Source organism: Urtica dioica, chromosome 12 (assembly GCF_054948205.1).
Source record: "Urtica dioica subsp. dioica isolate 48M chromosome 12, U.dioica_male_clone48M_v1_H2, whole genome shotgun sequence".
NCBI classification, from domain to species: Eukaryota; Viridiplantae; Streptophyta; class Magnoliopsida; order Rosales; family Urticaceae; genus Urtica; species Urtica dioica.
In genome coordinates, this window is record NC_142767.1 from 17,550,904 (window position 1) to 17,689,724 (window position 138,821).

Sequence of the window (138,821 nt, forward strand, 5' to 3'; positions counted from 1 at the left end):
TATAATCAATAAAAAAAATATTTTTTTAAATAGAAAAAAATACATTTTTAATTAAAAATAATTTATATCTTTAATAAAAAAGATTAATTTAAATATGATTATTTTTTATTTAAAAAATTGAGCCCAAAGTTTAGGGTCCCCGGCCAGACTTGAGGACCAAGCTATACCTTTGGCTGGTCCAAAATCTTTAAAAAGAGAGTCGGACTAGGTGGTCTATAGACTGCCCTACCCAATTTGACGGCCCTACCTAGAAGACTCAGCCCCTCTCTATCTCTCTCAATTTGGAATTTTCTTGTTTATGTTAAAAAATCTCGTTGAGATGTTTGAATATGGATTTTGAGATATTAATTCGTGCTTTTTTGTATGTTGAGTTTGATTATCCTATTACTTGGGTTCAAGTACTAAATGCCACAAATTTCGCCAAATTATTTTCATTAGCGAATACAAGCATCTTAAAGCCAACGATTCATTGATCCAAACTTCCATGTATTTGATCAAGTTTACTATATTTCAGTCGAAAAATTGTATATAAATTGATATATGTACTAGGAATACGATTGTCAATGATCCACGTTTTAGCAGTGTCGATATGATTTTTCTTTGACTATTATTCAATATAATTAAAAAAATTAATAAATTTTGGATTTTTTTAAACAAAAAAATGTCCGAAATGTATTATAATATAAAAAATTAAATAAATTTCGGACGTGTATAGCTATTTTAAACATAAAAAATAAACTATATAAAAAGTGGTCAAAAAATTAAAACTGAAAGGAGTGAATGATAATATTGTCTTTCTAAACTTCAAAAAAAATTCATATTAACCTGTTTGAAAATCTTGAAATGACCTTTTTTGTTGTTATGAAGCTGAAAATAAACTGTGCACCAAATTATACTACAATGCAAATTACTTGAACAATTTAAAAAAAAAAGGCTTGTTTTAAGAGATTTGTAACTAATTATACCACTTTAAACATGTGATTTTGAATCTTAACATACTTTTGACAATTTTTAGGGATATAGCCAAATAGCTTATGTGGCAATAATTAATGTCTGATTTGCCCTTATTTATTACCAAATTTGTCAATTTCTATTTCTTATTTTTTTTCAAATATTTTTTTTTTGCAACAAAACTTCAAAAATTCGTATCTTTCTCATACGAACTCGAAATTGAGTGATTCTAGATCCTACAAATTTGTGGCGTCGAGATCTTCAAAAATAGACTCATTGTGTTTGATGAAAAATTAAGTTTAATGCATAATATTTACGTTTCCATTTTTTTTATAATTTCAAAAAATTTCAGTTATTTTTAAGGTAGTAACGTGATTTTTCTACATCTATGGTATTAAACATGATTTTTCATCAAACACAATGGATCTATTTTTGAAGATCTCGGCGTCACAAATCCGTAGGATTTGGAATCACTCAATCTTGAGTTCATATGAGATAGATATGGTTTTTTGAAGTTTTTATGTAAAAAAGTGTAGGAAAAAAATAAGAAAGAGAAAATGACGAATTTGTTAATAAATAAGGGCAAATCAGATTTTAATTATTGCCACATAAACTTGTTGGCTATTTATCTAAAAGTTGTGAAACATAAGCTAAAAATAAATTTCATAGTTTCATTTTGACTATTTAGCTACACTGCCATTGTTTTAATATAGAACTACATATAAACATAAGTTACTGAATCTGCTGCCTCAGAATATGTTGTAACAGATAATACAACGCAGTTGCTGAAATTTAGATGCTGAGATTTAGAGAGAAAAAAGAATCAAAATATAAATGACGGAAAGAATCATTATAACATATATATAGCTAATATATTTTTTCCTGGTAGACATGATATAGTGACGCAAAGCAAAGATTTATTCAGGGAAAAATCGCTAATATCTTCCGCTATAAAGGTACTATATACACGCGTCTTGGATAATGTCTCAAAGAAAAACATCAAGTTGGTACTAATTAAATGCATATAATAAGTAATATTTCTTACGAGAGTAAAGATACATGATGAATTCAACGTTCTCACATTTTTTTTTCCTTTCGATATAAAGGTTCTATATACACGCGTCTGTCCGATTTGTGAAAAGTGTAAACATCAAGTTGGTACTAATTGCATAATATATATTAAATTCGAAAGTGTAAGTTAACAGATATTAATTCAACGTTTACAATGTAGACACGATTATTCGAACGCGACGAATAGGTGAAACTAGAGAAAAATGGAGCTTAATGTCTGATTAGTTTGAGTAATATATTTGGATTGGAACATTCGATTTGCCACTATAATTGCATGGTATAGTTAAATAATTGTATTTAATAGTCAAAGGTTTCTTTTTTAACTGCTAATTAATATATAACTATAGGCTGAAATTTACGAGAGATAAAGAAAGTCAGCATTTGAACACTGTCTTTTGTCGTGATTAAAAAAAAGAACACTGTCTTTTGTATATTATTGGTCTTTTTGACTCTTCAATACTCGACCACGTTTTCATTATCATATCATATCATTGTTAAGAAAGTTTGGTTTAGTGGGTCCCTACTTTTTTGACAAAATATTTCACCAACTACTATACTCCTTTTGACAAATGGCTCATTACAAAACATACTTTTTCAAAACGAATACACGGCATATTAATCTTTAATCTCCTGCACCATGAAACCAATCAAATCTTTCCTCACTTACAGTTTGTTATCATATATCTATGTATGCTTTTGACCGTATGGTTTTAGTAATGTGAAATATCATAAATATTGGACTTTGTAAGAGTCTTATGAGTTAGGTGACCTACAACCTTTAGTCACCTTTAGATAACGCTATAAATCTCAACTTAACACAACCCATTAATTCACTCACCTCAGAAACATACATTCCAAGTATATTTCTAAAGATTACTTGCTCTAATCAAGTTTAAAAAAAATGGCTTCATTTTCTACTTCTTTCACTTGGTTAATGAGCATTGCTCTTCTTTTGGTGATCATGGGAAGCACCAATGCTCAACTTTCTAATAACTATTACTACAAAACTTGCCCTAATCTCATTCCGACGGTGAAAAATGTGGTCCACCAAGCCATCGTCAAGGAGAACCGGATGGGCGCTTCTCTCCTCCGCTTGTTCTTCCATGATTGCTTTGTCAATGTAATATTGATTATCTTATTCCCTCAAATATATGTATATTTTAGAAAGAAGAGTACTCTTTAGGTTTTAAACTACTACACGTACACCTAATTGGCATGCATGCATAGTGTGCTTTGTCTTACTTTGTGTAATCATTTTAAGAGCATTAACGTATGAACTTGCATGAATAAATTATATGGTTGATTTAATGGATTAATTTGTAGGGCTGTGATGGATCGATCCTATTGGACGACAGCTCAAAAATCAGAGGGGAAAAAACTGCGACTCCGAATCGCAACTCGGCTCGAGGCTTTGAAGTGATCGACAACATCAAGTCTGCGGTGGAGAAGGCGTGCCCTGGCGTCGTTTCTTGCGCCGACGTCTTGGCAATCGCCGCTAGAGACTCTGTCGAGATTGTGAGTTCCTAGTTCCTAATTTCATAATATCTATACACACGTTGAGTTTATATATTCAATACATATATGCGTACATAAAAAAATGGATTTTTTAACACTTTTTTCTTTTTTTTTTATAGCTTGGGGGTCCAATGTGGGATGTTAAATTGGGAAGGCGGGACGCAAGAACAGCTAGCCTTGCAGCGGCAAACAATGGAATTCCTCCTCCAACCTCAAACCTAAACCGACTTGTCTCTAGATTCAATGCTCTTGGTCTTTCCACCAAAGACTTGGTTGCTTTATCTGGTAATTTTTTATTAAAAAATTGATTCTAAACTTATAGGAGGTGTGTAAGAAAAAAAGATTATCCGAGGGGACATCATGAAAAGTCATATAACTTTAGGGTAACATGTACAAATTATTAAAAAATTGAGGTAAAAGATTTTAACTTTTAAAAGTTCAAGGGCATATGAGCGTCATATCCTATAAATAACTAGGCACTTCATGTAACTCACCATCTTAGAAATAACTAGGCCACTTCATCTTTTTTAACTTGGGATTTCCAAGTTGACCTCCTAACCATTACGTTGACTTCAGTCGCCGAGTCTCGGGTACTATAGTTATACGTGTTATAGGTTTGAATAAATAGCAACAAAAAGATAATAATTAAATAAGCTTGTTCCACGGAGCTAGATATATTTTCTTCTTTACTTCAATTGAATTATATATAGCGCATGATTTGTGATGGTACTATTTACAATACATTTTCAGGGGCTCACACAATAGGGCAAGCTAGGTGCACAAACTTTAGGGCAAGGATATACAACGAGAGCAACATTGACACGTCGTTGGCCAAAGCAAGGCAGTCCGGTTGCCCTAAGGCCTCCGGCTCCGGCGACAACAATTTGGCTCCGCTCGACCTCCAAACCCCGGCCCAGTTCGACAACAGCTACTTCAAGAACCTCCTCGGCAACAAGGGTCTCCTTCACTCCGACCAAGTGCTCTACAACCGCGGGCCCGCCGACTCCATCGTCCGAGCTTACGCCAATCAACAAAGCTCCTTCAACTCCGACTTCGTGGCCGCGATGATCAGGATGGGAGACATCAAGCCTCTCACCGGCTCCAACGGCGAGGTTCGGATCAATTGCAGGAGGCCAAACTAATTAATGATATGATATTTCTCATCGAGTTTTTGGGAATTGGTTTTATAGACTCTATGTTTGTTGTGGTCTTTATGTGTTTCTTGTTTTGTCATCCTTTCTGTTTCGGTTTATTAAGTTGAGTGCGATTTGAATGAGCTCTTTATATATCAAGTTGCGTGTCTTTAATTTCTCGAGAAAAATTGTATCCGAATAAATGAAAATTTATACCGAGTGTTCATTAGAGTTGTTTGTCTTTGATACTTTATATGTATTTTGTGGTTCTGTCTGAAACAAGTTGACAAATTTAATTCATGATCATATATGTGTTTTTCAGTCTTTTTAATACACGACATTTTCACATATATTTGAGAACGTCTGGCTTCTGTATTTTATCAAGATTATCACTTTTGCTTTTATTTTAGTACGTAGTCTAGTACTACAAAAATATGATAGTAGTCGCTAGATATACGTTGGCTTTTCGAAAAAGTGACGTAAGAGGTCCATTTTACTGTAGAAAAAATAATAAAATGAATAAAGGCCAATCATAACTTGCCACGTCACTCAGAAGAAGACAAAAACTTCAAGTCATTGACAAATTTCTGCCGCGTGGTCAACGTATCACATTTCGGAAAAGAAAAAGAAGTCGCTACTACAACTAACACTTTTAGACGCGATTGAGCTAAATTGTATTTAAAAGTAAATTTATGTCTAAAGCTCGCATCTAATTTTAGACACAAATTTATTATGTCTGAATTTAGGCGTATCTATTTGGCTACATTAAAAAAAAAAAAAGATGTTTAGAGACAATTTATTCTAAATCATCTCATGCCTTTTAGTGGGTGATGTCTCAGGCATCAGCAAACTGTTAACATAATTACAATTATTTTCCCCATTTGAGCAAATCGTTATATTACTAAATATAAATATAAATTATTTCATTATAAAAAATATCATAAAAAAAGTCAATTTATATAAGGTTTTTTTTCACTACGATTATGGCATACATGATATAAACTCATATAAAGTCGTATTAAATTAGTTTTTTTCAAACATAATACAGACTACATGTAAAACCACGAATCGGGAGTTAGAGTCGTATCAAATTACTGATCCTTGACCCCTTTTTTTTTTTTTTTTTTTTTTGCATTTCTCGCTTGTACCTCTGTAGTGCCACTGATGAGAACGTGAAATTGACAGCGAGTTGTCTGAGAAGGTGGTTGTTGCATCGCATCACTGCAAAATGAAAATAGACTTTCTAAAAATAAGTTAAAAAAATAGACTACGAATACAACATAAAAGACTAGCTTTTTTAGCTTAATATTTTTTTTTTTACCGTAGTCTACTTTCTTTGGCATTCGTCTATATTTTTTCAGTGATATCTGATACGGAGATGGCAATGAGTAGAGTTGTGTAAGCAATAACGGACCCAAAATCTAAAAGGGAGGGAGGCCAAAAATATAATTTAGGGGATAAAAAAATCCTAAAAATATTTTGCTCCAAAAATATGGGCTGGAGGGGGGCTAAATTATCCTAAAAGATAAACTTGAGTCCGCCACTATTGTAGGATCTTGGAAATCAGATTCTAACCACGAATTTTTTTTTAAGTCATACCATACTTATACCCTTTTATTTTTAATGGATTTAGGTCTGGGTAACCAGCAATAAATATTTTTTTTACCCATTTAATATTAGATTTATTAATAAAAGATAAAAAAATCTAAAAAAAATACTTAAGTAAAAAAAAAATATTTAAATTAATAAATACGTAACTAAAATTTGCTTAGAATTCATAAATATAATAATAATTTCAAACATGTAGGTATGTATAAGGTCTTGGAGAGTACTCTATATCCTATTTATATAATTTTTAACCGTAGGGTCTGATCTGTTAAAAATCGTAAGATCTTACCCATGACGAATAAAGTCTTGCGAGTACATAGGTAGATGGCTAAAATTGTCATTGTTAAAAACCTTTGTCATATTTTCTCAAAGTTATACTTACAATTGGTTTTCACCGTAGTCTTATCTTACAAATTATGAAAGACTACAACCTTTAGTTGTAGTCCAATATATGAATGATGTTAGACTTCAATTTTCAGCTGTAGTCAAATGTCATTACAATTGTATTTACAATCGTATTCTTCTTAGTTAATAATTATTTTTATTATTATTCAAAAATTTATATATATTTTGTATATAATTTTTTTTTCATATAATAAGACTCAAAACAAATCACACACTATATCTACAATCTGATGGATGCAAATGCAATCATAATAGATGTTCTTCAACAATGTCATCGGACGACACAAAACATATGTTACAAATTTACAATGCAAAAGAGAAAATAAAAATGCCTAAATCTACAAATATGTGTGCAAGACATCGTTTAATATCATTATATATGCCGTTTACAAAAGTTCCTAAAATAAATTGTATCATCAATATCGCTTAGGCGTGTGCCTTCCATTTGCAACCTGTCCAAAGAGAAACAATAAATAGTTAGTAAGTGTACCCAAATGACATAAAAAAAATATCTTTGTTTTTGCCACAATATATGATAATTTAGAGTAAAATAAGGATTACTTCTTACTTAGTAATTATAAATCTTTGATAATAAATAGCTCTATACAAAATGCTATTGGATGTTTCACTGTATAACATCGACAAATAATAAATCTAATACCAGGTCTATATAATCACTGAAAATGACGAACATCTTCTGATCCATCTAAATCATATTCATTTACTTGTCCATATATTTTCCGTGTCTTCATATTCCTAACCAAATTACTGAATAGAGAAGAGTATTAGTATAAGTATAGAAGATGTCATGGAAGAGCTATACACCAAAATCTGAAAATTTAATTTTCTCTCTATATTCATATTGCACAAGTATATAATAAAGACATATAGAGAATGAAAAAGAAAATACCTCTATTTTTCATTTTAATGAGAGACGTAGAACAATGGTGTTTGTTAAACAAAATCATCCAAACCTATCTGGTAGGAAAAAAAAAAAGTATCATTGAGATGAAGCAGACAACACTTTGAAGAAAAATAGTATAGCTGATGATAGAAACAGAATACGTACAAATTACAAACTTGACTCATTTTGAAAGACTGCGAACAAAACTTAACTCAACAAAATGAACATTCGTGTGCATTATCAGATTTCTATTCCACGCAGCATATATGGAATAAAAAATTACTAAAATCAATAAAGAGTCACCAGACATTTTAGCCAATTCTTCAATTCTATCATTAGTATTCAAATTAGCAAGTGACTTGTGCTATATCATGAAACATACTTGTAAAGTGACACAACACATACCATAATACATTTGCATGTTAGGAGCCCAGAAAAAGAGATAAAGTAACAAAATGATAAAAGTTGGAAAAACTTGGGCTTTATACTTGATTGCGAAAATACCACAATGGCAATACAACCCCAAGACTTTCTACAAAACTTGACTGTCAAATTCATTAATCTTATTATCTCATGGGTTTCACAAAAACTAAAGAGACAGTCTTTAAATGAAAAATATATATTAAACAAAGACTGAACACAAGCGGGTGATTGCTAACATTGAAGTTCTTGTCAGCTTCAATCTCAGTTGAGATGTTCTTGTTTTTTAGTTGAGTGTTGACATCGTCAAGAAACACCTCACCTTTCTTTAGTCCAGTTGAAGTAATCGCCTACAACAATGGCCAAAAAAGAAAAGAATAAATGTAATCACTTTACTGCATGGATAATGTAATAATACTCTTGTACACCTTTGTGTTGTCCTCTAATTTGTGCAGTTCCTTCTGAGAAGCAACTATATCTCAATTTCTTCTACACTTCCAAAATAAATGGGTAACATATCAACAAACATCATAAATCTCAGTTGTTGCATAAACACAGGCATAGCTAGGCTGTAATAGAATCGTGTGTATGCTCTTGTGTTTAATGTTTGCCGTGCTTTTTAAGAATTGAAATTGAGAGATAAAATTCTAGCATAGATTTAGGTTGCTAGATACTCGAGAGAGATTTTAATAATACGTTTAACGTGAGCGTGATTAGCAGAGTATGAATGATAATAATCGTGCGTGATTTTCTTGAATTCAAACCGAAGAATAAACTCGTGAAGCCATAGTACTTACCTTCGCATAACCGTAAACCCTTTTTTTTTGTTTTGCTTATTTATTTATTTATTAACAAATTTGTGACATCTCTTCACATTTCTTTTAAGTTTTCTTCGTTTTAGTGCAATTTGAGTCTTTAATTTAGTTTAGTCTTCGTGAGATCGACTCTATTTTTGCGATGACGTGCCCGCAATGCGATAACTACGGAACACATCATTCATTTGTGGACGCACATTTAGAAACTTATGAATTGCTTCATTAAGAGTATGACAGAATATATTAATTCGAACCAAGTGTACGGTTGAAAAATACTTGACATAAGAAGTTAAAAAAGCCGTACGTCGATTGTTTTCTAACCCAAACCAGAGTGTATATTCTTAGATAAAATCATGAACCTGACCACTACAATGAGTAAATAAATTAAATAAGGTATCTTGTCTGAAGTGATGGGGAAATTCTAGCTACCACTTGAGGCTTTCCAACCTTGCCATTGTACTCTCTCATTACTCACTTGAGCAAAAACAAATCCATAATTTTGAAAGTAACTACTGTTAGGATAACAACCACCGCGCCAAATCAATTGATCATATATATCTGAACGTGGAAATCAATTGATCATAGAAAGTTTTCTCCAACCACCGCCAAATGATTTGACTTTAGATACTGATATTATATATTATCATTTGTTCTTCTGAAATACACGAACCTAATTTTCCTAATAAATAATTTGTTGCAATCTTTTTTTCTATAAGAAAGCTGACAACTATGTCCCAAACCAAATGAACATGTTTTTTTGTTAATCTATCGTTTATAGTCACAACGCTCTTAATAATATAAAACTTCGTTTATTTATTGTGAGTAGAAACTTATAACCACCATTTTAGGAATCAATTACAATTACGATATCAGGATAGCATTGGCCTTGACCGACCCCTTTGACTTTTTTCCAAAAGAAAAGGGACAGTGTCAAAGTATATAGGGACAAAAGAATCCCTATTAGACTATTATTCTACACTTCCATTGTGTTTCCATAGAAGGGTTTCATCGTAGCTTTCACAAAATGAGTACATTTGATACTTTTCTTTCTTAATTTTTGCAGTGTACGTTGAGTAATCTCTAAGTATTCACGCATATGCGCTTATATAGTAGTTTTGACCTTGGGAATTCTGAGTTCACGTGCATTGATTTGTTCAAGGATAGTGTATATTACATATATATATATATATATATATATATATATATATGTATATGTATAATAACATACTCTCTTGAAGCTTGGTTTTCTTTAATAATTGACTGTAGCTTCTTACAAAGAAAGAATGATTTGAGATTATTTCAATGGATATACAAGGTTTTTGTGCTATGAGTTATGACAATACAGACTCCATTATCTTAAGCAACGATGACACAAGACCAAATTCTATCACATCTACATCTAAAATTTTGATAGAGACTAAATTATTATATTTGCGGATATGTGTAATATATATATATATATATATATATATATATATATATATATATATATATATATAACGCAGCACTAGCTAGAGTGGTATACATACGAATACACACACACATGTATATAAATCGAATCTGAAATTTAATTTATGTATCATTCCAATTCAAAATTTGACTAAAAACCACACGCTAAGGAAACAAAATATTCAGCAAATAGCTCTAGCTGGCAAAGACCATTGACTAGCCAACCGATACATAACACACCTACTTCATTAATAGTGTAACTTTACTAAGTAGCAACGTACACAAATATCTGCATATCTAAAAAATTGAAATCTAAATACCTACTGAGTTTATTTTATCTTACTTTTCTTTTCATTTCTTATTACTACACATCATTTTACAACCTAACTCCAGTACATGATCCATTGAATATTTTCAAGAATCCGTCGAAGAAAAAACCACTAGTCACTTTCAATAGAAATAAGTTCCGCTTTTAACTTTTTTAGTTTTTAAACTCATAAGAACCATAAATATAACCTCAAAATTTTCTATGAACAGGTTATTGATAACTTATTCCATTTTTTTTGTTAATATTTTCTTTTGTTATTTTATATTCATCATATGGAAAATATCAGAGAAAAAAAGGTCTTGATACTAACAAAGAAGTAATGAAAAGTGATTGATTAAAATGTATAAAATTGCATGTAACAATCGGAATTAATACATACATATATATATATATATATATTTGAATTAAATGGGTGAATAAAGTTGCCTACTCTCAAACATGATTTTCACCAAACCGGTGTGAAGTTTCCTCTCAAACTTTCAAACAAGGACAGTTCATGATTCACAAATTCCACAGATTAACATGTGCACTCGCCCCATGATATAAAATTGATGAAATAAATGCAAAAACATGTGCAACACCACTAGCATCTAGTCAACTGGATATTCAGGCCACACACGTGCAATGTCACTTTAATATTAGTCCCAGACTAGTTAGTCACATAAAGAAATTCTCAAACATTTTATATTTTTCCTTCAGTCAAATTGCACATAAATTAAGCCTTACCTGGCTTCCCTAACTAATAGAATAACTCATAATCAATCATAATTGCATTACTCTTGCAAACATAGGTATATACATAATACATGTATACATATATTATTAAGATATGTACATGTACAGCTGTACACACGCACATATACAGATACAGCAAGAGATTGAAGAAAACGTTGAGAGTGTTTCAGGCTGATAAAAGTATAGTAAGAGTTCATGAATCATACTACAGATATATGAGATTACACTGGCTCGAGATGATTAAAGACTAATGGACAGTATATTTCGGCAAAATAACAAATAAGCCCAATATAAGTCCATTATCACGTTATTAATTTACCTTCTTTATTGTATTCGAATGGGGTTAATATGGAGTAAAAATTAAATGAAACTTATATATGTATCAATCATGGTTCGGTCTAGAAAATCAAATTTAACCGAAATAAGAAACATTTTGGTCACTTGAGATGGTGTTAAAATCCGCAGCGGAGCCAGTAATCATGGGTTGTGACGTGTACATAGAAGAAGAAGTAGTAGAAGAAGGAGTGTGAGAAAGAGATTGTACTACTAAGCCCGAAGTCGGCGGTGGCGGTGGAGCTGCGACGGAAACCACCGCTCCGGCAGAAGAGATCATCAGAGCATGATGATGATGATGATCATGATGAGAAGAGGGATTCATGTTGTTGTTGTTGATGTTAGACTGATCTCTATATTTGTATCTAAGTATCTCGGCTCTCACCGCGTTGAGCTCGGCTTGAAGAGCCTGAACTTGCTGTTGCAACGCGGAGATTGCTCCCATGCACCCATAAACCGGGTCTCTTAACCTCACGTTCGCTTCGTACACGAGGCTGTTTGCCGCGTCGGCTCTTTGACACTCTGGTACTTCCTATATGATGACAAAAATAAAAATTGAAAGGGGTTACTAAATAAGAGATTCCTAGAACACTGTTGAAACAATGCGCTGATGAATATCATTTTTCTTAATTAATTATCGAATGTGAGCGGAATACTAGGGTTTTGAATTAGTATATAGTAGTACCATGAGCATTTTGGAGACGTTGCTGGCGCCGAAGACCTTGTGTACCGAGGCGAACTTGTGGGGCTCGTGGGGCGAGAAATAGGGAGAGAAAGGGCATTCTTGAGCGCAGCGCCGCCTGAGGAGTTTGCAGGCGGCGCAGGGCGTTATGGTATTTAGGGTTCCGGGCGGGCCCAACATGTGCCTTCTTCCCATGCTTGCTATCTGGGCCCACCTATTAGCATCTGTGGACTCTCTCTTGATGCTCTCTCTTATCTCCTCAAATCTTTCCCTGGGATGATAATGATGATAATATTAACAATATGTGATTAATTATATATTTGTTCCTTGGTATATGTATGTGCATGTGCATGGCAAGAAAAGGGAGGAAAATATAGTGTGTGCATACATATGTATGTTGTTTTTTTTTTTTTTTATAGATTATGTATGTGAGATTTGATGTGGTTTACGATGGCTTGATTTTGATATTATTAGTAATTGTGATATGAATGTTGTTGATGAGCACTCATAATCACAAAAAAAAAACAACCATAAAAGTTGAGTTTGTTATTTCATTTGGAGAGATTTAGAGATTTGTACACCTTACCTTTCTCTGGACATTCAGGCATGCCCTCTGGGTATGAAAATGTGGAGTTCCAATGAGAGAGAGAGAGAGAGGGAGAGAGAGAGAGAGAGAGAGAGAGAGAGAGAGAGAGAGAGAGAGAGAGAGAGAGAGTAAAATAGAGGCAGCTAAGAGAGAGTGCTTAAAAGGCAAGATATACAGGTAAGTAGTGGTCATTGGTGTGCGGACATATAATACTGCTTTTTCTTTTACAAATAAAACCAAAAAAAAAAAATATGTATATGTATCACTATCAAATGAGTATATGAGACATGTTTATAAATATATATATATATATATATATATATATATATATATATATATTATTGAAGAGAGATGAATCCTGGTAATAATAATGATCAATTCTTTTTGTTTGGTAGTGCTAAAGAACTGCTCCTAATATTTCAGTACGAGGATTTCATTACAAAAGGAAATATTTGATTGTTGTCTTACAGAAAAAGTAAAGAGAAAATGGATAGATAGACCAGATATTGATCGATGAAGAAGAGCTAGCTAGCGTTCGTATAGGAAAGAGAAGATCGATCTATACAGAGAGAGAATATATATATATATATATATATATATATATATGTATATGTAATTATGTGTATATATGAAAGCCAGCTGATACATGACTGCTAAACTATACCTCACGTGTGAATCCTTAAATGTGTTTTGGACATTTGGAATCCAAACATCAATCAGTTTCGGTGGCTACATGTGATTGTTTCTCCTTTAGATTTAGAGCAATGCTAGCATCCCATAAATGTCGTCTAATTTTATTATATCACAAAAAAAAATTATTTTATTATCTCTCTCACATTATATTATAATTATGCGAGTAAGTATATATTTAGGATAATGGAAAAGTGTAATTAGCTTTAATTATTTTTCTGTAAGAATGGAACAGTGTAGTAGCTTTAAAAATTGTGTATGACACCTCACAAAAGAGTAGATTTTTTTTCGTGAAGTGTATTTGTGTCTGCAGATAATTCTAAATTAAATACACCGATTTATCTGCGGACACATTCTAAATTTAATTCAAAATTGGTGTTCTTTTATTACACCAATTTATCAGAAAATAATATTTGATTAAAATTTGTACCCTTCCTTGGTGCAGCTAGATTGTGAAACATACGGTGAATATGATGAATATGATATTGTTTATAAAAAAAATTAAAAACCAAAATGAAGTGGTTGTTTATTTTATTTTTTATTTTTTAAAATGAAAACTGTATTATTGATATCAATGAAAAATAAATACAAACTTCGCAGCGGAGATAACTCTTGCATAAATCCATAAACTGTTCAAATAAAGAGCATCAAGCTCAAAATAAAATGTGTTCAAAATGCTGAAACTGATTGTTTATTTATAAAAGATGAAAAACAAAAATAAAATTTTCATTTCGACAGCAGCTTATAAAGTTCAAAAGTCAATGAGTTAGGTAATTTAAGATTGTATTACCAAAAAAAAAAAAAATTATTGTCTTTTTTAAATATAAAATATTAAAGAATGGATGCAAGAGTTGCTCTTGTGAGAGATTTGGTCAACTCGTCAAATTGCCAGAGCGATTTTTATTTTAACTTTCTAATTACATCAATCTTTTTTCTATATATAGTATATGTAATAATTTAAATGACCTAAAAACAACTATTAGTGGACTTGTTACCGGCCAGAAAAGGAAAAATTGTATTAGAATCTAAGCTTTATACAGTACTTTTTGTTAGTTTCTTGTCAAAATCAATAACTCCAAATACTATAATATATATATATAGCTATATTTATATACATATACACCTATACACTGGCTGGCACTGCCGTAAGGAAACCGCAAGCGGTTGCATATAGTCATAGCAACGCGTTGCTAAGACCAACTGCAGATTCGATGAATTCGAGTTTTGCTTTTGTTTTGTCTTTTTATTTTTCATTTTCCGGGGTATGAATTCTATAAATTACAGTGAGTTACTTACTGTAATACTAGAAGGACAAAATATAATAAATGTGCCGTAAATCAATAATGATACACTTTATAGGCTTATATATGACTTATTACACATGTGTAAATGGATTCAACTTTACATGCACCGAAAGTTGTCGTGGGTATTTAACTACCTAGTTTGCTCATAAACCGCGGTTAATCTATGCATATAATAAATTTATCACTAAAACATACGTTGGATATATGTACAGTACAAACGGATAGCTATAATTAAATTAATTTTTTTTTAGCTAAGTAAGTCTGATTAAGTATGAGACTTTCATGAGTGTGTTTACAATTTTTTTTTTTAATAAATAGTCATTATGCTGGCATGACACTAATTATTATTGGTTAAAATGTTTGTGTAATCCTTTCTTTTAAAATACACAAATTTTTTTATTATAAATGATTACGTTTTTTTATCTTTTATGAAAATATGTTTTGTTATTCATTGATTAATTATATTATGTTTGTTTAAATTAATTAATTGATTGATTTTAATTGATATTTTTCCTTTTTTATGGGAAGAATTTATATTTTGAATATTGAATGAACGGTTTCTTAATTTTTTTCTGGCTTAACAATACACACACTCTTTTTTTTTTTTTTCGTCACATTTTTAGTCATGGACAAATGATAAAAACTACGGCACCACAGTTAATAGTCACTAATAATAGTTAATAAAATTTCTAAGTTTTTATGGGTTTTTTTTTTCAAGATAGTGCAATAATAGTCGATAATAACTATTAATAATTTTTAGTTTTATGGTTTTTGTTTTTTATTCAAAAATGTGTAGTTAATATTCATTTATTAAAAAATATGTAGTTAATAATTGTGCAGTTTTGAAAAAAAATAACAGAAGGGCATAAAACTCATAAATTTATTAACAGTTATTAATTATATTACAAATGTAGAGAGAGATAGAGAGAGAGAGAGAGAGAGTTGTTAAGTGTAACCATGTATTTAGGGATAGATAGTAATATTATTTTTTTTATTTAATTTATTTTTGGCAAAAAATGATGGGGAGGAATAAAAATGAGACTATTATCCTAACTTGGTTCATATTAAAAAGCCCTGATTTTATTTTTAGAAAAAACTTAATTGTTTATCTGGTGTTTGACAAAACTGTTTTTACAAAAAACTTCAAAAGCGATTTTAGATTTTGCATAAGATGGAAAACCTATGATTCTTAGCTTTTAGAAAAAGTGTTCTTAAGTTTGGTATATAAATTACTGTAATATCCTCGTACAAAATATTATTCATATATATATATATATATATGTATATAAATAAACTTATTAATAATTATTATTTAATTATTAAGAATATGTCTATTTTAGTCTTTTTACTATAATACATTTATTTTACCAAACGCTAAATCAGTTTTTGTTACCAGCAACAACTGTTTTATAAACAATTTACCAAACACCTTGTTAGTTTTTGAAAAAAGCAATTTTTTTAAAAACAAAGCTATGCCAAACGGGACCAATATCTTAAATAATCTTAACTCACTTCTAATTATAGCTGAGATTGAAGGGAATATTGTCTCTTTGTTATAACTATAAGGTTGCCCGGTTTGGAAGCAGCCCTGTTCGCCATTTTTGGTATTTTTCCTTTTGTCTATATCCCGATTGGCTTATTATTGAGCTTTATTTCTATTGCAGCACACTTCGATATTTATGCCAATACAATTTAAAAAACAAATTATATTAGATTGATTAGTTATAAAACTAAATCAAAATAAATAAATTATTATTATTAAAAATAACATATTTTACAGTGTATAGTCATATTTTCCAAGTATTATTTTTTCATGTGATTTTTTTTAACTTTTATGGTGACTCAATCTCGTCATCTCCTCATTTGGGAGACGGCAGTGATTAATTATCAACTGAGTTAGTCTCATTTACGCATCTTTTGACAAGAGAGACAACCTCGATGGTAAGCACTCCAAATGAGGAGACGAGATCGAGTCATACATACGAAAGTATATATATACACTAACGATCTTTCAAACTTTTTATGCCTATATACCTCCAAACATTTTAAAAACTCCTCTAATATCAAAATGAAACTACACAGCTTATATATATGTCGTTGAAGTTTTCGACAATGAGAACAATGAGTGTATTAAAATTTGTTATTTTTCTTATAATGCAGCCTGTGTGCATGTTTTATTAAGATTAAGTAAGCAAAATGGATAAAATATTAAATTCTAAAAATTAAAAAGGTAGGTATATAAGCCTAAAACTCTAAAAATTATTTAGAACAAATACTATTATATTATATAATATATAAAGAATTTCAGTAAGGATGTTTGGAATTAAAAAGTGGGGTGGCCAATGTCTTCTTTGAACTTATTAAAATATTATTTTTATCTCTAAATTAAAAAAAAAAATTACATGTTTTACCCTAATATTTTATATTTTTAGCCAAAAATTATATTTTTTTTCATATTAACCTCTTGTGAATATATTTTTTTCTCTTACACGTCCTTTATAAATTTACAACTCTTACCCCAAAATTATGTAATTTTTCATATCTACCCCCCTTTCCCCCGGCTACAAATTCTAGTTCCGCCACTAGTATTTGAATACAACTCATATCGTCCCTCATATTTTTTTTTACTATCAATATATTTATTAGTTCCTTATATTTCCGGCCCTGATATTAAACTTGGCCCTTTTCAGAGCTTTGTTTTAGCTGTCTGGCTCTCTCTCCATGAAAACTCCAAGAAGACGTTTTACAATATATATATATATATATATATATATATATATATATATATATATATATATATATATATATATATTATCTACAATTGAGTACAATGCATGCAATCCAATTCTTAGGATATGAGACTGGAGCTTAGTCTATAAAATTACTCTACATCAATAATGGCCCTGAGAAAAAGATCGGACACCTTGAAGGTATATTGATTAATTTATACCCATATATAGTGTATCCTTTGTTGGTCATGATATTTAAAGAATACAAAATATTACTATATAGACGTCGATATATGTTTAATGATATATATTTTTTGTGCTACATGTATTTATGCATATATTAATCTTGAACTTGAACTCTCACCTACTATTTTTAACATACATTTCTCTGACGTGGCTATTTTGTTATCGGCTCCCAAAATTTTACACGTCGACGATTATAAAAATGTCAGAGCGTTAAAATAAGAATTTTAAATATATTAGTTAACTCTTGAAATTCCAAAATAATAGAGATATTGATGTATTTTCGGATAACTTTTCCCTTTCTAGTTATCGACCTACAAATTATTGATTAAGATGGTATTTTTGAAATATAATTCTAAATTTAGTATTAGAGAGGTAATTTCTTTAATTCCTTTGTCATGTGCTAATTAACCTATTAGAAATTAAATGTGATAAATCTTTCTAATATAATTTGTTGGCCGCTCGTGGCATGTTTTTTTTTTTTGGAAAATTTGCCCATTGTTCAAGTAGGTATTCAGCAAATTGTTCAGTTATCGACTTGTGAAAAATCAATTTGTGTAGTAATGACCCTTTTATAAATTAATAATAGTGATTACATTACTCATCTAATCATATTATTTTACATGGCATAAAAAATGTACGTAGTCTCGTCAACAAATAACCGCATGCGCGCACACACAAACACAGATCTTAGCTGGACAAGTTATGTGTCCCAAAAATGCAGCCCTACAATCCTAGTCGCCGCCACCGCTCGTGTTTCAATTATCCCGTCATTGTTGTACATTTTTTTTTTGCTCCTTGTCTATGCTAATATCTCGGCAAACAAAGATTAGCACATGCCACACTATGACTGTCGGTCATTGATCTCCTAGCAAAATGGTCTTCTAATACCTTATTTATTTATGGGTCCATTAGAAAAATAGCCAATTTAAACGTTTGACATTGCTAAATAGTCAATGTTTGGTAAATTTTAGATAAATAGCCACTTTCAGACGTAAATCTTAGGTAAATAGTTACTTTCATATAACAGAACGTTGGCTATTTACTTAAGATTTACGTCTGAAAGTGGCTATTTACCTAAGATTTATCAAACGTTGGCTATTTAGCAATGTCAAACATTTAAGTTTGTTAATTTCCTAATTTTCTGTTTATTTATTTATTTTATTTCTCGTTATCGCAAATGATTGTTCCGAGTCGAATGTCCCACCATAAATATAGTGTCGAACTTCCAAGTCTTTTTGAATTCTTTCTCAATTTCACTAGACATACCCATCACAATGCTCTTCTCCTAGCTTGCATTTCCGCCTATTCCACCAACATATATTATATTTTCAGGCTTCATTGGACTTTCGTCAGACACTAATCGCCCCGGCTCAAGCCAATACTTATCGCTTATCCGCTTCTCAAACATAACAAAAGACTTATTGTTCATCCACAGTTATTATCATTTTTATTCGGAAAAATAACACATATACACCCTGTGTTTTAGTGAAATGTCGAGTTTAACCTTTGGTTTTTAAAAACGTCGATTCATACCTTCTGCTTAACTAAAATGACGAAATTATACCCGGAAATGAGTAACAGTGTCACAAATCTCTATTTCATTGATATTAACTCTTATATAAGAAAAACCGAATCAAATTCAAACCAGTACCATAACTTCCAAATTCTTAATTTTGAAATAAAAATATCCTTAAAACTGAAATTAAATAATAAAACTCATATCTATCAAGAGATGACTTCATTCCGTGTTCGAATTGCAACTCTGAATCTTGGATTATCTGTTCAAATCTGTGATTTTGATGAGTATCAACTGTCAATTTTTACCCATTTGTCTCTTTATGTATTTTCCACGATTAAGAGACTGTTGTTTATTTTTTATTTTTTTTAAAATAAATTACATATATGACGCGGATAAATAAAGATAATTGGTATTTATATATAAATATAGTGTAGTCAACATCAATGAAAAGTCAATAAAAATTTAATAAAAAGAAGATTTGTGGCATTGTTGTCTATTTCTGAGTATAATTTCATCATTTTAGTTAAACATATGAACTCGACATTTTTTAAAACCAAAGATTGAGCTCGACATTTTTTTAAAACCAATGTTGAACTCGACATTTCACTAAAACACAAGGTATATATGAGTCATTTTCCTTTTTTAGTCTGCTCGTTTAAGATTGTATATATATTATGCAAGATATAAGTATTGAAGTGATCGCACATATTATAATATATTAATAGTATTTATACCATAATCTATCGATCAAGAATAATCAACCTCCTATTATTATAATTCTATTATTCTAATTAGAATAACATAACATGCAATTTTCGTTATTGTTAATGAAAAGAAGTGTATTTTTTTTCTTGGTTGTGATCGTGAAGGTCGTTATAGCAAAAGTGGGTGGTGAAAGAGAGGTAAAGTACTGTATATATAAAGAGAGTCAGTCCTTATTTAAATAGTTTACATTGTATTATCTTAGATTGTAAGGAAAATAATAGTACCACTATCCACCAGTTTGACCCGTATTTTGTGGCTCGCTAAACGCCCCGTTGTTCTCTCATCCCCAACCTAACTTTCTTACGAAATTACCCTATATTATTTATGCACTAAAACCCAGAAAACTAACCCACAGAAAAATAAAATTGTTAATTTATTTAAAATGTCACCCACTTTCTAGCTTCACTCTTTTATTATAATATTTATTTACCCTACGTGAATCCTAAAGCTGAGACCTCTAATTATATTATATAGTATCCATATCAAGAACCTTTAGCCTATTAATCCATAGATTTATTTTTCCATTGCAACAATTCGTAGGTTATTAGAAACATTCGCCCAAAATACACAGTGAGTGCTATCCTTGTCTTCGCGAAAAAACCAGAATATGTCTCTGATCTCCTCCGTTTAGAAATGCTAACTAGTCAATGTATTATTTTTCTCATTAATTAACAATGCCCGAGTTTGAAATCGTCAAACGGATAGTTGTTTGTTACTTATTCAACTCTATTCTTTATAGAATGGTTTCGATTTCTTGTAACACGTATATTCTTTTGGTGGATTTCCAAAACATGGAATAGTCTTCTTGCCTCAACAAGATTATAATCATATCAATAACATATCTAAAAAAAGATCCTATATGTATGTGGACATAATAATTAGGTAAGTGTAGAAAATATTGCACTTTACCAACTAATTATTTTCCTCGTGTTATTTCCCTTTTGGTCAAGCAACAGTATTATATTTATATGGCCAGCTATAAATTAATACCCACAAATATAATTCCGTTGAATTACTCTAATAGCAACAGTGTATTAATAAGTACTCTGTGAATTGGGGTCTCCACACAAGCAATAAGCAAATATGATCTAATTGCATGCAGACATGCACCGCCGAAAATTAGTTGATATAATCTGAAGGCGCACGTGATGCCTATTTAATGTAGTAGTAATATTCAAAAATAAATTTAATAAAAAATAAAATTGAAATTTTCTCTTTAAATATACAATAGCTTCCATCTTCGGACAAGAATGCCTTTTAGCCTTCAATGTTTCATGTTCTCATTTTTTTCCCTATACTTCTACCCCTAATCTTTTTCATCTCTCAGCTTTTTACTTTCTAACATTCCGATAATCACATCCAAAACCCATTATTGGAACCAGAATATAGACTTTAAATACGCTTAAAATAAGTATAAAAGGCATTAAAAATCATAATTCGTACTTACTTTCGGGTAATTTCAACGCATGTTGAGATTTTGACGAACACGAAGGAATTCGTAGAAATTCATACAAAAAAAATGTCAATAAATTTCAAAATATACATACAAAAATGTCAGAATTGATGGGAAAGAAAGAGTCAGAAATGATTGGGAATTGTCTAAAAAGCTTAAACAAGATCATAATTTTATATTTTAACACCATAAAGCTTGGAAATTTTCAATTACGAGTCAAAATAAACAAATAAGAATTTGACATGACATCCCAACACAATAGTGCACATATATGAAGTTATGAACTGATAAAAATAATCATCATCTATGCAACAATCATCACGTACGACACAAGACACAAATACAAGTACTTGAGATGATCTACACCGTGAGTCGCTATAGTGTCTAGATAGAGCTTTAATAATAATCTTCTCATCATCTGAGCAACAAGACTTTATAGTCTTGTTGATTGCTGGTGAAAAATAGGTAAGTTCATCTACCATCGTCAGCATTTGAAAAATGTCAGATTTGGCAGAACATTCTTCATATTGATCAATGTATAAAGGCTTGAGAGGTTATCATGGTCAAACAACACTAATAAAGAGAAAATAGTGGAAGTAGAGCATGTGTGGTAACACAAAAAATAGACTTTCATACATAACAAATGTATCCTGAAGAAAAAAAGAACAAAAAAGAGAGAGAAATACAAAAAAAAAAAAAAAAACCAGTTAATTTTGTTTGCAATGGGAAGTGAAAAGTTTTTAGTTTGTGCCCTTTTCTGAGTTGAAGCATTAAACTTACTAGCAATCTCAGCTTTGTCCTTTACATATTGCCATCTCGTATCTTAATGTCTAAACTAGAAATCAAACAGAGTTTAGAGAAGAATACCCGTCTTATCCTTCGACCATGGACATGTGTGTTCAACAGACTATCTATGATCTACAAAAAGCATAGTTTTAAAAAAATTTGATATTTGTGGGAGAGAACAGAAAATCAACACATCAATAACACACAATCGCTCGATAAACATTGTGATACACAGATCAAATTTGTTTTGGCACAGCAAATGGGAACAAACAAAGCTACAAACCAAACAGAACACAAGTGAAAGCTTTATTGACCTTCCCACCCTTGTACATGACAGAGATGAGGTAAATTTATTGACGTTGCTCCCACATTTTAATTTCTTGAATGCAGAAACTGTGAGTGAGTTTGGCAAAGAGAAGAAGCAGAAAGAATATGTTAACTATGCCGGCAATTAAAGCAAAGAGCAGACTCATTCGATGGAAAACTGATCTGAAGGCCTAACTGGGCCAAGGTTAATTAATTTCGTTTTTTATTATTAAAAGAGAGATTTGCACAAAAGTCACTTATGAACAAAATTGCATCTATATCACCACCAAAAAACGTGTTGTAAGTAAGTCACTCTTATTTATTATTAGACCAAAATACCCTTAAAGTAGAATCATATTTAAATATTTACAAAATAAAAGTAGACTAGAAGAAGAAAGTAAAACCACAGTTAAATATTTATAAAACAAAAGTAGACTAGAAGAAGAAAGTAGAACCATAGTTAAATATTTACAAAACAAAAGTAGACTAGAAGGCTGAATCTGTGATTCCGACGAGAGCTCCGGCGAGGGTTACGCCGGCAGTGGCCTTGTCGGAGCGGCGATCGGCGCAGTAGTCGGAGCTTAAACTAGAGAGATTAGGGTTTGGGAGGGAATTTGATGAGAGATTAGAGTTTGGGTGTGGATATGAATTCTTGTTGGATATAAAATAGAAGGATAATTAAGACATTGTATAAGTGACAAATATGAAAAAAAAAAAAAAAAAAAAAAAAAAAAAAACATGAATGCAATTTAGACTCATTTGTGATACAAATGAAATAATGTGATGTTGTTGTGACTTCAATAGCAAATTCCACATTATTTAAGCTACTGTTTTCAGTATTTATGTTAAGGCCTTAATCTTTTATTATGGATTTTCTATTATGTCTTTTATTTTGTTTAGGCCTCGTTAAGAAAAGCCCGGTTGTAAGTTGACCTACATATAAATAGGTCTTTTTCATTAATAAAATTATCTTTCAGCCAAATAATCTAATCTCTCTCACGTGAGGAGAGATTAGGTTTAGCAGAGAGACAAACACTCTAATTTTCGTAATTACCTTCATTTGCTGCTGAATTTGCTGCTGAAGTCACAACAACAGCACATTATTTCATTTGTATCACAAATGAGTCTAAATTGCATTCGTGTCTTTATTTTGCATATTTGTCACCTATACAATGTCTTAATTACCCTTGCCACTGAAACACACAGTTAAATCCCTCTCTCTCATCGCCGCGAGATCTTTCACTCAAACACACAGATAACTTTTCTCTATCAGAATTTTCACAAACATTTGGTGCGTAATGGTGGATGGGAGAAGATAAGCCGATCGTGCCTGGGAGCGGTGGTGATGGCGGCTCTGGCGGCGTCGATGGTGGTCCTTCCGTTGGTATTGTCGTCGCTTCCTCGCCGCCATTGATGCTTCTCTTCTTCCCCGTCGGAAAACAATCAGTCGTCGTCGACCACAGCCCCGACGGCCTCGCGTTCTCGTTGCCATCGCCGGTGGTCTCCACCGAAACCAGCCTCTTCCTCGCCGACGACGCCGATCGGAGAATCCTCTTCTCCAAACTTATGATTCCTTCTCAATCTGCCTCCCGAGCCTCGCCCTCGACCACAGCCCCGACGGCCTCGCGTTCTCGTCGTCGTCGTTGGTGGTCTCCGACGGAACCAGCCTCTTCCTCGCCGACGAGAACTCACAATTGCCGTCTTCGCCAGAGTTCGGGATCACGGAGATTCTCCGGATCCGGTGGTGGTGCTCATCGGTGCATGCGATTTGGCTAACAGAGAAGCCATGGACTAATCGGTGGAGTGGAGACTCAGGTTCTATGAGGAAGCTGAGAAAGCTCTTCGGTGCGTGAGCGAGCTCAATCAGGTAACAATGGCTTTTTATTAGGGTTCTTCATCGTCAATTTGTGCTTCTAAGTGTGTTAATCAGGCCCGGTTCTAAAACTTGTGAGGCCTAAAGCAAATTAATTTTTATATGCCTTTTTTTTAATGTTTATTTAGATTATTTAGTATATTTGAGCCTAAAAAATATATATTTTAGGCCTAAAATATATTAGATTTAGGCCTTTTTTTTACATGATTTAGGCTTTTATTTAGTGGGGGCCTAAAGCAATTGCTTGACCTCCCTAGAGGTCAAACCGGGCCTGGTGTTAATGCTTATGTTTGTGTCGTGAAATGGATTGATTATAATTTTTGAAGAACCGATTTTTGTTTCTGATCTTTGTTGAAATTGTGCAATTGAATTTATGATAAATCAAGCCTGAGACTATTTTATTATCTATGAATTTTTGATAAACTGTGAATATTCGTTTGTTGTGTTAAATTTTTCACTGTGAGTATACGTTTGTCATTATAAAGATTAATTGCGAGTATACATTTTGCTGGGAATGTGTTTTGGTGATATATTTTATGAATGTATTTTGCAGAACATGGAGATATGTGCATATTATTTGAGGATGAAATATGTATATCATCAATGCTTTCAGTTGTGTGTTACAATGACCGATATTTATGTAAACTTCTCGAAGTATTGTGATGAAACGTACCTCAAAGTTCTAATTTCCTTGCCGAGATTGAATCCTATCTCATGAATGTTATAAAAGGTTTGTATTTGGTTATATATATTATTATATATTTAGTATAGTTTCTATTGGTTATTACATAAGTATAATTTTTTTATTTTAACAGGACAAATTATATTAAACACACAGAATTGGGAAGATGTGGATTTGATTCTTATTCCCCTCAAGATTTCAATTGATGGAGCATATAGGTTTTTCCATTGGTTATGAGAACAATAATTTGATGATAAAGTGTGAAACGTATTGTAGACAGATGCCTAAATTGCTCTCTAAGATAAAAAAAAAAAAAAAAAATCAAAACAAGAATTCAGTTGTCCCAAATGTGTTCAAGCCATATGACTTGGTTTTTGCCGATACACCCAAACGAATAAATTAGTAAGTTGTTTTCATTTAAGTTGTTTTCATTCTTTATTTTTTCATTGTAACTTATATTTTTTTTTTGTATGTTTAGTAATTAATTATATACAGAATTTTATCATTGGTAGTTTACTTATTAATTACTGTAATATTTGTCTTGTTTTTTGTCTTTCAGTTTTGATTCAGGTATCTATCTTGTTGGATTTGCCGGTTTACTTATTTCAAATCGCCCTGTTATGCAAATCGAGGAAATAGGCATCAATAATCTCCGGTTGAAGTACAGCACTCAGCTTTGGAAACATGCCATGGATGGAAGTTATAGAGATCAACAATTTGAGAACATTTGTCGATCTGGAACTTGCACTCACACTCGTTCTCGTTGTTGAAGTTCAAGATTTGTAGTAATCTTTGTATTTAGTATTAGATTTTATATCACTAACTGAAATGGTCTTTCTATTTTATTCATTAGTTTATGTTAATTATCATAATATTTTATTAAGAACTATTTACAAATATGTTTTGTAAAAAAGGATAAGGATTTGAATATGGTACAATTCTAGTTTCTTAAATGTTGATTTGACTTTATTTATTTGTGTAAATAATTAAGTGTGGATCTCCCCTAATTTTTATTAATTTGTTTTGTTCAGATGCGTGATTGATGTTCATATCTATTACTTTAAATTATATGTATTTTGTTTTGTTAGTCCCCTTCAAACTGTTTGAAATTTGTTCTTTAATTCTAATTTTTGGTGTATAAAAAAATCTATATTAGACTACTTTATTTTTATGTAATTTGATACGTGAGTATACTTCGGTTATGAAAATATTTCATTGAGTGTACTTTGTTCAGATGCTTGATTGGCATTCATATCCATTTCTTTAAAATATATATATTTTGTGTTGTTAGCCCACTTCAAAATGTTTAAAATTTGTTCATTGGGTCTACATTATAGTGTTTAAATATATCTATATTAGTCCCTTATGAATTTTTATGTAATTTGACACATGAGTCTACTTTGGTTATGAAAATATTTCATTGAGTCTACTTTGTTCAGATGATTGATTGGCATTCATATCTATTACTTTAAAATATATATATTTTGTGTTGTTAGTCCACTTCAAATTGTTTGAAATTTGTTTCTTGAGTCTACTTTTTGGTGTTTAAATAAATCTACATCCGTCCCTTATGAATTTTTATGTAGTTTAATACGTGAGTCTACTTTGATTATGAAAATATTACATTGAGTATACTTTGTTCAGATTCTTGATTGGCATTCATATCAATTAGTTTAAAACATATATATTTTGTGTTGTTAATCCACTTCAAACTGTTTGAAATTTGTTCCTTGAGTCTACTTTTTGGTGTTTAAATAAATCTATATAGTCCTTATGAATTTTATGTAATTTGATACGTGAGTCTACTTTGGTTAAGAAAATATTTCATTGAGTCTACTTTGCTTGATTGACATTCATATCTATGAGTCTACTTTGGTTATGAAAAAATATTGTTGTGTCTACATTGATCATATGTCCAAAATCTAGCTAGAACTCCTAGCATAATATTTTTCATGCAAAATATATATTCAACATTCAGCTATAGTCCACCATATTATTCACAAAAAAAGAAAAAAAAAAAAAGAGAAATGAGTACTTATAAACTTGATAATTCACCAAAAACTTGAGAATTCAGCCATTCCCAATTTAAAAAAATTAGTTCTCAATTTAGAATTCACCAAAAAAATACATAATCATATCTTTTATTATAAAATCAAATATTATTTTGTCAATTTTCTTTACTCTTTTTGCTGAAAGTTGGAGCATTCTTGCAACTTGCCTTGTTGCATGTCATTTTTCTCCACAATTTTCACAAGTCAACCTCACCCGAAAATTCTTCACATCTGTATTGAAATATAAGTTGCATCTTTATTAGTTTTTTATTTTTATAATAAATTAGACAAATATATTAAATTATGTTCATCAGTAAACCAAGAATTATAACATGAGTAGTCATTACTCTAACATTCAACAAAAATGTTTCACAATTATAGAACTTAAGTTGAGTGATACATACCTTGCATTGTATGCAATCTTGTTTGATCTAGTAGTATTGTTTGATCTAGTAGATTCTGCTTCTCCTTTTGTTAAAAATTCATCCTCTTCCATTTTAGGATTCTCATCTCTCCTATTTCTCTTTGTTTCAGCTTTGTCTTCATTTGAAGTTGTATTGTTTTCCACGATTAAAGCACAATTCTTGTACTGTGCATCGTTCTTCAGAAGGTACATCAAGACTTTAAAATTGTCGTCATTTTCAATCGTCATTCCTCTTAAACCCTTATACTCTGTGTTAAATGGTACTTTTAATTCGGCTTTGTTGTCATTGAAAACTTCCTAGGATAATTTCGTAATGAGCTCAATGTAACTAATGTCTTGACTCAATAGCACCATCTTTGCATTGTTGTTGATGTATATGTAATCAGCATCCCAAATTCCACCATATTTTACAGCAATTGGGATCTTTTCCATTATCAAAATTAACCCTGCAAATATACATATATTATACATCATCAAATATATCTAAGTGTAATAATTTTTTAATAGTGATTATACACTATCTGTAATAAATAAGAACTGCAAATTTTTATTTTATTTGTAATTTGTTATGTGAGTTTACTTTTAGCTGTGTTTATGATGAATTGAAATTTTTTTGGTATGCAAGTCTACATTTTATTTAGAAATGCGTCAATGTCAGTCTACCCTGCATATTCTAAGAATACAAGTAGTTTGTGTTGCTGAATGAATCAACTCATTGTGCTATCATGCCATTGTAAACTTCGTTTTAGTGCAGTGTGATACCCAAAATTCACTATGAGTTTACTTTGAATATATTGAACTTTGTACTGTGAATCTACTTTATTTTCAATATGAGACTAATAATGTTATTCTTACTGTAAATACGTTTGTGTGTAAAAATAATGAAATTCGAGTTGGCAATACCTGTGATCAATGTTGATGACGAAGAATTGCTGAGGAAAATCGTCTGAATAATCATTGTGAAAGAAGAAAAAGGAATTGCTGAGAAAAATCGTCGGAATAATTAAAAAAAATTAGTTGAAAAGCAAAACCTACGAATCTTCATTTTTTTCATTCTAAAATATTGAATCACATAGCAGAACAAAAACCTAGTTTTCAAATTCAGTTTCCAGAAACAAGTAATCAATATTCGAACATGAAAAATTTGGCTTTGGTAGTGAAAGTATTCGAGGAGAGACTTCGAATTTTCACATGTGTCTACTTCATCCTTCGATTTCGATCGGTGAGCGAAGACGAGGAGCCAAGAACACGGATTTTAGCCAGAGATTCTTCGCCGTTCTACTTTGACCTTTCGAGTGAAGAATAGGGAGCGGAGAACACGTTTTTGGACCGGAAAATCTTCGCCGTTCGACCTGGACGTTCGATTTCGAACGGCGATTAAGACTCAGAACGCTCGACTTCGGATTTTGGAAGGAGAATCTTCACCGTTCTTCTTCGCGAGTGTTTCGTAGAACGATTTTTTGTTGTTTTTCTTCTTCGCGAGTGTTTCGTAGAACGATTTTTGGTTGTTTTAAGTAATGATATTTTAATCCAATAATAGGCAAAAGTGACTTACTTGCAACACGTTATTTGGAGGTGACATAACTGCAATTTTGTCCATAAGAAATGACTTTTGTGCAAATCACCCGTTCTTATTTAATATTGTCCTAGAACAGTTGGGCCAACTTGATATATCAATAATTTATAAATAATCCATAATAGCTAAATTTTGAATTGGAAAATATATAGAGCAATATGTCAAGATTTTTGTGTTGTGTGGTTTGACTTTAACCTATACAACTTTATGCATTACGTGTATCTGTAAACATTATCGCTGAATTTTGAAGAAATTTGAAAAGCCAATTTATTAATTTTGAAGGACATTTTGAAAATTCAATGGAATTTCATACAAATTGCGAAATTCTGTTTTTCATCGTGAGTTTTTTTGTTAAATTATGTTGAATTTCATAACAGTTAATGCAAGTGTTTGCTCATCCAAGCTTAGTCGGTTTTGGTTTACTTGGATTACTATGCATATGTCGAACGTAAAGCCTAGATATATGAGTGGTTACAGCTTCAGTTATAACAGCAAACGTAATAATAGTTTACTCTCTTCAGAAAAATATTATTATAGAAAGATGTCTTCAATGAGCAATGAAAAACAATTAGAAACAATATATTTTTATTTATTTAATTGCAGAAAATGTACATTTAGGAATTTATATTGGTATGATTAATACCACATAAAAAAAGGTTGATATAATTTTCCCAGTTATATCCAATTTATACCTTTTTGATTCGGTGACGCATAGTGAACAGCAAAAGAAACACGTTCAAGAGAGCTCAAATAACCGCTTTCACCAGAACTATCTTACCGCACTTAAAGAGCGTTTTACCCTCTAAATTCCGAATCCGTTGAGATTTCTTTAATTACTCAACCACCCAATCTTTTCCATGATTAACAAACACAACCGGTAATTTAAGGATAAAATAAAAATTACGCTGTCAAGTAAAATAAAATTAGAAATAAACAAATCTTCTTTTTTTTTGGAAGGAACGTGGACGGCACCACGATAGATTATCATTAACACCCTCACGTATGGCGGAGGAATACCGTGGTTACAAAGAGGCTATATCATTAAGGACACCTCGGACGGCACATGGCGGGACAAACCCCGACCAACGAGCCTCCGCATTTACAAAAAGAGCATATTTAGCCAAGTTATGAGCAGCCACGTTACAAGATCGGGAAATAAAAGTACAATTCGCGTTCGAGAAAGTAGATAAGCTAACCTTAATGTCTTCCACAATAGTGCCAAGCTCCGTAGGGGGGCTGTCTTTCACCTTGAGCGTATTAATCACCCGGAGGCAATCGGATTGCACAACCACTCTTTCAAGTCTCAAGTCCTTTGCAAGATCCAGCCCCTTAAGGATGGCCTTTGCTTCCGCGAGCTCCGGCGAGATGATGAGAGGTTTAGCCGCGATTTCCGAAGCCAAGACTATCCCCCGGTGGTCGCGGATAACACTCCCGACACCAAAGCGTCCTTCCTTCATGTCAATCGCCGCGTCCACGCTTATAGCCCACACACCGGGGTTCGGAGGGGGCCAAGACGAGATCGGCCCTTTGCTGCCCTCTCTTTGCGCCGGTTCGTTTGCGTCTCTATAGGCTTCAAGGAATCCGCCGGTCCACTCTACGAGCGCCTCGGGGGACCACTTCGCGGTGCCAGAGAGAACATTGTTCCTATGGTTCCATATCTCCCACAACAAAACAATAAGGAATTCAAAGTTACTAACCTCCATGTCATCCGCAAGTTTAATGAAAAATCCCACCACGTCGTCTCCATGGTAGGCTTTAAGGGCGTCTTCGAACTTGGTGAGAGACCACACTTTCCTCACCCATCTACAACCCCACAAGGCGTGGTGGATCGTTTCAAGCTCACCATGACAAACCGGGCACCGGGCGTTGTCGGTCATGTGACGTCGGTGTAGGAGAGACATTGCCGGTATCCAACCTTTACAAACTCTCCAAATGAAAAGCTTGGCCTTTGGCGGAACCGAAAGCTTCCAAAGTCTATTCCACCAAGTAGCCGACGACGAGGGATTAGACGGCCCCGGTCTCCTCGAAGTATTACACGCTCGCCAATAGCCACTCTTCACCGAATACTCGCCGTTGTCGGTAAAGTGCCAACGAAGGATGTCGGCCAATCCCTCTCTACTTTCCGGAATAGCGAGAATCGCCTCCGCGTCTTCTCTCTCGAACATGTCTCGGACCAAGGCTTCATTCCACTTCCCGTCGTTGTTTTTGAGCTCCGCCACGCGCATATCATCGGGTATGAAGGGGGGGTCTAAGAGCGAGAAGTTGTGGGATCGGGGAATCCACCTATCTTTCGCCACGAGCACCGATTCCCCATCTCCCACTCTCAATCTCGCTCCTTCAAGGATCACTTCCTTTCCCCACACAAGGCCTCTCCAAAGGTTGGAACCATAAGAGGGGCACGAGGCTGCGAGTAGGTTGCCATCCGGGTAGTAACTTTCGCGAAGAACTCTCTCGATGAGGCTGCCCCGCCTGCGAATAAGCCGCCACACACTCTTGGCAACAAGGGCTTGATTGAATTTCTCCAAATCGCGGAAACCAAGGCCACCTTCACTCTTGTGCCTAGTGAGCTCCTCCCACTTGCACCAATGAATTTTCCGCTCTTTTCCGTTACTACCCCACCAAAATTTTGCCACCGCTTTGTGAATGGCGGAGACAAGGGTTTTGGGTATTCGGAAACAACTCGCCGCGTAGTTCGGAATCGCTTGAAGCACCGCCTTTATAAGAACCTCTCTCCCCGCTTGAGAGAACCAAATCCCTCTCCAAGCTTGAAGTTTGGCCCACACTTTCTCTCGGATAAACGCAAAGACTTCAACTCTCTTCTTGCCGGTGAGCGTGGGAAGACCAATGTAGCGAATATGGCATTCCGTGATTGACACGCCGAGGTTCGAGGCGATGTCAAGCTTGGTCTCGTCCGCCACGTCCTTTCCAAAACTAATATCGGATTTCGAGAAGTTGATAAGTTGTCCCGAGGCCTTGGCGTAGGTATCAAGACAGCCTCTAATAGCCTCGCTTTCCTCCACGCTCGCACGGAAGAAGATGAGGCTATCGTCGGCAAAAAGAAGATGCGATACCCGAAACTCTCCTCTACCGAAGCGGACCCCGGTGATGTCTCCCCTCACTTCCCCTTCTTTGAGCAGTCCCGAGAGGCCTTCCGCGCAGAAAAGGAAGAGAAAAGGTGAAAGCGGGTCCCCTTGACGGAGGCCTCGCCCCGGACACACCCTTCCCCGAACCGAGCCATTAATGTTGAAGGAAAAGTTGACCGAAGTGACACACCGCATGACCTTCTCAACCCATTCTCCGGCAAATCCCAACCTCAACATCATGGCCTCGATGAATTTCCATTCCACCCGATCGTACGCTTTGGCCATGTCTATCTTGAGCGCCGCCGAACCGCCATTCTTGAATCTACCGCTCTTCATCGTATGGATACCCTCGAAGCAAACCATGATGTTGTCGAAGATTTGACGCCCCCCTACGAAGGCCCCTTGGTTCTCCGAGATCACTTCCTCCATCACGACCCTAAGTCTCGACACAAGACACCGAGAAACAATCTTGTAAATCACATTACAGAGACTTATGGGTCGGAACTCACTAACCTTTTCCGGCTTGTTGACTTTGGGGATTAACGTGATAATAGTGTCGATCTTCTCATTGCCCAAATCTTCTCTGATTTTGGTCAGAGTTCATTAGTAAAAATATATTAAATACTTGAAAATTCGTAACTTAACCATGAAGTTTTGTGAAACATCATCAAGTTATGGATTTTCTTTTTCATAAATAAAAATTGTAGTTTAGTCGTAATTTATGCTTTTTGCGTGGTAAAATAAAATGAAAAAATTGGTTCATATGGGATATATATGAATCACTTCAGAGTCGATGGTTAATTATTTTGACACTGAAAAATGCGAGCACAAAAAGTGGTTATACTCATCTAGATAATTACTTTCAACTTGATTACACTTGAACAAAATGAAAAAAAAAATGAAAAAAAAATACATATTGATCTTCAAACAAACGTAGAACTGAAAACACCACTTCTCGTGCTCATTCCTGGGTAGGAAAAAAAAAAGAGTTAAAAATTTGAACAACCATATATATATATATATATAAAAAGAGGAAATTAACGAAAATCACACCTTATTTCCTTTGCTTTATTATGTCCGCTAGACATTTGCAGTATTGTTGTCTAGCAATCCTTTTTTGAAGCCAAAAATCGAATCTTCTGGTGAAGAACAGAGTATACCCAATGGATACTCCGATTCCGAGACCTGCACCGTATCCAATAGTTGCAAATAGCTTCCACGTCAGTGTTTCATCGTCGCCATCGTCAACCTCTTCATTGTCATCTTCTTCATTGTCATCCTCTTCGTCGCTACACGGCTTCGTCAATGGAAATTCACACAACCCCGGATTTCCACCATATGAATTGTTGTTGAACGTATTAAATTGTGTTCCTCGAGGTATTTTGCCATCCAAGTTGTTGTGGGTGAGATTTAGAAAATTGAGTTGATTCAGGTTCGAGGCCAGTTGTTGCGGGATCTCTCCGACGAGCTCGTTGTAAGAGAGGTCTAACCATTCGAGATTACTCAAATCTCCCAATGAGGGTGGGATCGGACCGACGAGATTGTTGTGAGAGAAATTGAGACCTTTGAGCGAATCCAGCTTCCCGATCGTTTTCGGAATCGCACCCGTGAATCGATTTATTGAGAAATCAATCGTTGTGAACAAGGTTTGGATTTTCTCCAGCTCGATGTAGTTTCCTTTCATCGACACCGCCACAGAGTCTTGATAATAGAGAAACCTAATTATATCATCAGATCCCAAGTAATCCAACTTCTTTGTATGCGCACCGATCATCGCCTTAAAATTCTCAAAATATTTTACAGGCAACAGCCCCGCAAACATGTTGTCGGAGAGATCCATGATTCTCAAATTCTGAAAAGGAAAGCTTATATTGGGATTTTTTATTGCACCGTGAAATTTGTTAGACCTCAATACAAGAACTCGTAACTCTGGCAGAGACTCCAAGAACTGAGGAAAAACGCCATTTAGTTCATTGTTTCCGACATCTAGAACTTCCAAACGCTTGGAGTTAAGCAAAGATCGCGGCAGCGGGCCTTCCAACTTGTTTCCGTTGAGGTTTAGCGTTCTCAAAGAGCTTCCATTTGAAAACGCTGAAGGAATAATGCCATCAAACTTGTTCATTCTCAAATCCAAAACTGACAAAGAGTTGCTGAAATTTCCAAGGCACGGAAGGATATTGCCGTTGAAGCTGTTGTTTGACAGGTCGAGAACTTTGAGAAAATTGTGGTTGCAAAGCAGAGATGATATTCGTCCACTCAATTGATTGTTGGATGCAAAAAATGCAACTGTAGACTGAGGCAGAATCGGAAGATGGCCTTGAAGCCGATTAGATCGGAGGTCAATGTATGCGAAGCTATGATTCAGTGGAGGAACTGGGCTTATGCGTGTAAATGAGTTGTAAGAAAGATTCAGATAATTTGAATCCTTGGAGAGATTCCACAACCATGAGGGAATACTCCCTTCAATTTTGTTTTGGGAAAGGTCTAAATGTTCTAAGCTTTTCAGACCGTTTGGGAACTGAGAAAAATGTTCCTGTATGACGAAACCACTCAGTTTATTGTTCCCCAGATTCAAGTACTCTAGATTTGGAAGGGAATATAACCAAGTGGGTATTGTCCCATAAAGAAGGTTGTTGTTTAAACTCAAACGTTGTAAGCTCAGTGGAAGAGATCCCAAGAGTTGATGATTTGAAGAGTCACATAGAAAAGCTTTTTTAGTTGATGAGTTGCTACAAAGATAGGGTAGCTGGCCTTCAAGTTTGTTGTATGAAAGATCTAATTCAGTGATTTCACTGCTGAAACATGGAAAAGGAGGAGATCTGACATAACTACAATTTACTACAAAAAGAACTTCTATTTTTTTTAAAGTTTGAGAGAAATAGGTTATATCTATTTCTAATCTTATGTTGGAAAGCCTCAAATTGGTGAGTTGACTGGTCCAATTTTGTTTAGGGAATGAAACAGTGAGACTTGGGCTATCTAGTAAAAGGACAGTTGTAAGGTTTGGCAGCTGAAAAATATGTTCTGGAAATCTCCCTTTGAATTGGTTGTCACGAAGAAAAAGAGATGTAAGAGAAGTTGAGAGGTTCATGAAAGAATTGGGTAAGACGTCAAACATGTTGACATTATTTAACCACAAGTCTGTGAGAGAAGTTAGGTTCGTCAGGATTCGTTTCAAGCTACTTGTCTCGGCTCTTAACTCATAATATTGACCAGAACTGATATCAAGTGAGAGCAAGTTAGACAAGTAAGCAAGTTCTGGAGGAATATGGCCACTGAAATTAGAGTGTGAAAGGGAAAGATAAAGCAAGCTGGGAAACCTACCAAAGTTGGGTGAGATTGAAGATCCTTTGAAATCATTGTATGAGAGATCGAGAGATTGGAGATGAGTGAGAGAGAAGAGGCTGCTGTTGGAGTCCATGACACCTTGTAGCCCACCGAAGAAGAGGTGGAGACCAACGACATGACCGGTCACATCGTCGCACATGACTCCACTCCAATTGCAACAATCCTTGCTCATATTCCATGATTCAATACTGATACTATCATCTGTGATAATATGAAAAGAGTTCTTGAAAGTGAGCAAAGAAGTGTTATCATGAGGATGACATAGTATGGGTGAAGACTTTGTTGAAAAAGGATTAAGGAAGAAGAGAAACAGAGGAATCACACACAAAACCCAACCCATTATCTGATCTGAGTAGTGATGAGATATTATTGTATGAGGTTTTATTTTATCACATTAGAAGATACAGCTTATATATAAGTTCAAACAATAAATATATCATTTTTTTTCAAGTCTTCAGTCTATTTTCTGGGTTTGAAAAATCAACACAAGAAAGTCTATCTTCTTGACTAACATAGAGAGATTAAATTATTGATGTGACACTCTTTAATATTGGCGAATGCGTGGTTGATTAAAAGTCTCTGTGCATAGGTTTTTTTCTTACTTCTAAGAAGAAATGTGATACTCACAGCTTTATCTTTCGGGGGATCGCCCTCCCAATTCGAAGTTTTTTCCTGGAAGTACCTTGTTGACAGCGACTAAGGTCATTGTTTCAATGAAACATCCTATTTCATCCGTTTCATACATAATTTAGATATCTCACAAAAATCCACGCCGTTCGAGGAACAGTATAAAAATATCAATGCGAATACAAACGGAACCTCTTGATTCGAGCCACTTCTGGGGACCTGTCCAATAAGTCTTGAGTCTTTTTTTTTTTTCCTGAATTTGAAAAGTAAACACAAGCAAGCCTATATTCATTTCAGACTAACATATCAATTAAGCTATAGGTCCCACCCTGTTAAATTAAATTTTTACCATCCAAGGAAAGAAGAAAACAATAAAAAAATTTGGACATTAAACTTAATTTCAAAAAACGATTATTGAAAGCAGAATTTCGCAAGTTGTGTCAAAATTCCATTGTAATTTCAAAACTCAAATATGTAAATTGGGACTTCCAATTTTAAATGTCCTTTTTGTGGAGGAATGAAACCACTTCTAAAACTGAAATACGAACAGAAAATTAGGAAAACAGTTGACTTAAATATTTGATGTTGTTAAATAGCTAACTTTGAGTAAATCTTAAATAAATAGCTACTTTCAGATGTAAATTTTAGGTAAATAACCAACGTTTATTATATAAAATTGGTTATTTACTTAAATTTTAAGTCTGAAAGTTACTATTTACCTAAGATTTACCAAACATTGACTATTTAGCCATGTCTGGGCCCAAATATGAAAGATACACAAACTTCAAGCAAATTAATGGAAAAATAACGACATGGCAAATTAAAAATAATGGCTAAACCTTCTTAAAATAAAAAATAAAATGAGATCCTTGACTACTTCCATGTTACCCGGTGTAAAAATATTAGTACTTCCATGGAATTTCGTAAAATAAAATAAAAATTATTTACCTCAGAATGAACATTGAGTACCTCCGCGTTATCCGGCCTCACAATATCCTTGAGCGAGACGAAGCTTGGAGTGCAAGCAATGATTTGTAATGCCAGGCGTTTATCAAACATCAAACGCTTGAATCTCTGGCCGCCTCGACTTGGGTCATAGTAGACGAGCATATTCCTGGGATAGCCTTGGTGCAACAACAAAGCTCCAGGCTCGGAAAGGCCGTGCGCGATCCACTCAATCACCAACACATCGATTTTCCCGGGAATATAGGAACGATAAGCGCAGAGTCGGCCTCCTCCGAGGAAAGCCACGGCCGAGTGGGAAGCGAGATGTTCGTGATAGGCTCTTCGGGGGCGATGGAAGAGAGTGGTAGCGAAACCGCTCCGAGCCCAAATCGAAAGAAACCAATCCGTACATGTTGATGCTTTCGTCTTTGTAGACCCAATAGAGAGCTCCGTTGAAGAAAGCCTGGCCGCTGAGGTACAGCAGTTCGAGGATGAACTTGGGAGCGTCGAGATCTCTCCACGAGTCCGTCCCAAGCTCGTGTACGACCGCTCTCAAATCCGGCAGAGAGTTCAACATGACAACCTTGTAACGACCCGTGTTCGGATCGAGGCCGAACCCACAGACCGTGAGTTCGATCGCTGTGTTATCCGCGTGGTCTCGATCAAGAACACGGTTCTCGGAGTCAGAGTCATCTCATCTTCGGCCGCGTTTCGGGCCAAGACTTGCAGAGTGTGATGGTCTTCACCGACGAGAATTCTCACCAGAATTTCGACGATGACCTCCTCCGAAAGTCCAGAGATTGCTCCATGGAAGATTTGAACTTCTTTATTCCCTCTCATCATTTCCATAGCGATTTCGGATCTGTATATCGATTACAATGGGTGATATCAGTATGAATTAAACTGAATACTGAACCTAACACTACATGAAAATTGGACAAACCATTTACAAGTGAAAACCCGAGAGCTCGCATGTAAAAGAAGGGCCTAACTTTTTATAATAAAATAAAAACTAACTTCAGAAATGTAAGTGTACTAATATATAGAGACCAACAGTTCAATATTCAACTTTGTCCACCCAAAAAACATAATATTTAGGATTTGTAAATAATCAGCTTAGCTATTGAGACCTAACAGAGACTTAAAATAAAGGAACAATGTGTATTGTGTCATCAAAGAAGTATAATAGTCAAATAAAGCCATTGCAGATTTGAAATTTCTGTATTCCCTTTTATCATTTCTGTAGCGCTTTCGATCACGACGGGTATATTTTATGGAATCATTTTCAAACTGAAAACTAAGCTTAACAGTACATGAAAATTGAGAAAAGCCATTGACAACATAGGGCAAAGTGAAAATCCGATGGATATATCAAATGAAATGAATTTAAACTGAAAACTAAACCTAACACTACATGAAAATCGGACAAACCGTTTACAATGCACGGCAAAGTGAAATTCGCGAAAGCTAAGAGCATTGAGACGAAAATAACGAGCTTACATGTTTATTAATGTCGAATTCCTTCCGTGGAGACAAAAGCTGGGGAGAGAGAAAGGTCTCGCAGCACAAAAGACCTGAGAGTATAGCAAATGGAATGAATTTTAAACTGAAAACTACAGGTTCTTTGATTTCCAAGCAAAAGCAAAATCCGATCGGTTTTATCAAATGAAATGGATTTAAACTGAAAAACTAAACATAACAGTACATGAAAATTGGCAAAAATAGAAAATCCGAGAGCTAGAGAGCTTACAGGTTTATCAATGTTGAATTCCTTATGCGGAGACGAGAGAGAGAGAGAGAGGTCTCTCAGTTGAAATGAAACACCCAAATTGGATGACAATGCAACGGATATGGTGGAATTTGCTATTGAAGTCACAACAGCACATTATTTCATTTTTATCACAAATGAATCTAAATTACATTCGTGTTTTTTTTTTTCTGCATATTTGTCACTTATACAATATCTTAAGGGTAATATAGCTAAATAGCCTCCTATAAATATAGAGTTTTGGATTTAGCCAACATTTTGTTAATTTCGGGTAAATGGCCAACCCAATTTATTAACACGTAAAAAAGTACCAAAATACCCTGTAAACCGTTCCCGCCCATACATCCTGCGAATTAATTAAGCCATCATTCAATTTACAATTAATATACCAAAGATACACTAAATAAGATCCCCAAATTGAAACCCAAAATATAAGCGACCTCTGAATCTACACAGCCAAACCTTCTTCCTCACTGAAACTAAAGATTCCTTACCATAAGAGACGTTCAAGGCGTGGAGACTTGCAGAGGCTGGAGAGCGACGACGAGGAAATGAGGGGCGGCGTTCGGGAGACGGTGGGCGTGAAGCCGTGGGAGAAGCACACGATGGTGGAGCTGTCAGGCACGGACCGGCCGGGCCTCCTCTCTGAGGTCTGCGCTGCGCTGGCCGACCTTCGCTGCAACGTGGCCAACGCCGAGGTCTGGACCCACAACGCCAAAGCCGCCGCGGTGGTCCACGTCACCGATGACTCCACCGGAAAACCCATCGCGTTGGAGTTGACGGAGATGGAGATCGACAGCAAGCACTTCTTCTGCGAGTCCAGGGACGTGTGTTTCAGATCTCGTGTGTTTCAGACTCGGTGTCTTTCAGATCTCGTGTGTCTCAGACTCTGTGTGTTTCAGATCTCGCTCTCTTTTCTCCAATGCCCGACTTTTCGTTCAAAAAAATCGGCCTCTTCTGTCGGAAAACCGTTGGCGAAAATGAGATAGAACTGTTTATATTTTGTTGAATTTCTCTGTCGCATTCCCAGGTGTGTTTGACTAAGTTACAAATGGTGTATTCGTAAGCGATTGTTGTTGCAGAGAAAGAGATGCGACAGGGAAATTGTAAACTGATTCTGTAGATGTAAATTAATGTTAATGGACAATAAATATAAAATTTATTTACAGGTTATTTGTATTGTAAATAAGCTGCCAAATCAATTAACGTGAAAATTTCCATTTACACGTCCAGAATTTCAGGGAATCATTACCATTAATGCCGATATACACAGACCAAAACACACGTCCAACATAACTAAAATGCAATAACTGCTTTCCAAAAAATGTTTATTCCGAAAATAAAAACCAATTAATACATTTCAAATTTCAAATTAAAACTGCCTCAATTTAAAAATGAATGCGCAATTAATAAGGGCAATTCAGTAACAAAAAAAGAGTTAATTTCCTGCCACGTAGGCACAATGGCCATTTACAAAAAATTAACCAAACGTTGGCTAAAACACAATTGCCACTGTTTTTAAGGCTTATCTAGCCAATTTTTTGATATCTTAATTACCCTTTTTATTTTATATCCAACAAGAATTCATATCCACATCCAAACTCTAATCTCTCATCGAATTCTCTCCCAAACCCTAATCTCTCTAGTTTAAGCTCCGATTACTGCACCGATCGCCGCTCCGATGAGGTCACCGCCGCCGTAACCCTCGTCGGAGCTCTCCCCGGAATCACAGATTCAGCCTTCTAGTCTACTTTTGTTTTGTAAATATTTAACTGTGGTTCTACTTTCTTCTTCTAGTCTATTTTTGTTTTGTAAATATTTAACTGTGGTTTTACTTTCTTCGTCTAGTCTATTTTTGTTTTGTAAATATTTAACTATGGTTCTACTTTCAGGATATTTTGGTCTAATAAGTCACAAACTCGGCTCCAAATTGCAAATGAATCACGACGAAAAAAGGTGTTGCATAGATGTCACTTTTATAAAAGAGAGGACCAAAATACCCTTACGCAGATTTCAAAGTAGACTCGCAGTCAAATATTTCGAAAAAAAAGTAGACTCACAGAAGAAATTACAAAAAGTAGACTCGCAGTCAAATATTTCGAAAAAAAAAAACTCAGAGAACAAATTACAAAAAGTAGACTCGCAGTCAAATATTTCAAAAAAAAAAGTAGATTCCTTCACAAATACAAATACATCAACACAGATTCCTTCACAAGGCTCCGAATCTCCAGGACCAGAAATCTCCAATCACCATCACCGACTCAGCACGAAAGACGCGATCTTAATCGCAACCGGTTCTCTCTTAGTGATACTCCTCATAATCTGCTGCACTCTTCATATATGTCTTCTGCGAAGAAGAAAGAGAGACTCGACAACAACAAGGACAGAGAGGAGAGCGGATAAGGAAATTCCGGCGACCGGATCTGAGATTTCCGGCATCGGAGAGACCGAAGGGAAGTTGGTGCACTTCGACGGAGCGATGGTTTTCACAGCGGACGATCTTCTGTGTGCGACGACGGCTCTCCTGCGGAAGCGGTCCCGATCTGGTCTTGATCCTGTTGAGCCCTAGCGACGAGGCGAGGATCGGCGAAACGGCGGCCGGAGACTCCGTCGCCGGAGCGGGCTTCTTTGCGGCGGCGGAGAAAGATGAGGAAGGGGAGAGAGAGTTGGCGAGCTTCTTCTTGTCGGATCTGACCGAGGAGTTTGAGAGAGATTGATTTAATTATAAGAGGGTAATTTAGACTTTTTATAGGTGACACAAATGCAAATAAGTGATACGAATGCAATTTTAGCAAATAAGTGACACAAATGCAAGGAATGGCTGAAGATGTGACTTCAGCCGCAAATGCAAGCCAAACTTTTAGAATTGATGTCCAAGGGATAAAGCTTTTATTCGCTTATATTTACACCAACCTGGACGGTAAGTTTAAATAAATGAATGGAAATCATATCTGTCACTAAGTGTTCAGTTTCCCTTGTTCAGCCTTCTCATTTGAGACGTGTTCTGTCACCTAGTGAAGAACAGCCTTGCTATTTTATATGGTTATAGTACTTGTCACAATAACTTAGGCTAATCTCTCTTGCGGCACTAATTTATCATCTCTTCCCAGTAATCCTCCAAGAGGTGTGACCGATTCTATGGATATGTCAGGAAGACAATGCAACTAAAAAGCTAACAGAAATACCTGCTTGGTCAAATAGGACTTGTGTGTTCGAATTCACACCCAGGTTGCTCTACAAACTACTGCTCATTTGAACAACAAATTTTAAACACGAAAAAAAATATTTGATAATACACTGTGATGAATTGGATTATGCCATATGTACTCACCTGAGATAGACAGGATGTGATATCTCGGTGCCAATTATTTGAAGCTGATAAATTGGTTGAAAGCCAACATCGTCCATGATTTAAACTCACCTGAGAGTTGGATATTCGATGCGTTTGAGAAGAAGAGGCCAAAGATTCACGACAATCTAAGGAACGACCTCGCTATAAGATTCCATGAATGAGTACTTATCATCCAAGGAAGGTCCAGATAATTTGCAAGGCCCACAGGGAAAAATACATTCCAGACTTCCAGTTAGTAGCCTAGGTAATATTCACATTTGAGAAGACCAACTAGTAGAGATGAGAAAACAGGATTCGTATGAACTGCTACACTGTGATAGATCGTCATATTCACGTTGAAAACTCTGTGTGCACGAATAAATAGCAAATTAAGAATTAAATTGGATCAGAATCAAAAGGAAGAATGAATGAAAACTCACCTGCAAGCGATATGGAGTCTTGTTTGAGGACCAGCAACAAAAAGTTGGAGAGTCCAGGGCCAAAGAAAGTCAAGGACATAGCCTGAGAAGTGAGATGTTATCTATTGACGAAAACATAAGCAAAAAGGGCCAATTCATTGGCTCACCGTCATATAGAACATTGAAGATCAAGAAGACAAGTGTAGACACATACGTAAATAAATAATAGGAATTTCAGGAGTTTATTCTCGCATTAATTACCATCAGTTGGTGTTGTCATCAAATATCTTTCAACAACAAAATATATCTTCCATCACGGCTTGGTGTGAGAAGTGTTATCAAATATGGCACCGTCAACTGTGGCTGCGGTGTTCATGATAAATATATTTTCAAGAAGAGTGAAGACAGACAGGAAATGTAATCACCTCCGTAAGCACAGTGCTTTCCTTTTTTTGTTTCTTTCAGAAGCCCCTATTTTTTAGACGAAAAAACTTTATTATGAGGGGATACGAGAATCAGAGAAGTCCCAAACCTGATCAACCCATTCCCGGATAAAGCCACCTTGGAGAGCAAAAGTTCTGTCAATCACTTCCTAATGTTTATGTACGTTACCATTTCGGTTTCCCATTGCATGAGAATACCTGTCATTTCATAAAAAAAACTAATCGCTCAGCACAGCGAAGGAGATCTCATTTCATGAGAAATGAACATCAAATCTCGTACTAGCATAATATCAGGGGACGCATTTCCTCTGAGTCATTTGTGATTCTCACCATGTCCCAAACACGCATGTACTCAGGACAAACAATGTCCATCGATGAGCTCCTCGACCCACACCTCCTTTTGCATTTTTTTTTTATTACGGTTTTAAAGGGACTGAGAAAATGAGTAGTACCGGCTGAGGCCGAATGGTCGAACCTGTGAGTCTCGATATTAGCTTCGTCGATCATGTAAACCCCGAAGAGATCGCAGAGCTCATATCATCGCGAGTAATGGCTGTTCCTCACCCCATATATGTTGTCTTGCTTTATCGGAACCAAGGTCCTGATTTCACACAATGAGTCAAGTAAAACTGCAGAGCATAAGATATTGAGCATATGATTAATGATAACCTCGATCATGCAAGACTTGACATTGTTCTTCCCTAGGTGGGGATGGTGTTCATGTCTGTTCACCCTCGTATCACGATTGGACGGCCGTTCACGAGCATATCTGTTTCGGAGCCTTCGACACCAGTCGAAAACCCATCGCGCACAATTCGCAGTCGATAAAATTCCTCGAGGAGTCTTTGAGAACGATCACGAGAGCGTACAAGTTCGGGTAAAACATGAATCAAGAACAACGGACTAGTGAGTTCATGTGAACTTATCCTCGAAGATGTAAGTCCCGAGATTCCTTACTTGCTCTACATACCAAAGTCTCGGAGGGTCTAGCTTCGCTTCGAGAGTGTAACCGTGAAATCCCAAATGGTTAGTGGTCGAGATTTCTGGTTCACAGTAGCCACATTGGACGAGGTTAGATCGATGTTCAAGTCACTCTTTGTACCAATTATAGGTGTCGTAAAGTTCTATGGCGTTTCTCAGAGTTATCTATCGCCACTTCGACCTTGTAAAATCATTTTTACGAAAGAACAGAATTAGAATGAATGTAAGAGCCGTAATTGCCAGAACACATTCCAATCAGTCATATATAACAGTATTGTAACGATGGTAATGATAAGGAAATAGCAATTTTTCTGATATCGAAATACAAATAAACATACATGCGTACCTCAATGTCTGCATTAAGGAAGTCCTTAGCCAGGTCTGATTTGAAAAAGTAGTTCGATATGAATACCTTCACAGAAATGGTTTTCGATTACTAAAGAAACTCTCTCTTACAACTACCTCACAATTATCACAATAATGAATTAAGTAGTCCTTTTTTTTTCCTTAGAGACTACAAATTTAAAATTAAATGTAAAAAAAAAAAAAAAAAAAAAAAAAAAAAAAAAAAAAAAAAAAAAAACCTTGGATATTCCAAAGCAACAACGATTAACACAGTGATTCGCAACGTAAGAATTTGAGACAAACCAGCCGCTTGGATAGAAGAAGCACGTTGAGATAAGTCCTGTTGCTCCATCGGTATACTTGAACAGCGAGAACGCTCTTCATGATTGCATACATCTTGATCAGTGAAGATCAAAAGAAAAGTTATTGAGAAGATTGTGAAAATAAAGGAGAACTTTTGGGCATTTACAAGAGAGAGGATGATCATAACCAGTGAGGGCTGTTTGGGAAACCACTAGAAGCAACGTAAAGATCGACAATAGATTGTCCATACCTCTGCTTTTCTTGTGAATTCTCAAGCTCAGCAATGAATCGTACAAGGCACCAAACTCTGTGACTGCACATCTACAAGAAAACCATCAAGGTATATTAAGAATCATAAAACAAATGCGCCAACCAGAATGGTCCAATGGAAAAATCACCTCGGGATCACTTCTGTCGTGGTTAAAGATTCTCACGATAAATTCAATTAATGCCTTTGATGCAAGGCATTTAGAAGACCACTCTGTCGGCACTGATTCCAAAGTTGGAGCTCACTGGTAGCTCAAGAGTGACCCTAGGCTCCATAGAATCTGTATAATCAACCTCATTCAGTTTTAATTACAAATCAAAATAGTAAACGATATTTGTAGTATTTAGACGATGAGTTAGGATTGAGGGACCAAATTAAGTCGTTGCCAAGGCCGTGGTAGTTGACAAAATGAACGAAGTCGGAGCCTTTTTTATTGAAGGAGGGATGAAATGAAATAGAGAACAAAATTTCTTCCAATCAAAATACTGACTAGATTGACTTCGCTGAGCAGTCAATTGAAGGACCAGCGAAACCCGAGTGTTATTTATGTAAAGAAAAAAAAATCAAAAGACAAGGAACAAGATGTAAAAAGCTAACCTGTTTCGGCCGTTGGAATTGAGGTAAAAAAAATCGTCGTATGATAACCAAACCTGTTAGAAGGATTAGCTGAGCGTTGTAGAGACCATAGTAGACAATGTCACAAAAAGTTGAAGGAGCTGAGAAAGCATCTCCTAGGAAAGCCACGCCGCTTCGTTCACTTTGTTCTTCGAATAGGCATGTAGTGGAGTGTGGTACTGGTAGATCTCCGAGATCTATACACGCCCAAAGCAGAGTTGTAACTTGTAGTATAATAGGTTTTCTTTGAGTTGTCTTAATCCTTCTCGTACAGCCCCTAGACCAACGTGAAGATACTGGGTTAAAATCCAGCACTTAACATGTCACTGCGAAAATCCACAGCCCATCTTCTTAGAAAGCATCACTGTTTAGTTCACTTGGTTCTTCATCAGCACGTTGTCTCGTGCCATCATGCCAGATTTGCTTTCGGCTCAAGAAAAGAAAAAAAAAAAAAAAAAAAACCGAGTTTTAAATATTTATACACCGTCAGAGTTAAAGATCCTCGTGGTAAAGTCAGAGCCATTGATGCGCGAAGATCACTCCTTCGGTGCCGATTATGACCTTGCGGTCGCGTTGCTTCACTGGTAGCTCAATCGTGGCCTTAGGCTTCGTAGAACCTCGGCTATCTATCTGAAGAACAAATAAAAAATAGTAATAAAAAAAGGGTTATTAAGTTATATAGTCACATTGAGATATAGCACACCTTTGGCTAATTTCTTGTAAATAGCCAAGTGGACTTATTAACAGATTAGTAAAAGACTTATTTAACACAACCAAACATGTAAAAAATAGGTAATTAATAGGCTGCCACCTATGCAAGTTGGCTATTCACAAAGTATTTACCAAAAGTTGGCTAATTTACAATTCAAGTGACTTACGTAGCCAATTTTTTGATAAAAAAATCATAGTAACATTCAGACAATTGAAGAATAAGCAAGTGAGGAGTAAGTTAGGACTAAGGGACCAAAATGAAGCCGTTGCCAAGGCCGTGGTACTTGACAAACTTAATGAAGCCGGAGCCTTATTGATCGAAGGAAGAGGGATAAAATGAACTTGAAACGATGAGAGTCCCAATAGTGGCTAGACTGACTTCGCCAAGCAGTCAACTGAAGGATCAGCAAGAGCCACGTGGCAGCCATGATACAGAAACTAAGAGGGAAATAGTCAGGAAATGCAAACAGGAAAGCCTTTCAATTCAAATACATCATCAAAGATAATAACAGATAAAGATTTGTGGAAAAGAAGATAACTTTTGGGCCTTTAGGTGATCACATCAGATTTTCTTCGGCTCAAGCACTAGAAATAAAATAAAACCCGAGTTTTTTTTTTAATTTAGAGAACAAAATTACAAACAAAATCTAAAATGTGTAGAAGTACAAAACCAAACCCGGGGATTTCTAATTAAAAGAACAATATCAAACAGAAGGTAAAAAAAAATGAAGTATAAAAGCTTACATGTTTCCACTGTTGGAATTGAGATGGAAAATCGTTGACCACACATCTACAATTGACTGACTTCGCCGAGCAGTCAACTAAAGAGGCAGCGAGGACCTTCGTGGCGGCGATGGTCATGATTATAGAAGCTTTAGAGAAAGAGGCAGTTAGTTAGAATATGTAAACAGGAAAACATTTTATTTCTTCAAAATCATAAAAGAAAAAATATTTTAAAACAGTAGATAGCTTTTGTCCACCGTATTTTCCATAACATAGAGGCGATCACATCAAATTCGCTTCTGCTCAAGAAAATGGGAAGAAAAAAGACGAACCTGAGAGTTTTTTATTTAAAGAACAAAACCAGATAGAAGGTAAAAAACATTAAGTTGAAAATTAAACCCGAAAACCTTTTATCTACAAAACAAAATTAAACAGGTAGAAAGATGAAGAATTTATAAGCCAAAGCTGAATTTTTTTATTTTTATCTGAGGATCAAAACCTGACCAAACATAAGTAATATAAAGAAGTTGGAAGGTTAACCTGTTTCGGTCGTTGAAATGACTCTATTGACGTTTGATTTCCTGAATGCAGAAACTATGAGTGAGTTTGGCACAGAGAAGAAGCAACAATAAATTTGAGCTTTACAACGCACATAAGTGCATCATTATGTCTTCATTAAATGAAGGAAATAGAACACTGAACGATGTGAGCTTATTTAACACAAAATAAGATAATAATGGATAGTCATGCAAAAGATTAGGTAAAGAAGTTTGAAGAATCAATTATGTTTTTTTTTAGGCAAAACAATCCCAATGAACAGAATAACACGGTGCTAGACCCTTGTCAGCCCAAGTATCAGCTCCTATGCAAGTCTGATTTGGCCTTCCTTTAGGAAACCGGTAATGTAAATACGAAACACTTGTTAGGGTAATTTCCCTTCCATCTATAAATGTTGAAACTCATATTAACATAAGTTTCTTATTTATCCATTTTTATGGTAATTTAAAGTTAACTGAATTCCAATAATATGATTGGACAGAAAGAAAAAAAATATATATATATATATCCGTATGTGCAAAAAATGCTTTAAAGTGTGTTTTCTTTTTTCGATTTGTTATGGATTCAATCATAGAACTGTACTACAAATAACAGTTCAGAGATTCATAACTAAAAAGAAAAACGATAAATTTTGCTCTTTTTTTTGTTTTTTTTTTTTTTTTTTTTTTTTGCATAGCAAATTAGAAGAAGATATGGTGACATGTCTATCTGTACCTTGTAGCCGAGAAGGCACCTAGATTGAGACACTACCTTTCACCGCCAAGTAACTGGAAATCATCTTCCAGTGAACTTTTGATGTACTCTTGAAAGTCAAATTTAGCCCGGGAGCTGAATGAACCTGTAAATACAATATCATCAAATGATGTCTCATGAGTAACTCTTACAAGTACGACACTGCATCTTTTCAGTTTGCCGTTATCAATAAAAAGTCCCTTGTTTCTTTAAAAAAAAAAATAAATAAAAAAAATAAGGAAACAGTAAAAAAAAAAAAAAAAAAAAAAAAAAAAAAAAAAAATTAATTGCCATTAGATGACTCACCATTCGTAAATTTTTAACCATGAGTTGATGTTGGTGCACTCATATCTTACATCCATGAATATGGGAAAACAGAGCCACGGTCATTTAACCATACCTTTAACCTCCCAGGCATCATTGTAATATTAACCATACCCTTAGCCTCCTGAGCAGCCCGTTTACAGGAAAAAGGGGGTCATATCCCTTAGCCTCGTCATTAGCTTTAGTGCAACTCCCTTTAATACTGCTAATACTGACATCACCCCAAGCATTAGCTCTTCTGAAAGTGTTGTTTGGCCTTTCTAGATGGAATTGGTAAAGGATCTGCAAAAAAAAAATGAAATATCATCACTTTTAATAATCATTAAATAAAACAAGAGATCTTTCACATACAACGGTGGTCTTATTGATTGTTGAATACTCTATTTCCCTTGGCTACCGTTTCTTTTAGGAGATTACCTGCTCTAGCGATCAGACTTATCTTGCAAAGCACGTTGATCTCACCCGCCAAAGAACGAGCTAAATGAATCAAACCCTCCTCGAGAAGACTGTGTGAAGATATCGGGTTAAAAAAATGCAAAACAGGACAAAAAGAAAAGGCAGAAGAGTACTCCATATATACAGCTTTCCCTGTTAGGAGAATAATGATTGAAATCTATCAACATTTTACTGTTCTCTCCCTTCTCCTCCTCCTTTGAAAAAAAAACACAAGAGATTGTTTACATAGAGATACAACGGTGGTCAAATGGAGTGTCTAAAGGCCTACTGGATATCGTTTCTTTTAAGAGATTACCGACTTTCTCGATCAAACCTATCTTGCAAAGTGTGTTGAACTCACTCGCCAAGGAAGGAACAGACTGAATCAAAACCCTTCTCGCGAAGCCTGTGTGAAGATATTGGATTAAAAAAATTGCAAAAAAGGGAAGAAAAAAAAACCGAAAAAATCGAAAAAAAAAAATAGTACTCCATTTTCATATCTATCGACCATGTACCGTTCTACCAATTTTCCTCGTTCTCTGATTGTCGAAACCACAGAAAGGCTTGGTTAGGCAATTGGTCATCGTCGCGCTGTTCTCAGCCCCGGCAGAAGCTCCGATCCAGCAGCCGCTGATCGACACCACCGATTCCAGGCTCTGCAGAAGATCAAAGTACCCGCTACCCAAACATCAAGGACTGCTGAGCTTCGGGGTTGGGCCACTAAAAAAATTCCATTCACGTCCAAACCGTAAACCATAGATCAACGATTAAAAGCTATTTCACTAACAATTAGCAAAAACATGGAAAGAAAAATGAAAAGCTTCCTTACCGTTGAAAAGCTCTGTCAGGAATGGTCGTCTCTGATCTCTCGCTCCCCACCTGAATCACGGTCGTGGTTCTCTTGGCTTCACCATCACCGATCCCAAGCAGAGGCTCTACGGATGGGTAACACATACCCGACCCACACTAGCGCGAGCTTCCGAGAGGGACTGCGCAGACGATCGGCCGCAAGATTCCGGCGACTAAGCAGACTGGGGATTGCAAGTGGAGCCGAAAAGAAACCGGTTTGGCTGTCTAGGGTTTACACTGAAATTGGGGCGGGATTTTGATACATGTGTAGTCTCTTCTCTCCACCCAAAGACCGCTAGGCCGGCGTTAGTCTCTCGAGCGTCACGGTCACCGATCCCAAACAGCGGCTCTACGGACGAGTAAACCCGCAACCCTGGCTTTTGAGAGGGATCGGCGCAGATTGGCCGCAAGATAATGACGAAGGCGTCGAGGATTCCCGGCGGGCCGATGGTGGAGAGTCAGAGAAACCTAGATCGGGATTTTTCTAGACGAAACCCTAAATCCCGCGACTAGAGAACGCGTCTTTTAAGTGTGAACGTACGAGTCTTTTCTTGTTACGAATCAGTATCGGAAACGATTTCGAAAGAAAAAAGATACCAATCTAATCTCTTCTCTCCACCCGAGCGTCATTTTCCAGCCTTGTCCTCGCCGGAAGACCGTTAATTACGGCGTGGTTCTCTCGGAAGTCACCGCCAACACCGATCCCAAACATTGGCTCTACGGACGAGTAAACCCGCAACCCTGGCGCTGAGAGGGGTCGGCTTGGAAGATCGATTGCGAGATACTGACGACGGAGTCCAGGCTTTCCGGCGGGCGGCTGGAGTGCCGACGGCGGGCCGACGGTGGATACGAAGCCCTAGATCAGAAGGATTTTGGTGGAAACCCTAAAACTCAGAATTAGAGAGAGACTCGGAGAAAGGCGGGTGAGTTATGTGCTAAAGCTCTCAAGTTCTTGTTTTATATGTATGTTATGTTCGGAATATTACCGTTGCATTCTAATTTTAGAGTGTGCTTCGCCGTTGGATTAAAATTCGGGTGTTCTTGATCGAACGAATCAGGAACAATCATAAGATATATTCTCCTTTCCTTTTTCTACTTCTTGGAGAGCAAGTTTTAAGATATATTAGGAAAGTCAATGAAGTATTGACGATTCATAATTAGCTGGCATGGAATGGTGTAGTTAAAAAAAAATTACTTGCATATATAACAATATAAAAAAAAAAAAAAAAAAGCGCAAATGATAAAAAAAAAAAACTAAAAAAAATATATATCCAAAGATCTTTTCCTCTTGTTGTCTTTTCCTCTCTCAAACCACAAGGCAAGTATTATCTAGGTATTTGTTGTCCTTATCAGTTCTTTTTTCATAAATAAAAAATATTGTTAATTTATTCTTACACTACGACTCGATTTAATTAGAGGTTTTATAGGTCGTCATAGCTTAAGTTTATCTTAATGTTTCAGGTTAGGTAGTACTTACTATAAGTAAACACTCCACAAGTTGTTACCAGTCTAGATTGATATGAATTTGTATTTTCAAGCTAGTATAGATTGAATTGTTACTTTTATTTTTATGTTAGCTCAAATGAACTTCGAAACACAAACTCACAAACCATCATTTTGTGAAAATTTAAAGGATAGTTCATTTTTTAAATAAAAGTTTGAATAATCAGACCATTAACATATTAAATTGTATAATCATACTTAGTATTTGAAAATTACATTGACTTTTGACCCATTTTCTTATTTAAATATCATTCCGTTAAAAAAAATTGTATCTTCAGTTTGAAATTTCTTATTTTACTCTCAATCCCGTTTATCTATCCCAGTAAATTATTTTCATATATATTTTTTAACCATATTAAATATTATTTAAGAACACATTGAATTTCATCGAATTCTACCATAGATAAAAATTAGGGAAAACTGTGAATCCAAAAAAAAAAAAAAAAAGTGTTGCCCTGGTTCTTTTTGAAAAATTTGCCAGAATTCGACAACTTTTAATGAAATTACAATGTCAGAAAATCCATCAGACTAGATCACTTGAAACGTTGGATTAGCCTCATTAATCATATATAGTATTTTACATGGAATAAAATGTCGCCGAATTCCATTTCGGTGGTTCAACGGCCGGCGGCAAGCTTTTGTGTCGTTTCCCCGTTTTATGTCGTTGGAAAATCGGGAAAACGACATGCCGGTTTCCATTGTAAACGATCGGTTGATTTCGTTTAACTTGTAGTATATATTCCACGAATGTCGACGAATTTCCAGAGAAAAGAAGAAAAAAAACGACTTAGATTCAACGAAGAAGAAGGTGAAGACACCGGCGAATTTCCCAGACAATCGACGAAATTCCTTTAAATCGTCTCGTCTCAGTTCAAATTCCACAAATAATCGGCGAATTTCCGGAGAAAACGGCGGAGATTAACGATTTTCGTCGTCCACGGAGAAGCGACAAAAAGCTTTTAGACGCCGGCGAGAGTCCTCGGAGATGAGACTGAAGAGTGAGAGAAATGGGAGCTCTGGTCTTGGTTGCGTTGCTTTCCAGTTTTTTTTTTTTGTTTATGCGGCGTTGTCCTTGATGCGTGACTTGCATCTGGAGAAGAAGGACTTGAGTATTACTGCCCTAGTGGGCTGGGCTGAATGAAAACGTGGGCTAAATATTTTTGCCCAAATGAACTAAATGAAAAAGAAAAAGTGGGCTATTGATGAACTTATTAACTTCATAAGTGTACTCTTTTATTTTAAAGGTATAACAATCTTCATTGGTTTGAACGTTCAATGAATGTATTAACTCTATTGCTCCACTTCTTATATAAAATATTTACGTACACACCAATGTCATTATGAACTTGATAACTTTTTTTTACAAAAAAATAAACTATATATACACGTAAATAAATAAAACTAAAAAAACTACAAATATGTGTCGGGTAGAAATATATTTATATACACATATTTTTATATATATATATATATATATATATATATATATATATATATTTATATAATATGTGTATTGGCCACTTTATTTCCGTTCGGTTTTTCATCGGCACGTCGAATTTTCATCGAAAACGGCATTTCACTTGCCTTTTTCCACAATTTTTCCGTTCGGTTTTTCATCGGCATGACGAATTTCCGTAAATCAGGAGGCTCGAAACGGCAACGAAAACGGCATTTTTTTCCTTGGTATTTTATATAATTGTCCTTAGTATTTACATACGTTAATATTGAGAAATATATGTTAGTTTTGGTAAATGACTAATTTATCAAAATAAACGAAAAATTGGCTAATTTATTATAATCAAATTTGAAATTGGCTAAACAGCTACGTTACCCTACTTAATCTCTTAGATCATGTATTTCTGTCCCTTTTAACAAAAATTACATCTAGCACTAAATTTTTAACTTTTATACCAAAAATATTGTCTTAGTCAACTTAATTCAAATTCCAAAAATACCCAATTACATTTTTCGTTTGGTTTTTTCTTGTATTATGAGTTTGACTTTTTAGTTTCATATGCAACCATTGCCGAAGCTTTATTTCAAGCATTCTTTGGAGTATGTTTTTAGGGCTTAATTGGTGACAGAATATTCGTTAAGCTAATATGGTGACAAACAAGTTATTAACAAAAGTCACAGCTTATTAATGGCTTATATGCCGAGGAATCATTAAGTGAAAGGTTGTCTAAATTAGCTTTTATGCTTGTATGTTTGGTGTCGGTCAAGCTCAATATCCAGGCGATCTATCAGTGCAATGACATTGTGGTATGAAGAAAATACCTCAAGACTCACTTTTAATTTTTAATCTTTTGAACTATTGCTCAGTTTCGAGCTTCTTTCAGGGTAAATTATAGGATAACTAGGGAGCGACAAGTTCAAAATTTTAGTCGAGTTGTTCAATACTTTTTAAGTTGGCAAGCCATCAAGAGAAAACATTTCCAAAATTTAATGGAAATGGAATATTTTAAATTTTGAAGAATTATCTCGTATTTGTGGAATTCTTATCGTTAAAATATGTTTTTTATCCGATGTAAAAAATACATATAGTACCAATTTTTATGTTTAATACTTGAAATATTGTCTTAATCAATTTAATTTCAATTCCAAGACTACCCTTCTACATTTTTCATTTGTTTTTGTTACTCATTTTGTAAGTTAAACATTTTCATTTCATATGAACCATCATTGGAGCATTATATCGAGCTTCTTCCGGAATATAATTTTAAAGCTTGTCCGGTGTCATATTGTTCTTCGGGGCTTGTCTTATTACAAACAAGTTGTTACATGTATTTTTGTCTAGTTTGGTCGAGTTCGTCCATATTCTCTAAGTCGGGTAACCATCAATAGAAAAGTATTTCAAATTATAATAAAAAATAATAATAATTTTAGAATTTTGAGAATTAGCCGGTATTTGAAGTTCCTATCGCGTAAACTGGTATTTTTGTCCATTTTATATATTTTGTATCGTTCACTTGCAGTAGTTTAAACTTGTGAAAGAAGTAAGCTTCTCAAACCTAGAAATTAGGCTAATTCTTTTCCCATCCTTTAATAGTAGCAGAAATTCACGGCCAAGGGTCGACCCTGACTTATAAACCTACTTGTTTCCTCGTCATGATAATCACGCCCCACATTCTAATGATAAAATAAATACACAAATGAAAGCAAGGAACGAGAGTAAACTACTCACCTTCACGAAGGTTCGATTCGGATTGTTTCCTCGCCCTTGCAAAAACTCCGACTCGTCGATGCAACCAAAAGGCAGCATTGCAGCGGGGTTGAGGAGGTGCTGATAACGGTCACAAGTGAGATTGTCGGCAAAATGCGTTGATCTCACTCGCAAAAGTACGAGCCTAATGAATTAAGGAAACGATAAAAACAAAAAACAAAAACTAATGTTTCGCCGTGTTGAGTATTATATATGCGAACGCCTTCTTTACACCAATTTGATACATATATATATATATATATATATATATATATATATATATATATATATATGCTCTTTAATGTTTTTTTACCTAAGCTTCAATCGATGGATAGCCGATTGCACGTTTGAGTAAAGTTGAGATCATTAATCATGTACACTCAATGCTACAACCTAAGAAGGGGTTTGAGTTCCAACATTCTTGGACTTATATCCAATGCTATGAAAAAGCGATTTCACATTAACTAAACGTATCCGCTCCTATTTTAGCTATGTTATTGACGTTCTTTAAGAGGTTGCTGTTTTAGCATCGGGTTCAGTGATATATGCATTTGAAACAAGCATGGTCACTGATAAAATTAAAATTTGTAAGATCTCTTATGATACATCATAATTTACCCACATTTACCTCATCTTTGATATTACAGATCAAACGCTTCACTCGCTAACTCTTCATTAGAATTTAAAGTTTAACAAACTCATTCCATATTTCATAATTACGAGTGATGATAACGAAAATTCAATGATTTGGTTACAATTTTCTTGCCTTTTTTTCATTCTTACAATATCAGTGTATATTTTGATTTTTTGTGATTTTTCTTTATTTTTGTCAAAATTTCATGTCATTTATTTTGCTTCATTTTCAGATATTTTGACACTTTAACTTAAATAAAAGTATTATGATAATTTTAATTTAATTTTATCCCATATTTTCCTTTTTGTTAGAATGCATTTAATTTGTTACAACTTCATTGTCCTTGTTCGGAATTTTTATTTCTATGCTTGCTGCTGCATTTTTTTTTTTTTTTGCATATTCATATTTTTTACAATATAAGTAAAATATTTACATTTTAAATAATTATGTGCGCCGTAATTAAATTTATATGCTACGTAATTTTAAATTTTTATTATTTTTACTATATTTCAATTTACATTAAACCTTGTTTGACATAATTGTTTCTAAGATTTTCTGACATTGTTCGACATATTTCCGATGAATTAAAAAAATGATTACTTATGACAATTAGAAATGAATTCAATTGTTTTCTTCAACAATCTTCGACATGAAAATTCAAAAACACTTCGTTTTCTGCATCTCTTTTTAGTTCAAAAATTATTTTCAAATAGTGTATGAAATGAGACAAGAATAGTGTATTAAAAAGTATATGACATGGTCAATGCAGGTGAAATCGGAGCCGTAGTTTTTATTATTATTTTGTTTTCGTTTTACTATTGCTTTTTTTTTTTTTTTTTTTTTTGTCGTCTCACTTAATCGTTTATTAAATTTAGTTTTCATTTCATATCAATCTATTGCTTTTGCAAAATAGCCATAGTTTCATTTGTTTGGTAAAATAGCCATCTCTCAAAAACTTTAACCAGATGATTGAATTGGCTTCGTCCTCATCGACGGAATCGGCTTCACTCTCGCCGCCGGGGGAATCAACTTCGTCCTCATCGGCGGAATCGGCTTCGTCCTCCTCGACCACCACTCCCTCCGCGATCTCGCCGCCCTCGCCGTCTCCGTCATCGCCGCCTCCGGTGACGACGTTGCTCGGAGAATCGTCTTCGAAGAAGGCGCCCTAAGACCGTCGAGTCTTCTCCCGCAGCGATCCGGTTTCGCCGCCGCCGCCGTCGGAGCGATCGGGAACATCGCGAGCGTCGAGGACGCAAGAATCGCGTCGCCGAAGAAGGAGATGTTTCGGTTCTGCTTCAGATCCTCGATTTCCAGATTGTCATTAAATTTAATCCTGCATCGATTTATTTTAATCCAGCCGTCATAAACCTTACATTATGTCTTTATAGTTCGTTGTGATTAAATTTAATACAACTTAGATTAATCTTATTTTGACTAGTTTGCTTATAGTTGACAAACTATGACTATTTTACAAAAGCTTAAGTTCTATTTGGCTATATAGCCGCTTGACCCCGATCTTTAATTACTTTGAATATATTTTTGTTTTTTTATTTATTAATTTTATGCCGCCTCGGTTATATATCCGCGGGCCTTCAGTGATACAAGTTACAATCCTAGAAATCGTGTTTTTTTTTTCCCAGAGAGAGAGAGAGAGAGAGATTTTTAATGGGCCCTTTAAGAAACCAATATTGTTCAGAGCTTCGGATTTTGTTTTCATTAGACGGATATTTGGGGCAATTGCCATCATCAAGCCTTCAATGTGTATGTGACTAATAGCTGGAGTGAAAATTACCGAGCTACCTAATTTTAAAACACAATCTCGCTGATATCTTACTTCTCATTGTTATTTTGAATATAATATTTTTTATAGTTTCTGGAAAAAGATAATGTTCTTAAGTTAGACGTCACAAAAATTGGATCACATCGTTACCCGCTAAAAATATGTAGAATTTGAGGGGTCTGTAAGGGTTTATATCTCACATAGTAAAATATATGTAAATTTTTTTTTTGAGATAACTGAATATCTTCAATTAAAATTATAATCAAATTATTTAAATATTAAATATATAATTCAACTCATTTGTAATTTTTTCACAATATGGCGCATATATATTAAACTAAAATTTTAATATTAGCATATCTAACTGAAAACGTATTCATTTTAATCTCTGGTTAAATGTCAATTATTACTATTATTTATATATCGCCAAATATTATTGATTTTGTAATACATATCTATCTATATATATACATATGAATTTTTTTTTTAAAGTAGAATGTATAAGGTACATTTGTTATCATATTGTAAATTAAAAAAAAAAAGTATGATACCAACTATAAATTTGATTTGAAGAGTTTAAAAATATAATTAAAATCTCGGAGTAAAATTTCATCATAACGAGGATCAGGAGGAATTCTTTCGCACTATATCCATTATTTTGAACAGCCAAATTAATAAAATGAATGCTAAAATAGCCCTATCTTCTTCTGCTCACCAAAAAGAAATGCAATAAATAAGATAAATGCTAAGACCAACCAAAGAATAATGTGATATCGTTCATGGCTATATATGAACCCCACGTGAGTTATGACTCACTCTAAGCTAGGACCATAACAATTGGACTTGGTATATGCATTTAAGACAAAACAAATCATTTTGTTTTCAATTATTTGAAAGAACAAAAAAAAAAAAACTACCTGTCGTTATCCAATTCATAATAAATTAAACAATTTTCCGCCATTTTTTTAACGAAAAAAACTGCGATTGTGAATGAAATAGATCGGATGCAATTTCCTATGCAAATTATGAATACCAGAGAGATTCAAAGCCGCTAATCAATTAATATATTGCACCCAGAAAAATAATTAATAAGCAAATTAGTGGACATATCCACGTGAACAATTGTGGACGACCCTTCCGAATCGCAAGCAGAGCTTAAATTCATTTAATAGCATCCCTCTTCAATTATTTCATACGCCAAGCAGTTACTAATTAATTCACCACTTGTTCCATGACCTAATAAATCTAACGCAAACAAAATAATAATAATAATAATAATAATAATATAAAGTTATAAACGCGTCAATATGAACTTCTAAATTTACCGATGCATATGCATTTATTACAAAGTAGCAATGTACAACACAAGCAGAAATTCTGCTTTTTCCTCTTTCCATCGAGTTTTTTTTTTTCTTTGTTCACACATTTTTATCACAAGACATGAAAGTAAATGCAGAACAACATGTGTCCACAAAGAGGCTGCAACAAATTATCAGCCACAGTAGTAGAGGAATAATACATACATATATATAATATATCATATTGTTGACTCTACACGACACGTAAAAGTAAAAATAAAAGGCAACAGAAACAAAGACACTTATCAAACGAACGAACCAGATATTAATCAATCAATAATCAAATCAATTAATACCTTAAAAAAAGAAGAAGAAAAAAACTTCTTCATCAGTATGATCAATCATGCCCTAATTTTCCCGGCATTCTTCACGTTCATGGACGCCGTGTAACAACCCGAAACCATCCTCCACGCCGACCTCTTCACCGCCGGAAAGCACAGCGTCGACGTCGGAGACGACGACGATCCCCTCGCCGGAATCTCGCCGGAATATCCGTCCCTGGCGGAGGAGCCGTGGCTGGACCACGAAGCCGACGAGGACGAAGATGAGAACGAGCCGCCACGTGTCCGGCTCCGGCTCGCCCTCGTGAGGATAGAGCTCACGAAGAGGTCGAGCCTAGGCTTGAAGTCCCTTCTCTTCCCGGAGCCGCCGCCGGAGCCGGCGGCTCCGGCGGCGTAAGACGGCGGCGGAGTGAGGGGTGGGATTAGAGAGGAGGGTTGGTCGAAGAGAGGGTGTTTCGGCGTCCCGGGATGAGACTCCCAGAGGAACGGAACGGCTCCGGCGGCTTCGCCGTAGTAGACTCGGCACGAAGAGTTCGGCTTCGAGGTTTCGCGAGAGACCACTCTTGATAAGCTCCGCTTGTGAGTACTGTGATTTGGCTCGCCTTCGTAGCTTGGCATGGTGATATAATATGATATATTGGATCTGAAGAAAAGAAGAAAGAAGGAAAGAAAAAAACTTTCACAAGATCCGAAGACGAACCTGATATTATGGGGTATATTAAATGAATAGTAATAATATGTCTATATATATATATGTGTATGTGTGTGTGTGTGTGTGTAGAGAGAGAGAGAGAGAGAGAGAGAGAGAGAGAGAGATGGTCTTGACTTGGTGTATATGTTTATTATGTGTGTGAGTGAGTGCAATATATAATGGACATTAAATTAAGGTTTCCAAGGCAATGGAGTGAGATTAAGTATTAATGCATGAGAACAAAATTGTGTGCGTGATATGAAATCATGCGTAGAGTTAAACCCGGGAAGGATTTTGGCGCTCAAGATATAGCAAGTGTACGTAACTCATTGATTGGGAGGGTTATTAATAGAATTATTATTTTCAATTAAGTGGGGACTTTGTTTTTTGCGGATATTTGAGGACACAAAACTTGACCACACAAGCTAGGATATGATGATGATATCTATTATTAATACAAAGGAGTAGTAGTAGCTAGGCAGAGGGTAGTAGCTAGAGAGATATTTCTGAACGTGTGTGTATATATCATGAATGAATGAGCGATGTTTGATTAATTAGTTGATGTGGAACATAGTTTGATGAGAGAGTTAGCTCGATGACTATAACAAGCAAGTTTCGGAGTTAGCTCGATGACTATAACAAGCAAGTTTCGTTGAGAGAGAGAGAGAGAGAGAGAGAGAGAGAGTAATGACATGCGACAGAATACCGATGAGGGTAGCCATGTGTAATAATTTGGACCATTCGATTGAATTTTGATATGATCATGAGTCTAATTAATCAATGACGCAAAAACGGTTGAGGCTGTGATAGCTAGGGCTTCACAAAACCGTAATAAATAGAACTTGTCTTGAAGCATGACTCCACCAAAAAAAAAAAAACGATTTTGCTAACTAGCTTGGATAATATTATACTTCATATAACATGGTTCGTACGTGGTAAAAATTAAGTGAAAAATTATCATAGTCTTTCATTTTAAAAGAATAAAAAAAACGTAGTAGATGGTGAGTGTTAGATATTATATAAAAGAAAAATATACACATGCCCATCAATTTCGTTTTCCTTTCATTAATAAGTTGAGTCTATATTCCACGTAGTAGTTTTTGGCCCACAAGAGTTATACTGGGGCTGGTTCAAGAAATAAATTGTGAAAGAGAAGTGGCCTAGAGAGTTACTGTGTAGAAATACTATCTACATAGGACCACAAGTTATGGTGCTCTCTCTCTCTCTCTCTCTCTCTCTCTCTCTCTCTCTCTCTCTCTCACACACACACATTGAAGAGATGTTGGTAAGTTTAAGGCTTTTTTGTGATCCTAATAAATCAGGCTCATTGATAAAGTTTGATTAAATTTTTTGCAAGTACAAGATTTTTTGAGCTAAAAGTATATACACTTGTTAAGGTACAGTTTTGCATGGTCGGTTGGAGAGTGATTAATTCACGTTTCTGATAAGTAACGTCGCTAAATAGTGTATCCCACGTGAATATTCTAATGGTGATTATGAAACACAACCATTAAAACATTGAAGTTAAATGGTCCAGTGAAGTCCATCGGTTACACGTACCTATTAGCTTACTTTTACTAGTAAGAACATAATAAATCACTTTTTATTCCTTATGAACAGTACTTTATTTGATCAGAACAAAAAACCCTTTATAGAATTAGATTGGGTGGTAAACTCCTCCGTGTTAAAGACTAATTACCGCTTGAGAGGTGAATGATTCAACTCTTCATCAGTATGAATATATATTATGTTAAAGTTTTTTTTTTTTTGGGCTGTATATGTGCCAAAGTTTATTCATTCATATTCATTATGATGTCTTAAAATATTTTTTTTTTCTATAAAAGTTTTTTTTCTTGTAAAATATAGAATGAAAGAGTGAATTATGTACAGGGCCTACTAGAGAGCCTTAGGGGGCGGAGAGTTACACAAGTATCTCATTTGTATATAGTAATTTAAAGAGTATCTCATGTTTTTAAACTTTCCATATATACATATATTTTATTTTATTTTTGAAGTATTTTTAATTTTGAAAGATTTTTCTCTTATTTCAAATAAAACCTTAAATAGGGAGAAAAAAAAAATCAATTAAAATGTCATCAAAGCAATGAAAATATAATTAAAATAGGTATTTATGAAATAAAAGTAATTAAAGACGTATACGGAGAATTGAATTTGAAAAGAAAAGTACGAGAGGTTATAACCTCTTCTGACAGCCACTCCGACGTCAAACCTTTTTTTTTAAACAAGACATCAAACTTTTTTTTAATACCAATATTGGTATTAGGTTATACCTATCAAACATACCAGGTCGCGTGAGATTCATCTAATTATCAATTAAAATATAAAATATCACGATATACTTGTTACGAGAAGACAAGATATGTGTGTTACTACGAGAGACATGTATATAAACTATATTTTAATTGAAAGTAGCCACTATTTCAAATTATTTATAAAAAAAAACGCTAAGCTCGATCAAACTAAAGACATCTTAAAGTACATGAGTCCCCAAGACTACTCAAGCTTTTTGAGATTGTCGTCAAAAAGATGATAGCCCGAGCTCATTAATGAATAAATGATGCAAAAGTTCAACTAATTGAGCTAATCAATGGAGAGACAACGCTCGACTAGTCTCAGCTACTTGAGTTTATTAATGAAGAGGCGAGACCAAATGTTTGAGATCGTCAATGAAGACTCAGATCACCACCGACTGCGACTCCAATAATGCTTTTGCTGCATGAATTAGATGGTTGTTGACGTGGTTTTCACCGGAGTCAACAATCACGAATTTCAGTAAGAAAATCTTATTTATTTAAAGATTATATGGGCTAAGTTCCTGTCTTGGGATTATGAATCTTCGTGTAAAATAGATTAAAAAATTATTCTAAAACAAAGAACGTACGTAAAAACAGAGGTTATAACCAAAATAAAAACAATGAGCATGAGTTCAAGAAAATATGAGATTATGTTTTTTATTGATCTTGTAAGAATGAGCTAAGTCTCCCGGCCCTTTCTTCGGACCGTATTGTTACATCTATATTTATAATGGTAATCTAACGTTCAAGTAATAAATTCAGATATAAACGTTCATATTTACATTCATTCATTGAAATGTAACGTGTTTCTTTTTTATTACATCGGTTATAAATGTTAAATCTAATTTGAATCTCCTTTATTCCTCCAGGTTGTCATGTCTAGTACAGTACTCGGCGAGCTTAACATCAAACTGGCTTTCGACATTAAGCCGTGTTATCAAACTGATCTTATCTTTAGTTAACTTCGTCATCGAGTCCTTTGCTTTGTTTCTTCACCTCTCTTTATTTGAGCCTTCGCACTTGAGCCTGAGTCGTTGGGCCTTTTAAGTGAACAAAATCCAATTCCAACATCTCCTTAATAACATTGCACCACGTGACGAAAGTGGCCACATATATATATATATATATATATATATGAGATTTGTAACTAACTAGGTCACCTTAAACATGTGATTTTGGATCTAGTCTATGTTTGATAATGTAGTCGCGTTTTGTGGTGAACTCAGAATGTCGTGTTTTCATAACTTCATATGATAGTCGACATTCACATTTGTTATTATTCCGAGTCTCCGACTACATTTTTAGCATATTTCACTGTTAACGATACTTTACGTAGTCAACCAAACTATGTAGCCTCTATTTTCAAGCTGTTTTAAAGGACACGTATTAGGTGTATATAAGGAAATTAAGTGGTTTAAGTACATGTTTAGTTAAAATTGTAGATGTAGTTATCTACATTTTCAATATTGGGCCGTGGTTTTATTTTCGAAATGGATATTATAATGTTCTCAAGTATTAATTCGAATTTTTAATTGCTCTCGATCGACATACGAGCAATAGAGCAATTGAATGTTGAATTATTAAGAAGAGTATGTCATTGTCACAAATGTTTAAACGTGAAGTACTATATGCAAAACGTTAATATGAAAGCACCAAAACGACAACCAGAAAACAAGTACTAAATATATACTGCAAATTCTATCAAGTCATAAAGGAAATGTTACATATATAGCTGGACTGCAGTACAATTCAACCTCCGCCAATAAATCACGTCAGTATTTTAATTCATGGAAATTAACTATAGTATTTATTTTCAAACTTGATCCTTTAAACACGTCATTTGTTTTTTTTTATTCCATAGATAACTGTGTATTATAGTGTTTTTAAAGTGATATATCTAAAAATTATGGGTGTAATCGGGTTGGGTTAGTCGGATTTTTCATGTGCTATCAATCCGAACCGCTACAATTAATTTTTAAGTTTTAAAACTCAAACCAACCCGATTGAAAGGTAAAATCAAACCAAACCAACCCAAAAATAATCGGATTGGTTTTTTTGGATTATAATTATCAACAAATGACTTTATAGCTCGCATAAAATCATATATGTATATTATATATAATACGTTATGTTAAATAAAATCAAAATTTTACTTATCTTCAAAAAGTTTACATATTAAAATAAAAATTACGCATTTTATTAATTACTAAATCTTCATGTATTTGCAAATAATAAAATATAATACTGAGTATTTTTTATTTAATTATAATATTATTTAAAAAATGATATTTTTTTAACAATAGTACATATAAATATTTGCAATCTAAAAAAAATTAAGGGATTAACACCATTGGGTTGGTTTGGTTCAACTTAATCTCACAACTATTAAAAAAAAAAAAAAAACCAAACCAGCCCCAAAAAATTGCGGTTTGGGTTGGTTACAACCCAAACTTCATCGGATTTTAATGGGACGATTTAAAAAAAATGCGGTTTGATTTGGATGATCGGGTTGTTCGGTTTGATGGTTTTCATGAACACCCATACTAAAAAGTGATTATTTTAAATCTTTTCATAAATGAAACCGTAAACAGTAAATAAATTTAAACAAAGCCCAAATGAATAAATAAATATTTTGAAAAATGTGTAAGCATTAAGAGAAATATATGTTTTCAGATTCAATATGCTATTTTAGTGATAAAAACTTCAGATACGTTATTATTGTGATAAATTTCAACAACATACTACACATGTAATTTCCACCATTACGCCATTACTCAAGGCTCCACTGGTTGCATGACCAATTAACGAGTACATTTAGTAAATAACAAAATAATAACAAACCATCCAATAACCGACATATCACAATTCTTATTTAAATAATGCTAATGTTTAGTTCCTATTTTTTGTTGGTAAATTTCAATTTCATTCTGTTAGGAATTTGGTTCCGTTAAATTTCTATGAGAAAGTTCTCAAAGTTAAATATGGATTGTAATTTACGTATTACATACTAACATTTTTAGTTGCGATTTTTATGGCACTTATATGTTTAAGTTTTATAATATGACGCATGAATTTGCATTTACATAAGCATGATTGCAAAACCAAATATTCATTCAAATATTGGCATCGTTTGGCATACATTTGTTTTAATAAAAAAACGCTTTTTTTTTAAAAACTGACAGGTGTTTGGTAAGCTGTTTATAAAACAGTTGTTCCTGATAACAAAAGTTGATTTTGCGTTTGGTAAAATAAATATATTATAGTAAAAAGACTAAAATAGACATAAAATAAATATTTAACAGTGCTATGGATAATCACGTGGGGATATTAAAGTAATTTTATATCATACAAAAACGTTTTTTCTAAAAGCTAAGATTCCTAACTTTTGTGACTCATGTACAATTTTTAAAATCGTTTTTGAAATTTTTTCTAAAAACTGTTTTACCAAACAGTAAGATTGCATTTTAGTTTTTGCTAACAGCAAAAACAGGCTTAAAAAAGTTGAGCCAAACACGCCCATTAACATAATATGCTAAATTCAACGTAATAAAATATCAATTTCACTGGAAGATGAATTTGTTAATGACAGAGCAAGAAGACGTTTTAAAGGGAGAAGTATTGGGAGTGCATGAGAAGTTGATAGCTTTGCTGAATGTAGAGTTGACTGTGGAAAACCATAGAAATAATTTTACGAAAATCATGTGGATTATTGTTTCAATTTGTGTATGGATTTAGATGAAAATGTGAGATGAGTTGGTTATTATGCTAGCTTTGTGTGATATTATTTCGCTAAATGTATAAGATCTTGATAAGAAATGTATTTGATTGTGTTGAATTTAGTTATATTAATTAGGCTATGGTGTTCTATTTGAATCTACATATATATATATATATATATATATATATATATATATATATATATATATATATATATATATATATATATATAGCATATCGTTTATATTTGAAAATTAACCATAAAGCACAAATTTATAACATGAATACCCTTCTTATTAATTAATGAAAACAATGCATACAGCCATGAAAAAATAATAATTAACTTTAAAATAGCAAAATGATTGTCCGTTTTACATTATCAAATTCAAATTTCCATAAAAAAAAATAGAGAAAAGAAATCCCTAAATCTTCCATACTATCCCTCGAAAATTTGTAAACTTGAAGGTACCTCAAAATTATAAACCATTTATTTTTTGTAATTCATAACTCGTATATAGTGGTTAATATTGTCCCAACACATCCTGAAAATTACACATATAATGAGCCAAAAATTTATCACGCACATTAAATTGAATAGAAATGTCTAAGAAGAAGAGAGACTAAAAATAAAGAGAACAGAAACAACATATGAACTTGTTTGTAATGGTTTATACAAACATCGCCTAATATTATAATTATTTTCCTTTTCAGCTTTAGGGTAATTTGTTTGAAGAAGAAGAAGAAGAAGTTCAAAAATAAAATATTAACTGAAATCTTAAAGGTATATATGCCCTAAAAAATAAAGTCCGATTTTTATTTTTAAATTAATATGGCTAAGTAAAGTATTAAATTTTTATAATTGTAACTAGGCCATCTCTTAAAAAATGAGAAATATTGACTATTTTACAATGTTAAAGTTTGAAGTGGCGTGATTCGTATGAATTTTCAAAAATTGGAATGGATAATTAGTTTATATTTATACTTTCTAGAATTCAAATTCAACTTAAGTTGTTGAAATTAGACATATATATTCACTGTAATTTGAGTTTTAAGAATGTTGTTAGTTGACAACTAGTAAACTTAAACCTATATCAAACTGAAAATTTTAGTCACTTTTGTACGTTTTTACTTTTTATACTGTTAGGCCAACTTTAAAAGGAAAGGAAGGACTTTTGCTATTAATGGCCTGAACAATTTGTTCAAAATCCTTTTCGCTGTATTTAATTTATTAGCTATGTTTGATATAAATAAAGTTGATAAAAGGTTCTACTACACTATACTATACGACAATATATTGGGGCATTAACTATAACTAGTTATATATGGTTCCTGGTACGTACGTAAAAGGTTTGTTGAACGAGTCATACGTTACGTTACGGTAGTCTATTTAATCATATTTTAAGTTTTTAACCACTTCAAAAATACTAAAGGACAAGTCTCCATATGCAAACATCTTGGAGATATTATTTATGGCTTAAAAGAAATATTGAGACTGAAAGTTGATAAGATTTGGTCATGATATTTCTGGAGCGTAATCAACGGAAGCTGAAAGCCAAAACCACATGCATTTCATAAAAAAAGAACATCTTTTTTAGCGCTCTTTGGTTTGATACAAAGCAAAGTTCCTTTAGTTATATCACTTTTATGTGGTTGTCCTTTCTTTACATTTTCCTTTTCGATTTAGTAAAAATAAATTCAAAACAGACAAATTCACACTGAAATTTGAGGTTTCCTATTTATTTTATTTTATTTTTTGTTTTTTATACAACTTAAACAAAATATTGAGTTACAACTTATCCCTGTCCCACCCCAACTACAATTTTGTTGATCAACCCCGTACCACAACTGTATTTTTTGCAGGATGCATAGGAGAGGGAAAAAAAACCCATTACCGGTGATGAACCGATGTGTATTAAAAAAGCAGATAAATAAAAATAAATTTCAATGTACATATATATGATTCAGTAATAAAAATCAACATTATACAAAATTATAAAAATTCATAGTTATATAATATAAAAACTGTATGAAATAGCCAAAGGGCTATTTTCAATTAAAATCGTAGACTAATTATTTAGATATTAAATATATATAATTTTATGTCTAGGTATATGTCATTTATATTAAACTGAAGGTATATGTCTGATATTTCTAGAAATAGATGGGATAAATATCGCATTTCGATTAAACACGATGGATACTCTTGATATTTTCTCATTTTTAAATCACTATTTCCATACTCTAATTGAGATTACGTTTTGATTTTGCAGGCTCGAATATGGAACTCCCCGGGCATATATCAGAGTTGATTCTAAACAAGTTAGAGTCATCCGTTAATTACTTGCAATTCGCTGCCACGTGGAATTCTGTATCAAAACTCGCACCACCATCGTTGGAGCACCAAGTTCCGAAGCTTCTGGTTCAAAAAGATGAAGAGAACAAGTTTGACGTGTACGACGTTGCCTCTGTAAAGTTCACAGGTTTGAAGCAATTTGTGCCACCAAACACACGCTTCTGCGGCTCTTCATTGGGGTGGCTGGTTTACGTGAACAAGGACTTCACTGTCACGCTCCAAAAATCATGTTTTCGTGTCGAAGACGATCAAGATTCAGCTCTGATCGACTATCATACACCTCCCGAGCATATTAGAAATAGATTATCTGGATCAATCTGCTTTCAAGAAGTCGGCATATGGACATTGTCCAGCCGATTACTACATTCTTAACACTGTGCTAACGGCGGATCCAATACTGAGTCGAAAAGATTGTGTAGAGGCTGTGACATATGGTAAATTAGACGATTTGGCTTTCTTGAAACTCGCCACAGACACGTCTTGGAATGAAATAAAAAACAAGGAACGCCATTGTTTTTGCTACATCTTGTATCATAGAAACCGAATCTACGCCGTCAATAGCTTCAACAGACTAGTTCGTTTCGACGTTCCACAAGGAAATGATCCCGTCGTGATCAGTGAAATAGTACCCAAGTCCAAAATCGAAAAATTTAGAAGATATAAGCACTATCTTGTTAGTTCTCTTGGAGGAGAACTTTTGCTTGTGGTAAAATTGTTCTCGTATGCAATTCAAAGGGATTATAAGTTTTTTTTTATCGGGTGACTAGAGGCTTCGAAATCTACAAATTAGATATTGCGGCCGGTCAGTGGTTGGAGATCACAAGCATCGGAAAAGATGTGTCCTTGTTCCTTGGTGACAATACTTCATTGTGTGTTTTTGGCTTCGAGCTCATTCAGGTGTGAACCGAATTGCATTTACTTCACCCAAGACATGGATAATGTGATGCAATGGGACTTTTACACATTGTCCGATTGCGGGATGTACGATTTGGATACCAAGATCTTTAAGGTGCACATTCGTCTAAACTCGATTCTTATCGAGGGTAGGTGTAAACAACCACCCGTTTGGGTTGTACCGGTACCTCGTGTCTAGAATATTCCGACAGAATTATGAGTTCTTTTATTCAAGTTCTAACATTGCTTTTGTTCTACGTTCTTTTTTTTCATTTGGACCTCAATTTAAATTCATTTTGCATATGCACAAGCGTTCTTTTGGTCTGCATTTTTCCTTTATTGACTATGTTATAACTTTAGCCTATCACGAAGAATAATGCAGACCACTAATTTTTATCCCCAACATGAAAGTAATTACGAATTTCAACAAGAGCAAAAATGCAAGCAATTCTAAAAATTAAAATATCAATTTAAATCATAAAATAATTGCGCGTCATCATAGTTAAAACATATATATTGGACTTACAATTGAAAATTTTAGTAAAAGTGTAGTCTTCAATAATTTAAAACTAATTACTTCTGGTGTTTATAGATTTCGAGCGAGAAAAAATCACACAAAGAGCTTTTGATCGTGACGACGAGAGTTTGATTAGGCTACTCAACCAGATTAAGAGAGCATACTTCATCTATCAATATATTGACTCTTAAAATACTATTCAATTGATCTTATCATTCATCATCTAATAACTTCTTCAAAATATATACATGAAAAAGTTGATAGTTGTTTTCGGGAAAAGGACCGAGTTCACTACTGAAAACTGAACTTTTATATCTTTCATACATCTAAAAAAACATATGTTGCCTAGGAAGAAGGAATCGAAATCTTTAGAACATATTTGCTAATCATGACTGTAATGTGCATAAACTGTTTTTATGAGATTCCTGTCAAAAAATAATTTTAAAAATATTTAAGCACATGGATCTCCACAGATTTATACGAATAAAGATCACTTTTGTTAGTTTTTTTTTTTTTTTTTTTTTATCAGAGTTCTCTTTTTATTATTGTTTAATATTCTTAGTGGATAAATATATAATAGGTCATCTCCAGCACTCGAAAATAATATATTTAAAATAAAAAAAACTTATCAAACAAGAATATACAAATAAAAAAAATTGTATTATGATTAAGTTTCAAATTCTAAAATATAATATGATAAAAACATGATCACAAATGAAATTACAACAAAAATGGAGGGTTAACATACTTTTTAAAGTTACACATATATTCAACAAAACCGTGTGTCTTCATTTGTGTCATCGCATCTTTCAGGATCATCATGGTCTCATATCTATACGCATAGAAAATAAACTTTTTCATATCCGAAACTCGGATATGAAGAATGACAATTAAAGTCGCATTATAAAAGATTGGATGATACAAACATAAGATCTAAGAATTAATTATATTTTTGTCTCATAAACTATAACACTTTTAACGAGTGACTCCCTAAACTTTTAAAACTGCATTATTGCTCCTTTATGTGAAACCCCATTTCATTAATAATCCTTGTGTCAAATTTGTCGTCAAAATGGACGGAAAATGGCCACATGTCAACTAAAAAAAGGGGGGTATTAAGGTAAATTTAATATTAAAATATTTTTAAAAAACCGAATAAAAAATATCATCTTCTTTCTCCTTCTTCTTCGACAAACTTGGATAAAAAAAGTAGTAAAAGTTAAGCCAAACAACAGCTCCGACAATATCGATATCGCTGGGCCTCAATTCCTCGGAAGCATCTCGACCACGGTGCGGTGAAGCCTCCTTCCCAGATCTTTGTCCTCTTCGATGCTCAGAATCTTGATATCGAACTCCGAGAACACTCAAGATTAATCAACCTTGATTTTAAAATAATTTTTTTAAAAAAATCCTATCTCTTTACACAGCGGAAAAGAAAATCTAGAATCGCAGAGAGTGTTTACGATTTCGTGTCGAGGCGCGGCGTGAATCGTAGATCTGCATTAGCACGCAAATGTGGTTTTGTGGCCGAGACGAGGAAGATTTTCGAGGTCCTCTCACCGCGGCGGTGGAGATGATGAGGACGATCTGAGAGTGAAGAGAGGGATTTTGACAGAGGAGCAAGGCAATGTCAGAGAGATCACCTATATGGGTTAGGGCATCTGTTGATAATATTGTTCGTGGTGTATTTACATGTGTATGTATGTATTTACTAGAGACAACTTGTTTTTCAACATTTTTTCTCATTATAGAACAAATAAAAATTATTAAAAAAAAGTAGGTTATATAGTTTAGGGAGGGCATTATTATACTTTCCGTCGTTTTAGTTATCATATGACAGTCACATTACAATTAAACCGGATTTTAGACGAAAACTTTAACAGAAGGACTAAACAACAATTCAGGTTTAACATGAAGGGGTGAAAAAGCAATTTTAAAAGTTTCGGGAGTTACTTGTTAAAGATGCAATAGTTCAAGGAGAAAAAATATAATTAACCCAAAATCTAAATATGGATGAAACCGAGGAGAGAAAAAAAAATAGCTATCATTATTTTTTAATAAGATATAACATCTTATATTAGGATATGGACAGAGTCATTGTGCATCCGAGGGAGCTATAACTCCCTTAATTTTTTTTTTACACTTTTAGTTAGGTTTTAATTTAATTTTTCTATCATAAAAATTAGTTCCTCTTCATTTTTTTCATATTAACATTCCCTAGTTTATATCTTGCTAGAATGCGTTGTAGTTATAGTTCTAAGCCATCCCTATATTTCTCAAACGAATAAATTACAGCTATCACATACATAAACAATAACCTTCCCGTATATCCTATGAATTATTTCGACATATAAATTATTTTTCGACAACAGAAAGCAAAAGTTATCGCGTTTCTTTATTTTTTCCTTCACATTTTATCACTTTTACTTTACAAAAAAAAGCACTATTGAAAAAAGAAACTACTTTCATATGAATAATATCAAAATAAGAAATAAAAATAAATTAAAGTCACCTAATAAAAGTCCATCATAGCCTCAACCACCAAAGCATATTGCACAAAGCACACCCTTTTTTTTTTCTTCCTTCTGAAACCGCAATTCACGCTGATTCCCCAAAAGAAAAAAAAACAGTCAAGAGTCAACGACGACACATTATTCCCTAATCCCTATTCGCAGCCCGTAATACGTGTGAACACCACACACAAAACTCAACCAATAATAAACATCCACGTCAACATTCTTTTTTCACCACTGCCGAGTTGACTCGGCATCCCCACTCACTACTCACTTTCTTACCGACCGAGTCACAACTCGCTCGCTTTCTCCGACACCATGATCACCATCCCATCATCCTCGATATCACGTAAATTCGGTAACCCCTTTCACTTTTATCATCCCCATTATTTAAAAAATAATAATAATAATTATTAATTTCCTTTTTTTTTTCGGGTCCCAAAAAAAAAGTACAATTCACTAGACCTTATATATATAAAACCCTCAGATCGTGAAACACTTTCCTTAGTCTCACATGGCTGACCCGAGCCTGAGTTCACCGACCGAGGTGGTTCCCGGGACGCCGGGCATTAAAGAACTAAGGTTTGATCAGCTAATTGGGCCTGAGTGTGACCCGAGCCCAGGCCCGAGTCCGAGGCCCGGGATAAGGAGGGTCAGTTTGCGAGCCGAGATCGACACTTCGCCGCCTTTTGGGTCCGTTAAAGAGGCCGTGACCCGCTTCGGCGGACACGGCCCGTGGATCAACCCGCTTTACAAGTACGGAGATCATAACTACGTAAGGCTCTTTTTTTTTTTTTTTTTTTGGTCTGATTTGCATTGCATGGCTTCTTGTGGTATTGTATTATAGTATATGTACATATATAATGATGCTAAATATGGCCAAGGGAAAAACGAATTCAAGTCCAATAATTCAAGCATTATTTGAAATTTTATAGTACTAAAGGGTAGTGTAAGAGCATTGTTGCGAATTGTTGTACTGCCTTGTTTTTTTTTTTTTTTTTTTTTTTTTGGTGTACTGATTTTTTTTTTCCCATGGTCACGTTTAATTGTTGATGAGCTGAGCAATAATAGCTGCACCAGAGCTAGCAGTTACTAGTAGGTTCATTTTTGGTAACGGCCTTAGAGTGTAGATTCGTAGATAATTTTTTTGGATTAATATAGATCGGAGGAACACATTTAATGATTTATTTTTCTGTTTTCCTTATCTATCCTGCAATAAATAGCTGGTGTCCATGCTGAGAAACACGCTCAGCTGCCTTTGTCCTTTTGGTTTTTATTTTTTTATATATGCTTCAGATGTCAAATGATCAAGGCTATATATTATTATATTAATTTGATCACTTCGCTGTATTTATCATAGCATTTATGGTTAAATATAATATGTTAATTTCCTGTTATATACGCACCCGTGATTTCGTATTCATGGCAAATGAAGTATATTGGAAAACAATACCCCACGCTAAATCTTATCCATTGATTTTGTTCCCCCGTTTAAAAGTTAGTAATAAAACTAACAATATACAGTCAAGGAAGCTCTTTTTTATAACAATTAATTATTGGTTAAATAATGAGTACTTCATAAAATTATGGACAGCGTGGTTTTGTCTGATTTGAATTTTGCTTTGCTAGCTCTTTCCCATTTTTCTAGGAAACCAATGTATTATTTTTTTTACTATAAAGTATAATTCCTCTTAAATTCATCTATTTTTTTTTAATCTTCAAATAACTTATACAATTCATGTGTACTTGTGATGACTAGAACGGCGAAGAAGAGTTTGACATAAAGAAAGTGGAGGAACAAACAGCAGAGCTGGAGAAGGACCTAATTGTAAAAGAACTTGAAACACTCGACGTTCTTGAAGAACTGACCACAACGAAAAGGATCGTGGAAGAGCTTAAGAGGCAACTCCAAAAGGAGACTCTCAAATGCTTAAAATCAGTCCCACAACAACAACAACAACAACAAAACCTAACTTTGCTGATCAGTCCTCAGACCAAAGAAATGACCAGAAACGCCTCAACCAAACCTCCTACGCCGGAAATACTATTATCAGAGCTGAAGCGAGCGAGAGTGGGCCTCGGAAAAACCATAACCGACCTCGGAGCGATTCAAAACTCCGTCGAGTCTTTAACGACGAAGATGAGGAAAGAGAAAGAGTTCATCGAAAGGACGCGAGAAAAGCTAACAGCCGGGGACGAAGGCACGTTAGCTTATTTTCGCTTTTTTTTACTTTCAGTCCTTTTCCATTTGAATTTATCTAATGAATTTTAAACTGGTTATATTTATTTATTTTCGTAATCTTTGATTTATCGATTTACAATATAATTATCTCTAAAACATCTAATTTTACTATAATTTTTTTTTTTAATTTACGTCGAACTATTCTAAAATTAAATTTTGATCCCTCATAATTTTTCTTTCTTTTACTTTTGCCCTTAAATATTTAACGAACACAATCGGCCCATATCTCCTGTCTCCGATGATATATATTTTTTTAATTTTTTAAAATTAGAAATTAATGAGTATGAAATTTCCAAATTTTAGTGTGTATATATATATATATTAAATTCTAATTTCTTCTAATATTAAACTCTTAACACATCTTAATTTTACTTTTCTATTTTACTTTGGTTTCAGATCCGGATAATTCCACGGCCGAGGAATGCCTAAAAAGGACGGCGGAGATGCGTTGGATCGCGGCAAAGAAGATGGGCGAGGCGGCGAGAGCAGCCGAGGCGGTGGCTCTAGCCGAGATCACCGCCTTAGGCTTAGGCTCCACACAATTACTCTCCTCCGAGCCGGAGAAGATGAGCTTCAACTTCCAAATCCGCTCGCCTCCGACCACCTCATCGGGCTGGTCGAAGAAACGGCTCGCCCTAGCCGACGCCATGGCCAGGATCGACGAAGCTCACGCCTCCAAGGTCGCCATCATGAGGAAGCTCAAAGAGGCCGGCGAGGAAGTCAGGCTCGGGAAAAAGGCCGTCCAAGAAGCGCTGGACCGAGTCGACTCCGCCGGAAAGAAACAGCTGGCGGCGGAGGACGCGCTGAGCCGGTGGCTCGTCCGCCCGCCGCCGCCGCCGGCTGGCGACAGGCGGTTGGTCAGCGACGCCCGCCACATAGACTACCGCGACGTGGAGGGCTGCGATTACAGGAGGAAGAAGAAGACGACGGTTTCTATGCGTGACGTGCTGAGCAAGAAACAGGTGGCGGGAGAGGAGCAGAATAAGGTGGCGCTGAGCGATATGCTTCAGGCGCTGAGAGACGACTTGGGTACTTTCCCAACGGCTATTAAGGCCGAGAAAGAAGAAGCGAGCGTTGTATCTGAAAATCTTCTTCCGCAGAAGCCGTTGTTGGCGGCGACGCATAGGAAGAGGTTTGGGTTTATACAGATTTCGCTTCCGTTGACGAGTTCAAGGAAGAAGAAGTTGTCGCAACAGAGTATATAAATCTAATACTAGTACTAGATCCGGGGGTTTGATTATATATATATATCTTGGTGTGGTTGATTAAATATATATGGGTTGTATACATGTATCCATATCCATGTTGTTTGTGGATTTTTTTTTTCCCTTCCTCTTCTTCTGTTGTGATCTTCTGAGTGATGCGTGTTTTGTATTGTGGGGTGAGATTTCTAAAAGTCGGGAATCAGGCTTTTGTTCATTTTTAAAAATATATATTCATAAAATTATTTGATGACTTGGTTAATTTTAATTGGAGGGAGACACATAAAAAAAAGGATAAACGTATGGAAAATTCATATTGGTGACGAAAATCATAAAGAGATAGTGTAGAAATTGATGAAATTGAGAAAGAGAACTTGGGACTTGGGAGACAGCTAAAAGAGGTTAGGGTGTAATCAGAAAATAATACAAAACAATAATAAATAGTCAATACATAATAAAAAAACTAAGATTAAAATAACCTTAACTATTCCAGTGGTTTTTTTAAGATTTTAACCTAAGATTAATTTTATTAAAAAAATAACCTAAATTTAAATTAACGCTTTAATTAATTTAATTTATAACGGGTTGGTGGCTATTTTTTTAAATGAAACTTGAATTACTTTATAAAATGAGGACGAATTATTAGCTTGATTGCCCAAACTCACGATGCATTACCGTGAACAATCGAGAAATTGTTAACTAAGAATTGAAAACGTGGAGTGAAATGGACCTTTTTAAACAACTCAACGATCTGCATAGCGGAAGTAATGAAACACAGAGTTACGAGTAATTTGAATAGCACTGACATTATCACAGTGCAAGGAGTCAAAAAAGAAATACCCACGTAAGCGAGTAACCATCTCAACCACACAATCTCAACAGTAATAGAGGCCATGGCGTGATACTACTATTTCGTAGCTGATCAAGAGACAACCACCTGCTTCTTGCTCTTCCAAGAAATAAGAGAGCCGCCCAAGAATATGCAAAATCCAGTGGTAGATGATAAGCATGTTGTATACGTGTTAAACACCTATTTTTCGGCCTCGAGTGACTTTTAGTGTGTTTGATGCATTTTTTCAGTGAATTACAGGTTTGAGAGAGAATTTTGGTGTTAAAGATGTTATTAGGTCATGGCGCGACGTTTCAAGGCAAATTCAAGACAATTCATATATTTTTTGGCAACTTAGAGCGAAACAAGAAACACGGCATCATGTTCTGCACGATTTTAATATTCTGTATTGACAAGTTTGGATAAATTCTCCATACCATTGGATAAAGTTCTCTCTTAGCTTTCTAACTCATTTTTATTTGCGAAAATCGGACATCGGGGCTAAGAGTTATGACCATTTGAAGCATGAGTGCACGCTGGTAAAATCATCTACGCATCGCGCGCCACGCATATGCCCAGATCAGCAACATTAAAATTCGCGATTTTTGAGAGTTTTGAGCCGTCGAATCCCATCTAAGGGTCCATAAGACTCCGAAAACACCTCGCAAACCTACATACACTACTACAAATTTGGTTTTCTGATGCGCATGACTATCAGGTGCGACTAGTCGCATCTAAATGACTTTCAGGTGCGACTAGTCGCACCAGATTGTCAACCCGAAGTATAAAAAATTTATTTTTGCTTTTGAGTATCAGGTGCGACTAGTCGCATCTGATAGTTTAAAATTACTATCAGGTTTGACAAAGTCGCACCTGATTGTTTAAAATTTTAACCGGGCCAATTTTCCCCCTCATTTTTTCATTAAGTTTTAAAAACTGAATGAAAAAACCGAGAGGGAGGGAAAGAGAGATCGAGCGATAGAGAGATGATAAGAGAGCGAGAGAGCGAGACTGAGAAGGGGAGAGACCGAGGGAGAGGACGCACGACCACCAGCACCCGCCCGAGACCCCAGCCCTGTGCGCGCGCCATCCAGCCAGCCACCGAGCCCGAGCGCCACCCGCGTGCGGCCGAGAAGGAACCAGCGCCGCCGCGAGCATGTCGAGGACGCCGTAATCAGAGGAGAGGAGAGCCAATCGGAGATATTCAAGTGAGAATTTCTTTTCCCCAATTTTGAGATTCGATTCTAGGGTTTGGATTGAGGTTTTTCTCTCTGATTGTCTTAGGGTGATTTTGGGCGTGGATTAGTATTTGTTCCGGATTTAATAGTTTAGGAATCGATTCAATGATGTTTGTTCTTGATTTAAACTGAGTTTGCCTTTGATTTGGATCTTGGCCGTGTGATTTGGATCCGGATTAGTGTTTGAACTGCCTCTGTAAATCGACGTGGACAGACCGATATGATTTGAGTTCTTATTTTTGGATATTTTTCATGGATAGTAGACTGTATGAGCTTTCTAAAATGATCAAGAACATGTAAATCCATTGAGCATTGAATGAGTTATGAATTTCCAAAGTTTGTGTTTCGCAGCAGTAAAACGAGATTTCCAGAATTGTAACAGTGAATTACGGGCTGTTTTTGAGATAGTTATTCTTGTCGTATATATGCTTGTAATATCTCGTTAGAAAGCTACATGAGTCTACTTTCATTTGCCGATAGAATCAATCGATTTCAAGTTTTGTAGCTCGAGTTATGATGGCTTAAGCGCTAGTGGGTCAGGCTGTCGGGAATTATCTCTCTCTCTCTCTCTCTCTCTCTCTCTCTCTCTCTCAGTATCCAGAATCTTCACTATAGCAAGATTGTGTGTTTGCCTGCAAAGGTGATCCCCGGAAAAAGACTCATAAGGTTATATATTCTTTTACTTTTTTTAATCTGTTTTCTTCTTTTTCTCAAGCTCTCTTAGATCACATACGATAAATAAACTTTTTTTTACTTTTTTTAATCTGTTTACTTTTTAATCCTTGTCTTATTGTATTCTTTAAACATACTGATTCGTATTTTACCCGTACATGGAAAGAAGGGGTAGTTGAGGCTTTCCATAGATTTAGTGAACTTGCTGTGCTTCATGTTTCCATACAAAGAGCTCACACACTTGTTTCTGACAACATTCCTGGATTGTTTCTAAGCAGGCATTGATACTAGCTCGACTTCTTGGCCAGCGCATTAACATGGATATCATTAAGGTTGACATTGTTTTTCCTATTTCCTGTTCCTTTTTTTGTCTGTATGTAAATCTTAGCTAAGCCTACAGATGTTTTAGTAATTGTTTTCTTTATGATCTAGATTGAGAGCTTGTATCCTGAAGAAATGGGGCCCGGTGTGATGTCTGTTCAAGAGTTTCTGCACAGTGGAGTTCCATTGCTCGACTCAGATATTCAAGAAAGAGTTCGCATGGCTGCCTTGAACGGAAAGGTTCTGCGCTATGTCTGTGTTATCGAGGGCTCAAGGTAAAATCATTCATTATGGTTTTTTTATTTATTTTTATTCTGCGTACAACTTGAAATGAAGGCCTTTCCTATAACGTGAACGAAACTAGACTCGCTTGTTAGGTTCATATTTTTTTTTATTAATTCACTCATACTCTTGATTCACGTTTGGTTAGTAGACTCTGTGACAAGCCCTTGTAACTTCATGGATTTTGCAGAGGAATTCAAACATAAACACAAACACAGGAATACACAAACATAAACAAAACATGATTCTTGTTTATGGTTTGTATGTTTGTATGGAGTGAGGGTCCGTGTTTGCTGATTCGCGTGGTCCGATTTTGATTTTTCTCGCCGTGCGCTCAGCCCCTGCTCATTCTCCGCCGTGCGCTCGCCTCATCCCGAGTCTGCAGGTTAGTGTTTAGTTTAAATTTGTTTTTGTTTTAATTAGTTTTTATATATTGTAATTTATCAATTAGGAATTGTAATTAGTTAATGAAATTAAAATTAAGATTAATAATTGTAATAATGTGATTAGTTTATCAATTAGGAATTGTAATTAGTTAATTGATTAGTAATTGTAATAATGTGATTAGTTTAAATTTGTTTTTGTTTTAATTAGTTTTGATATATTGTAATTTATCAATTAGGAATTGTAATTAGTTAATGAAATTAAAATTAAGATATATTGTAATTTATCAATTAGGAATATAATGAAATTAGTTTTGATTAGTTTTAATATGCTGATTATATATTGTAATATATAATCAGCATATTAATTTTTTTTTAAAAGATAAAGAGCATCAGGTGCGACTAGTCGCACCTGATAGTAGAAGACTTTCAGGTGCGACTAGTCGCACCTGATAGTATAAGACTTTCAGGTGCGACTTGTCGCACCTGATAATCAAGAGGATTATCAGGTGCGGACTTTCGGGTCGACCTTTTAAGTACTTTCAGGTGCGACTTTTGCACTTTCAGGTGCGAAAAAAGTCGCACCTGATGCTATATTTTGTACTAGTGATATACGACTTAGAGCCCACAAAAACACAAGTTTTGCTTATTTTAAATTTTAGTTTTGTTATATGTTACCCTTATAGACCACTAAACACTTGACATAGTTGATTCATCCTAACCCATATGCAACCATTTTTTTTAGTGCATGTTCATGTGGAGAGTCAATCTTGGCGTGAAGATAGTCAATCTTGGCCGAGAGAGAGTTTAACTTGGAATGCACAAAGTCTTTAAGTTGATGCAATATATAAAATAATTATAATAACATTGCATATTTATTAAAAAAGAAAATACAAACTAACAACAACAATTTACATTGCAAACCTGTTTATATTGGCTCGATAGAAGCAAGTGGTGTTCACATTCCACAAATTTTTTTAGTGTTTTCAGTTATCAGGTGTCTACTCTAGATGTTAACTCAGCAATGGCTATTAGAATCACAGGAACTTCATCAGTGACTTCTTCAGATCATCTTCTAACACAATCCTTCATGTATTTTGTTTCTTATTTGATCTAATTGTTAGCAATATTACAGATAATATTGATATAAATAAAAGACAAATTGCATGCACGGAAAAATTACACTTCAATAAATACAAGGAAAACTGGCTAAACCTTGAACCGGAAAACACAAACAAAAAACTGGGAAAAGTCGAGGCCCGTTTGACGGTTTCCTTGAAACTTTTTATCGCCCTCCCACGGGTGCTGGATTTTGTGAGCGAAAGCCTCCCAGGATACAACGACTTCAAGACGAGCTATGCACCACAATACTCGGCTTCGGCGAACTGGAAACTGTGAGAAACTATCACCAAGACAAGAAAAATTCTAGAAAAGAAGAGCTCGGGAACAGTGGGAAAAAATGGAATGCGAATTCTCTATCTGTTTTTCATGTATCTGAATGAGAGCTTAAAGCCTATTTAAATAAGGCCAATGTTGTGAGGTTTGAAACTTCAAAATAACGTTCAGCCATAAAGGCATTAACACATATTATTACACCCAGTAAATACACCGTTTCAAACCTATGCAGAGCGTCCAACGTTTTCAGCATTAATGGCACAGCCATAATGCGCACTTAAAGCTCAAAACCGTAGGCTTTAAAACGTCCCTTCGTTCGGTCGAGCTCGTCGAGCTCGTCCGACCTAGAATGACTTTTGTCACCAGTTCGCCTGGTCGAGCTCGTCCAGTTCGTCTGGTCGTCCAGTTCGCCTGGTCGAGCTCGCCCTCAGTCGAGCTCGTCCAGTTTGCCTGGTCGAGCTCGCCCAAGTCGAGCTCGCCCCAGTCGAACTAGAATAACGTTGTCACTTCAAGTACGTTGGCCTCGCATTGTCGAGCTGGAATGACTTAGTCAATTCTTCCAGATCGACCTCGCCTAATCGAGCTGGTTTAGTTCGACCTCGCCTAGTCGAGCTGATCAAGTTCGACCTTTCCTAGTCGAGCTGATCCAGTTCGACCTTTCCTAGTCGAGCTGATTCAGTTCGACCTCGCTAGTCGAGCTCGCCCGGTCGAGCTGAAATGACTATCACTTCGTCCAGCTCGACCTATCTAGTCGAGCTGAGTGACTTCGTCACTTCGTCCAGCTCGACCTATCTAGTCGAGCTGAGTGACTTCGTCACTTCGTCCAGCTCGTCCTATCTTGTCGAGCTAAATGACTTCGTCATTTCGTCCAGCTCGTCCTATCTAGTTGAGCTAAATGACTTCGTCCAGCTCGCCCCAGCTCGTCAATTTCTCATTCAACTTAGGTCCGTTTTTTGCAAACAAAATCAGCCATCCACATGTTAATAAATAAAATTTATTAACTTCATTCCAATAATTCCAACACCAATTTGCCAAATTTTCGGGGATCTTATCTTCACACCAAGTGAATTGAACATCTCTAGCTAAAGTGTTACGATTAATGGAAGCGTGTGTGAGACGATGAATAATGGGGCTCGAAAATGTGTTGTAAATGCAATCCTTTATATAGTACTAATAATATACAAAGTTGATATAGGTAATCTATGTGGGACTTTTGTTTTTTCATTTGCGTATACTTGAAAAAATATAGCTAATGATGAATTTTGTACTAACTAAAACATTTGAAATTGCTATATAGCTAACGTTTTGTAAATTTTAACTAACTAACCATAAAGATATTTGTCTTTTTATTAAAATAAAATAGTAAGGTATTTACGTCAATTTACACGTGTAAATACATGGACGTGGCTATTTATCTAAGATTTACGAAACGTTGATTATATAACAATGAAAATTATAAATATGATTGTATATCTAATGGACAAAAAAAAAAAAAAAAAAAACTAAGTAGAATACTCTTTAGAAGTCGTTGAAGTCAGCACAATATCTCTCACGTGTCTACTCTTAATTGGTCAGCTAGAGCAAGTCTCGCGAAAAGTATATTAGTGCGCAAAAATAAAAATAAAATCACCCGCGTTTTGTTTTTACATCAATTATTTGGGAGCGCGCCAAAACACGACTCCTCCTCCTCTTATTTTTCCTCAATAATAACATACAGAACAAGCCAGAAAAACGACAACATTGGAGAGGCTGAGATTGAGAGCTTGTTTTAGGGATTTAATGGCGATTCCCTCCAGGACTCGAAAAAGAGTCCTAGCAATTCCTCGCGCTGCTGACGGAAGTGCATTCCAAAAATGGTGGGTTTGTTTGTGTATCCACGAGTCAATCGTATATTTCCCTCTCTGTGTTGTTTTGAGACCTGTTGTTAAGGGCTTTTGTGTATCTATTGCAGTGACACCTGTGGAAACTCGGTAGCGATCGCATTGGCTGACATGCACGAGTGTCGATCCAGCCAGAAAGTGAAAAAGTTTAAAGGAATCCGAGGGAGTAGAAAAGAGGATCAGGAAAATGAATTTGCGGACCAGCCTAGATCGGCATTTTGTTTCTTCATGTGCGTTCTCTTTCTCTTGATTTTTCCCCTTTGTTTTTTATTTGTTGTATTAGTATTAGTTCGATTCTTCTTCCAATGCCATTGCGTTGCGTTTATATGTACGATTCCACTGTTGCCGTTCACAGGTAGCGATTATAGTTTGAATTGGTTTGCAATGGAACTAAAGAAACCAGCTGAAATGAAAGTCATCGAATTTTGGTTTTTGTGCTATCTGTTTTCTTATTTTAGTAGAATATGATTTAAGCCATACTTGTCTATGTAACTATTTCAGGGAAGAGTTTAAGATATTGTGTGATATTGAAGATCCAATCGAAATTGATCGGAGTGGTTTTCACAAGTGGAAGAACATGTGCGACATGGTAAACCTCGTTAGAAAACTAATTTGCTGGTTTTTCATGGCGACAAAGAATCTTGATATCTGATACCAGCTAACCATCTTTGATTTTTTTTTTTTCTTTTCAAGGATTAACTAACCATCTTTGATCGGTATGCTTTTAGGAGAGGGACTTTTATGTTAGAGAAGCTAATTATGTAAATTACCGTTACGACAAAGCATTGCGCAACGAAGAGAAAAATAGATTTCCAAAGGTAATTGGACCAGACCATGACTTATTGATCCCGCGTAACAAACTCCGAAACGGGCGGTTTTTGAATGGTCGAGAACTTTGTTGCCATTTGCCTAAACAAACTGATCGAAGAATCGACAGAACTTGCTCGCGTGATAAAAACAGGATTGTGTATTTAATTAAACTATTTTGATGATCTTGTGTTGGCTTACTCTTTGCATTGAATTATTTCCATATTATGCCCCGAGTCTCTTTTTATTTTGGGTTTTAAACTAGTATATCAGATTCTGCGAAAAGCAAATTTGTTTTCTAACTTCATTGTAGTTAATTTGTTATTTGGTTAACCTTTTGTTTTCTATGTAGATAACAATTATGGGGTACCTTACTATTCGCGTCTAGAATTATTATGTGACATGAAATCCTAAGTCACGGAATTCTTCTTTTGCAGCCTGTAGAAGTTAAGAAGACAAAAGATTTTGGGGAATCAGATTCTGCATGTAATTATTCAATGGTGCGTAACTCAAATTATTATTACTTTTTTTTTTTCTTCTGGAAATCCTATATCAAACTTCTTTTTCTTCTTCTTTTCATATTGATCTATTTTTAAACAACAGGATTACACATGGGTTGATGATTTTGGAGACTCCTATGGTTCAAGGTGGCTCGTTATATGAGGTACCGCCTTTAAACCAATTCAAAATATGTTTGATTTTTTATTGTGCGATTAATATTTCTGAATTATTCTATTTAATTTCTGTTTGACCACTATCTTCCTTGGTATTGATTTAAGAACATGACGAAGAACGGGTCATCGGGGGGATTCTCAGTGAACGTTGTGAATCGGTTGGCGTAAATTTTTGTTGGAAAAAACAAATAGGTGGTAAAAGAATTTTATGGTATTAACCTCTCTTTTTGAAAGACTCGTCTTTTGGCTTTTTGTACAGTGACGCTGAGGAATCCAGTTGCTAAGAATTAGGTAGATTTTGCGAAAAGCTTCAATATGCTTTGTAGATAGAAGGCTAAAAGTTATTGGTTATTGCAGATTTTGAGACATTCCTCTAAATGTCATTCCTATGTATTTAAATTTTTGTACTACCTATTATTGGATAGTTTCCCCTCAACGAGGAAAAAAAGAACGGACTTTTGAGATCTTTTGCAAAGGCCATGGCTCGTCATATTCATGCTCTTTGTCAAACGTTAGACTCCAAGCCACAGAACCAATATTAATTTTCTGAACAATATCAGTTAAATATGGCTAAGACTGACTGCAAGTTATTTAAGAAATAACAGTGATCTGGATATTGTTTGCGAGACGAGAGGAGGTACACAAGACCAAAAGACCATGATTTTTCTAGTAGACAACCTGAAAACTATAGTCTCTATTTTGGTGTCTTTTTTTTATTTATCCCTCCAATTAAATTATGACACGTCGCCTGTATTTTTTCAACTTTTTATCTATATAGAAAATGAATTTAAAAGAGTGATAATGTGTTGTGATTTAGTTTTTGAAGAAAGTTAAGAAAAAAGGGAAATATGACGGGAGACGTTTAAAACGACAAAAAAAAAAAAAAAAACTTCATTGCTAGAAACAAATGAAACGCTCAAAATGTCATGGCTCTTTAGAGAGACACCGATAGGAGTTGTTCGTGCCGAGCTGGCTGTTTTTGTTTTTTTTGCTTTTTTGTTTTTGTTTTGTTTTGTTTTTAATTTGCTGCTTAAGAACTACGAATTTAAGTTGCTCACTGCAGTGTGGCAAACTTAGTCCCCATAATTTTCACAATTGTAATGTTAATTTTTAGTTCTATATTGATTTACATGTAACAAGTAAAAAATATGTTACATTTATGTTTATATATATATAAATGATACGAAATATAATAAATATACAATGAAATTAAAGCTATTAAAATAAACAAATAATTAGCAAAATAGCCAACTCAAACGTTGAGAATTGCTAAATAGCCAAGGTTTTGTAAATATTAGGTAAATAGCCAGCAGGTTTTAATTGCACATCTAAGTTTACTAAAATGCCCAAATTTATTCCCGCCCAATCGATTATTTACATGTATTTACTGCAGAATATGTAAAGTCCAAAAATTGTTATATCTAATAAAGAAAGAATGTATACTCGGATTCAGTAAATAATAAATAAATAACGTCTAATATATAAGGAAACAAAATAACAATAAAACACCCACGTAAATTTCAGTTGCTACATATAAGGAAACAAAATTAAACCCCAAATTATGTTCACACTTAATTTAGGGAATTCTGAAACAAATAACGAGATTATTTACATGTATTTTGGAGATTATTTACATGTATTTACTGCAGAATATGTAAAGTCCAAAAATTGTTATATCTAATAAGGAAATAATGTATACTCGGATTCAGTAAATAAGAAATAAATAACGTCTAATATATAAGGAAACAAAATAACAATAAAACACTCACATAAATTTCAATTGCTACATATAAGGAAACGAAATTAAACCTCAAATTATGTTAACACTTAATTTAGGTAATTCTGAAACAATTCAAAATTCAATTTCTGGGAATCCTGAACAATTCAAAATTCAAATAATTTATGGATTCAAATCTAAAAGGACAATCTCCGAAATTAAAAAATAATCTGATTGGTCCACGTCATCCAAATGGCTATTTACCTATTATTTACAAAACCATGGCTATTTAGCAATTCTCAACGTTTGAGTTGGTTATTTTGCTAAATTACCCTAAAATAAAAGTAAATTAATAGAATATTTCGCTTCTTAATAAGACAAAAAATATTGCACAATATTTATAATGCAAAATTTGCACCTATATAAAGACACCATCGGATATGCTTTAGGTATAAAAAAAAAGAAAAGAGAAAGCTGGAAGAGGGAAGAAAACGACAGTGAATATCCAGAAAGCAATGCAACATATCACGTGACTTCTAAAAAGCACAAGATTATTATCACGTGACTCTTATACACGACAAGCGTTTTCCAAAGTATTTTACGAAAACAATTATAATAATAATTTAAAAAAATAAAAATCAGATTTCTCATCATCCACCGGCGTTCTGAAGAGAAGAGAGGAAACAAAATGGAATGTGGTTGTAGCAACTTGAGAGCCTCTTCTCTACTGCTTCCATATCCAGCTTCAGCTTCTTCGAGACTATCTCTCTCCTCTTCTTTCGCTTCTATCTCCAGTTTTTCCGTGAGTCTTTGTTCGTCCTGTTTTTTCTCTTCGTTATTTTCCATTCTTGTTCTTGTTTCAACCTCTTATCGCCTTCGTATCTATGTTTACCTCAGAGTCGAAAGCGTTCGGAGTCGGAGCTAAATAAGAATCGTCTCGTAGTGCGAAATGCTTCGGGGTCCGATAACACTAACGGGTTTCCCATCCCGCCAAACAAGCTTATTATGCACGAGGTTTTCACTTCTCTTTTACCCTCTTTTATTAATTTTAATAGATTTTTAATACGGTGTTTGTGTTTCTGGACATGAGTCAATTTTGAGTTCTGGGATTGCCTCTCAATTTACCTTTTTTGTTTTCTGGTTGGAACGCCCTCCCAAAAACCCCTTTTATAATGTCTTATTTAAAATGAAAATTTGTGGCAAAGCTATTTGTGAACTTTTGTAATGTTTGAGAGTTAAGTTTTATGAGCTGAAGATTGTAATATACTTCTAATTGTTTTTATGTATGTACAAGTGAAGATTCAAATATTATTCTTTGGTATTTTGTTGTTTAATAATCTTGTTCCTTGTATTTCTCTGCTTCTCTCTCTCAGGCTATTGGAGCTGAATATGGAGAGGGTTTCGAGACTTTTAGACTAGACGGGCCTATGAAGGTTGATGTGGTAAGAAGTCTATTTCACTGTTTTTTCTTTCTTTCTTCCTTTCAAAAAGCTATATCATTACTGTTGAAAATGGCATAGAATGAATGTTCTCCATGACTGATGATACCGATTCCAATTTGGAAATAGGACTTTTTGAATGAAAAGTTACAAGAAGGATTCCTCAAACGCATACGTTACGCTATGAAGCCAGACGAAGCTTACGGTCTTATATTCTCGTTCGACAATGTCGTGGTATGTCTCGAAATCCTGGCCCCATATGTTCTGAAACATGAATATCTCCTCGGTGTTTTATTCCTTTGTGTATATATGTGTTTCAGGCAGATACTCGGAGTTTGAAGTTGACTGCCTGGAAACAGCTCGCCTCGGAAGTGGGTATGATAGGATATATATGTGTGTGTATATATATATATATATATATATATATATTCATTTACTGGCCAATCTATCAGTATAAAGAATATAAGTAGAATTTTGTACACCATAAATCTTTCGTTAGCATTTATATGGATTTTAGGCCTTGAGTTTGCTTGCTTGCCTTTGAATTTCAGTAACTCAAAACTGAGGCCTAAACCCATATAATTGCTATTAAAAGATTAATGGTACAAAATTGAAGGAGAATGGGAGGGAAAATCAGAATTCTATGTTGTGTTTGGAAGTCATGGAAAGTATGAAGGAAATGTGCGGGTGTGGATGGATTTTTTTTTTATACGATTTTCCGAACACATCCTGATTGATCACAGAATTGGGGTTTCATTTGATTAGGAAATGTGAAAGGGTTCTTTTGTTACCGATCAAACTAGTTATGCCTATATATTTGGAATCTGGTTTGATGTTATATATTAATAATGCTTTGTGTAGGAAAGGAAATCCCAGAAGACAGTGAATCGCAAAGAGCGATGCAACATGCAGGAGCTGATCACGTGTTGCATAAGGTCCGGGATTTTATTTATTTAGGATACGAATATTGAATATCGTTTTTTTTTAATTATAATACCGCTCATAATTCCTTATCAACCACCCTGACCAAGAGCTCTAAACCAATCAGGTATTGCTCTGGGACAAAACGGAAAGCGAGGTGCATAGTCTGGCTTTGAGATTCTCGCAGCTGTATTATGAAAACCTTCTGAAGGTGAGCGAGAGATAATTTAAAGTCGAGATCTTGCTTTCGTTCGTTCATATATTGGAACACGATTGTCACTCACTCTCTCTTTCTTCATTGTAGCTTGAGAAACCAGTGGAAGGGCTGAAAGAATGGCTGGAAGCTGTATCCACGGCTCGGATTCCATGTGCTTTAGTGTCGAGTCTTGATCGGAGAAACATGGTCGAAGCTGTAGATAGGATGGGACTCCAAAAGTATTTTCAGGTTCGTCGCTTTAGCTGAATAGAAATTCCTTGGCTTGGCATTTTTGTAGCTTCATGTTAAATTAAAGATTGTGAAAATCACAAGGCTGTGTGTGTCTCCAGGCAATTGTGACAGAGGAAGATGGCATGGAATCTATAGCTCATAGATTTCTTTCCGCGGCTGTCAAGGTATAAACAGAATCTGGCATCAGATACCCTCAGTTTTTTTATTTTATTATTATTTATTTTATTATATTCAACAATACAATCATCCATCACACTTCACACACACACACACAAAAAAAAAAAAAAATCCTTTGTATTGTGTTTCTGATTTAAAGACCCTTGTATGTACTTAGATAAGACCCTGCGTGTTTCTAGACTAGCAAACTAGGAAAAACACAAAGATAGAGTTATAAGCTTTCGAGAGGCTTGTTCTATCCTAAGGGAAAAAGCTTCCCAATCTTCACCCAAAAATCTACTTATCTTTTCCCACTTCACTGTTCTCTGTTTATAGCTATAATATTTGATATATCATATAACTGACTACATAATTCTAATTACAGTAATACCCTAGATGCACAAATAATTTTTTTTTTTTTTAAATTTGCCAAAAATATCTTATATGGTGTATGTCTATTAGGCCAAAACTGTAGGTTTTTTTTTTTTTTTGTAATATATATTTTTTGGGGTGCTTTGATCAAGAGCTCTCACATTTCCTGCGCAGCTTGATCGAAAACCATCAAAGTGCGTTGTGTTTGAGGACGACCCGAGAAGCGTAACCGCTGCCCACAACTGCACTATGATGGCCGTAGCCCTAATCGGCTCTCACCCCGCGTCAGTCCTCTTTCATCAAACCCACGATATGATTTTTTCGAAGTTTTTTTTTAAATTTTTTAATGGGGTTATTGAATGAGTGTACTGTACATGATAATGCACACAGGTACGACCTAGAACAAGCCGATCTAGCCGTGGGTGGCTTTGGCGAGCTGTCGGTGATAAATCTCCGGAGATTATTTGCGAACAAGGGTTCAACTTTCATGGACCTTCAAAAACAGATCAGCGAGAAATGCCCGCCCAAGAGGAAGCTTAGAATTGATACGATTTACTGATTTCACTTTCTGGTTTCTGTATGTTGATTATGTTATATATACCTCAGTCTCTTTATGCTGTTTTTTTTGGTGTGGTTAGGCTTGTGAATCACTCTTACATGTATTCAATTCTCAACGATATCATAGTGAAATTCATTATAAGAAATAATAAATATTACGCGTCGTTACCAACTCTGCTAAATTGGTCGTGCTGTGATGAGTTATTGCAAAAAAAAAAAAATGATAAGGATTCTGACAAAAATTTAAAATTTCAATACAAGTTTATTTTTATGAAATCTCCGTGAGGGTTTTTATGAAATCTCCGTGGCACCGCCCACGTTTCAAAAAAAAAAAAAATACAAGTTTATTTTTTTCTTTTACTAATTTTCGTTTGAACCTGTATAATGTATTTTTAATTAATAGCAATTAGTTAAAGTACACTATGTATAAGTAAGAAGAATAGGTCCAAACCCGTATCAAAATAATAATAAGCGTTAATGTAAAAAACTTTGCGTTTGAGCCAAATTTATTTTGATTAAAACTAGTGGTTTTTTTTTTTAATCGAAAATTATACATTTTGTTTAGATTCCAAATGATGTAGAAAAAAATATATTTATTTAACATATGAAAGAACCCGAGTGCATATTGTACCCAAAGTTGTTCTTATAAATACAATACACAATTGATTGATCTATTCTAGCCGCATCAAATAAATTAAATGAAGGTAAAAAAAACCTCATATGGTATGGTACCCAATAATACGGAAAATGAGATGATATGGCCAGCTTTACTGCAGGGGAAGCATGTAAATTTGTAGAGAAATGCAAATAAAAAAGGGTTTCTTTTGAGTAAGAAGTTGGACCCAGTGTTCCATTCCATATACATATGGAGAGAGGTGACGTGTCAAGATCAGTGGGTTTTATTTGAGAAATCCACAGAGCAGACGAGATTTTCTGTTCCATTTCCTTATCTGTTTATCAATAACACACATATCATCGTCTTCCTCAACTCTCCCTCTCACTCGTCGAAGAAGATCAATCAAAGCTCGCTCTTCAATTCGCTTCCCAAAATGTCGTGTCTGTACAATTCCGCGCCTTCCTTCTCTGTTCTCTCTTCGTCTTCGTCTGCAAGATCTACTACGCTCTCTTCCAGACCTCGATTCCACTGTTCCCTCGGAGGTAATTTCGTTTCCTCCGTCTTTTCGTGTTATTTTAGTCGAGAAACTGAAAATTCAGGATCAAACCCAAGTCAATGGCGTTTCGTTCGATCTTTTAAGTCTCAATTTGAGCCTAATCTTTAAACAATGCTACGGCTGTATTGGAGAGCGTGAATTTTAAGTAACTAGTATCAGTTTACCTTGTTTGTGGTTAGTTGTTGAGCTAAATGAGGTCAACGGTCTTGATAATGTCAATGAAGGTGTGTTTTTGAAATGCTATACGAAGTTTGGCTTTGATCTCCTTTGAATTTCGGATTCTTTGTCTTTCGTGTTAATTTAGCTGAGAAATTCGGAATTCAGGATCCAATCCAAGTCAACGGCGTTTCGCTTAATTTATTTTTGTATGCCTTGACTGAAACAAGCCTCGTGTGGCTCAATTTGAGCTTAAATATCGTAATGTTCGGAATTAAACAGTTCTATGTCTGCATGTGAGACCGCGAAATTTATATATTTAGTATCAATTTACCTTGTTTGAAGTTAGCTGTTAAGCGGAAAGAGATCAACAGTCTTCAAGCTAATGGATGTTTACTTGTAGTAGTTTGACTTTGATTTGAATTGATGGACTATCTATCATTCAGGTACTGTGACAGAACCCAAGGCCACATCGGTCTCGGAACCGCTATTATTGAGCGCCGTGCGTGGAGTCGATGTTGAACGACCCCCGGTTTGGCTCATGAGGCAAGCAGGGAGGTACATGAAGGCATGTCTTTTTCAAGGAATCTTGATTTTTTTTTTTTGGCAAAATTTCAACTGAATCTTGTCTTATGAGGTGGTGAGATAACCTTTGGTTTGTATACTTTTTTTCATCACAGAGTTATCAAGTTCTCTGCGAGAAATATCCATCGTTTCGCGAGAGATCGGAGAATGTTGACCTCGTCGTAGAGATCTCATTGCAGCCCTGGAAAGTATTCAAACCCGATGGGGTACGATTTTGTTTCTAACGAGGATGAGAAATCCTATTTTTTGCTTATCTGGATTTGGGATTGCTCGCTTGTTTTTTTTATTCTGTATGTTGATACATGACAGGTCATTCTATTCTCGGACATTTTGACCCCTCTATCTGGAATGAACATACCCTTTGACATTGTAAAGGGAAAGGGTCCGATAATCTTCGATCCCATAAGAGAAGCGAGCGACGTTGATCCAGTGAGAGAATTCGTCCCCGAAGAGTCCGTCCCGTATGTCGGAGAAGCACTCACAATCTTGCGAAAACAGGTTTGTCTCTCTGTCCTAGACCAGTGGTGTCTTGAGGCCATCACATCAACAGGCTAAAAACACCATCATAGTCAGTTCACTCGTTTATTGATATTTCATTCCCTTGCAATCCCAGGTAGATAATCAAGCTGCGGTGCTTGGCTTCGTCGGCGCTCCTTTCACTTTGGCCTCTTACGTAGTCGAAGGCGGTTCATCAAAGCACTTCTCAAAGATAAAGAAACTAGCTTTCTCTCAACCAAAGGTCCTTTCTCGGATTTTCGTTCCTTCATCATCAAACAGATAAACACTTCAAAAAAAAAAAAAAAAATTACACGCTCATCACCGACCCGATTCACTATTTCAGGTGCTTCACAGATTACTTCAGAAATTCGCCACCTCGATGGCGAAATACGTGCAGTACCAAGCTGACCACGGAGCCCAAGCGGTCCAGATCTTCGACTCGTGGGCCACGGAGCTCAGCCCGGTGGACTTCGAGGAGTTCAGTCTTCCGTACCTGAAACAGATCGTCGACACGGTGAAGCAAACCCACCCAAATCTCCCTCTGATCCTCTACGCGAGCGGCTCGGGAGGCCTTCTCGAGAGGCTGGCTCTGACCGGGGTCGACGTCGTGAGCTTGGACTGGACCGTCGACATGGCTGAAGGAAGGAGGCGAGTCGGGGCCGATATAGCCGTGCAAGGAAACATAGACCCGGGCGTTCTTTTCGGGTCCAAAGACTTCATCACCGAGAGGATAAAGGACACAGTGAAGAAAGCCGGAAGAGGGAAACACATACTGAATCTCGGCCATGGAATCGTGGTCGGTACGCCCGAAGAGAATGTTGCGCATTTCTTCGAGGTTGCTCAAGGAATCAGATACTGAGAATATCGATTCGATTCGCAGCTTGTTGGTTTTTGTAACTTCTAAATAGTTTCGATTTTTTTTTTCTAATCATTAGTTTGCGTTCGGCTATTAACTATGGTTCGGTAAATTCAATAGAGATGTACGTAACATTTAAGATTCTGCTTCATGCAATTTATTCTTCTGGTGCAAAGAGAACTTGGAGAAGAACGATCATTGCTGTCCTTACTCCGAACAATCAGCTTAATGTGTACAAAAAATTGAACATTTTGAAATTAGTTTTGAATTTAAAGAGAACTCTCAAAATTTCTGAAAGGTACTTGATTCTTGTTTTCTGTTATGTGAAAGGCATCTCTATTGGGGAAATTCTGGGATATCGCTTGTTTACGATCATTCTAAAAATACCGACTTCCTCAAATACCTTTTTTTTCCCCTTAATTGGAATGTTGAATCATAAATGGAATTGTAAATTCATAATATAAATAATGAAAAAAATAAACTAAACACGGGAAAATAACCAGTAGTTTGAAAAGTGTATATTCACGGGATTAAAATGTTTTCCAAATATTAGTAGAATAAGTTTTGAAAAATCTGTATGCTAGGTAATTTCTTTGTTTCATTTTAATTTTCTGTAAAGCATTTTTTTTTTCTTCCTTTTTAGTTAGTCATTGGTTTGCACGTCTAAAATTTGACTAACGTAACTCTGTATGTTCGATTTGGTACAATGTCCTCCGATTCGGAGGAATATATTCCTTTTAGGCCTACTTACAATGCAAAAATGTCAAATTTATATAGTTGGTTGGTGCTATCAAAGTCCAAACCTTGTATAAGCATGCGAACGTTTCTTCTCTATTCTTTTACCCCAACGTATTACGTGTGATGGAACATTACAATTTCTTGTTAAGCCATAGGGCATGAATAATTCTTATCTTATCCAGAAAAGAAATGAGTTCAACCTTGAATCAAGAAGTAGCATCCAACTATTGAATCGTACTTAATTTAATAGATATGATCAATTCCTTTAAGTTCAACACAATTAAATAAGTATTTTGTGGTCGGTAGTTGGTGTACTTTAAATAATTTTTTTTGTAGACGGAGCTAGCTAGTTTAGGCCAATGGGGGCATATGCCCCTTTGACTTTTATTATTTTGTATATAATTTTGTGCTATAAAAAGTAAGATCAGATGTCCTTTAAAAAAAATAGTAATATCAGATGTTTTTATATGATCTAAAATAATACTGCTGATTTTCCTTATTTTTTGCCCCTTTTAATTTTTAAATAAGAATCCTGGATCCCTCACATTTAATGCCAAAATACATGGCTTTCCAGGAAAAAAAAAAGTATAAGAGATTTCAAATAATAAATAATTAAATTAGGTTATCTAGCTAGAAAAATACTTTGTAAAAGTAACTATACTCTGTGATCCATAATTATTTTTGGGTTTTAAAATTGAAATTCATCAACTTTTAGAAAATAATTACTGAACAAACATAAACATTAGACTAGATTGATTAATTTATTATGAAATCTAAGCGTAGCCTAATTTTTTGGCTATTTTTCTAGAACAATTATATCAAATTTGAATGTTTCTTCAAAAATATATACATATATATATATATATATATATATATATATATATATATATATATTAAACTTGATTTTGCTATTTGTGAAATAAAAAGAGATATAACACAGTTCACGTAAGACTTCTATTGTAACATATATTTTTTCTTCTTTTTACTTTCAATATAGCCTTATATAGTTGAGATTCCAATCACAAACGGCATATTAGTATTTTATCTAAACAAAACAAATTGTGTATGATAAAAGATAAGAAAAATAAAATATAATGGTAATGATAGTGCAACTACTGATACAAACTATACAACGAGATATACTATTAATAGTCAATCGATTTTTTTATTTATTTATATAAAAGGCTCCTCAAAATGAATATATTGATAAAAAAACCAAATGGTTAAATTACAAAATTAACGTAAATAAAACTAAAAAATTTCTACAAAAGAAGATGAAAAGTGGATCACAAACAATCATAAATACAAAAAAATAACATGTGGATTACTCATTTATGTAAGTAACCAGTTATTATCAAATTACAATACGAATCGCAAGCGGAAAATCCGGACTTCGTTTATTGTAGATTGCGGTTTTAGAGGTCTTGTCCGATTGAGAACCACGCCCAAAGAAAAAAATTATATCTTAGATCTGATATTCTGATCTAAAGAAACGCTCCGATTAAAGATCGGATGGTACAAAAACCAGATCTTATAAGTCTGAATTATTGAAACACACTTAATTAAAACATAAAAAAAAAGAAAATAATAAATAAAAATTATATTTTATTAGGTCGAGAGTCTTCCATTAGTCGAAATCATCCGTCTCTATCTCAGAGGGGAGACAACACAAAAAATTGAAAGCCAATAATCAATCGATGAACTAACTTCAGATATTACACGTCTTGAGAAATAGTTAGTAGTAGTGATAATCAATTTAAATATAAGCCATAACGTAAGTACATACGTTAATCCCTTTGCTCGATTAATCTTCTACATCTGACGTAAACATTCGAGTAACATAAAGGTCATAAAAAAACCCACCGAAAACTACGATCAAAATTAATAACAATCACTTTAAGACCAGCACAACGCTGTTAGAAATATCACATTTGACAATTTACGGGAATATATAGATCACATGTTTAAATGAAAGATTAAATAATATTCACCAAAACTAGAACAATGGAAGTAATAGACAGATGTAAACAAATATAGGAATTCCGATAACGAAACAAAATAGAAGAAAATTACATGAATAATATCTTTAAAGTGCAATATATTTTAAAATAGTGGTTGTTTTAAATCCTTTGAAAAAAAATGATTTTTAAAGAAAGTGAAATAGAGCCCAAAACTAATAAACAAAATATTTTTTTTATATAAACATTAAAAAATTATTGTTTACAATTTTTAAAAATACTATTTTTACGATAAATTTTGTAGACACACTATTCTTACGATAACTAGTAAAAAAAACGCATTCCCGAGAATGATAGAGAGGTTTTGACAAGGCACAAAAAAAAAAAAAAAAAAAAAAACACATTATCACCTACAATTTCCACACAAAATAAAAATTTAAAGAGAACGTCTAGGCCAATAAAACTGTTTTTTTAAAGTCATATTACCCTCAATCTCTGGATGCTGAATTTGATGAGCAATCCATTCTTAAGATACAAGACAAATTGCACTATCACAAAGTTTGACTGTGAACTAGAACCACATATCACCTACTACGAGGGGCTGAACTACATGGAGCGTAATAGTGGCTATGTCACTACCATATTTAATTCAAATAATAAATATTAAGACTTGTGAGTAGTATTTAGCCTAATACAATGTTAAAAATAAAATAAAATAAATAAAAAATCTTATCAAGTAAGTGTTGTATTGGAGCAATAAAAAATGTTGAGGCACTGGACTTTGTAATTACACTTGGTTACTTCTATCTGACGTGAACATAATGAATATTGGTTTCGGAACAATAAATGGAGGTTTTGAAACTAACATCTTTACTCCTATTTTATTTTTCGAAGTAAGATTGCACTTATTTACTTTTCCTGCACACAGATTGCACTTCATTTAGTGTATAAAGCGATTCATATTTTTTTTTATAGAATGTAGTTTATATATACATATTATATATATACACATATCATATTTTTATATTATTTATGGTCATCCACCCTCGATTTGAATTGAGAAGAAAGCACTTGTGGAGGAGAAGAGATTAGAAGTTTTTTTTTCTTCCGTTTATGCTGTATTGAAATGAGAACATTTTTGTTAGGATTCTGACACACAAATCCAATTTAAAATCAGAAAACAAATTCACAGAAAACAAAATTAGCACACGCATATTTATAGTGGTTCACTTTCAATGCAAAAACTACGTCCACTTTACCGTTGTACATTCTCACTAAAAAAACCAAAATCGGGAGAAAAATAAAAGTGTTAACAACACTTTTGCGTTCTACGAAGAACATCGGCGCATATGTTATTTATAGGGAACACATTAGAGCTAACATGTTAACCCACAAATCATCGTCGTAAAATTTCCAGTCATCGCATCGGCGCCGATTAGGCTCCACACCTCTAACAATTTCAATCGGACAATCATAATTAAACGATTCGTACCGACTATTTAAGTGTTCGAAACACGTTTTCTATATTAAAGCTTGCAATCACTATGCCTTCAATACGTTCAACCATTCAAACTGGTTCACTTAATTTTGGGTTATATAGCTAAATAGTGATGTACAAACTCAAATTTTGATAGATAGTCTACGCTCTATTAATTTTGCAAAGTAGCAATTAACATAAATTAAGAGTATATATATATCCGAATATAACAGAAATTAATTTTGACACGTTAGATTCAATGGTTATATTTAAAACATATTTAAAACGCTGGTCAAATAGCATATTAACGTATCAAGCGGCCAAATCCATTATATTTTTCTTTAGTTTTTCCGCTCAAACGTTTTGACAGATTGAATTAGAAAAGAGACTCAAACTAGAGCTACCTCTATCATCAGAACGTGTTTTGTATTCAAACCAAAAGCCATTTAAGCTTCAAATGTTCAACAATTCAATTATGTTGTTCTAACGTTTTCAACAAGTACACCTCTTTCTTTTCATATACACAAATGTACGTCATAATATTGAAGAAGTTAAACGACGTCTTTATTTATCCTCTTACACTTTTTCTTGTGTCTTAGGTTTCAGAAATTAGGGTAAAAAAAAAAACCACAAAATTCATCGCTTTACCGTGAAAGTTGGAGTTTGGAAATTACTTATTATTTCATTTTGTTGTGGAAAATCCTTGTAATTCTTACAAAAGCGACTTTATGGGAAATTGGTTTATTTATGGGATTTATGTGGAAACGTTTAAAACCGGTTAAATTATCCATGCAATACCAAATAAATTTCTCAAACTCCTAGGGAAAAATGAAAATCGACACTAAATTTTTGTTGGTAATTTCAATGACTGTTGACATTTCCATAAGACTATCAACAACTGACGTTTTAATAGTTAGAAGTAAAGGTCTTCGTTGAAATTACTAGGTTGATAAACGACCTACAATTAGTTATTTATCTGATGAAAGAATTCTACGTTGCTCAATATTGCTAGTAAAAGACAAGTGTATGTATATATATTATTTTTTTTACTTTTCATCATAGTTTTGTCCTTCGTAATTTAGTTTGCTACTGTGTAGTTTTTTTGTTTGGTTCGCTAAGGTTTTCTTTTTACTACGTTAGCAAGACTTTTACGGCAACTTATAATTTTCAACCATGAAATAAGGCTATCTACATTAATTATGACATTATTTTTCTCACTTTCTTAAAAGCCTAAAATAAAATATTTTAAGGAATCAGAATATAAATTTTTGAGTACTGGTAAGAATATTCCAATAAAGAATAATACTTGATAAAGATAAAAGGGAGATCTAGATATAAGCTTCACTAATTTGTTATAATATTGTTGATAATATGAAAGAAAAGTTGGTTGGGAACATACAACGTGCATAACACATTAAATTTAGATGACATAGATAAAGAAGTTTATCCATTTTTTTTTAGCTTTTTTTCTTTTTCTTTTATGATATAAAATTTTCTTTTTATTTATCTAATGAAAGCTTACTTTCTACGACAAGAAAAAAAAAACGATAGAATCTGAATCAGGTTCTATCATGATATAGAATGCTGTAAGCCATAAAATAATTGACCGTATACACAAAGTTCATTACTTGAAAAAAAAAAAAAAAAAAACAACAACAACTAATTTTCTAGATTTGATTTAAAGTCATTTTCTTTTTAGGGTTTAAGCTATATTTATTATTCGTATCTGTAATACGTACTATATCACGGGAGGGTTGAGTTTGTGAATGTTCAAAGAAAATCTGATTTGGTCAAATAAAGAGCACACGTCTTTTCAAAATAAAAATTAAGAAGACACGTAAGATCCACATAGGAGAGAAACCATATCCACAAAAAATAATGCTATTAGCTCACCACTAAGTTGCATAAATTCCAATAGAACACTCAATCACAATTTTTTTATAAATAAAAACCATAATTGGGAAAGGAAAAGGCTATCTAATCTTATTTTTATGTACTTATTTAGATGAGTCGTCAAGCTGTAATTAGTCTAATAAACTAAACAAATGTAATGACGTTGTTTGTTTGGAAAGCATCATATAATAAGAAAAGTTGAGGCCCTCCTACAATTATATATACTGGAACGTGTAACGTTGATACCACACCCACTATTTCATTTTGGTCTATTATTTCATGCCTTTTATTTCTTTCCGATCTTCTCAACATCCTCTTTTCTAAGAGGTTCTCTTATCTTCTCTTGATCATTAGGTATGTTGTTCTTCCTTGTTTTTTTCATTCCCGACTATCTTTGTTTCTATTATTTATTTCCTTGTTTATCCTTATCATGTAAAATGTAGAGATCTCATATTCTTGTTTTTATTTTTTTAGCTAATAATATTTGCTAATGGCTTTATATATGTTTATAATTCCGGTTCGAATGTGCATTTGTTCAAAAGATTCCCTTCAAATGAATATTCCCCTACTTTATAATTTCATGTAAATTAATGGCACTATAGCCTTGATCCTGAAAATGGATTTAAAATAGATAATTATCTTATTAAAGCCATATTAATGAGATCGTGGATTGAATTGAAGTACATTAACCCTAAAAAAAATTTCAAAATGTAGATTGAAAGACAATTATTGCCGCCAAGGAATGCTGAGTCATCACGTAGCAAGTGAAGCAGAAAGCCAATCGAAGCATGCCTTAAAAGCCCTTCACCAAAGTCAACTTCGCGGAGCAGAACAAGACGAACCAAACCGCGATTTTGGCTGAATAAAATAAAGTTTATAGCTCAAAATCCGTTCATTTCATTGTATTGTAACTTGTAAGTGTAAATATTTTTTCGAAAATGGAAAAGAGTAATAAGAAGCCACCGATTCACAGTCACGTAGTCTTAAAAAAATACGAGGTGGGTAAATTTCTAGGGCAAGGAAACTTTGCAAAGGTTTACCATGCGAAAAACCTAGAAACCAATCAAAGCGTGGCCATCAAGGTGATCGACAAAGAGAAAGTCCTCAACGCAGGTTTGACCAGTCAAACCGTGACCGAAATCTCAGCGATGACGAAGCTCAAACACCCAAACATCGTCGAGCTCTACGAAGTCATGGCCACCAAGACCAAGATCTACATCGTCATGGAGTACGCAAAAGGCGGCGAGCTTTTCGATCGGCTCATGAAAATCGGAAAGCTCAGCGAATCCGCGGCGAGGAAATACTTCCGGCAGCTGATCGCCGCCGTGGAGTATTGCCACACCAGAGGAGTGTTCCACCGAGATCTGAAGCCGGAGAATCTCCTCCTCGACGAAGACGGAGATCTGAAGGTTTCGGATTTCGGACTCAGCAAAGTCGTCGCCGGAGAATCTTCGGCGTTGCTTCGAACGACTTGCGGAACTCCAGCGTACGCCGCGCCGGACGTGATTTTTCGAGGAGATTACGACGGAGCTAAAGCTGACGTGTGGTCTTGTGGAGTTATCTTGTTCGTGCTCTTGGCTGGATATTTGCCTTTTCACGGCCGTACTCTAACGGATCTGTATCGAAAGATCGGAAAAGGAAGGTACTCGTGTCCGAATTGGCTCTACGGCGAGCCAAAGAGGCTGATCTCAAAGATGCTAAACCCTAACCCTAGCAAGAGAATCACCATGGCCGAGATAATGAATAACTCGTGGTTCAAAAAAGAGCTTCCTAGTCATAATAATTACAGCCCTAACAATAATAAGCGGAAAAGGGAGTTAGAAGATGGAGAAGAAGAAGATGAAGAAGGGTTATTGGTGTCCACTAGGACGAAGCCAGCTGGCAGTTCGAACGCGTTCGATATAATCTCTCTCTCCGCCGGGCTTGATCTCTCCGGACTGTTCGAGAGCGATCGGACGGCGGTGAGGTTTGCGTCGGGACGTTCGGCGGCGGAGATTTCGGCGAAGTTTGTGGAAATCGCAAAGAGGCTGAACAATAAGAGGGTTAGAGGGAAGAGAGGAAGGAAAGGCTCGGTTTCGATCGAGGCCGAGATTTCTGAGTTCGCTCCGTCGTTTCATTTGGTGGAGCTTAAGAAATCCAGCGGCGACACGTTGGAGTATAGGACGGTCATGGAAAACGACATCAGGCCGGGCCTCAAAGATATTGTGTGGACGTGGCATGGTGAAGAAGATGCTAAAACGGATACGACACTAGTTGCATTAAACGACGGTGCGTCTGTGATGTTGTAATAAAGACATTCTTATTATTCATTTTTTTTGTGATTTCGTTATTTTTTTTTTTGTTACTTATATTAGTGGAAGTTAATAAAAATCAGTTGCGTTCAAAGTTTATATATTTTTTTTTATTATTACTTCTTGTTTATGGCTTGTTTGATTGTTTTCGATTTGATTTGTTTGTGTCTACAAAACACAAGTTATAATTAGGAACTGCATGCGTGGGATTCAAAAAAAAAAAAAAAAAAAAAAATCGGAACTACATGTGTTAGAGATTACCTGTCTTCGTTGTGGATAAGGACTTGAGAAATTTGTGAACTATTTGGACACACTAGAGATTTTCCGGTGAACGATCCGGCGTACGAGTAAGTATAGAAATTTGAAAGTGAGAAGCGATTTCAGTAGAGTATGAGTTGAAATGAGCATCATGGCGGCGAGCGTGGATCGAGCCCAAAGGCTATGGCAGTGTCCCATCTCGTGGGAGGTGGGCCATGGGTCCAATTTGCGTAGTTTGTCGGATCTCCGCGGATTGGTATCATTTTTGTACAGGTTACGTTGATGTTTTATTCTTGAGTAATTCTGCTAGAATATAATGTAACGTGACGTATTGTAAAGAACAACAAAATTGTGGCTTAACATGCACTTATAATAGGGCCTAAAACGTCCGAAACACGATTCAAAAATTTCTCTGAAGCTCTCAGACGCTTTTGACCTTGTTCTAAACTTTTTCGAGCTCTTTATAATCTCGAAGAGTGATTTTTGGTCTATTCAAGACTAGACACGTGATCATTCCAAGCACACAGCGTGTCTACAAATGTTAAATCCAAAAAATGACTTAACAACTATCACGTAGGGTTAGGGCAGACACTTTTTGAGACCTTAGGGTGAGAATGAAAAAAATAATTTGTGGGATTTAAAATGTACATAAATATTAGGTACTAATAGACAAAAATGAAGCCATTGGCTATTTTTATCATATAAACTACAAAATTAAATATCAATTATACTCATAATATATAACTCTATTCAAGTCCTTCTAGTTTTTATACAGAATTAAAATGTTTTTTTTAATGACGGATTTCCCCAAGAGAACGACACTACCACGAGAGATTTAACAAAACCGACAGTACAATTAAACGACAATGCATATAAAACGACATCAATATTAAAGAGAAGCAATCAATATAGTTTCAGAAATACCGCCCCTCTTCTTGATTTTTTCCTTCCAAATGGCGTGTGGTAATTCTTTTGATTCACTCAAACAAATCAGTAAGGAGTCATTATTAATATGGACTTCTAATTAGTAGTATGAGAAACAGGTATCGCTAAACGTTGAAAGCGTTAGTTCTTTTAATACTCACGAGGTATAGAAACAAATATCTTCAACCACCTTATTGCCTAAAAAAAAAAAAAAAAAAGACCCAGTGGCATATATAAGGCTACAAGAAAGTTTAAGGAATGTTTGCAAGATTGAGATTAGTCAAAACATATAATGAAAATTACCTGAGTTATCAGTTTTAATTTTTTTTTTTTTTTAATACATCTCATTTCTGGTTTTATTTTAAGAGCACCTCATTTTCTATATGTATTATTTATTATGACTTTGTCTCAAGCCTCCATCTTCGTTTTAAAAAATATTTCCATTTCAGACACGCTGAAGGAGATAGAGAAAATATTTTATTCGCGAAAATAAAAACATAATAAGTTTATGTTGTATATATATATTAAATATAATTAATCTCAAGGACAATTTTGTCAAAATATTCAAAATAATTTATTTTAAAAATAAAGCATTTAATTTTTTTTGTGTCCATTTCAAGATACTTACATAATTTTCCCAAATACATATAAGGTTACAAGAAAATATTTCATAATCAAATTTTGCAAGACCAAGCAAAATATATATAGCCACTTCGTGACAAAATAATAGGTTTAAAACAAAAACTCATTCTTTTGTCTTCTTCAAAAACATTGGGCTCCAACGAATTAGCAAGAAAAATTGACAGCAATAATATCATTTGTTTATCACTTACAAAAATCAACAAAAACTCAAACATTGGCACATCTAATATCAAATCGGTCACAAATTGCAATCAGTTCGTGACCGATGTGTTACGAAATCAACCCAATTCGTAACCGATTTGATACTATATATGTTAATATTTGAGTTTTGGTTAATTTTTCGTAAGCCCCAAATAATTTGTATTATTGATGTTAGTTTTTATCTTCTTTGTTTTTTTTCCTCGGATTTTCTCTTCTTTGTTGAATAGTAGAAGACAAGTCTTTAAATTACAATTAGCATATAAAATGAAAACCAAGAAGCAATAATACAAACATCTCTTGTTTTTGTTTTGTTTGATTTTTGTTTTTTTCGTGTGTACATATATGCATGAAGGTTTTAATAAAATAATCGTATCGTGAAAGATAAACGTAGATTCTAATCATACCCACAGTGATTTATTAAACTGTAAACAAAATCTCCGGTGATAGTTCATGTCTCCTGTCTGGACTACATATCCGAACCCACCCACCAACTCTTTGTCTAATTTTGTTGTCACATTAATTAAGTCACTATTCTTTCAAATATATGACATGTTTTATTTTTGTATGAAGAAAATATATATATGACAAGTCTTACCCTCAACTTACGCATAGTGCTCACTGCATGGGAGCCCACTAATATTTGTAGGTACTATTTTTGGTTAACTATTTGTTGTAAGTACGTTGTAACTTTTCTGTAACTAGAAGAGGTGATTTTCTTTCCACATTTTGTAATTAGATTATTTTTTTGTTTATCTAAGTCATAAAAACAAGATTGTGTACTGATTGCTTTGTTATCTAACTAAAGCTGGCATGAATGATTAATGGAATATTTATTCAAATGATTATGTGTGCTGGTTATTTACTGTAAGACATCAAAGCGTTTATAATAAATAACTAATATATGGGCTTGAGACCCCTAATTTTCCAACACTTATAAGCCCTAATCCAATTCCAACGTACGCTTTCTGATCACTTACAATAATAAATGTTTATATATAAGGCAATAATGATAACAAGTACAAGAATCAAACACCTACGTGTATATATATATATATATATATATATATATATATATATATATTCCCTAAGCTATGTAACTAGTTTAGTCGGGATCTCTATGTGCACATTCATGATCACATCTTCACATGTGTATGGTTTCTCGTTTTATTTTAAAATTTTAAACTAAAAATAATAAAAAGATACGCATAGACTCTAGAGAAAGAGAGATCAGATCATGAGAATCAAATTTCAGATTTTTGACGTCACATACGTGATACAACTTACAAGAAAAGAAAGTACTACTTGTTCTATTCTAAAAAAGATCAATACGCAAAAAAAAAAAAAATATCTAAAAAAGGTCGAAGACACTGTGCATTGTTATTTTTGTTCTTTTGACTTAATGGTACAACCTTTTCCATCGTCTTTTCTGATGAGCTTGATTATTTTACTATGAGATCACAACAGCTTCACTGAGCTAAAGCTTTAGTTTCAGCCTGAACATAATTAATACAGGAAATAGTACTTAGGGTATTATTGGGGTTAAATATTTACTGGCCTTTTTATATTTATAATTTATTTATTTCTTCGTTAAAAAGTAAAGAAACTTCTGATGTTATAAATGGTAGTTCAGTGGCTCCCACAGGGCATGGATTATTGAGATGTTGAATAGGCCCACGTGTCCATAGATGAGAAAATGTCAAAAAGAGACCCACAAAGAAGAAAGGCCAAACAACATATATAGTGAGAGTTTTTCTTTGATCGATGTCTCAATGGAACTTGTAAAAGGACGACAAATCATCTTCGCTTGTCTCCAAGTCCAACCACTTGCAATAAGGCATAATTGAGTTATGAGCCCAATCTTTGACGTGACTCTTGTCATCTTTGATCTTCTACACAACATGGAACTCCTTTCTTTCTTTTTTAATTTTTAATTTCTTATAACAATAACTCAAGGCTTTTTCATTAAAAAAAAATGGACATACCACCCAAAAATACAAACATCAAACAGCTTACAACCAAGAAGATAAAGACCTCAAGACAACAAAGATCCACGACTAGATGCGATTGAACGCACATTATGTACAAACTTTCGACAAATAAAAGATTGATCACACTTAACTTCGAGCATTTCATTGGTTTTTTCACAAAACCCTTCGAAGTTGATGGGTAAACCAAAACGCTCAAGTATCACCAACTGTGAAAAAAGACTATCGAGTGTCCGCAACGCCAAAATACCAACGGAAAATTCGAACTAAAAATCCGACAGATAAAGAACTCATTTTCGGAACAACAAAACCACCAAAGAATTGGGGATATGATCTCAAAGTCAAAATACACTAAAACCGAAAATAGATCTAAGCTAACAAAAACAACCAAACAAGGTTAAAATCATTATAATCACCCAAAATGCAACAATGACATAGGAACCCACACCATGAACAGAAATGAGTACGAGATCGGCGGAAACAAACGGTCAGTTCCAGGTCACCCACGTAGAGTGCGACAGAGCAACGTCGGTGTCAGGAGGCACAGATCAGAGATGATTTGTCGCATTAATTGTAAAGCTCAACCACGGACATGGATCGTCGGCGTCGGAGACCACCATCGAGGTGAAGAGCCAAACATGACCTAACTCATCGGGGAAATGATTGTGACAGGTTGATGGGTTAAGACATCGCTCCACCTCACCAACTGGGCGACACAAATGAGATTTTTCAAGAAAATCCTCTTGATTTGTCTGCGTTTTTTGCTATAAGAAAAGGGATTGCGGATTCAAATTGGAAATACGGACGTATGGTTGATAAGAAGGGAATCTAGATTCAAATATCAACATACCTTAATATCATAAGATTTGAAGAAAATTAATTTTGATTGCCAAAATACTATGCTTTTTCTTGACAAACTCTCAGCTAGCAAACATAGAATTACTAAAATTGAGATTTCTCTTTATTTAAACCATTTTTTTTGTTAGATAATGATTTATTTGTTGTGGTTAAGTGTACTAACCATAGATACTGATTATTTGTGATCAAGTCTTTGCTTGTAAATCAATTATCGACCATATATATTGTTTTGTTAAAGCAGTATTAACCACGATAACTGTTTGTTAACATGTGTATTAACTATATATTGATTTTTTATATGAAGAGTTTGTTTCTGAATCGATGTTATACTACTGTTTGTTATGTAGTACTAGATATATTTGTTGCATATATATTGATCATATTTACCGTTGTTTGATATCAATCGTTGGTGTTGTTATAAATTAATCATATTAACTACTTCTTTGATGTCAATTGTGTGTTTTTAGATAGTATCAACTATGAAAATGATAATTTAGATATTTTAAAAAGTTGGCTATATTATGATAAAAAAAAAAGGGCAACATAGCATTATATAGAGAAATTGACAACAATAATATCAATTATTTGTCACTTAGTAAAAATCAACCAAAACTCAAATATTGACACATTTCATATCGAATCGGTCACGAACTAGGTTGATTTCATGACACATTGGTCACGAACTAGTTGCAGTTCGTGATCGATTTGATACTAAATGTACAAATAGTATTATTACTGTCAATTTCCCTATATATATAGCTATTATTGACTAAATAGTCAAAGTGTTGATGTATTTTACATAATAACCACAAACTCACATTAACCAACAAAATAAGATATTATAATACCCTCAATTAATATCAAATCGATCATTTAATAATTTAAAAATTAAATAAACTATAAATAGCTCGAAACTAGGATATCATAATAAACCTATATTTATTACATATACATGGAATTAAAAGTGTTAAAAGCTCTCCACAGTCGTCGTGATCAAAAGCTCTATGTGTGATTTTTGCTTCCTTGAATCCCTAGAATTCTCTCCTCTTTGCTAAGTCTTTAACAAAGAAAAAATAGAAGGCCAAACGCACAATCCAAACAAGAATTTTGTTCTTTTTATTTTATCTTTTTTATTATAAAAATATGTTAGAATATAGATAAAAAAAAAAAGGAATTCATTAAAAGTGAAATGGGTAGTTCAAATTTTAGTTTCTATTAAAAAATCAACAAAATTTTATAAAAATGGAGGATTTTATATGTAAACACGTTTTAAAGTATTTAATTGATATTGATTGAAATATTAAGCGATATTTTGCTATTTTTAGAAACTTTTAGAATAAACGCAGCATTTCGATTATACATACATATAATATTTTTTCAAAAGACATCTATAACTAGTTAGTTTGGTTCCAACTTTCAAGTGCATCTATTATTTAACTATTTGTGACCTAAACCTAATGACATCGTAAGCATCGCACCGTTCTTCATTCCTAATTTTCCTATAATAATGATAAAATGATCACGAAAAAGGTTAGGAAATGACTAGACAAATATTTTAAAAGCTGAAACGAATAAAAATGAAAATGTTCCAAAATTGATTGCGGCTATTTTATCTTCCTATGTAAAATAAAAGTAAAATGCTTAACAAATAATTATTCCATGATACTATATAATAAATTAGAGGAAATGGCGGCGAAAATACTTAATGTTTTCGTTTTGATACACTTAAATACCTAATCTTTTTTTTTACGACGAAAATACTTCATGTTAACAAACGTTTGCACTGTGGGTACTCGGGACGTTAAGTCCAGGAATGGACGGTTGGGATTAAATGGACTTATTGACGCTTCCATATATTGTTTATAGAGGTTTATAAATCAATTTGAATTTTTTTAAAATTGAATATTAATTATTTATTAATGTTTTATTATCAAATATTCAAATAAACCTAAAACCCGTTTCATTGAAGAAAATCCCACAAGCATTCGTCGAAAAAAGGAATAAGGTCAACAAGGTGATGAAGATCAGTGTTGTTTTGAAGAGGAAGAGTACCAGGAGGATGGGAGAGACGAAGAAGATGTTCAGAAGACGGGCGACGAGAATTGGCGGTCTGTGGTGACTGAAGCTTTTAACAACGATGAGCTCTTGAAGATGAATGGAGTTAGGGAGGATAGCGACCTGGATAGTCTCTATACTGACGATGAGGAGCAGTCGATAAAGAAGACTAGGCGAGAGTACAATCCACGCTCGAATTCATACATTTTCATATTCAAATTACGTATGGAATTTCCCACGATGGGGCATTTGAGGAATGCGTTGATTGAAGAATTTATAAAACAAAACAGAGAGTTCAAGTATTTTGCGAATGACCAAATCAGAGTTAGAGCTAAATGTGAAGAAAAAGGATGCAGTTGGATGTTATACGCGAAAGTTCAGAAATCGGACAATAAAACTGTGCGAGTGAATACATTGGTCGACAAACACAATTGTGGGATTGTGTTTAACAATAGGCTTTTGACTGCTCCATGGCTAGCTAACCACTTCATAGAGAATTTCAGACTTAATCCTAACATGGATTATCAAAGTTTCATAGACATGACGGCGAGTGCTAAGTTTAGCGATATTTCAACGACAAAATTCTACAGGGCTAAGAAACTTGCGCGAGAGATGCTAGAGGGCTCAGCCAGGGATCAATACGCCATCCTTGATGACTATTGTAGACAATTGACTTCGACAAATCCAGGTACAATATTTAAATTGCTACATGTATATATTGCTATATGTATAAACTGTTGTATTGAAAGTGTTTTAATCTACATCTAGGTACCACTGCTTTGCTCAAAACATCTCTTGTTAATGGAAAAAGAATGTTTAAGAGAGTGTATATTTGTTTAAAAGCTTGTAATGAAGGGTTCAACAAGGGATGTCGGCCTTTATTGGGATTCGATGGATGCTTTTTGAAAGGCTACTGCAAGGGAATGTTTCTGGCTGCAATTGGTATCGACGCCAACAACTCACAGTTTCCAGTTGCATGGGCTGTGGTTGAGAAGGAAAACACATCCAGTTGGACATGGTTTGTACAGCTCCTTCATGAAGATTTAGACATTCAAAATCCGAGCAGATTCCCCATGATTAGTGACAGGCAGAAGAGACTTGAGAAGGCTTTAGGAGAGGCATATCCAGGTGCTGAGATCAGATTTTGTGTACGCCATCTTCATGCCAATTTCAAGAAAGATCATGGTGGGCTACTGATGAAGCAAATGTTGTGGGATTGTGCACGAGCAACAACAGTGCCGAAGTTCAAGAAAAGAATGCAACTGGGATAATTGAGCCACACATGGACTTTGTTGATGATTGGTATTAAAAAGAGGCACACATAGCTGCTTATAGTGGGATAATTGAGCCTATTACAACTCCAGACAAGTGGCCACAAGCTGGTCAAAATCCGATTGTGCCACCAGCTGAGCAAACACTTCCTGGAAGGCCAAAGAAGAAGCGGAACAAGAGCAATGATGAGCCAACACCGGATTTTGGTTCGTATCCAGATCATGGGACAAAGCTTCTAGATGAGGACAAGTCAATCGTTGCAACAAGTGTAAGCAAACAGACCACTCTAGATTGACATGTCCGAATCCAGCTGTTGAACAGGTATACATATTTATTATAGTGTTTGTAATTAATGTTCTCAGTTTCTAATATTACACTATTACCAGTTTAAACCACAAAAGAAAAGAGGAAGACCAGCTAAGACTAATCCTAATCCTGAGACAATTAAAAGAAAGGAAATGAGGCAGAAGCAATTACGCAAGGTGGGTTCTGCAAGTCATGCAACTGGAAGTGAAAGTCAAGCATCATGACAGTTAGGGGTTTAAGTTATAAGTTTTAGTTTAGATGTTGTTATTTTTGGATGAGCAAAACAATAATTCTTGCTCTTATTTTGGCAAGTGAATGTTGTTATTTTGGGATGAGCAAAACAATAATTCCTGCTCTTTTTTTGGCAAGTGAATGTTGTTATTGTTACCAAGTAAATGTTTCATTTCATTTCATTTCATAATCAAGTTCTTATTCCTGCACTTATTTTCATTTCATTCCAGTACCAAATAAAAAGAGCATTTCATTTCAGTTTAAGACCATGTAACCAAAACCAGACCATTTCATTTCATTTCAGTACCAAATAAATAGACCATTTCATTTCAGTACACCAAACCATACCGGACCATTTCATTTCAGTACCAAATAAATAGACCATTTCATTTCATTTCATTTCAATACACCATAAACAGACCATTTCATTTCAATACACCAAACCATATCACACCATTTCATTTCATTTCGGTACACAATAGACCAGACCATTTCATTTCAGTATCACAATTACCAACTATTATACATACATCAGAATCACAATCACAACAATGAACATAGTAACAATTCCAAGTATGAAAGGACCTACAACTGATGTACATTTGAAACTTGTTTCTCTGACTTTCCTCTTCTCGAATTTCACTTCGGCATCATCAAGTCTGAGTTTATTTATCTCTAATTCCAATCTCTTGATTCTCCTTAGAAGACCTGGAATTACTTGTTTTGACCTCTCGCAAATCTCTGGATCAATCCAACGAAATAAATTGCACCCACCCTCTGACTGAGGAAAACATTGCAAACTGGTTGGAATTCCAAGGAATATAATATAGAAAACAGGATAATATAACTTACCTCTTTAATATAGCAAGATATGAACCTCCTCCCGGGATTTAAAACAGTCCACGCTGTTCTCTCCATGAATGGTACGCCGCACTTACAAATCCCAGTTGCCCAATAATTTCTGTTTGTCGTCGCTGAATTGGAACCAGCATTCATGCGCGAAGACGACGACGACGAACGTTGAGATGCCATTTCGTGATTTACGTTGAGGAAGAACCAGATGTCGACGGAGAAGAAGACATCAATTTAGGGATTTCATTATTTGGGGATTTATTATTAAAATCAATTGTATTACTCTTCATTTCTCTTTAATAAATAAATAAAACCTGGTTTTTAAAACGTCTTTCGCATCTCCTCCTTCCACGTGTCTTTCTGTTTCAACTTAACGTCCCGAGTACCCACAGTGCAAACGTTTGTTAACATGAGGTATTTTCACCGTAAAAAAAAGATTAGGTATTTAAGTGTATCAAAACGAAAACATTAAGTATTTTCGCCGCCATTTCCTCAATAAATTATAAGTACTTTCATAGTATTGGCGTACAATTTTGAGCCTAACGCTATAGCTGACTCAACCCTCTACGTGCCACATTCTGCATGGTTGAAAGCGTCTAGATTAAAATCAAATCACGTCCATATTGGAACACATAAGCACTCGCATAGTGGGGTATTTATTTGTTTAGAGTCTGTTTTGCACACCATCTGAATGGTTCATTTTATTCAGACTATTTCAATATAAATTGGATATTTACATTGATCAATTGAACTGTTCATTTAAAATTATGCTCGATAAATTACGTAAAAAAAATAATTTAAACAGAAAACTATAAATTAGCGTTCTGTTATCAACATATAAACAGTATATATTATAATGATGTAAAAAATTAAAACTCACGTTATTGAGAAAAATTACTCGTAATAAGCCGCTTAAGATATACAAATTGCAAAATACCCGATTTTTCTTAATTGTTTTTATTTCACCCAAATTTGTACATGTTTCATAATCAATTATTCATTTTGATTTTGTCATCCATACATATTTTAAGTGCAAATTAAAAGCAATAAATAAAACTAAACCAGGCTGCATAAATTAACTTAAATAAATTACGTTCAATACAAATAAAAGGCGGAAAATTTGTACTAATGATGTTTATTATAATTTATTTTTACATAAGACAATGTGTGAAATGATATATTCATTCATTTTATATAGTTAATTTTGGTTAATGGGTACTCAACCAAATCTTTCAAAAAGGTCAAGTACAAAAAAGTATTTTGGTTATTTAGCTACACTACCATATTATTAATTGAAATAAATTAAAATTATTATAATTAAAATTATGAAGAATAATTTATTGCAACTAGCCAATCCCTTAGTTTCATTTAAGATTCTAACCAAAGTTTTATTTTATTAAGAAAATGGCTCACAGGCCGAAGTAAATTTAATTAACTGTTTTAGTTAATTTAATTTACTTCGGCATAATAGGTTATTTTCTTAATGAAATGAAACTTTGACTATTTTATAAAAGAAGAGTGGGCTATTGGACTACTGATGTAATTGTCCATAAAATTGTTATAATTTAAAAAATTTACATAATCATTTAATTTTATTATATTATTAAAATAAAATATTTGTAAACAACTAGCCTACTTATGGATGAGAATTTTAAATTATAGTCAAAATATCTATTTATTTAAGAAAATAGCTCATATTTGTCATACTTTCAAAATTGCCCTTGGGTTCATAAAACTTTGTTCTTATTTGTTTGTTAATTTCAAATTTTTTCCAATTATTCATCATCGGATTTGAATCATGGAATCGTTCGCCAAATCGGAGACATGTATTTTTCTTTTTTGAATGGTAAATAATATTTACTATCGAAAGGTCGGATAGTAAATATTGTTTACCGTTAAAATTATCCTGCAATTGGCAACCAAGATATTCGATGACTCATTTGGAATAAATGTTTAGGATCGTCGATTTCGTAGATGTTCTTATATTATCTGTTTGTCTAGGTTAGTCATTTAATCATTCTTAGTTTCTGTTTGTCTAGTGTAGGTATTTAGGTTATTTGGTTTCATAAAATTTTGTTCTTATTTGTTTGTTAATTCCAATTTTTTTTCCAGTTATTCTAACATTTTAATCAATTATTCAAAATTATTTTCTTTATAAATGAAATTGTAAAAATAAATTATACTAAATAAAGCTCAAATCATTAAAAAATAATAAAATTGTAAAATAAAAAAATGATTGTTTATAAGTTAAAATATACTATTTGTGTGTTAAAAAAATTTAAACACGTTATTTCGATAAGCTTAAAAAACACGCTATTATATACAATTTTCACAATATTAACTACATCGATGCAAAAATATTCTCCAACCAATTCAAATAAATGTCAATATTGGCAGTTCATTATTTTATTTTAGGATAATTTACAAGAATACACCCTGAACTCTTGGTCGATTAACAATGTGCACCCTCAATTTCGATTTTCAACAAAAATTATTCTGAACTATCATTTTTCTTAACTTTTGCCCCTTCCGTCAAAATTTAGCAGTTACCATCCATAAGATACGCACGTTTTAGTCACATGTTACCTCAATTGAGGGTAGAATAGTATTTTTTAGTATATTGAATTAATTTTTAATTTTTCCTATATAAAATCTCTCTCTCTCTCTCTCTCTCTCTCATCTTTCTTCTTTTCTTCTTCTTCTCTTCCCCCGCGCGATACACACCTGCAACAAAAGGAAAAAAAATTGCTACCATAAATAATTATCACCATCACCACCATAAACATTTCTCTTTCCTTCTTCTTCCTTTCTTCTCTTCGCGCGCCATCACCCGAGCCTCCTCCACCGCGCGCGCTCCAGTCGAAGGAAAAGTGAAGCCGCCGCGAGCCACGGTTACGCCGGATCGGGAAAGGACGTCGGGGAAGGCGCGAGAGCTCACCAAGGAGGCTGGATTTTACGAATTGAGCTCACCAAGAAGGCGCGAAATCTCTCTCCTCGGATTGGATTTTGGTTAGGGTTCATGGTTCATATTTTGAGGGTTTTGATTTTGTGTTGATTTATGAGAAATTGATTGCTTTTATTTGGTTATTGAGCTCGATTAATGATGATTATGACTTAGATTTGTGGATTGAATTCGGATTTTCTTGTTTTGGTATGGTTTAGGCCGAAAATGTGATTAGCTAGGGTTGAGAATTCGAATTTTGGGGGTTTGATGATTCTGAAATATGTTGATATTTTGGATTGATTTTCTAGCTCGGATTTGCGACTGGAACTGATTTCCTTTTCGATGAAGACGATGCAGGGGGGCCTTCTCGAAGAGGTCCCGAACCCTGGAAGCACCGACGCCCACGAAGAGCTCGACGAACTCCGAGGCCGCGCACGAGAAGAAGGGATATTCTGAATAATCAGCCACCGGATCAAACTCGAGACCAAGGGATCTGGAGCGGGGGCTGGGCAAGGACGACGAGTCTCACCGGACTGGTTCGCGCAGAGGCCGGGGTTGCTTTGGATCTGGTGCGCGAGCAGAGGCGGAGAACCCGGATCTGGAGCGGGGGCTAGGCAAGCGAAAAACGAGGAGGCACCGGCGAGCTGGGAGATCGGTCGCGAGACCCGGGCGAAGGGCAAGGAGGTGCCGGCGAGCCTGGAGAGCAGTTGCGCGCGAAGAAAGGGGCGCCGCCGTCGCCGGGGTTGGAGAGAACCGGCGCGCACACCAGCCCGTGGAACTCAGATCCACTGTTTTTGTTTTTTTTTTTCCTTAAATAAAATAGAGATTTGATTTAGATTTGAATTAATAATAATAAAAAGAAATTGAAATAATAGAGGGTATTTTGATAATTTCATATAATTTAAGTCACATATGATATCTACGTCATAAAATTGTTAACAGAGTTAGTAAAAATTTGACGGAAGGGGCAAAAGTGAACACATATAGGAGTTCAGAGTAATTTTTTTTATGAAAATCCGAGTTGAGGGTGCACTTCGTTAATCGAGTAAGAGTTCATGGGGTATTCTTGTAAATTATCCTTTATTTTAATAAACGAGTAGACTGTCATTAGAATATGCAACTCAATCGGATGATACAAGAAAGATACTCATATAACAAAGAGAAATTGCCTCAACAACCATCATTCGATAAGTTTTTTTTCAGTTTCCCACTAAAAGCTTAATTTGGCAAAAAAATACTACTAAACTACTTGTACAAATACAATTTTACGCTCAATAATTGATGTCAACAAATTATGTCAATCGTTGACATAGATGCCAATAATAGATGTCGATTATTGACATCTATGTCAACAAACAAAGAACAAAAAACTCACAGATGTCAATTGTTGACATCTATGTCAACAATAGATGTCAATTATTGACATCATGTTGAGGGTAGAATTGTATTTGTACAAGTGATTTACTAGTATTTTTTACTAAATTAAATTTTTGGTGGAAAATTAGAATAAAAATTATCAAATGATGGTAATTGAGACAATTTCTTTATAACAAACGTATGATAGTGGTTTCGAGACTGTCACAAAAGAAACTAAGAGCATTTCATACCTATATATCTCTATTCATTCAACTGCCAGCATCAAAATTTCGCATTCTTTGCATTAATTTAAAATAAATATTTTTTTGTTGTATGAAAATAATTTTATGATTAATTAATCTACTTGTAAATTAATAATCTAAATACCAAGAGTACTTTGCTTGGTGTTTTTTTTTTAATAAAACAAAATATTATATGAAACACTTGATAATACATGCCAATTTCCGAGTTCATACTTTATAGTTCAATTTTAAATATGCAATCAGAAATACCATGATATTCCCTTATTACGTCATTGATCACATTACTACGTTTCGGTTTTTTTATTTTTCTTTTTTGTTTTTTATTTTTATTTTTTATTTTTTTGTGTATAAAAGGTAGTTAGGATTTTCAGTGCAAACCTTACGACTACTGAATTAGACATTAAAAAGGCAAAAGCAGAAGGAGAATGACTTCAAGGGTTTTAAAAAATAAATAAACCCCACTTAGGAACGCGTTATTAAAACCCAGTCAGTAAAGCTTACAAAATTGATCATTAAGTCTAAGAATTTTATCTGTCACCTAACACAAATAAAATAAGGCCAGAAAACAAAGAAATGTGCTTTGCCATATGGGTCAGTGCATGGCATTATTATGCAAGTGGGCATAGATAGATTGCGGGTCCATCAATTGATCATCCGTCATTCTTATGAAACTAAATACTATATATCATTTACATTACATTTATATATATATATATATATATATATATATATATAATATAATCTCAGTAAGGATTATAATAAATGCTAACCAGCAGAGACATGCATAGATTATGGGGATGGTGGCGACCTCATAGTGTGAATTGAAAAGTCAAAAATATTTTAATTAAAAATATTTAAAAATATAGGTGGTTACTGCTTTATTCCGTATCAATGAGGATTTATTCCCTTTGTGTTTCTAAGATATAATCAATCCAAAGGAAAAAAAAAAAAAAAAAAAAACTAATACATCATAATTCATAACCCATCATAATCGCCACATTAAAAAAATTTAACACAAAAGCAACTGAAAATTTGAAAAGGAAAAGGAGGGTTATAGAAATATTAATATGCATGCTCATCCCTCAGAAGATTCATCAAATAATTGTGATTGTTAATTGGTGTGTAATTATGGTCTGTGGATATGATGATCTTCTGGCCAAAATTCAAAGAAAGACACAAATATTGGGAGGGATTGCTTTTTGCAAGGAAAGGTAAGTTGTAACAGCGTGGGAAGCATGATTTGTAATCCTTTTGTTTTCTCTAATCAGAATTCATAATTACATACATAATGTTCTAAAATAAAAAGAACTGCAACGATAAATAATTTGCTTGTCTAGCTAGTAGCTCATGTACTACTTTTTTTTTTTTTTTGTTATTCATGTAAAGCTCATTTATTATTCATGAAATCCATTTATTTATTACTCATGACCTAATTAAAAAAAGTTATTTATTACTCATGGCCGTACGTCAATAACGAGAAGTAAATGGCTGCATTTAATAATGAATATCTACTACATTCGCCAAAATTATATTTCAAAAAATATAAGTGACAATAACGAAATGAGATATGAATGAAGCGGATTGCGATAGTTGAACTAGATTATTATACTAAACTGTTAGAGGATCTGATCATTTTACACTTTATTAAAGTACTTGTCAAAATCAAAATCATCAACTTGCTATATTTTCATTGAAATAACCTTGTTTTACATATAAATTTATAGAATTCAATACTTAAATGTATTCTCATGAACGTATATATGTATATATATATATATATATATATATATATATAGATTGTTAATTCATTAAGTAATTAATAAACTTATTCGCCGATTTATTATGAAAAAAATTATTTTTCCAGTTTCATAAATTGAGGATTCTCACAACGTATATAAAGCCTATATATGTTTAGCTTATAGTGTATATAAAGCCTATATGTTTAGCTAAACACATATCGTGTGTATAAATACTATATATATATACATATATCACGAATATTATTAAGGCATCCTTTGCTGGCCCTCATCTGGGAAATAAACCATATCGTATCCTATCCTAAATAAAAACAAAGGGTGCGTGAAATAGTCGTGTAAAGAAGTGAATACCATGGATCATATAAGTGGTTAAAACGTATTTTACCTACTATGTTTTCAAAATTTGATTATTTGTACTATCACTTATCGTTAACTCTAAAAGTTCAATAAAATAATTGTAACACATACACAAGCTACTTTTGATCCTTCATTTTAATTTGAATTTCTAACAATATATAGTAACTGAGCTATTCTTTCATCGAAGAAGAATAAGGAAAAGCATAAACATTGACTAATAACAACAATCCATGTGATTAAGTTCAATAATAAGGCAAATGAAAGAGGGAAGATTACATAACTAGCCTAAAACGTACGTCATTTTTTATATTTCACTAATGTTTTAAAAACATGATAATTATTTTCCTTTTCTTCAGACAACATGATAAAAAACTGTTAAGTAGATTTCAATAATTGTTAACCAGATTTCAATAATTGTATTTTGATAAAAAAAAAATCTCTCATATTATATTATAAATAAGTAAAATTATATACAAAACTGATGATAGCTTATTTGTTAGATACTTTCTTCGCGAATTTTCATGTTACGAGTACAAATCCTAGCTATTTGATTTTTTTTTTTATTACTGATTCATTATTTATTAATTACTTTATGAACACTGTAGATTTTTGGCCATTTTCAAATTTGAAATTGCATTCTGACAAATGTTTAGATAATTTTTTTATTATTAGCCACACATCATTATTACCTGACAAAAAAGACTAAATTACCCTTTTCTTAATTCATTTCATACCGAGTGACAAATATTCGTGTATTAACGTGAAATAAATGAATTAAACAACATCTTTTAATTACGCGATTTACCTGGCAGGTATTAAGGCTTCACATGCTAACCAATTGTACAATTTAAAAAAGAAACCGAACGTCAAAGCAATTCATCACATAAAAATCGTAGAAAAAAAAACTAGCTTATAAAGAACCAGTATTAATGATAATTAACGATAATTAATTCTATATAAAACCAAAAAAATACTTACGAAAGAGATAATCGGATACTCATAAACAAAATTAACGATTATTAACTCTGAAAAAATAGAATATTGAAACAAGTAAATTATTAATGATTATTACCGGTTATTAATTGCTATTACTAATTGTTAACTGTGAATATTTCAAGAAAAACCCAAAAAATAAAACTTTAATTTTATTGAATCCATAGGTTTTTTTTTACTCGCAAGTCTTTTTTCTTATGAATATTGAAATAACTAAAAAAATGCTTATAGAATAATATATTACTGACCATAAAATGCGTAGTTGGTTGAAAGTGGAAAAACGTGAACATAATTGCTTTCATTACTGATCATATTAATCCAATATGCGTTTGCAATTTATTATTTATTTATTTTGCTTCAATTGATTCAAAGGCATGATAGTATATGTGAGAAGCCTGGAGACTTATCGTCACAGTAAGGAAATAAAAATCGAAATAAGAAGAAACTTTAACGAACCCATTCTCTGCGAGAGAGAGACTACCGAACGTGAAAAAGAGAGAGGAGAGAGAACGTGAGATCCTAATAATTAGAGATTTTAAACAATAAATTAGATTTTTTATTTCGAAATTAAATTTAGTAAGCTAATTAATAAGGGTAATAAATGTATAAATTATTTGCCACGTCACCCTGTTCACTACTTATATATAATATTTCTTAAACTTTGACTATATCAAAATTTTCACGTTTGAAGTGGCTTATTTGTTGATAAAACTTTTAATTTATTAGTATTCATCATTTACTTAACTTTTTATATTTGTTTATTAAGTAGTTAATTATAACTTATTTAATATTTTTAAAAAATAAGCAAGCTATTATAACAGACCCTTTATTATAATTAAGAAGCCGTTAAAAAATGTTGATTTCGTAAACTAGTCAGCGTTTGATCAATCCGTGATCTAGCCATAAACGAGTGAATATGGACCATAATAGCTTTTAGTTACTAGCCCACGATTTCAAATATAATTTAGTGAAAAATGAATTAAAAGGGGTTCGCTAGATGAATAGCTTTTTAAACCTAATAAAATTGCTATATAGCCAACCTTTCTTTAATTATAAGTAATTGTTGTAAGAAAATGGTCATGTTTTTTTTTTTTTTTTTTTTAATTTATAATTAAATGGCCATATTTATTACAAAATACACAAAAGGGTGTATGAAATATTCGAATTGTTCACATGATGATACTTCATCCGAATGATTATTTGTCTAACTGACTAAAGGTTGAGTATTTAACGATTCACAAACTAATTATAGTTACTTAGAAATTTGATTAAAAAAAAGAATATCAGTTATCCAAATAAATCAATTAATTAGTAATTATAGATAAACTAAATCATACCCCACGTTTCACGCCATGACTATTAGTATATTAGCTCTCTCTCTCTCTCTCTCGTATCATTTTCAAATCAATTAAATAAATAATAAACTTAATTTCGTAGCCTATTTCACACATGCTCGTCTTTTTCTTTTTTTTTTTCAAATCATCATATTAAAAAATAGCTATCATTTTGTTGGCAGTTTGATACTTTTGTAACTGTTTATAATAGTATATAAATATAATAGTTAATTTCAATGGGATTATCATCGAAATCAAGAATACTCACATGGATATATGGTATATATTATAGTTTACACAGAACATGTAAAAACCGAAAATATGAAACAAGCGTATTCTTACAGATTCAAACAAGTTCCTCAACTCTTATAATATTCTATAACGATGTGGGAGGAATAACATTATCATTATCTCATCATCGCAACACCGAAAGTGGTTGAACCTTCTTGAAAATTTATCTTTCTTTCAAACGTTTGAACTACAGATCAATGCAGATACACATATTACAAATTATGGTTAGTTTTAATTAATATTAAATCTGGTAAACGAAATGATAACATAATTGACTATACTATTAATCAAATATACCTGCTACGGTTAAAGAGAATGGCGATTTTTCGCATGCTGTAACACATAGAGATTACAAAGTACCCAACCACAGAGTAAACAAATTTTTTTATATATTTGAATGACTTTGATAAAAACTTTAATTTTTTTACATTTTTTTAATTCTTTGACAAAACTCCGAAATTAACAGTATGTGTATTTTCAAGTTCAAAGATTGTCAAAATAGTGCATTATTTTGTGTAACCGCACACGATAGTCAAAAGATTAGTTAGAAAGTAAACCAAATCTGAACAGCTGCTATATTTTTCGGTGTCACGCAGAGTTAAAGGTAAACAACTTGTATTATATATATATATATATATATATTGTTAGAGAAACACAAGGAACCCCACTTTCAGATCCAATAAAGGCGGGCATTACAACTAAACTTTCATTATATTATTATAATATCACTTTGTGCAAATTATCTGGCTCCAATTCCCCTCAGTTTCATCATTGAAATTTGATCACATATAGTGGAGAACTCTTTATATAGAAATATATAATATTTGGGTTACAAAGACATTCCCTTATTAGCTCTCATATACGTGGAGAAGAAAGAAGAATTATGCCTAACATTAGGATACACTCTCAGAGAAAGTTAATTTACAGCCAAAGATAAGTAATATATAGCTTGAAAATGGCATTCCGAGTAAAAGAAATTCTAGATGTACACAGAAAAACCATAATAAAACAAAACATGGACAAGTTGATATATTTTTAGTGTGGAAGAGCCCTAATATATATTTACAGGATTTATTTTTTGGGGTCTCAAAACTTAAACTCGTAATAGTTTAGGTGACTAACTTTGACAATAAAATAGTCTGAACAAATATGATATAAATATAGATAATAAAAAAAAGTCAGAAGCAGTAAGTATAATTGGTTTTTGTCATCTCCGTATTTATTATTGACATTCTGGCTGACATCAATAATACAGACCACGTTTTGAATGTACTTAAAAGCGGCTTTGTTACTCCTAATCGTTCACACATCACACTTCACAGTTCACACCCCATGCAATTATACCAGAAAAATTAATAATTGAAAATAAAGAAAGAAAGAAAAAAAGTAGTCGGGGACCGAATTATATCCTGGTTTCCTTTTTAAACAAACTACCTGATCATTATCACAATTTCACGTCACCAATTTAAGACTATAATTTTAATGAGAAATGTTGACTGTCAAAAAGAGGATGAATAAATGTTGGTGTGAAAACAGTTTGGGATGTGAATTAGAAAGTACTCCATTGACATATTTAGTCCCACAAGAAGCAGTTACGGGTCAATATGTGCTTCATTTTGGGTCGCATATTTTCAGCTAAGCTGTTAATATATCACCCACAATTTACAAACCTTATCATTGCCACTAGTCAACATAAAATAAATTAAAAAAAAAAAAACTAGTAGCTAGCTATCCAAAAATCAATTACACGTCTTTTATTAAAAAGAAAAAAATAGAAAGTCAAAGAATCGTATTAGTTTCTAAGCCAAGTTGGAAGTGGCACCACAAGAAAAGAGAGATACTCTCTCTCTTGCGTATAAGAAGATCCCTCCTTTTTTGGAATCTTTTTTTTAACTCTCTTTCCTCTTATGATATCATTATAAAATATTTTGCATATTATATACATACACAAAAAATAAAAAAATTACTCCATTACTCTTCCACTCTCTATCTCTTACACAAACAACGAGTGTGTGAGAGAGAGAGAGAGAGAAGAGAGATCAATTACGAGCAAAAAAACGGAAAAACATTTCTCATTCATATGGAGATATCACGCTCTCATAGCCCGGTGAGTCGACTCAATGAGTACGTAGCGAAAAGCCGAGTCGGAAAACGATTCAAACTCACCGACCGAAACTCGACCTTCACGACGGAGCTCCGAGCCGGAACCGCAACGTTCCTGACAATGGCGTACATCCTCGCCGTGAACGCCTCGATCCTCGCCGACTCCGGCGGACCCTGCAGCGTCTCCGACTGCCTCCCCCTCTGCTCCGACCCCACCGTAGCTGTCGCAAACTGCACCGGACCCGGTCAACGCGTCGTTGACCCGGATCCGACCTGCAAATTCGAGCCGGTCAACCCGGGCTACGCTTCCTGCCTCGAGAAAGTCCGCAAAGACCTCATCGTCGCCACGGCGGCTTCGTCGGTGATCGGCTGCCTCATAATGGGAATCTTCGCGAACCTTCCGTTGGCTCTAGCCCCGGGGATGGGAACCAACGCTTACTTCGCCTACACGGTCGTCGGATTCCACGGCTCCGGCGACGTCAGCTACGAATCCGCTCTCGCCGCCGTGTTCATGGAGGGGCTGTTCTTCCTCTTGATCTCCGGCGTGGGATTCCGCGCCAGGCTGGCAAAGCTGGTCCCGAAGCCGGTGAGGATCAGCTCCTCCGCCGGGATCGGACTGTTCCTCGCCTTCATCGGACTCCAGGGAAACCAAGGCATCGGACTCATCGGATTCAGCCCCTCCACCCTCGTAACCCTAGCCGCTTGCCCGGCCAGCAGAAGAATCTCCGTCCAGCCGATCGACCTGGTCAACGGGACGTTGACCGCCGCGTCGGGGCCGATCATGTGCGCCGACTCGCGGATGCAGAGCCCGACGTTCTGGCTCGGCGCCGCCGGGTTCGTCCTCATCGCGTACCTCCTCGCCAAAGGCGTGAAAGGCGCGATGATATACGGGATCGTCTTAGTCACGGCCGTCTCGTGGTTCCGAAACACCGCCGTGACCGTCTTCCCGGCGAATCCCGCCGGAGACGCCTCGCACGAGTACTTCAAGCGCGTCGTGGACGTCCACGTCATCGAGAAGACCGCGGGAGCGCTGAGCTTCGCCGGGATCGGGACGGGCAGGTTCTGGGAGGCCGTGTTCACGTTCCTCTACGTCGACATATTGGACACCACCGGAACCCTAACTTCCATGGCACGTTTCGCCGGATTCGCCGATCCCGAGACCGGAGACTTCGAGGGGCAGTACTTCGCGTTCATGTCTGACGCGGCGGCGATCGTGGCGGGGTCGGCGCTGGGGACTTCGCCGGTGACGACTTTCATCGAGTCTTCGACGGGGATCAGAGAAGGAGGGAGGACGGGGCTGACGGCCGTGACCGCCGGAGGCTACTTCTTCTTGGCGCTGTTCTTCACGCCGTTGCTGGCGTCCATCCCCGCGTGGGCCGTGGGCCCGCCTTTGATCCTCGTCGGGGTGATGATGATGAGATCGGTGGTCGATATCGACTGGGACGATATGCGACAGGCTGTCCCGGCTTTCCTTACCCTAATCCTCACGCCGCTCACTTACTCGATTGCCTATGGCCTCATCGCCGGGATCGCCACCTTTGTGATCTTGCATCTCCCCGACTGGGCCCGGGATTTCTCGAGGAAAAAGCCCGAGCCCAACGCCGAGAACGATAATGAGAATGGGAATGGGAATGGTAATTCTCATAAGGAAGTGGAAGTTTGATTGTAAGGAGGTGGTTTTTATTTTTATTTTTTTATTTTGTATAACTAGATGAGAAATTGTGATTCATATTATTTGTTTTTTTTTTTTCGTTGTTGTTACGGAAAGGAAAGAGTTTGTAAATATTATCTCGAGCTAAGCTAGTATAGTGTAGTTTGTTTCCCTTTCTATGGCTATCATTCACATTTTTATTTGGTAGTTTGAGAATTGATGTGTGTGAGATCATTTAAAAAAAAAAATGTTTTGGAAGAGGAAAGTCATAATTTGATGATACATTTTCAGCCATTCATTGGTCTAAATTGTGCTTGCCTGGCGAGCATTATAAGTGTAGACATCAAATGGAGATTTCTATATCCAAAATCATAAAAGGAAGAATGGCCAGACGGCGATAGAGATATTGCAACCTAAATGTTTTGAAATTTGTCATTATATCACATCCTATTTTATATGTCAACAATTATTGGATGAACTTTATAATTATTGAGGAGGTAGTATAATATAATGTATATTCGTTCAGATCTTTGATAGAGAGAGCAAAGCCAGGAAGGTAGTGTTGCTACTTGGACATATTATTGCCAATGTTTTTTTTTCCTACTTCTCTATCTCTAACAATTTTAGCGCTAGATTGGATTTATTGATGAATTAAAAAATAGATGATTCATGTTGGTCCCTCCAAAATATTTAAATGATTATACTAATAATAATAAAAACGAACTTGTTGGTTGTTACTATCTTGACTGAATAAATATATTTTGGACTTCACAAGAGATTGTTTCTTGTAAAAGGTACGGAATAATATCCACAGTTGTTTTGACTAAGGTTTACAATTTTTGGACTTTTCCTAAACTCGTAGTTATTGGAGTAGTTATTAAAAAAGGGAGGGCGTTTCGCTATGCTATAATGGTTTGAATTATATATATATATATATATATATATATATATATATATATATATATTTTACTATTCGTTTGAATTAGAATTAATGATTAAATTTTTTTATTATGTTTGTAACTACTTCCACTAGCTATCAATTGGGCACTTGGGACAAACCAAATCAAGTTCAGATTCGTGTATATGAAAATAGCTATCTAGGTTTAACTTAAAGATTTTGGATTTGCAACACCTAATCCGATTTTTTCATCAACAAAAAGAACACAAATCATAAAAATGCTCAAGAACATGGGACCATATATGGGCAGCAATACTTAGTGGGAAAAAGACTTGCATTAATTATTATCTACCAAACACTTGGCCTTTTTTTTAAACACTTTCTTGAGGAAAATAATAAAGTGACTGTTTAACATGTCTTTGTGTAAGAATGTACTTGGGACTTGGGAGACGCGAGATAATGACTCTGCAAAACATTTGGGTTTGCATAAGCAAGCTAATAAGAATTGCTTCAAAGTAGCTTACAAGGTTGACACATCACTATTCTTTGAAATAACCAAAAAATAATATCATTATGGCCATAATTCTCCAGCAAGTGAAATGGGGACAGATATTGAAAAGCTTTCGAGGCAGAGAGAACATATTCTTGTGAAACATAAGGGTTCAATCTTGCACGTGTCTTTTTAATCTTCTTGGTTTCTAAGAGCTTTATGTAAAATATATATTTTAAGGCATCTTATTTGAGACACACATGACCAAGCGAAGAGATGATTAATGTCTTGAGAGGAGATACTAATTGGGGACCACATATACGATATGACACCATTACTAGAAGGACACGTGGCGCTCACTGATAATGAGGATATTATATTTTTTACGCTTCCTTAATAATATTGTATTCTCTTAACAAAATATAACATGAAAGATCAGGTGTTAGGAATATATGGTTATGAGAATGAGACCTACTTTTAGTCTAGTCATAAATTGCCACGTGATACTTTTACTTGACAATATAACATGATAGAGTTTGCAACAATGGTTAATCACTAATCATTATGGGGGTGAATAGAATAGAAGGAAGTGACATCGTAATCTCCATATAGATGGATAGAATGATGCTTTCCCATCCTTTAATCCAAGGTCTTAATCATATGATTTAGCACCGTGGATTAGTTCGGGATAAATTCACGTCTTTGTACCCCACCCCAAAATAAGACATTTAAGTCACTTCACATGAAAAATGGAAAAAAAGGAAGATAGAACAAACCGTGATGATAGCTAGTTTAGCATATAGCTTCAGTGGAAGAGTTGTTGAAGGTGATCGCAAGAAGCCAAATGAGTTAGGCAGAGATTACAAATGCTTTTCAACAATATGGCCTAGGCTTAGACTTAGAAGTAGATTTTCCATGCCATTTTTAGCCTCTTGAAATGGCTCATCACGAACACCTTTGGAAATACTAGATATAGGTTTTATTGTAAGGCGTGTAATGTATTACATATCTCAACCATACGTTGATATATATATGTATGGCTACTTTATAGTTGGCACCCCCACTAATTAAGCGCACCCACAAAACCATTTTTGAAATTAAAAAAAAAAAATTGATGCTATAATCCATATTAGTCGATCACCAAAAGCAAGTCAAATAAAAATGTTGACAACTTTTCAAGTCTTTTAAAAACAAAACCAAAAAGAAACCCCTAAAATTGTTTCTGAACCACTAACTTCATTTTCGAATTTTACTCTTTTTTTTTTTGGTTTGTAGACTAGTCCAAAGCATTTTTGCCAAGAAACACTAAATCATTGTGAAAAGTAAGCCCATTTTCACTCCTGGACAAGCCTGCTATATAAATATTTTTTTTAAAAAGCCCAAAAGTACAAGACAAAGGGCCCCTTCGAAAGGAGTTAATCTTATCCTAAACGACAAATTAAATAATTCTTAAAAAATAATGAAAAAATAGTTCTTATTCGGACAATAAAGAGAGATCACTTTAGCCTGTCTACGTGGCATTATTTGGACCGCAGTCCGTCAGAAGCTACATGCACGTGACGTTTGTTGGGCGTAGTGGCCGGTGAATATACTAACGCATTTTTTGGTACTTAAAAAAAAAAAAAAACTCACCACCTTAATTATTTAGAGTTTTCTTTCTTTCTTACGAACAAAAAATAGGAAAGAAAAATGCAAGCCGTTGGCAATAGCTGTTGCTTCATCACAACTCCTCTTGAAAATATGTTGTTGAAGAAGAAGATGATGAATAAGAATATGAAATCTTGTCCTCAAAACAACCATGTTATGGTTTGCCATAATAACCATTCGAGGCTGGGTAAGATCTGTTGCAAATTATCTGGGAGCGACATTGAGGAACAGAATCCACAAGTCAAAGTTGTCACAAAGCTCAAGAACAATAAGATGGAAGAGTACAACACAGCCATGAAGCGGATGATGAGGAATCCTTATGAGTATCACCATGATCTTGGTCAGTAAAAGTACTCTCTCTCCACTATTTGCATTTCTGCTTTCCCTAGATTTTGGATCTGCGACCGAGCATGTTGTCAATCAGAATCAGTTTAATTGAAAGTTCAGGTTTAAATGAGACTGCTACTTCCATTTTAAAGCTCATAATACAGCCAATTGAAATTAATGGTTTTGCAAAAATTAGTTAAAAGTTTGTCAAAATCTACAAGTACCTTTTCAATACTTTGAATACTACAATTTAACCGACTAAAAAGTTTCAAATGGCTATTTCTTACAATTTTTCTTTCGTTTATCTGTCAAAATGATTGGCAAAGAAAAAGAAAAGGTGAAAACTTGACATCCCCATAATAAAGCAATTCATGACTTTGTGTTGTAAAATAAAGTCCCTTAAAGTCTGTTTGGAATTGGGATAGTCATTTTTGATCGGATCCCATTCTATTAATCCATGGTTGTTGCTAAGTAGTGTATGTCATATTTTGATGCTAATTAAGAGTCATGGCAGTGATGTAGTTGTTTTTATGGGATCAGGGATGAACTACGCAGTCATAACCGATGACGTGATAGTTGGGTCTCAGCCTCAGAAACCAGAGGACATAGCTCATCTGAAGCAAGAGGAGAACGTGGCTTACATTCTGAACCTGCAACAAGACAAGGATGTTGAGTATTGGGGAATCGACTTGAAGTCGATAATCAAGACGTGTCAAGACCTAGGAATCCGACATATGAGGCGCCCCGTAAGTGGGGTTTGCTCTTTTTTGTCGGGCTTCTTGGAATGACTTGATTGCTTATCTTTGTCATTTTTGTTGTCATCATGTTGTTAGGCCGTAGATTTCGACCCGGATTCCTTGCGCAACAATTTGCCTAAAGCGGTTTCGTCACTGGAATGGGCCGTTTCGGAGGGAAAAGGAAGAGTGTATGTGCATTGCTCGGCCGGGCTAGGAAGAGCCCCCGCGGTCGCCATTGCTTACATGTTTTGGTTTTGTGACATGAAGGTAATTTCTCTCTCTCTCTCAATTAATTTCGCCATATGATAAAACGATAATTTACAGCTGTAGATGATAACCGAGAGAGAATAAATTTGTGTGTAGCTAAATACGGCGTATGAGACGCTGACTGCGAAAAGACCTTGCGGACCGAATAAAAAAGCAATCCGCGGAGCAACGTACGATCTAGCAAAGAATGATCCATGGAAGGAGGCGTTCAAGAACCTTCCGGAACATGCCTTTGAGGATGTGTCTGACTGGGAGAGGAAGCTCATCCAGGACCGAGTCCGAGCCCTCCGCGGAACTTGAAACAATTACGCCCGAACTTGAAACAATTACGCCCTATTGTTCTTGAATTTGAAATAAAAAGCATTTGAGGGTGTGGCAATGATCAAAGTTCAATGTGGTCTGATTTTCACATCCACAATTCAAATAGTTATTTCGTTGCAGTGACTTTGCTGTCTCATCATCCGTAGGATATTATTGTTAGATTATATTATAATGATATGCCGTAACTAATAAAGAGAAAGAATGAATAAGAGAGAAATCCATGGTTGGTGTGTTTTTCCTTTACTCATTGATCATTATGCGGCTCATCATCTCTGTATTCCTTAACTACGTAAAGGGAATGTGATGGCTCGGAAAGTAAACAAGAAATATCACTGTGATACATACATATACACGTAATTAAGTTAATATATTACTGGCAATTGGGGAAATTTAAGATTTGATATACCGGAGCCCAGGTCAGATGACGATGTGTGAACGGCGAACACGCTAATCTTTCGTCCATAATTATCTAATGTATGCATTTCCAGATTACCTACAAAATGCTTTTACAATTAAAAGCTTCTCAAAAAGCTTATAAAAGTTATTTCAATTTGGCAAAATCGTGTAGTTAAGAAAAACAATGTCAAAAAGTTGAGACCATCTGGTGCTTCACAAGCTCGGTCTGGCGGCGTCCCAGATGATATGCGGTGGCTATCCACAATAAACCAACCTAAAAAGGGGAAATAAAAAAAATAAAAAAAAATCAATACAAATTAATTAAATAAAAAAGAAATTGATTACTCATTATCAGACACTCGAGAAGTCAGGTTCTGCAACTAGGAATTCCTACCTCTCTCACGCAAAATATCATGATCTTCGCTCTACTAATTCATTTTATTTAAAAGCTAACTTCTAAGCATTCTATACTTAATCCCTAATTATCTATTTTATTTATTATATCCATATCCGAGTTCCTAACAGGGTTGAACAAAGATGCGACACAGTCTGGTGTAGCATATACGTACAGGTAAAGCATAGAGAGCGACTATTGACGGTTTTCCATTTAGATGGCTGAAAAGAAGCTTAAACATTCCCGCGGCCGTTGCATCTCCGAGTCTTTGAACGACCACGTCGATGCATACCTGTTTACATTGTGCCACGACTCTTGAATTCTGTGGCCAAAAAAAAAAACACTACATCCTAGGAATCGGTTTTGTTGGTTACCTTGGCTTTGTATTTCTCCTCCTGAGACACAACAGTGAATAAAAGTTCTCTTCCCGGCCTTGTCAAAACGTACATAACAACCTGTTGCCCTCACACCAAGAGGGATTAAGAGTCATCTTTTATTTTTCTCCCGTACTTTACGATGGAATTAGATTTGACACACAGGAACCTAAGGTCAAAAGAGATTGGCTTATGTGACTGTACCTTTCGCACTGTCTCAGAAATAGCAATAGCAACCCAATTCGGCCAAACAGCAATAGAAACCATGTTTAACGAGGCAACAATTGGAGCAGCGCAAATGGCGAAAGTAACTCCAGAAACGGTAAGAATGCGACCCTGCACACGGTCATTGAGACAAAAGTATTATCTTCTGAGAAAAGAAAAAAAAAAGGATATAACAAATATTTCAGAAAATTTGGATAAGAAAAGCGTACAGTTAAGGTAAGCTGTCCTGCGAGGATGAATATAGCAATAAAGCTGTTTATCTCAGCAAACAACTTTCGTCTTCCAATAGAGGTAGAAATTGTAGTGGCAATTATACTCACTTTCTGCAGTTGGAAATGGAAAAGGATGGCTGAGCAAGGTTGATAATTCAAGTACATAAAATGGAACACCGACCCTAACAGGTAATAACTACCAACTAGATTTAGAAAATTATTTTGATTACCAGTCAATGCCATTTGAAACAAAGTAAACTAGAGGATACAATCATACAACTACCTCATGAAAAAAAATTTGATGAGTGGAAAAAAAAATACAGGTATTATTTAAGTTTGACTCCAAGTGCAAGCGAAAACAAAAAAGATTGAAGTTTATTGGGTTTTGAAGGCCCATAAACGCACTATCCATTACTGTCAGGACATACCTGAAAGTAAAAGAATGAAGATACAACTGCACTGAGCCACAGAAACAAGGCTACAAACAACAAATACGTTGACGAAATTATCAGCCAGAACCCGTCTAAGATAGTCCCAAGCTGAGGCTTATCTTCTGAATGAGATGTTATGGGAGAAGAAACAGCTTGAGTTAGCGTCTTCTGTCCGTCAACATTCTGCTCCTTGGGATCAGAATCTCTGAAATTTTTTAGCGTACAAAGCAGATTCTTCAGCTAATTGCGCTTCTTCATTGTAAGCAAAGGGATCATGGATATATGTATCAACTTAAGTATGTGGTAAATTAGCTGACCTAATGGGAGATAGCTCTTCAGGGGGGTGTGTTACGTCCTTGTCAATCCCTTTTGCTGACCGTGCAGCGAGTTCCATTAACAAAGCAGAAAATAGTAGAAGAGCTGCAAAAGAAAAAGAAAAAAAAAACATGTTGTACAACAATATATAGGAAAGGGAAAACATAGTTGTATGTATATGACGATCAGAGATTTGCAAATAAACTTACATGGTCCCATCCAAGCCATTGCTGCGGCAAACAATGAGCCAAAAAGCTGGCCAAGTGTAGCACCAGCACCGATGAAGCCGAATAATCTTGAGCCTGACTGAACATTAAATAAGTTAGTAGCGCAAGCAAAACCAGTAATCTAATACAGTATTGTAGCATATGAACCTCGCTGTCCATGACATCGATTACTCTAGCCCAAGTTGAAGAAATTGTGAGTAGATTGAGAAGAGCAATCTGAAAAAAAAAATGGGAGAAAAGAACTTGAAATCATTCCAAACTCAAAACTAGTCAATTCTTTACAATTTTGACTACTCAATGGACTGGGCTTTTAAAAATAGAGGGAAAGAAGGTATTGAGAGTTTACACACCCATAGAAACAATCCGATTCTTACTGAGACATAAAACCACCCGTGTTTCTCCCTCCCCTCTGAATGTGCAGGGTTGGCTTGGTTAACTTCAATGGTTTGACTCTCTTCTGAGGTGGGCAATATGCTATCCGAACTCTAGATATTTATATGCACAGAGGCTCAACTATTAGGAGACAGAAAGAAGGTCAAACTCTTATAAGCAAAGCCGGAATCGGAAACAACCATATGCTTCGTCTTACCATTGGCGTAGCTGCTGAAACACCGGGCGGGGAGAAATGCCAGAGAATGAAAAATAGGACTAGAGTTACACTGAAGAACCTGTGTATTAAAACCAAAGCCTGGAATTTCAAGAAGCACTTATTACAAGGAGACATGCAAACAAACATAAATTGGAAGAAATAAGAAACTGCCATTTTGCACAGAAATGTAGCACAAAAAAGACTAGACTCCTAATGGCTTTAGGGCACTGCCGAACCACCATAAAGACAAATCTTTTAGCAATGAATAAGCCAAAATGTCTGACTTTATTTGATATGCTATAAATTGCAGGGATTTACGAGAAAGAGAAATTGATAAACCGGAGATTCATAAATTAACACAGTACTAGCTTCCATATCAGTTGAATTGTACTCGAAGCTCACACTAATGATTGGGTTGCATTTCTTAACAAGGTATATCTGTAACTTCTAAAATGGTACCAAATCCCTTACATATTAATGCAACTTTTTTAGTGGAGATTTATGCCCTTAAGTTATTCCACCTAAAAATTTGAAAGAATCAATTCACGATATCAGAGTTGAGTGGGCTCAATACCTTGCCTTTGGAAATATTAGGGCTCGAAAAAACGAGAGTCGAAACCGGCGCGGCGATCAGAGTGAGAGCGAGAGAGCCCATGAACAAGCTCGGAAGCTTCGACAGCCCTAACGAGATCGCACCCTCATCACGCAGTGGAAGCACCACGAAGTAGGCGCTCAGAATCTATATAAGCAAATCAATTCCATTAAAAAATTCGAAAACCACCTCAATCTGAAATCTTAATTCACAGAAATCGATGCAGAGAACGAAATCTCCGATAGGTTGACTTACGAAGAAGAAGCACAAGGCCGAGTGGAGCAGAGCTGAGGTCTCGTGCGGGTGCACGGAAACGAACGTGGATGCGATCGCATCCAAGCGATACCTAGTAATAGCGCTCGTCGTAATCATTGTATGGCAATCTAGAGTTTTGAGTTTTGAGATTTCATGATCAGAGTAGAGTGAAACAGAAATGACAAAATAGATCCATGTTCTTTTTCTTGTAGGTTCAAAATGGGAGCATATATAGCTTGTTATACTCGTCGCAAATGAGAAATAGAATTACTAAATTACCCTTTTGTATACAAAAGGGAATGATATGTTGGGCTCACCTTATTTACCTCGTCTTATTTGTTGTTCAAAAAAAAAAAAAAATTTTATTTACCTCGTCTTCTTGGTTCGATTTCCCCCCCTCTAAAAAGCGAATTTAGATTTAGAGAAAACAACGTAAACAAAAATATAAAAAAAATAAAGAGACTTGTAAGGATATTTTTATAAAAACACATTCAACCCAAAAAAAAAAAATCTATAGATGAAAGCTACTTAAAAAAGATGTCATATCTTTGTCAATTCCCTGAAAATCGGACATCAAACATATAAATAAGGACTATCTTGCGCTCACACTCTTTAAATTATGGCATTTTTCGAAAGTGTGGATAAAACTTGAACAGATTACTTATTTTTGTGGTTGGTGAATAAAATATTGAGAAATTGTCACTTAATCACCAATTTCATAATATTTTCCATTTTTCACCAAAAAACTAATTTGGCTCAAAATGTCACTATCTATATCAACAATATCAACAAAGTGAAAAAATGTTATGAAATTGGTGTCAAATGAGACAATTTCTCTAAAACAATTTGTGTGCGGTGCATCAAAAACCGATTACTACGTACTTATCATGAACTTTTCTACGTGTATATTTTTTACTAATTAAAAACTCATTTAAGATGAAATTTACAATTTTCTATCCAGCCAAATCAAATGAAGATGTGTTTGGTTCTCATCTCAAAAAGAGTTTTTGAGTTAAAAAAATTGGAAACAAAAAACAAAAATTGCGTTTGGTTTAATTTTCAGGAAAAAAAATTTAAAAAATTTTGCAGTTGTTTTGTAAAAAAATAAAGAAAACTGAAAACAAATAAAATGTGTTTTTGAAAAAAAAAAAAAAATTATTCTCTTCACTCCTCATATTCTCTTTTCATTTTTTCAAAACAAAAATGAAAACTGTACCAAACACTTTTTTCAATTTCTCAAAAACAAAAATGAAAACTGTACCAAACAGCTTTTTGAAAACAACTGCAAAATAATTTTTCAGTACAACTATAAAAATTAAAAAATAGAAAACAAAAACTTTTTGAGTTAAACTACCGAGCTCTCTTCTTAGTTAAGGAATGAAACATTCAACAACGAAAAAAAAATAATATTTGCTCTCTCTGTTCAAATTTGAAGAAATTGAATGTTTGACCGTTGACCGAGGGAAACACCTTAAAACCACTCGATGCGAGGCATTGCTAGTCTGAGCAGAGCGACGATCCAATTGGCCTCAGGCTGTCTCGGCGAAGACGTAAATCATATGAGAAGATTCGCCGATCCTCGCCGTTTCCTCAGAGCTGTCTGTCCAATGGACGGAGTGACTCGATTCCCTCTCTCGTCTTCCACTTCTCTAGTCATCCAGAGAGGCGACCTCACCAAGTGGTCCGTCGATGGCTCCTCCGACGCCATTGTCAGTCTCTCTCTCTCTCTCTCTCTCTCTCCGCTATATGAACTCCTCTTGATGGTGTGTTTGATTTCCGTCTTCAATGGATGTGAATTCATTGTTTTAGGTCAATGCAGCGAATGAGCGAATGCTTGGAGGTGGTGGTGTTGATGGAGGTAAGAAGATCTCTATCAAATGCGTTACCAACAAGAAACTCGAACCAAAACAAAGAAAAACAAGGTTTTATCAAGAGAATTTTATCCGAGAAATATTACAAGATTAAATGTTTCCTTTCTCACTTCTTGTGATCACTCAGCTCTGTCTCCGAAACTTCAATGGAACTTTATAGTGTGAATTAATTTCTAAGATTGCTAATTTCCTCAAGTAAATTTAGAGTCTGATATAGCTTTTTAATTCATTAGTATACCCTATGTTGTTTATTTAGCTATACACAGGACTGCTGGGCCGGATCTTCTAGAAGCATGCTATCGTATCCCTGAAGTTACCCCCGGAATTCGGTGCCCCACGGGAGAAGCAAGAATAGCACCGTAAACCGACATTTCCTTGAATAATTATATTTATTTTCCCCTAAAAAAATCTGTAGAAATGAACTTGCTAAGATGCCGTGAATATGCACAGAGGTTTCAGGTTGCCCGTCGCTCATGTGATTCTCACAGTTGGACCGATTTATAGATGCAATGCTGACCCCGAAGCCGCTCTTAGAAGTGCATACAGGTCTCTTCAGTGTATTATCTGTGATTTAGTTTTCGGGATTACGTTTTGTTCCGATGATGCTTAAACTTTTTTTGGGTTACAGAAATAGCTTGAAGGTTGCCAAGGAGAACAATGTACAGTATGTTGCTTTTGCGGCCATATCTTGTGGTATATATGGGTAAGTTAACCCTATAAATAATGGAGTGATTTTTGTCTTTAAAAAAACAAAAAAAAATTACTTCGAAGTAGACTCAAGATTGATCTAATTTGTTTGTATCCTTGGAAGCTCGAAAAACACGAGACTTGTCCTGAGTATGAGCGATTCTTTCTAGCAATGCAGTTTTTGTATAGGAAGCTAATTTTCTGATCCTTTTTTTTAATTTGTAACCATGGAAGCTCGGAAAACACGAGACTTGTCTTAGCATGAGCAATCATACATGCATTACAATGTAGTTTTTGTATGAATTCTCATCTTTAAATTTCTGACTGTGCTCACCAGATATCCCTTTGAAGAAGCTGCCACAATAGCTATATCGACAATCAAAGAGTTTGCAAATGGCATCAAAGAGGTATTTATTTAGGGAATTATATCAATTTCAAGTCCATGTTGTGCAGTAACTAGCTGAGATCTGCAAATCAGACTTAAGAGAGAGACCAAGTTATGTATAATAAAGTCTCAATGAAAAAGTAAGGTCGATGATAGGGTTAAACTCTGTTTGTGTGATATATTGCAGGTACACTTTGTTCATTTCGACGAAGACGTGTATTTCGTTTGGTTGAACAAGGCAAACGAATTGCTCAGTGCTAAATGAGCGACGGAGAATAATCATTATCAAGTTTGAAAGCCTTTCATTGGTTCATATATTCGGTTCCAAAGTTGTTTCGAGATTTTAGGCTTTATTGACATGAAGTTCAAAGTTTCGATTTTTTTTTTCTTTTTTGTGCAACTATATGGCAAACAAATGACAAAGTTCTATATGTTTTTTTTTAAGTTGAGTTCTATATGTTCAATTCATTCCACTAATATGATTCTCATGTCCAAGTACAACAACAGAATACAACTCTGTTTTTTTTTTCCTTCACATTCCGGCATGGTTTGAATGTCATTTGACATATCTTTCCATGAAGCCAGAACAAAAAAACCTTTCATTGTACAAGCAAACAGTATTTACAATAACACTACGAATCTTTCTCTTTGGGCAAGTTTGGAGGCAATCTGCTGAAAACACTCTCATCCACTATTTTGTAGTGCTTAGTGAACTGTCTCTGGATAATTCCACAGTATCGATCAACACGTTCGTCGTGCTTGTTGTACAATGCCGGAAGTGTGATCAACAAGATAATCCCTAATTAAACGAAAGGAAAAAAAATATTCAAGAGCGAAACATGAAGCCGAAAAAAAAAAAATTAATGGCATTACCGGTATATGCGATGGTGAAGAAAGAGAAGTAGCTTCCAATGACAGAGATAAGCCACAAATTGACCACAACCTGTCGAAAGGCATAAAAAAATTCCGAAAACCTCAAGAGTAGTTATCATCCTAGAACATAAACCTAATGGCATTTTGAATCACCAGAATTCACCATAACATATGATCAATACACCCGATACTGTGCACGATCTTACATAACAATTCACTCAATTCATGTCTTATTTTCCAACAATAATTCTAGCACAACTTTGTTTGATGTCAAGACATTAGTGTTCATTAGCAATAATAAGCAGCTAAAAAAAAAAGCAAAGAAAATACCTTGAAGAAAAGTAGGAAATCTTTGCCAAGAGTAATATCATGAGCCATGAGCAACACGTAGTTGACCTTCACACGCAAAGACGCCGCCGCGTTGTTCACCATTTCCTCCGACAGTACTAGCTCCGGCAATGTCTGCAATTGCCTGCAAATTAAATTAAATTAAAAAAAAAACTAAAAATTAATATAAGGTTATGCACAGAGTGTGATAATAGAAAATAAAGAAACGTACTTGTTTCTGAGAGAAACAAAGTTGTTGCGAAGAAACAACAAGACGATCAAGATCAGCAAAACGTCGGAGCAAATGGAGAGAAACGACAATCCGGAACGCTCGAACACAAACCACGAGACGGTCGCGACGACAACGACGCCGAACGTAACGCGTCGTCGTTTCCACAGCAGCACATCGGCGGCTTAAATAAAAAAAATAATAATAAAAACAAATTACAAAAAAGAAATAATAAAAATAAAATTGATTTCTATTTGGTTTCACCTAAACCACAACCAAGAGATTGATAGACGGAGGATTGGCCGGAGACTGAAGAATTGAAAGCCGTTGTTTTTCTTCCATTGTCGTCTGATTCGGAGTTGTGGATGCTCTTGTCTTGTGGATTGTTTTCCATCGAGCCAAACACGAACAGTATTTCAAGTTTCTTGTTGGATCAAAAGAGTGGAGTGTTGAGAAGATTGAAATGGTGAATCAGAAACGAAGCAGAGATCAAAGCCTGGGGATACTGGAAAGTGATGATGAAACCGACGGCGGTTTTGGGGAATTCTTTTGTTTGATGAAAATTAATTCGGTGAGGATTGTCTGCTTCATTGTTCACCTAAGCACGTTCCTTTTTTATTTTATTTTTATTTTTTTACAAATTTGATATATTTACTAATTCGTTTTTCTTTTTTTAAAAAAAAAAAAAAAAAAAAAAAAGGTCGTTCTAACTTCTAACTTTTTAGGCACATACTTTATTGTTACCACATGTGGAGAAGATAAATAGCTCCAATCAATCAAGTTTTATTTATTTATTTATAAAATTAACCCTAACAAAAATATATATAAAATTTCGTTCTTAATCATAATAAACTTTATGTCTCATTCCAAAAAATTACTTGAGTTAAAAAAATTTGAGTGACGCCGTTTTCTAGAAATTTGAGACTCTGATGCTCTCAAGTCTTAATCACTAGAGGTTCTCGGTTTTTATTTTTTCTTCTATGTGTCTTGTCGATTTCCGTCGTACACACCAACATCGATCGATCGTCTCCAGTAGAGAGTATTTTTATTAATCTTAATTTATAATTCAAACATGAATCTGACTTTTGTATTACGGGTCTTTTTATTTCCTTTAGATTTGAATCTTTAATTTGAGATATAGTATTTTTTATTTTTTTTTGTTATGGATCTCAATCGGACAAGGTCATATAAAACACAATTGGTAATAAATGTTGGTTTGTGTTACCTAAAAAGACTGTTAACCCAATATTCTTAATATATTACTAATTGTGTTTGTAATTGATTTTCATTTTTTTAAAGAAGTTTCGAATTTTTCGGCCGAGGTTAATTTACGTTAAGTTTTTTGTTTTTTTTTTAGCTTTTATCAATATAATCATGTGAGGAGCCCTTTTATAAAAAAATAAAAATAAAAATTACTTTATGTCTCATCTCATATGGTGAATACAATTTTCTTTCGGTTAAAATTTTATTTTTTTCAAGAATCTGAGTCCACGCTTTTAAAATAATGGGAATAAGCATAAGGCACCAAACGGCAAGACTATAATCCAATCGTCGAGAATCTAATTCTTCAACTTATCATACCATCCAGAAAAACTGTTAGACAATTGATCATTATTTAGCTTGTAAAGTTTCACAAAATAGACAACTAATCTTTATATATAAAAATATTTTTTGAATATACAATTCTAATACTTACTTTATGGCATCATTACACAAACTCCTAAGATGTTTCAGCAGCAAATGATACTAAAGTATTATATCTTTTGATCGTCTCCACATTAACACAAATCGTTTGAAGCAAGTCAAAATGATCATCGAAACGGTTTAGTTGTAAAATTCTCAAAGCGTGAGGACAAAATATCATCATTGATGGTAATTTTTATACAACACGATCAATTCTTCAATTCATTTGAAACAGACGTGCAAACGAAGACCTCTCATTTGAAACAAAAATCCAAAAAATCTAAGAGTAGTTCGCAGAACATTAAACCAAAAGGCATTTTGAATTGCACAACTCACAAGAATTCACCATAAAATATATTGAATTGCAACTC

At 34.6% G+C, this 138,821-nt stretch overlaps 14 protein-coding genes, 2 long non-coding RNA genes and 1 pseudogene across 19 annotated transcripts; 9 read left to right on the top strand and 8 right to left on the bottom strand.

The window, feature by feature from the left end:
* Nucleotides 1-2,834: 2,834 nt before the first annotated feature.
* PRX52 (Peroxidase superfamily protein) lies at nt 2,835-4,733 on the top strand. The gene is made up of 4 exons (XM_089602480.1): nt 2,835-3,142; nt 3,346-3,537; nt 3,657-3,822; nt 4,288-4,733. Exons 1-4 carry the CDS (start codon nt 2,924-2,926, stop codon nt 4,677-4,679), a joined length of 969 nt encoding a protein of 322 aa, XP_089458606.1. The 5' UTR covers nt 2,835-2,923; the 3' UTR covers nt 4,680-4,733.
* Nucleotides 4,734-8,222: 3,489 nt separating this feature from the next.
* On the bottom strand, nt 8,223-8,812 carry LOC149379733 (uncharacterized; annotated as a pseudogene).
* Nucleotides 8,813-11,383: 2,571 nt separating this feature from the next.
* LBD15 (LOB domain-containing protein 15) lies at nt 11,384-13,206 on the bottom strand. The gene is made up of 3 exons (XM_089602688.1): nt 12,936-13,206; nt 12,353-12,620; nt 11,384-12,199 (listed from the first exon to the last, which is right to left on the bottom strand). The coding sequence occupies exons 1-3, from the start codon at nt 12,947-12,949 to the stop codon at nt 11,747-11,749; spliced, it is 735 nt and encodes a 244-aa protein (XP_089458814.1). The 5' UTR covers nt 12,950-13,206; the 3' UTR covers nt 11,384-11,746.
* A 19,971-nt stretch (nt 13,207-33,177) lies between these two features.
* Nucleotides 33,178-36,147, bottom strand: RLP34 (receptor like protein 34). Its single transcript, XM_089604528.1, has 2 exons — nt 33,476-36,147; nt 33,178-33,389 (listed from the first exon to the last, which is right to left on the bottom strand). The coding sequence occupies exon 1, from the start codon at nt 36,108-36,110 to the stop codon at nt 33,477-33,479; it is 2,634 nt and encodes an 877-aa protein (XP_089460654.1). The 5' UTR covers nt 36,111-36,147; the 3' UTR covers nt 33,178-33,389; nt 33,476.
* A 1,012-nt stretch (nt 36,148-37,159) lies between these two features.
* Nucleotides 37,160-39,118, bottom strand: LOC149379736 (uncharacterized). The gene is made up of 3 exons (XR_016294213.1): nt 39,093-39,118; nt 38,843-38,916; nt 37,160-38,204 (listed from the first exon to the last, which is right to left on the bottom strand). It is a non-coding gene; the product is annotated as an uncharacterized LOC149379736 (long non-coding RNA).
* Nucleotides 39,119-41,172: 2,054 nt separating this feature from the next.
* LOC149379737 (uncharacterized) lies at nt 41,173-46,017 on the bottom strand. Of its 2 annotated transcripts, XR_016294052.1 has the most exons (10): nt 45,331-46,017; nt 45,183-45,253; nt 44,933-45,025; nt 44,631-44,696; nt 44,274-44,465; nt 43,973-44,146; nt 43,779-43,904; nt 43,634-43,697; nt 42,882-43,501; nt 41,173-42,806 (listed from the first exon to the last, which is right to left on the bottom strand). It is a non-coding gene; the product is annotated as an uncharacterized LOC149379737 (long non-coding RNA). The 2 variants fall into 2 exon arrangements; XR_016294051.1 differs by having other exon boundaries at nt 42,882-43,697.
* Nucleotides 46,018-58,574: 12,557 nt separating this feature from the next.
* On the bottom strand, nt 58,575-60,046 carry LOC149379738 (uncharacterized). The gene has a single exon (XM_089603559.1). The coding sequence runs from the start codon at nt 59,521-59,523 to the stop codon at nt 58,966-58,968; it is 558 nt and encodes a 185-aa protein (XP_089459685.1). The 5' UTR covers nt 59,524-60,046; the 3' UTR covers nt 58,575-58,965.
* A 12,353-nt stretch (nt 60,047-72,399) lies between these two features.
* Nucleotides 72,400-75,599, top strand: LOC149379739 (WEB family protein (DUF827)). Its single transcript, XM_089603046.1, has 3 exons — nt 72,400-72,680; nt 73,665-74,106; nt 74,544-75,599. Exons 1-3 carry the CDS (start codon nt 72,420-72,422, stop codon nt 75,350-75,352), a joined length of 1,512 nt encoding a protein of 503 aa, XP_089459172.1. The 5' UTR covers nt 72,400-72,419; the 3' UTR covers nt 75,353-75,599.
* A 6,612-nt stretch (nt 75,600-82,211) lies between these two features.
* On the top strand, nt 82,212-84,276 carry LOC149379740 (HMG-box (high mobility group) DNA-binding family protein). 2 transcript variants are annotated; one of them, XM_089603779.1, is made up of 7 exons: nt 82,212-82,325; nt 82,421-82,579; nt 82,851-82,938; nt 83,078-83,167; nt 83,594-83,656; nt 83,760-83,820; nt 83,936-84,276. In XM_089603779.1, exons 1-6 carry the CDS (start codon nt 82,249-82,251, stop codon nt 83,817-83,819), a joined length of 537 nt encoding a protein of 178 aa, XP_089459905.1. In that variant the 5' UTR covers nt 82,212-82,248; the 3' UTR covers nt 83,820; nt 83,936-84,276. The 2 variants fall into 2 exon arrangements, with proteins under 2 accessions (XP_089459905.1, XP_089459906.1); XM_089603780.1 differs by having other exon boundaries at nt 84,090-84,276.
* A 1,907-nt stretch (nt 84,277-86,183) lies between these two features.
* LOC149379741 (Haloacid dehalogenase-like hydrolase (HAD) superfamily protein) lies at nt 86,184-89,625 on the top strand. The gene is made up of 11 exons (XM_089604337.1): nt 86,184-86,349; nt 86,445-86,561; nt 86,921-86,989; nt 87,116-87,220; nt 87,307-87,361; nt 87,848-87,921; nt 88,035-88,118; nt 88,212-88,352; nt 88,454-88,519; nt 89,058-89,167; nt 89,274-89,625. The coding sequence occupies exons 1-11, from the start codon at nt 86,236-86,238 to the stop codon at nt 89,440-89,442; spliced, it is 1,104 nt and encodes a 367-aa protein (XP_089460463.1). The 5' UTR covers nt 86,184-86,235; the 3' UTR covers nt 89,443-89,625.
* Nucleotides 89,626-90,342: 717 nt separating this feature from the next.
* On the top strand, nt 90,343-92,900 carry HEME2 (Uroporphyrinogen decarboxylase). The gene is made up of 6 exons (XM_089602548.1): nt 90,343-90,599; nt 91,216-91,337; nt 91,450-91,560; nt 91,664-91,852; nt 91,968-92,093; nt 92,196-92,900. Exons 1-6 carry the CDS (start codon nt 90,491-90,493, stop codon nt 92,709-92,711), a joined length of 1,173 nt encoding a protein of 390 aa, XP_089458674.1. The 5' UTR covers nt 90,343-90,490; the 3' UTR covers nt 92,712-92,900.
* A 6,130-nt stretch (nt 92,901-99,030) lies between these two features.
* On the top strand, nt 99,031-101,164 carry LOC149379743 (CBL-interacting protein kinase 2-like). Its single transcript, XM_089602547.1, has 2 exons — nt 99,031-99,128; nt 99,489-101,164. Exon 2 carries the CDS (start codon nt 99,713-99,715, stop codon nt 101,060-101,062), a length of 1,350 nt encoding a protein of 449 aa, XP_089458673.1. The 5' UTR covers nt 99,031-99,128; nt 99,489-99,712; the 3' UTR covers nt 101,063-101,164.
* Nucleotides 101,165-121,664: 20,500 nt separating this feature from the next.
* Nucleotides 121,665-123,980, top strand: AZG1 (AZA-guanine resistant1). Its single transcript, XM_089604334.1, has one exon. It carries the CDS (start codon nt 122,025-122,027, stop codon nt 123,708-123,710), a length of 1,686 nt encoding a protein of 561 aa, XP_089460460.1. The 5' UTR covers nt 121,665-122,024; the 3' UTR covers nt 123,711-123,980.
* A 2,724-nt stretch (nt 123,981-126,704) lies between these two features.
* Nucleotides 126,705-128,498, top strand: LSF2 (dual specificity protein phosphatase (DsPTP1) family protein). The gene is made up of 4 exons (XM_089602966.1): nt 126,705-127,073; nt 127,601-127,806; nt 127,894-128,064; nt 128,161-128,498. The coding sequence occupies exons 1-4, from the start codon at nt 126,776-126,778 to the stop codon at nt 128,362-128,364; spliced, it is 879 nt and encodes a 292-aa protein (XP_089459092.1). The 5' UTR covers nt 126,705-126,775; the 3' UTR covers nt 128,365-128,498.
* Nucleotides 128,499-128,609: 111 nt separating this feature from the next.
* Nucleotides 128,610-132,599, bottom strand: LOC149379746 (TLC ATP/ADP transporter). Its single transcript, XM_089602965.1, has 14 exons — nt 132,396-132,599; nt 132,123-132,287; nt 131,549-131,647; nt 131,310-131,444; nt 131,107-131,175; nt 130,942-131,038; nt 130,735-130,837; nt 130,415-130,622; nt 129,984-130,097; nt 129,754-129,885; nt 129,550-129,630; nt 129,351-129,467; nt 128,984-129,055; nt 128,610-128,878 (listed from the first exon to the last, which is right to left on the bottom strand). Exons 1-14 carry the CDS (start codon nt 132,510-132,512, stop codon nt 128,855-128,857), a joined length of 1,533 nt encoding a protein of 510 aa, XP_089459091.1. The 5' UTR covers nt 132,513-132,599; the 3' UTR covers nt 128,610-128,854.
* Nucleotides 132,600-133,816: 1,217 nt separating this feature from the next.
* Nucleotides 133,817-135,813, top strand: LOC149379747 (appr-1-p processing enzyme family protein). Its single transcript, XM_089603546.1, has 7 exons — nt 133,817-134,104; nt 134,205-134,253; nt 134,523-134,625; nt 134,717-134,812; nt 134,895-134,969; nt 135,291-135,360; nt 135,526-135,813. Exons 1-7 carry the CDS (start codon nt 133,880-133,882, stop codon nt 135,601-135,603), a joined length of 696 nt encoding a protein of 231 aa, XP_089459672.1. The 5' UTR covers nt 133,817-133,879; the 3' UTR covers nt 135,604-135,813.
* Nucleotides 135,814-135,894: 81 nt separating this feature from the next.
* On the bottom strand, nt 135,895-137,365 carry LOC149379748 (Reticulon family protein). 2 transcript variants are annotated; one of them, XM_089603549.1, is made up of 5 exons: nt 137,044-137,365; nt 136,771-136,951; nt 136,542-136,683; nt 136,212-136,281; nt 135,895-136,137 (listed from the first exon to the last, which is right to left on the bottom strand). In XM_089603549.1, exons 1-5 carry the CDS (start codon nt 137,159-137,161, stop codon nt 135,971-135,973), a joined length of 678 nt encoding a protein of 225 aa, XP_089459675.1. In that variant the 5' UTR covers nt 137,162-137,365; the 3' UTR covers nt 135,895-135,970. The 2 variants fall into 2 exon arrangements, with proteins under 2 accessions (XP_089459675.1, XP_089459674.1); XM_089603548.1 differs by having other exon boundaries at nt 137,032-137,365.
* Between the last annotated feature and the right edge of the window lie 1,456 nt (nt 137,366-138,821).

What these genes read in the sequence shown, in the direction of transcription:
- PRX52 (XM_089602480.1), top strand. Translation starts at nt 2,924, where the DNA reads ATGGCTTCATTTTCTACTTCTTTCACTTGGTTAATGAGCATTGCTCTT. An exon ending in TCCATGATTGCTTTGTCAAT is followed by an intron (nt 3,143 to 3,345) that starts GTAATATTGATT and finishes ATTAATTTGTAG; the next exon opens with GGCTGTGATGGATCGATCCT. An exon ending in AGACTTGGTTGCTTTATCTG is followed by an intron (nt 3,823 to 4,287) that starts GTAATTTTTTAT and finishes ATACATTTTCAG; the next exon opens with GGGCTCACACAATAGGGCAA.
- LOC149379746 (XM_089602965.1), bottom strand. Translation starts at nt 132,512, where the DNA reads ATGATTACGACGAGCGCTATTACTAGGTATCGCTTGGATGCGATCGCA. An exon ending in CTAATATTTCCAAAGGCAAG is followed by an intron (nt 131,648 to 132,122) that starts GTATTGAGCCCA and finishes TTGAAATTCCAG; the next exon opens with GCTTTGGTTTTAATACACAG. An exon ending in GAATCGGATTGTTTCTATGG is followed by an intron (nt 131,176 to 131,309) that starts GTGTGTAAACTC and finishes TTTTTTTTTCAG; the next exon opens with ATTGCTCTTCTCAATCTACT.
- LOC149379743 (XM_089602547.1), top strand. Translation starts at nt 99,713, where the DNA reads ATGGAAAAGAGTAATAAGAAGCCACCGATTCACAGTCACGTAGTCTTA.
- LOC149379741 (XM_089604337.1), top strand. Translation starts at nt 86,236, where the DNA reads ATGGAATGTGGTTGTAGCAACTTGAGAGCCTCTTCTCTACTGCTTCCA. An exon ending in CTGATCACGTGTTGCATAAG is followed by an intron (nt 87,922 to 88,034) that starts GTCCGGGATTTT and finishes TAAACCAATCAG; the next exon opens with GTATTGCTCTGGGACAAAAC. An exon ending in CTAATCGGCTCTCACCCCGC is followed by an intron (nt 89,168 to 89,273) that starts GTCAGTCCTCTT and finishes TAATGCACACAG; the next exon opens with GTACGACCTAGAACAAGCCG.
- LOC149379748 (XM_089603548.1), bottom strand. Translation starts at nt 137,161, where the DNA reads ATGGAAAACAATCCACAAGACAAGAGCATCCACAACTCCGAATCAGAC. An exon ending in TTTGTTTCTCTCAGAAACAA is followed by an intron (nt 136,684 to 136,770) that starts GTACGTTTCTTT and finishes TTTAATTTGCAG; the next exon opens with GCAATTGCAGACATTGCCGG. An exon ending in CTTCACCATCGCATATACCG is followed by an intron (nt 136,138 to 136,211) that starts GTAATGCCATTA and finishes TCGTTTAATTAG; the next exon opens with GGATTATCTTGTTGATCACA.
- AZG1 (XM_089604334.1), top strand. Translation starts at nt 122,025, where the DNA reads ATGGAGATATCACGCTCTCATAGCCCGGTGAGTCGACTCAATGAGTAC.
- LBD15 (XM_089602688.1), bottom strand. An exon ending in ACGTCTCCAAAATGCTCATG is followed by an intron (nt 12,200 to 12,352) that starts GTACTACTATAT and finishes GTCATCATATAG; the next exon opens with GAAGTACCAGAGTGTCAAAG.
- LOC149379738 (XM_089603559.1), bottom strand. Translation starts at nt 59,523, where the DNA reads ATGCCAAGCTACGAAGGCGAGCCAAATCACAGTACTCACAAGCGGAGC.
- HEME2 (XM_089602548.1), top strand. Translation starts at nt 90,491, where the DNA reads ATGTCGTGTCTGTACAATTCCGCGCCTTCCTTCTCTGTTCTCTCTTCG. An exon ending in ATTCCACTGTTCCCTCGGAG is followed by an intron (nt 90,600 to 91,215) that starts GTAATTTCGTTT and finishes TCTATCATTCAG; the next exon opens with GTACTGTGACAGAACCCAAG. An exon ending in AAGTATTCAAACCCGATGGG is followed by an intron (nt 91,561 to 91,663) that starts GTACGATTTTGT and finishes GATACATGACAG; the next exon opens with GTCATTCTATTCTCGGACAT.
- LOC149379747 (XM_089603546.1), top strand. Translation starts at nt 133,880, where the DNA reads ATGCGAGGCATTGCTAGTCTGAGCAGAGCGACGATCCAATTGGCCTCA. An exon ending in AGGTGGTGGTGTTGATGGAG is followed by an intron (nt 134,254 to 134,522) that starts GTAAGAAGATCT and finishes TTGTTTATTTAG; the next exon opens with CTATACACAGGACTGCTGGG. An exon ending in GCTCTTAGAAGTGCATACAG is followed by an intron (nt 134,813 to 134,894) that starts GTCTCTTCAGTG and finishes TTTGGGTTACAG; the next exon opens with AAATAGCTTGAAGGTTGCCA.
- LOC149379740 (XM_089603779.1), top strand. Translation starts at nt 82,249, where the DNA reads ATGGCGATTCCCTCCAGGACTCGAAAAAGAGTCCTAGCAATTCCTCGC. An exon ending in GGAAGTGCATTCCAAAAATG is followed by an intron (nt 82,326 to 82,420) that starts GTGGGTTTGTTT and finishes TATCTATTGCAG; the next exon opens with TGACACCTGTGGAAACTCGG. An exon ending in GGAAGAACATGTGCGACATG is followed by an intron (nt 82,939 to 83,077) that starts GTAAACCTCGTT and finishes GTATGCTTTTAG; the next exon opens with GAGAGGGACTTTTATGTTAG.
- LOC149379739 (XM_089603046.1), top strand. Translation starts at nt 72,420, where the DNA reads ATGGCTGACCCGAGCCTGAGTTCACCGACCGAGGTGGTTCCCGGGACG. An exon ending in AGTACGGAGATCATAACTAC is followed by an intron (nt 72,681 to 73,664) that starts GTAAGGCTCTTT and finishes TGTGATGACTAG; the next exon opens with AACGGCGAAGAAGAGTTTGA. An exon ending in GCTAACAGCCGGGGACGAAG is followed by an intron (nt 74,107 to 74,543) that starts GCACGTTAGCTT and finishes CTTTGGTTTCAG; the next exon opens with ATCCGGATAATTCCACGGCC.
- LSF2 (XM_089602966.1), top strand. Translation starts at nt 126,776, where the DNA reads ATGCAAGCCGTTGGCAATAGCTGTTGCTTCATCACAACTCCTCTTGAA. An exon ending in TGAGTATCACCATGATCTTG is followed by an intron (nt 127,074 to 127,600) that starts GTCAGTAAAAGT and finishes TTATGGGATCAG; the next exon opens with GGATGAACTACGCAGTCATA. An exon ending in TCCGACATATGAGGCGCCCC is followed by an intron (nt 127,807 to 127,893) that starts GTAAGTGGGGTT and finishes TCATGTTGTTAG; the next exon opens with GCCGTAGATTTCGACCCGGA.
- RLP34 (XM_089604528.1), bottom strand. Translation starts at nt 36,110, where the DNA reads ATGGGTTGGGTTTTGTGTGTGATTCCTCTGTTTCTCTTCTTCCTTAAT.